We start from the raw sequence: 130694 nt of genomic DNA on the forward strand, positions 1-130694 counted from the left end.
GGGGGTGGGGTGGGGAGGGCTGCTCTGTGGGGAGCTTGCTTCTCCCTCTTGCTCTGTCTGCCACTCCCCCTGCTCATGCTCCCTCTCTCTCTCTCTGTGAAATAAAGAAATAAAATCTTAAAAAAAGAAAAGAGATAAATAACAACGAACACCACAGAAATACAAATAGTTATAAGAGAATATTATGAAAAATTATATGCCAACAAATTAGGCAATCTAGAAGAAATGGATAAATTCCTAGAAACATATAAATGACCAAAACTGAAGCAGAGAGAAATAAAAAAACTTGAACAGACTAATAACAGCAAAAAATTGAATCAGTAATCAAAAATCTCCCAACAAGCAAAAGTTCAGGGCCAGATGGCTTCCCAGGGGAATTCTATCAAACATTTAAAGAGTTAATACATATTCTTCTCAAACTATTAAAAAAAATAGAAATGGAAGGGAAACCTCCAAACTCATTCTATGAGGCCAGCATTACCCAATTCCAAAGCTAGACAAAGACTTCACTAGAAAAAAAGAGAGAGAGAGAGAGAGAGAGAGAGAACAATAGATCAATATCCCTGATGAACATGGATACAAAACTTTTCAACAAAATACTAGCAAATCTAATCCAACAGTACATTAAAAGAATCATTCACGTGATCACGTGGGATTTATTCCTGGCCTGCGAAGATGGTTCCATATTTGCAAATCAACTAACATGATACACTTCATTAATAAAAGAAAGAATAAAAACCATATGATCCTCTCAATAGATGAAAAAAAAGCATTGACAAAGTAGAACATCCATGCATGAGAAAAACACTCAACAAAGTAGGAATACTACTACATGTTGAGGGAACCTACCTCAACATCATAAAAGTCATATACAAAAAGCCCCACAGCTAATATCATCCTCAATGGGGAAAAACTGAGAGCTTTCCTCTAAGGTCAGGAACACGACAGGGATGTCCACTCTCACCACTATTACTTAACATAGTGCTAGAAGTCCTAGCCTCAGCAATCAGACAACAAAAAAGAAATGAAAGGCACCCAAACTGTCAAGGAAGAAGTAAAACATCCACTATTTGCAGATGACATGCTACTCAATATAGAAAACATAAAAGATTCCACCAAAATATTGCTAGAACTGGTGCATGAATTCAGTAAAGTCACAGGATACAAAATCAACATAACAGAAATCTGTGCATTTTTGTACATTGATAATGAAGCAGCAGAAAGAGAAATCAAGAAATCAATTCCATTTACAATTGCCCTAAATCCATAAGATACCTAGGAATAAACATAACCCAAATCCCATATTCTGGAAACTATAAAACACTGATTAAAAAAACTAAAGGAATACACAAAGAAATGTAAACATGTTCATGCTCATGGATTAGAAGAACAAATATTGTTAAAATGTCTATACCATCCAAAACAATCTGCACATTCTGTGCGATCCTTATCTAAATACCAACAGCATTTTTCACAGAAATAGAACAGACAAATCTAAAATTTGTATTGAACCATAAATGACCCTGAATAGTCAAAGCAATCTTGAAAAAAGAAAAGCAAAGCTAGAGGCATCACAATTCCAGACTACAAGTTATATGACAAAGTTGTCAGTGATCAAAACAGTATGGTACTGGCACAAAAATAGACACATAGATCAATGGAACAAAAGAGAAAATCCAGAAAAGAACCCACAAATCTATGGTCAACCAATCTTCAACAAAGTGGGAAAGAAAGAACATCCAATGGAAAAAAGGTCTCATCAACAAATGGTGTTGGGAAAACTGGACAACTACATGCTAAAGAATGAAACTGAACCACGTACTTTCATCACACACAAAAATAAATTCAAAATGGATTAAAGACCTAAATGTGAGACAGGAAACTATCAAAATCCTAGAAGAGAGCATAGGCAGTAACTTCTTTGACATTGGCCATGGGAACTTCTTACTAGATATGCCTCCTGAGACAAGGAAAACAAAAGCAAAAATAAACTATTGGGACTTCATCAAGACAAAAAGCCTTCTGCACAGCAAAGGAAGCAATCAACAAAACTAAAAGGCAACCTTCCAAATGGAAGAAGATATTTGCAAATGACATATCTGATAAAGGGTTAGTATCCAAAATATATAAAGAATTTATAAAACTGAACACACAAAACCCAAATAATCCAGTTTAAGAATGGGCAAAGGACATGAGTAGACACTTTTCTAATGACATAAAGATGGCCAACAGACATGAAATGATGCTCAACATCACTCATCACCAGAGAAATACAAATCAAAATGACAATGAGATATCACCTCACACCAGTCAGAATGGCTAAAATTAGTAGCACAATAAAAACAGATATTGGCAAGGATGTGGAGAAAGGGTAGCCCTCTTACACTGTTAGTAGGGGTGCAAGCTGGTGTAGCCTCTGTGGGAAACAGTATGGAGTATTTTATACAGTATTTAAATAAAACAGTATTTTAACTTCCTCAAGAAGTTAAAAATAGAACTACCTATGATCCTGCAATTGGACTACTAGCTATTTACCCAAAGGATACAAAAATACCAATTCGAAGGGATACATGCACCCAGATGTTTATAGCAGCATTATCAACAATAGCCAAGTTATGGAAAGAGCCCAAATGTCCCTTGAGTGATGACTGGTTGAAGAAGATGTCATATGTGTATATATATATATATATATGTGTACATATATATATATATGTGTGTGTGTGTGTGTGTGTATTATATATATATATATATATATATATATACACACTGGAATATTACTCAGCTGTAAAAAATGAATGAAATCTTGTCATTTATAATGATGTGGATGAAGCTAGCAAGTATTATGTGAAGTGAAATAAGTCAGTCAAAGAAAGACAAATACCATATAATTTCACTCATATGTAGAAGTTAAGAAGCAAAACTGGTGAAGGGGGGGTGGGGGGGAAAGAGGCAAACCAGGAAACAAACTCTTTACTATAGAGAAAAAAATTGATGTTACTGAAGGGGAGCATGGTAGGGGAATGGGTTAAATAGTTGATGGGCATTAAGGAGGGCACTTGTGATGAGCACTGAGTGTTGAATGTAAGTGATGAATCACTAAATTCTACATCTGAAACTAAACAAACAAAAAAATCTTTAGGGTTTTATACACATCAGATCATATTATTTACAAACAGATAATTTTACTTCTTTTTTACTTTGGAACCCTGTTTTTTAAAGATTTTATTTATTTATTCATGAGAGACACACAGAGAGAGGCAGAGACATAGGCTGAGGGAGAAGCAGGCTCCCTGCAGGGAGCCCGATGCACAACTCAATCCCAGGACCCCAGGATCATGACCTGAGCATATGGTCAACCACTGAACCACTCAGGTGCCCCACTTTAGCCTTTTCTTTGTTTTTGTTGCCTACTTGCTCTGACTAGAACTTCCAATACTATTTTGAATAGAAGTGATGAAGGCGGGCATCCTTGCCTTGTTTTTCATCTTAAAGGAAAAGATTTCACTTCTAGGCACCTGGGTGGCTCAGTTGGTGAAATATCTGCCTTTTAGCTCAGGTCCTGGGATCTCAGGGTCCTGGGATCAAGTCCTGTGTCAGGCTCCCTGCTCCACGGGGAGTCTGCTTCTCCCTCTTCTTCTGCCCCTCCACCCGCTCATGATCTCTCTATCAATCTCTCTCTCAAAAATAAATAAATAAAAACTTAAAAAAAAAGTTTTCTTTCAGTGATTTTACCATTAAGTATGATATTCAGTGTTGGTTTTTAATAAATGGCACTTCTTATGTTGAGGTAATTTTTTCTGTTCCTAATTTGTTGAGCGTTTTACCATAAAATGGCTTTGAATTTGTTCAAATGCCTTTTCTGTATCATTGAGATGATCCTGTTTTGTTTTGTTTTTCCCTTAATTTTGTTGATGTGGTTTATTACATTGATTGAAGTTTTGTATGTTGAACCAGCCTTGCATTCCAGGAATTCCACTTGGTCATAGTCTATAATCACTTTAATATGCTGCTAAATTCAGTTTGCTAATATTTCTTTTTTTTAAGATTTTATTTTTATTTATTCATGAGAGACAGAGAGAGAGAGACAGAGACAGAGACAATAGGTAGAAGGAGAGGCAGGCTCCATGCAGGGAGCCTGATGCAGGACTCGATCCCAGGACTCCAGGATCTTGCCCTGGGCTGAAGGCAGGCACTAAACCACTGAGCCATCCAGGGATTCCCCAGTTTGCTAATATTTCATTGAGTATTCTTGCATCAATGTTCAAAAGGGATATTGGTCTATAGTTTTCTTTTCTTGTAATGAATGTCTATCTGGCTTTGGTATCAGTGTAATGCTGTCCTCCCAGAATGAGTTAGGAAGTATTCCTTCCTTTTCAGTTTTTTGGAGAAATTTGAGAAGGATTGGTCTTAGTTCTTCTTTGAATGTTTGGCAAGATTCACCAGTAAAACCAACGGGTTCAGAGCTTTTCTTTTTGGGAATTTATTGATTACTGATTCAATCTCCTTACTAGTTATAGGTCTATTCAGATTTTCTATTTCTTTGTGAATTGGTCTTTGTTGGTTTTATGTTTCTATGAATTTGCCCAGGTTATCCAATTTGTTGGTGTATGATTATTCATAGTTCTCTTATAATCCTTTTTATTTTTATAGAATCAGTAATAACATCCCCCCTTTCAATTATGGTTTTAGTAATTTGAGTCTTCTCTCTTTTTTTTCTTAGTCCATCTAGCTGAAGGTTTGTCAATGTTTTTGAACTTTTTGAAGAAGCAACTTTTGGTTTCATTGATCTTTTCTGTTTTCTATTCTCTTTTTCATTTGTCTTTGCTCTAATCTTCATTATTTTCTCCCTACTGCTTGCTTTGTGTTTAGTTTGTTCTTATTTCTCTAATTTTTTTTAAGTTGTAAAGTTAGGTTATTGCTTTGAGATCTTGTTTTTTGATGTAAGCATTTATAGCCATAAATTATTCCCTTAGCACTGGTTTCATTGCATGCCATGCATTTTGCTATGTTGTCTTCTTTTTGTCTGTAAATATTTTTCAATTCCCCTGATGATTTCTTCTTTGACTCGTTAGTTGCTTAAAAGTGTGTTGTATAATTTCCAGGGTTTTGTGAATTTTCCAGTTTTCCCTTTGTTACTGATTTCTCACTTCATCCTCTGTGATCAGAGAAGATACTTAGTGTGAGATTGGTCTCTCCTTCTTTCTCTTTCTCTCTTTCTTTCTTCTTTCTTTCTTTCTTCTCTTTCTTTCTTTCTATCTTGATACTTAATTTGTGGGCTATCATATGTTTTACCCTGAAAAGTGTTCCATGTATATTTGAGAAGAATGTATAATCTTTTGTTGTTGGGTATTGTAGCCTGTGCCTATCTATTAGACTTGGTTGGTTTGTTGTGTTGTTATAGGTCCTCTGTTTTCTTATTTACCTTCTGTCTGGTTTTCTGTCTATTCTTGTGAGGGGGGTATTGAAGTCTCCAACTATTATGATGGAACTGCCTGTTTCCTCCTTAAATTATGTCAGTTTTTACTTCATATATTTCTTTTTTTTCTTTTTACTTCATATATTTCTACTCTGTCATTAGGTGTATAAATGTTTATAATTATTATATCTTCCTGCATATTGAAATTTGTGTTAATATACAATGTTCTTCTTTGTCTTATGTAATCTTTTTTTTTAATTTAAAGTCTGTTTTATCTCATCTTAGTATTGCCACCCATGCTGTCCTTAGGTTTCTATTTGTGTGAACTTTTTTTTTTTTACATGCCTTCACTTTCAAGTTTGTGACCTTACATCTCAAGTTACTCTCCTGTAGACAGCATATGGTTGGATAATGTGCTTTTATTCATTCTGTCAATCTCTGCCATTGATTGGATAGTAGGAACTCACAAAGTTCCTACTGTGCAGCCACTGGCTTTGGCCCTGGCAATAAAGCTATAAATAAGATAGTCTATGATGTCAAGGAATTTATATGTTCTTTGACATATACAGATATTAAAATATGATTGAACAATGAATTTCTCTCACTTGTATAAATCCTACAAAAGATAATATGTAAGGGAATGAGACTCAGAATGGCTGCTTGAGATTAAAATCAGACTTTAAGCCTTATTAATTATTTAAGTCTGAAGCTGACAAAAAAATAATAGTGTAATTGTTCATCTCTCTATAGCTTTACTTAATGTGCAACTTACATATAATTTTTCAACATGTCACTCTTTCTCTTTATGAATAAAATATATTAAGAAGCCATTTAAATGTTCAGAAATAGACCACAAAAGATATGCCAATAATGATAACTTTTCTTAGAAAAAAATAATATTAACCTGTTTAGTACTCAATTTTATCACAAGAAGAGGCACTTTGTATTTCACTTAGAACTGGATTATAGATATTAGAGATGGATAAAAGCAGAGTTGGCCACAAAAAGTCAGTCCTCCCTACTTAAGAAAATGTCTAAATCTCCGGGAGTCTCTCTGAATTCCTCATTTTGGTGTACCACTTTAGAATGATTGCATCAGATCTCCAATTGTGTTAGTCAGAGATAAGCACTCCTAAATGTAGACGACAGAAGGTAGCTGTGGTGGGATAGGCTATTTCCCAAGGCTGCGTGATTATCTTGAGTACTTCAGTGGGCTGGCTGCCCACAACTTGTCTGATTACTTACTTCTCCACGATTTTGATTTTGAGTTCTCTTAGCTAAAAGTTAGCTTAATTTTTTAAAGTCTCTGAACTCTGATTATTTAAATGAATTTAAATGGATTCAATATCGACAACCTCATTATGTGCTATATCAAATCCATTAATAAATTAACCATAATTCAACTCGCTTCTGTGTCGTGGAATTTTTGCTAGAGGTGTCGTAATTGGAAGAACACCACCAATTGCTTGTTATTTAATCTAGCGATTTATACAGATTTTTTAAGTCCATATAATAGGAAACCAATTAGCACTAGTTAGAAGTTTCATTTCTCAATTCATTTTTGGACTCTAATAATTAAACACAGCTACCTGAAATAGCTGGTAATGAGCTGAAACATGATGAAAATATAAGCTATTAATTGACTCATCAACTCATAAACTGTTCAGTTAACATATTTTTAGAAATTTGAAAAAAGTTCTCTTTGGAGGCAGAGGGTAAAGGGTGGTCATAGCCATGGGTAAGCAACTTTAATTTTCTTTTTCAACATAAACTTTGTGAATAGTTTTATGTTCAAAAAATTTAAAATTCAAAAATGGATTTCGATAAGGGTGGCATGTGCTGGAAGCCTATATTGTAACAATGCAGGGAGATTTTGTCAGGTCATGCGATTTTATCACAAAAGCCCATGTCCTGCAAAGGAGGGCAGGTTTCCATGTTTCTGTTTCCGTCAGCTCTTTGCATTGTTGATTGATTCACTGTAGTGCTGTTGTCAGTATTTTATCAATAGTCGCGTAGATCTCATGACTGGCATTTTGCCTTTTTAAAACCACCCCTTTGCTGTTATAGAGAACAGGAACCATGAAACCTGTTGGGAATGGCTGGTTGCCTTTTTATTATTATTTATGAATTCATCAGAAAAGAATATTGGCCTCTAATTAAAGGCAGAAAATTACTCCTGGAATAAATTGCTAAAGGTCAGTTTCTTTGCAAAGAGCTCGCTGTGTGTCTCTTGTGCCTTGTGTTATCACTATTATAAATAGGGCAGCATTCAACCTATTTGTAAAAATAGGTGGAGATGACTAATTGTTATATTAGTTATTGGTTTTGGTATTGAGTTTAAATTAAATTTTTCTAATGCTTTTTCTGTTCTTGATGTTTCTCTTCTAAGAGTGGGGAAAATGGCTCTGTACTAAATGCAATTAGAAAGTTCCATTTTTTTCTTGCAAAAGGTAATATGTATATATTTTGGTCTAAGAGAATTAAAAAGGCAAAAATACTTTGGAGCCCGATTTCTTAACAAAAGATAAAGTCTTTCTACAATTATAGGAAGTTCTAGGAAAAGCATTTGTCTATTTTGGATTAGGAAATCAAAGTGAATCAAAATACTGTAATAATCAAAAGAAATAATCAAAAGAAACAGCCTCACTTGAGATTTTGCCACAGTGAATAGATATTTAAATATTTAACAACTCTTTTTATCTTTACCTGTTCACAAGTTATAAACAGGGAGTTGGAATGAAATAAAAAAAGCTGCCTATTAACTTTGAAATTAAAGTAGCTATTATGCCCAAGTTTTGAATAACTTCCCTTCTGTCTATCAAAAGGTTCTGCTTTCAGACTTGGGGTTAAATTAGTTGCGTTCCTCAGAGCTGTTCATTATGCTGTGTTGATGCTATGTATTCACTCATGTTCTTAAAATTTGAGCAGGTTTTGAATTTCTCAGCCCTGAAAAAAATATCTTGGAGGTGATATCTGGAATCTTGTTTATGCAATTTAATAAGTAAATTTTAAAATAAAAATCTTTCTAATTTAACCAGTTAGAATAGACGCTCTCAACTGTGAATGATTCTGTCAATGTCTGGAAATACTTTGGTTGTTACAGATGAGGGTTAAGGCCAAAGGTCCTATTAAACATCCTACAAAGCCTAAGGCAGCCCCCCACCTACAACAAAGAATTACCTGGCCCAAAATTAATAGTGCAGGCTTGAGAAATCCTAATTTAGAGAAATATGATGCAATGTTGTTTAATGGTAAGACTGGCTCAACATTAAAGTTCCACATTAGGAAATACAAATTAAAATAATGATTTTTTTTCACCCAACTGCATAGCAAAAATCAAAGGAAATGATGACACTCAGTTCTGGCAAACATGAGGGGAAGCAAGTACATTGATCCACTGCTGGTGGGAGTAATCTGGCAGTATCTGTTAACCATAAAGTTTCAATTTTCCTTTCATTCTGCAATCCCTCATTTGATAATATCAATATACAAAAATCCAACCTTTTTGTTTTGGTTAAAAAGTACTGGAAAAAAAGCCTGAATATTAATAAGTAGGGAAATGCTTTGTGAGACATCTATAATATTGAGTATTATGCACTTATTAAAAAATAATATGCTAGATTTATATGTAATGATCAAGAAGGATATCCATGATATTTTATTAGGTAAGAAAAATCAGTTTTATAGTCACATGCCTAGTCTGAGCTCATTTTATAAAAAAACAAAAACAAAAAACCCCACCAAAACAGCAGACACTTCCTCTGCATTTGTATATTTTTAGTGAGCATGTAAAAGACTATTTAGCAGCTCTTAAACTTGGTTATTTCATTGGAGGAGAAAAAAATGAAGATGACTGGAGGTTCTTAACTTTTCACTTTTTCTAGTTGCCACTAGTTATCCACTTTAAATTTTAATGCTACTTTTGTAATTTACAAACCATGTAACAGAGAAAACCTTAAGAAAAGTTCCTATCACTCTTCTGTAACTATTTACTGATTAGTATCATTGTCTTGCGAACTTCATGTAAATTTATACCACAGCAGGTGTAATTACAAAAATGAATACTGGGTTTTGCTTTTGTTTTTTGTGTGTGTGTGGTGGTGATGGTGTTGTTTTGGTCAGCGAATAATGCTGAAATTTAAGGTGTTAGAAAATGAGTATTTATGATTTTTGTATACATGGCAAATATTTTATTGTCATTTGTAATATGTTATAGATTCCATGTGACAAATTGTCTGTATTAAAATCTTAATGTAAAAAAAAGAAAATATTAGCATGATATCATGTAATGATAGTTTATAATGAAGAGAAGCAATTGGGAACTGCAGAGCTGCTCCTTGGCTTAGACCCAGGGGCTAGGCATTTGGAGCTGCCCAGGGACCTGTTGAAGAAAGGGCACCATTGTTTCCCTTGATGGCAACCTCAAAGGTCAGGAACCTTTCCTGAATCTTTTATTATTTCTACATTATGGATAGTTTTAGTGTCTCAGTCACAGAAGTTGTTGAAGGCATATGTAACTGGATTGTGTTACATTTTGAGAATAGTGGTGAATCACTTTCTTTTCTTGAAAATTACATGTGAACACTTTGATATATAAATTATGGTTAAAATATGGCATTGGCTACCATCCAGAAATGAATAGAATAGTGAAAAAAAATGTAAGGGTCAACACCCTTCTCAGACATTAATTATAATAGATACTGAAACTACAATAGAAAAAGTATCTAACTGACCCTGTTACTTTGTACCCACTCTCTCCCACAAAACCTGCCAGCCTTGGGAAGTACCTGTTATGTTTTGTCCATGTCTAATCAGTTCATATGTATTAACTATTTTAATCTTCATGAAAACCTAATGAGACCTGTAGTATTTTTATCTTCATCTTATACATAGGACAACAGATACAGAAAGCTCAGACAAAACTTGCCCAAAGTCACACAGCTTCTACGTGACAGAGCCAAAATTCTGGCTAAGGAAGGATGATCTCAGGGGCAGTGAGAGTGTGGTGGAAATTCAGGACTGAGGAAAGCATCTTAATTATTTTCTTCTGAGAAGGATTTAAAAAAAAATCCAGCACATAATAAGTCAACAAACTCTTAGCTTAGGTAATCGATAATTTGGTAAAGAGTACCATTATAGGTTGAGAATCGATACCACTTACTGTGGATGTTAGTATTTGGCATTTTGCTAGGAACTGCTCACAGTTTTGAATCATGGTGTTTATTTTGGCTCAGTGAATAAATAACTGATTAAACTTCCTTCAAGGTGTTCTCTTCTTTAGGTTGAGTATGTATGTATGCATCTATTCCTGTAATTGCCTTGGAGATCAGTTTGTATGCAACACAATCTCCTATAAATAAAAGTACTGAAAGTTTAAACTGTTTGGACCATGATCCAGGTTTTCTGGCCTGGCAATCTTGTGTCTGTGGTTATAATGAATGCAGTTCTATTATCATTTAATATCTCATGTATATGTTCGACTGAATTATGACACCAGTGCCTCACAGAATGTAGGTTATTAGGTGAATAAAAATAAATAGTTTGGGAGTGCTTTCTCACATTTGAAGTTTAATTCTCTCTCTGCTGGGAGTGTTACATTGAGAAGGACACATTTTACCGATCTTTCTGCCTTTGTAATTCTAGCCCTCAGTATCTGTGCCCCCTCCTTTTTATGGTTTCCATGTTTCTATACAATTCTTCAGCCTTGATAAAGGGTGCCACTCGATGACTGGCTTTGGGGGGTCAATTTTGTATCTAACTTTTCTTGTCATTAGTGGATATTTTTCCCTTCTCCTTTTATTGCATAGATTTTTCACATAGCACATAAACCACACATCCTAAAGTGAAAATGCTGAGCATAAAGTCCATTTTTAGGATGTTGAGGCACCCCCCCTTTTTTTGCCCCAGGGAAGAGAGAATTCAAAACATGAAAAACTGTAACAACTTATCTACTGTTTCTGATGAACAAACATTTGTATTGACAAGGTGAAAAAATATTTAAGTGTGAAGATCTTCAAGCAAGAAGATTTCTGACAGTGGGGCTCTCGGAGCTGGGAATAAGTGAGGGGGAAGGTGGTGGAGTCTTTTATTCCTAGAGATGGTAGTGACAGGGCAGACAGCTGTGAGGTCAAGCCCCCTAAAGGATATTTCTTCATGATGGCACCTAGCATGATAGAGGACAGTGGGGGCATGGGTAGTATCTACTAGTCTTTCTTAGTACTTCTCTAGAAATAAAATAATGTAACTAGCATGAGCAAGAATCAAAACAACCATATTAATTAATACGCCATGGGATCTCTTTAAATGAGAGTGGTATCTTTGGGAAAATTTTATCCTATTGAACCAGTGTACTTCCCTTTTTTTGTCATAATGATCTCTTACCAACTAGACATAGAGAGTGAACAAAGTGGAACAAGACATGACTCTTGCTCTCCAGGAATACAAAGTCAATTGATTGTGGAAGCGAGCATGCCAGAGTTAAGTCTAGAATAAGTTAGATCAGTGTACGAGCTGTTAGTAAGTATTCAAGTTATGTGAAACTGAGAGGAAGAAGGGGAGGATTGTTCACACCCAGGGATAGGCAATGGGAGAGGTGGTATGCGAACAGGACCTTTAAAAATGTTTAGGTTTTGACCAGAAGAAACAGTGGGATGCATGAGATGGCACAACTTGAGTAAAGTCAGGATAATGCATGTGTTGCAAAGTGACTACTTTCGAATGGTTGGAATGGAGAAAATCAAAGAGCCTGTTGCAGATATAAACTTGGGGTCCAGTCATGGAAAACTTGGTACATTTTGATAGTTTGCATCTGAGGTGCCTTTAAGGTAGGGAAACATGTTCCTTACAATGTGCACTACTTAGCACTCCACAGATTCCCAATACGTGTTTCTGAGTAAACATCTACTTCTCTGTGGCAGAAAGAGTTAGCGCCCATCTAGTTTGTGCTCAAGTTTACCTTGGCAATAGTCACTTCCATCCACTGTCAAGGTGAATTTCCACCATTAATCCAGTTTTAGGCAGTATGTGTTCTGATTTTTAAATCTTATGCAGAATGGAACATTACTTTGTGACACAGCATTATGCACATAGCTGTAAATATGGAATACAAGGCACTTGACTAAAATGGGATTAACACAGTCCCCCATTTGTTTGGCCAATTTGGAGGAGACAAAACACTTTTTGTATCCAGCAGTAATACCCCCAAACACTATAACTCTTGACATCTAAAAAAACCTGACAAGAGAAGCCTTGGCTACTCCATCTTTTTCACCCTCTCCATCTTGGACATTGGATTGAAGGGGAGGCAGCCCCTGAATAAAGAGAAACAAATCATGTCAGTATGATTGATAGAGGCTGTGCCTGGCACACCCCAGGTGATTGTGTTGGGTAGAAGAGTCATCAATTTGCTCCCCCAAAAGGGTGTGTGGTGGAGTCATAAATATTTCACAAAATGTGGGGGTGGCATCTGCTTTCTTGTTTACTGAGAACAATGCCTGCTAAAATGTTCCTCCTTCAGACAGTTGTGCCCAGTTCTGATCTATGGAAGACTTATTTACCTGCCTATGGGAAGTTTTGCTATTTCTTCTATTTTCCTTTGAGTTTTCATTTTGATTTTTGATAACTGCATATTCTCTGGAAGCTCAACTATTTTATTTTATTTTATTATTATGCGTTTTGTGGTAGGCAAAAGAAAACACATATTCTTGGTTACAAACTTGAAGAAGCAGTTCTAAAGGGCAGAATCCTTTTTCTTGTCTTGGTATTTTGTGATTCAGGAAAGAGAAGTTGAGTTCTTATAACATGACAAGCAAGAGAGTGATCAAGGTGGACTTAGGAGTTTTGGTTGGACTTCTGTTACTGCTCATACATTTTCATAATTATCACAAAAGCTCTGCAAGAAAGGATAGGAATTAAAAAAAATTTTTTTTTTCAGAGAGGAGCAAACCAAGCCTCAGATAGGTTCAGGTACTCACCTTAGTTTCTACTAGTTAGTGGCAGAGCTAGAATTCAAACAGTGACCATTCTTATAAAATTCTTTAAATATACACAAAAAGGAGTCTTTAAAATGCTGCTTCTTTTTGCCTGTTAATTAGGTTATGTATGGAGCATTGTTTATAAAGATTTAAGTCAGGGTGGGCAATAGCCGTGAGGAGAAGCTAGGGCAGGAGCAGAGAACGTGAGTGATTTGCTTGCAGTTATGAAACAAGCCACCAAGGCAAGGAGCGGCGAGCCTGTGATTTTTGTTGGCTCAGTGCAGTCAGGTCATGCCGCAGTTGAAGTCTCTTCCCCTTAATCCATATAATGAAACTGTGGAGGTGACAGTGTGCTTGTAATCATCTGGTGGGGCTGGAGGTGAACTGTGCCATCCTGTCCCTGCCGTCTTTGTTATGTACTAGAAATGCAGCTACCCTGCTTAGCGAAGGATTCCATTCTTTGTTAAAAGTACTATAACTCTGAGGTATTGTGAGGCCAGGCTGCACTCAGTGCTGTTCCAGTAGCGGTGAATTGTTACCTGGTTCCTGATTGTAAGCACTAGCAGTAAGTTAAAAAAAAAAAAAAAAAAATTATTCCAAATAAACACTGGAAAAAACTTTGAAGAACAGTTGACCCTTGAACAACACGGGTTTAACTACATTGGCCCACTTATATGTGGATTTTTTTTTTCCACATATTTTTTTTTTCAGTGAATTCTGAACAGTACGGTAAACTTAGTTTCTCTTCCTTGTAATTTTCTTAATAACATTTTCTTCCCTCTAGCTTAATCTCTTGTAAGAATACAGTATATGTAATACATAACATACAAAATGTGTGTTAATTGACCATTTATGTTATCAGTAAGGCTTCTGATCAACAACAGGCTGTTCGTAGTTAAGTTTTGAGAGAGTCAGAAGTTACCCACGGATTTTTCACTGCCCTGAGGGGCTAGCACTCCCACCCTCAACATTGTGCAAGGTCGACTGTATAACTTAATACGATTTCTGCAGTAGCTGAACATTAAAATGGGTATAAACCTGAGGTTATTTCGATTTTAATATTGCTTCCTCTCCAGGATATTTAAAACTGAAATCAGTTTATTGTGTGATAGGATCCTGCTCTTGTTTTTTTCTGTTTATTTTTACAAATATTTGAAGTAAGTACCTTTTCCCTTAATTCCAGGGCCCAGGGCCAAATCTATTTTTTTTAATAGAAAAAAAAATTGAGAAGGCCTAATATGAAGGGAGATGGTGTAATATTATTTACAATTTATATTTTAGCTTTTTTTTCTGTCCTTATGGTAATTGACACATATCTGTCACCATTTAAACTTTGAGATGATGTTGAATTCTGTTTGCTGCCATTGGAGGAGCTAGCATGAGGGGAGTCGGGCTGGAGTTTGCCACCAGGACCTTGCTTGCAGAGGAATATGAATCATGTTGGTGTTTATTTCTGGTTAGGTTGTTTTTGTGTCTGGTATTAATGGGAATGTATTCAAAATGATGAATGGGAGTTAAGAGACAAAGAAGCAGTACAAGTCAAGGAGGCTTACTCTTGAGGACAACAAGCAAAAGTAAGTATAGACTTGATTATTCATCTCACCTTCCTCACCATCATTCTCAACATAAACCAGTGCAGGGGGCCAGGATACTGATGCCCTGAGGTCATTACAGAGTCAAGCCATCCCTCGAAATGCCAGGTCAATCTTCCAGACATTGTTGGGCTACTTTGGGGAGATATTCTGATTTGAGTTTGCCTCACTAGGCTAGCTCCAGTTAGCTCTTGGGACCTGAAAGTTCCACAGTTTTTCTTCCATTCTCTAAAATTGGGTTTCTTCTGCATTTTCACTTTGGGGCAAAATTTGGCTTCCTGAATAAATTTTAGGAAATAATCAGACTTGCCTTTATGTAATTCATTTATACAGTGGTTTCTTTTTTGGTTCTAAGTCAATAGTATGGTTCTAGGTCATGGGAAAGAGAATCAGATGTATTTTTCACCTCGAAATCAGATTATTTGGTCAGATATGGAGCTCCATTATTTATTCATTTATTTGTTCAGTCAGTCACTCAACAAACATTTATTGGGTGTTGACCACATGGCCAAGAGTGCCCTAGGCATTAGGATACAACAGTGAATAATACAATGATAATACTAAAGGTGAACATTTATAGCATTTCCTATGTGCCTGCCTGGGAATATTCTAATTTCTTTGTGCATATTAGTTTACAACAAACCTATGAGGTTGTTTCCTGTATTGTATTGTCTCCATTTAGCAAATAAGAAAATTCAGATATGAAATTGCCTCATGTAAGTAACTTACCCAGGGTCAAATCTGAACAGTCTGACTTCAAAACCCAATCCTTAAGCACAGAACCTTACTGCTTACAAGAATGTAACCTGAAAGATTGTAGGTCATGTTCCAGCTTGTTCTAGGGTGAACAAATAAATGAATACACTAATTTTAAGAGAGTCCCTTGCTGGGAAAGCAGGGACAATATTAGCTTGTGTGTTCAGGGGAGACTTCTTTGAGGAGTTGACATTTGAATTGAGACCTGAGTGACTGGAAGAAGCCAGCCCTATAGAGGCTTGAATGAAGAGCATACCAGGTGGGTGAGCAGCAAGAGTGATATCTATAAGGTATGAACAGACTTGACATGTTGAAAAAACAGAAATAAGGCCATAGTTATTTGAGACTGTAGAAAATGAGATCAGAGGTGCAAGCAGAGGCCAGACTATGGAAACCAATTAGAGAGTTTAGATTTTCTTCTCTGTACAAGAAAGAGTTTTAAGCACGATTGTGAAAGCACCTGCTTTATATTTTGGAAATATTCCTCTGACCACTACATGGAGAAGAGATTGCAGACTGCCCAGGGTGAAAGTAGGGACATTAAGCAGAAACCTAATGTAGTGGTCCAAGAAGAGATGATGGGGGCTTGGCCAAGGCTAGTGGTGGTTGGGGGAGGGGGCCTTCCAGATCTGGAGGTTCATAAAATCCCTGCTCTTAATTAATCCACTTTTGAGCAGAGACTATTCACTTTCATTACTCTAATGCATCTGTGATAGGTTCCTGCTTTCAGTTTTCTTCTTATATTGATTTTTGCAAATATTTGAATTAAAGGCAATTTCCTCTATCTTGTAGGACCCAGGACCAATTTTTTAAAAAAGCATAAGCAGAAGTTTTTGAATATTCCATTCAAAACATTATGATGGGGTCACACATAAATTAAATATATGTTTGTCTTCAAGTGGTGGATAGTCTAATTGGAGAAGTAAAGTACAAATATAAAATAAAATGGAGGAGGTGGGGAAGGAGATGAGTTCTTTAAGAGAAGTATAGATAAAACAATAGGAGAGTTTAGAGGACAGAGGAAATGCTTTCAAGAGGAGGAAATCAAAGAAAGTAACAAAGAGAAAGAGCTTAAACTGAGTTTTTGAAAGAAGGTAAGATTGAACATGAGTAAACAGGATGTAACAGTCAGCAAATGCCATAAAAGTGCTGTGTAATAGACTACCTCAGAACAGAGTTCATTGATTCTCACTCTGTGTGTTGGCTAGGGATTGGGGATCTAGCCTTGATCTAGTTCAAATCTACTGCATGTATCTGCCATCTTATATAAATAAGCAGGCCACCCAGAAGCACACATTTTTCATAGTGATAACAGAGAACAAATCACAAGTCCTACCATGCAAGCACATTTGAACTTTCTCTAATGTCATATTCACTTATTTCCCATTAGCCAAAGCAATTTCCATGTCTGAACCAAGCATTGAATATGTGGGGACGGATCCTCTGCCCACAGTGGTAGGAGGACTTTGCTGAACAGTAATCTAAATTATCACAAAACAGCATAGCATTCCAGGCTGAGCATAAGAGGGAAGGCACAGAGGTGAGAAAACTCAATGTAAGCATTGGGAACAATGAATAATTTACCTTAGGTGGGGCACTGAGTATATTCATATATGTAGAGAAAAAGAGATTGAAAAGGCAGGATGGGTTATTATTATGTAATAATTACATAAAATAACGAAAATTGTTCTATTATATTCAGTGTCAGCTAAGCAAAGAACAAAGCTAAGAGTTGAAAATAAGCCTTCTGGAAAATAGCTGTCACTTTCTGAATCTGATGTCCAATAGTCCAATACCCTGTTTTCAATGTACTGGTGAGAAACTCCTGTGGATTGAATTGTGTCCCCTGAAAAAAATAGGTTGATACTCTTGGGTTTTTGCAAATCTGTGAATGTGACCCTATTTGGAAATAGGGTCCATACATATGTGATTAAGATATAAATTAAGATAAGGTCATATGGGAATAGGGTGGGCCCTTAATCCAATATGCCTAAAGTCCTTATAAGAGAGAGGAAGAGACACAAAGATAGATCTGCACAGAGAGGAAGACATCATGTGAAGACACACAGAGAGGGAAAATGACCATGTGATGAAAGAGACAGAGTCTGAAGAAAAGTAGCCAAGGAAGACCAAGAATTGCTAGAGCCACCAGAAGCTAGGGAGAGGCATGGGACAGATACTCTCTCTAAGCCCCCAAGAAGGAATCAACATTGGCTTTACTGTGAGAAAAAATATCTATTGTCTTAAGTCATCTAAGTTTGTGCTATTCTGATAGAGCAGCCCTAGGATACTAATGAAAGTGAGTCCAATTTTCAATGAATGATTCTCCTATTTCACCCGAGGGTCATTTTACTTTTTTTTTTTTTTTTTTAAATCAGAAAGGACATTTTAATTTCATTAAATATGTAACATTTCATAGAATTATCAGATTTATTCAAGAATTTTAAATCATTGTAATGACAAATCAACCTCATGCTAGTTTGGGGGTAAACAACGAAACCCATAATGTTTATTCTTATTAAAAAATAATCTTATACTCAATATTGAGCTTCAAAACTACAAGGGGTCTAACAGTTGTAAGTGATCTGAAATTGCTTGAACAGTGAGATAGATATATATGTGCTTGTGTATTTAGCTAAGTATGTATATTTTTGTTCCCTGAAGTAAGAAAGAAAATCTTGCAACTTACAAATCTTATGTAGTATTAAAGGAACATAGCTGCTATTTTCTTTGAGAATTAAACAAAAAATATTATTTCACAAGTAGATAGACTATAATGTAGACATTTAGATATAATGATGACTGCTAACACAACTTAGGTCTTGTGCCTTGTGGTACTTATCAAAAATCAAATGACATTTGGGTTGATCCATCCTGTTTCATCTTTTGGGTGTACTTGGTTAATTGCAGATTTCAAGATGGCAGACCAAGATTAATTCTGTGCATTCCAGCAAAGAATAAAGCTAATTGGCCAGATGAAGACCAAATCCACAACTCTTTACTAGTTCAGATTTTCTCCTGACCTCCTAACATGTTAAGAGCGTCAGGCAGGAGGAGAATATATGGGGCCTCTTTGGTGTGTGTGTGTGTGTGTGTGTGTGTGTGTGTGTATACATTTATATATATTTAGAGAAAATTTAGAATATTTTTAATAAGACAAGACTCTTTTCTTAAAAAAAAAACCTTGCCTGGAACCCCAAGTTATAAAACAAATGCAAAGGTGAACATGTTCCTAGAGCAGTTTATATCCTCATCTGTGGGAGGCATTACCTCACAGTTTGGAGAATTCTTAAAGCAAATCCATGGAGGTCTAGAGTTGTGAAGAGCAGTCTGAGTTAAATAACTGCTCTAGGGTAGCACTGTAAAAGCAACCATTTTGAGCATCCCATAAGGTATGGATTAGAAACATTATAATCAAGATTTTGTTTAATCTTCACAATTGTGCTATAAGACAACTGAGAAAACTGAGGCATGGAGAACTTAGCTGACTTGCTCAGGGTCACAGTAGATGGGATCTGTATCCTGGTATGTTAGCACTTCCACTCTGAAATATAGATATGATAAAATGTTTACATTTGGGGTCAATATATAGGGAATTGGCTAGATAACAAAACATTAGCACTTTTCACGGTTAAAAAAAAGTGTGCTTTCTACCTCTTATTGTTAGGGGGAAAAGAACCAGGACCAGAACACCACAGATCTAGGTTTGAAATGGTGTGCTCCATACACATCACCAGAACTGGTCTTTGGTGGGCCCAAGTATCTGAATTTCTAACAAACCTCCAAGTGATGCTGATGCAGCTGCTACACATGCTTTAAAAACCATATAGTCTGAATTTTGTTGCTTTTACAGATATTAACACAAGGTGCTGTATGTCAGTACCATGTTAGTCATGTTGCTGGGTGAAGGGCTTGATATACTGTAGTGGTCCTTTGTTTGTTTGTTTATTTTTACCATATAGCAGCTGTCTCCCTTCTTGGGCCAGCAGTTCACTTTTTTTTATGTAGAGTGGTGAACCCATCCCATTACTAGCTCATGTGGAACTAACTCTGGCATCATAACTCCAGGGTGGAATATTTGACCTAAGATCTCCCTGTCAACAATTGGTTTGGGGATACATATCAAAGAGCCAAGCCATTAAGAGCCTATGATACTCAATCCTGTTCTTTATTTTTTTTTAATTTTTTTTCTGAGATAATAAAAAAGCTAATCTTCTTTTCCAGTTTTCTTGAACTCAGGAAAGGTCTAGAGCTGCCACACCTATCACACGACTGATCTAAGAACAGAGCCAATACATGAAGAAGTACAGAGCTGAACAAAGAAACAAAAAGCAAGTGTCATGGGGCCAATGATTTGGCCCCTCCATCAAGCTACACCTGAAACTGTAATTATCTCTTGCTTCTAATCTAAAGATAGGAACAAACTAGTGGGGTATTTCTTCCATACTTAAATCATTTGGAAATATATTTTATTCTCTTGCCCTTGCTGATAATATTGCTCACCAGAGTTCTTCAGCCACTTTATGTGTCTATCCATGATTATAAAACTTTTTAGATACTGAGATTTCCCTACATGAAGACATAATTTCCTTTTTTTCCTGTCCACAACTGATTTAATAGAGAGCACATGGGTTGATGACTAATTGGTTGCTGACAGCTCTTGATGAAGAATCCTCACCCCAAAATGTGACCCACTTCTCTGTGTTAATTTTACAGTTTGCATTTGAGTTGGTCAAGAAAAAAGAGTCTTCTACTAACTGCCACCCACTTATTTCATCTATGCATTTTTTTCCTCTTAAAAATGAGCAGCTTTCCTCCAAAGGACAGAGTTCCATGCTTCAGAATTTGTATTCTCTCCTGAAAACGTCCCCCACCCGCAACACACTCCCATCTTCTTAACAACCCATTCACTGGCCTTTTCCACTAATTACCTCTTAGAGTGGGCTTGCATACCCTATCTGTAATTATTCTTTTCTTCTCATCTTTTATATGGCATTGTCACCATATTAAGATGTTCTTATATGTTGTCTTGTAAATTATCTTAATTGTTACAGATTTACTGAAACATCCTTGAGATGGGAAACTTTGTCTTGTATTTATCCTGTATTCTCCTTTCCTTCCATATCTGGTAAAGTTTTGAGCTCAATTCAGTAACAGGGTGATCACTTGAAATGCAAAATGTAAACAAAAGTGTGTAGTGGTTAAGAGGGCAGACTCTGGAAGTAGATACTATGAGTTCAGACCCTGGCCCTGCCACCCATTGGCTCTGTGACGTAAGGCAGATTATTTAGCCTCTCTTTTTTTTTTTTTTCCTTTTTAATTTTTTAACTATTTAGCCTCTCTGAACCTGTTTCCTCACCTATAAAATGGGAGTAATTTTAGTACTTTATCAGAAGGACATCACGAGGATCAAAAAGTTATAAGAGAAAGAAAGAGAGAGTTTAGATCACTACCTGATACGTGGCAGTTCAATAAACATTAGCTATAGTTATTAATCTGTGATTAATTTCATTAATTGGCCTTCCATTTATTTTTTTTAATTTTAATTTTAATTTTTAATTTATTTTTTATTGGTGTTCAATTTACTAACATACAGAATAACCCCCAGTGCCCGTCACCCATTCACTCCCACCCCCCGCCCTTCTCCCCTTCCACCACCCCTAGTTCGTTTCCCAGAGTTAGCAGTCTTTACGTTCTGTCTCCCTTTCTGATATTTCCCACACATTTCTTCTCCCTTCCCTTATATTCCCTTTCACTATTATTTATATTCCCCAAATGAATGAGAACATATAATGTTTGTCCTTCACCGACTGACTTACTTCACTCAGCATAATACCCTCCAGTTCCATCCACGTTGAAGCAAATGGTGGGTATTTGTCATTTCTAATAGCTGAGTAATATTCCATTGTATACATAAACCACATCTTCTTTATCCATTCATCTTTCTTTGGACACCGAGGCTCCTTCCACAGTTTGGCTATCGTGGCCATTGCTGCTATAAACATCGGGGTGCAGGTGTCCTGGCGTTTCATTGCATTTGTATCTTTGGGGTAAATCCCCAACGGTGCAATTGCTGGGTCGTAGGGCAGGTATATTTTTAACTGTTTGAGGAACCTCCACACAGTTTCCAGAGTGGCTGCACCAGTTCACATTCCCACCAACAGTGTAAGAGGGTTCCCTTTTCTCCGCATCCTCTCCAACATTTGTTGTTTCCTGCCTTGTTAATTTTCCCCATTCTCACTGGTGTGAGGTGGTATCTCATTGTGGTTTTGATTTGTATTTCCCTGATGGCAAGTGATGCAGAGCATTTTCTCATATGCATGTTGGCCATGTCTATGTCTTCCTCTGTGAGATTTCTGTTCATGTCTTTTGCCCATTTCATGATTGGATTGTTTGTTTCTTTGGTGTTGAGTTTAATAAGATCTTTATACATCTTGGAAACTAGCCCTTTATCTGATATGTCATTTGCAAATATCTTCTCCCATTCTGTAGGTTGTCTTTGAGTTTTGTTGACTGTATCCTTTGCTGTGCAAAAGCTTCTTATCTTGATGAAGTCCCAATAGTTCATTTTTGCTTTTGTTTCTTTTGCCTTCGTGGATGTATCTTGCAAGAAGTTACTATGGCCGAGTTCAAAAAGGGTGTTGCCTGTGTTCTTCTCTAGGATTTTGATGGAATCTTGTCTCACATTTAGATCTTTCATCCATTTTGAGTTTATCTTTGTGTATGGTGAAAGAGAGTGGTCTAGTTTCATTCTTCTGCATGTGGATGTCCACTTTTCCCAGCACCATTTATTGAAGAGACTGTCTTTCTTCCAGTGGATAGTCTTTCCTCCTTTATCGAATATTAGTTGACCATAAAGTTCAGGGTCCACTTCTGGATTCTCTATTCTGTTCCACTGATCTATGCGTCTGTTTTTGTGCCAGTACCACACTGTCTTGATGACCACAGCTTTGTAGTACAACCTGAAATCTGGCATTGTGATGCCCCCAGATTTGGTTTTCTTTTTTAAAATTCCCCTGGCTATTCGGGGTCTTTTCTAATTCCACACAAATCTTAAAATAATTTGTTCTAACTCTCTGAAGAAAGTCCATGGTATTTTGATAGGGATTGCATTAAACGTGTATATTGCCCTGGGTAACATTGACATTTTCGCAATATTAATTCTGCCAATCCATGAGCATGGAATATTTTTCCATCTCTTTGTGTCTTCCTCAATTTCTTTCAGAAGTGTTCTATAGTTTTGAGGGTATAGATCCTTTACATCTTTGGTTAGGTTTATTCCTAGGTATCTTATGCTTTTGGGTGCAATTGTAAATGGGATTGACTCCTTAATTTCTCTTTCTTCAGTCTCATTGTTAGTGTATAGAAATGCCACTGACTTCTGGGCATTGATTTTGTATCCTGCCACGCTACCGAATTGCTGTATGAGTTCTATCAATCTTGGGGTGGAGACTTTTGGGTTTTCTATGTAGAGTATCATGTCATCGGCGAAGAGGGAGAGTTTGACTTCTTCTTTGCCAATTTGAATGCCTTTAATGTCTTTTTGTTATCTGATTGCTGAGGCTAGGACTTCCAGTACTATGTTGAACAGCAGTGGTGAGAGTGGACATCCCTGTCTTGTTCCTGATCTTAGGGGAAAGGCTCCCAGTGATTAATTGGCCTTCCATCCAGCTGTAGAGTTTTAAAATTCCTTATTCAGTGGTTTCCAACCCTTAAAAAAACAGAATTCTAAAGTAGACTTGAAATGTTTTCTGCCTCAAAGGCATCTCTTATCATCCCATGATCTTCATATATATGTGTGTATGTGCATACACACCTACATACACATTTTTTTGGTGTATTACAGTTCAAGATCATATAGATTTTGTTCAAGAGAGTATTAGAAAATGAAATATAACATTGTTATACAAATAAGTTTGGAATGCATATAGTTAATTGAAAGAAAGTGAGACAAAATTGCCATGCTCTTGTTGTTATATTGTGCTTAAGAATTACACTTTCCACTTTCATCACTAAGCGCATCATTTCATTCTCTCCATAAATGTGTGAAGTCAGAATAGCAAGTACTGTTTTTACTGTGTTTCACAGGTGAAGAAACTGACACAGAACAGAACTTGCCTGAGGGTCCATGGAAGTGACCAGGTGAGGATGGATCCTCACTCGTTCGTTATCCCTGTCCCCAGCTGCCTTTTGAATCTTACTTTGTCTGGCATTCTTGTTCATGACGCATTTGTAGTATGGCTGGCAGAGTCTTCTAACATCCCCAAAAGATGAAAACCACCTGGGACTGTTCCAGGATTTGGACTGATCAGCATTTTAAGGGAAAGATAGGGCTCGTGACTTAGAGAAGCATTGATGATCTGGGCACTGCGTGCAGTCCTTATTATTTCTGATGTGCATGTCAGCCATGTGGGTGTCCTTCTTCCCATTTTGTGAAGAGATGAAGAAATATATTGTGAAAGAACCTAGTCAAGGCTGGTAGCAGAGCTGAGATTTGAACCCAGATTTGTAATTCTAACACCTGTCCACTTCCTTCTGTGCAATTCCATTTTCCACGCTTATTAAGACTCTCTTAACCCCTATTATCAGCATTGCCGTACACCTCCAATGGATCTTGAGAAGTGATGTGAAAAGATGAAGGAGTAGGAAAAAATCAGACCCTGTTCCATAGAGAAACAAACAATCCTGCCAAGGAAATGGTTTGTACTGCTTTTTAACCAGTATGCTATTTAAAAATATGTGAGGGACAAGGAAAATGAAGCCTTTCTGTCTTTCATTTGAAATCTACATATTCAGCAAATTCCTTTCTGAGGAGAATGTGATTAATTTAGTCTTTCATTTTGAGAAGTTAAAAAGTGAAATTTCTCTTGACTATTCAACACTTCTGAATAACCAACAGTGGTATGTAAAGGGCAGAGAGAAAAATGTGACTGTATCAGCCAGGTTCCTATTAATGACTTGGATGATTCTAGAAGCAAGCATGTGGCAGTTGCTCTGATGATTTATTTAGGCTTTAGGCCCCAAGTTGTTCATCTCAGAGTCAGGAGTGTGGTCTCATGGCATAAGAAGCAGATGCGAAGCTCTGAAGTTCATAGTGTGACTGTGGGCAAGTCATTTCCGGCACTTAAGGGTCTGTTTTTTGCCTCTGAAATTATATACATAATTATCTTCACAAAGGTTTAAGGGGGAAGATTCATTAAGGAAATTACTACTCATTTAGAAAATTGTTGCTCAAGCCTGCTAAATGTTTCCCTGGCGGGCTTAATGGGCACACGGCCCTCCTCAAGGTGAATGAGTCACCCCTATTTTTCTGGGAAAGAGCTTTGCCTTTCTTCCACCTCACTCCTTCTCCAGAAGTGCCCAGGACTAATAGTTTGGTTTCTTTCTAAAGAACATTGACCTATTTACCCAATCTTTAAAAAGAGCTTAGGGGCAACTGGGTGTCTCAGTCAGTTAAGCATCTAACTTTTAATATCAGCCCAGGTCTCCATCTTGGGGTTGTGAGTTCAAGCTCCATATTGGGCCTCCTGCTGTGCATGGAGCCTACTTTAAAAAAAAAAAAAAAAAAGCTTTGCTTCTGTAAAGCCATCTGGTTTATTCTGATTATTTTCTTCTAGTTCATTGAAGACTTGTGAACATGGGAGGTTTAGAAGACGACCCACACAAAGCTACATTAAGATGAACCCCCTTGATGTTTCATAATCGTGAGTGATTATTCACTCTGTAATTTTCAGATATGATTAGTCAGGATAAACACTATTTTGTGCTGAATTGATTGTAAGGGCACGTAAGAGTGGCATGCAAGATAGTTCAAAGATATTACCCACCGTTAAGTATTTTATAACCTCCTTATTCCTCAAGTCATCAGTGAGCACTAGGCACAAAATGCCGAAGACAGCCTGACTTGTTCAGTAATCAGGCAGGTAGTTGAAGATGCCTGGTCAGAATCCTCAGTGAATATTTGACTGTGTGAACAAAATGATGAAGTAGAGACTGTTATTATATTGGAGCTGATGGATGGAAAGACTGGTACATGAGCAATTTGTCTTTTTTATTTTTTTCCCTGTTCACTGATAAGTCCAGGCTTCAACCATACTCCATTCCATATTCTCCTCTTGAAAGAGAAAACACATGAATTATTCTGATTGACTAGAACATTGGCTGATAGAATATTGTTCTCTTCTATTTCTGGCCCTGCCTGCCTGTCACATAATGATCTCTGAAATCAAGGACTGGGCTGGCAAACACTATAAGCTGCGATCCCACTGGTGGAGGCTCCATGTGATAAAAAAATTTTTGCCTTCATCTTTTCATTGATTTGGGAGCCCTCCTGGAGTTGGCCGGAGGCTCTCACTAGGGGCTACAAAAACCAAACCCAGGTGGCTTTACATACGCACAAAGTCAACTCTTATATATGTTTCCTATAATTCCATCATTTCTTGACATTTCTCTCATCATATTCTAAAACCATGAATGAGGAAAAATGAGTCCATTTATTCATATGTTCCAACCAGTATTTTATTGAGAATTCCTATAGGACAGTATCTGTATGACCCTATCTATGGGATAATATCTCCAGTGATAAGTAGTAGTGATATTATAATGAAGGGGAAAAAAAAGGTGTGGCCCTCAAGACTTAGATCCTTTACATCAGTGAAAAGCAGAGTCCTAGAAAGATGGCAAAGTGTATATGTGTATGCATATTAGGGATGAACAGGAGGGACAGAGATCAAAGGCCCATGGAAACAGTTACCAATTCATCTTTTCATTGAATCAATATTTGTTCTGAGTATTTCGGAAATAATGGTGATAGAGTCCCTGCCTTCATTGTGTTTTCACGGAGTTGATGGAATAGTTTTGAAAATTCTACTTTAGGAAATTCATTTAGTTCTTCCAGTGATATTCCAATATTTGACTAGTAGTGGATGAAAGTTTGGCATTTGCAGGTGTTGGGGGATCAGGCAGTGGGGAGAAAGAAAGAAATGACTCTTTTCTTGTGTCCCTCCCTTGAGCCAGTGCCCTGCCAGTGCCACCACTGCTGCTATCTTGCTTGGGGTTCCCACAGTCATGCAGGGTTGGTTGGATTCTCCATATTTCAGTTGGCTAGGTAGCCTCAGAGAGGTAATTTAACTTCTTCAAATGAAGAAGGAAAAGAAGAGGAACTTCTTCCCACATTTAAAACATATGTATTAATTAATGAATGCTTCTTGATCTTAGGGGCACATTATCACTTTTATAATCCTTGGTGTCCAGGCTACATCCAGACCAATTAATTCCCATGCCCTGGGGGTGGAGCCTCAGCATCAGTATTTTTTGAAGCTCCTAGGCTGACTCTAGTGTGCAGCTAATGTTGAGAACCACCATATTAAGTAATAATTTAAAGTGTATGGCATGTATATTCCTTTTTTTTAAGACTCAGAATGAAGGAATGTTAGGGCAGAAAGGAACCCTAAAATTACCTAATCTAACTGTTTAATTATACAAAGGAAGAAACTGTGGGTAAGATAAGGAAAGTTGCTGACTAAATTCATATAGTTAGTCAGGGACAGGGCTGGGTGTCATCCTTTAATAGACTGGTTGATTCCTTAAGAAAGGCGTGAGTACAGTCACTTCCATATGGCTAGTAGGAATGATTATTCTTAGAGTTTTGGAAATTTTCTTGAATTTTCTTTTTTAATCGTGAAAGGCATTTCTAAACATAAACTAATATTTTAGTATTTAGATAGTTTTTTTGTTGGGGTGGTGATCTTTTTTTTTTTTTTTTTTCAAAACAAAGAATATCCAGAAGGCAAGGCTAGAAAAGTAATTTAAAATTTATCAAGTTTTTGCATAACTGGTATATCTTTGCTGTCTCAGAAAAGGACTAGGGAATCAGAGGTCAATATGAAGCACCTCATTTATATGATAATTACCAGTAAGCAGTGGCCAGTGATTCATGATACAAATCATTTGTTCCTCTGGGACTTGTATGTTTACTGGGCAGGAAGTATGTGATTATGTCGTACTAATTAGTTTCTAGGTGACAGAAAGAATGTAGCACAATTGAGACTAAGTTTGTTAATTGTGTGCTGTTTAGTTTCTTTATTTACTTGTTATGGAAGAGTTTTTAATTTAATTTTTAATCCACAGGAAATCTCGGGTGAGTATACACCTGGATGACTGAGTACTAACCTTCGTAGGATCACTCATAGTTTATAACATGCTTTAATAGCTAATCTTATGTAATCCTAGCACCAGTCCTCTGAGGCACGTGTTATTATTGTTATAAAACTCCCTTTACAGATGAACAAACTGAAGGTAGAGAAATTAGAGTAAGACTTGAAGATCCTGGGAGCCCTGGATAGCTTGGCAGTTTAGCACCTGCCTTGGGCCCAGAGCGTGATCCTGAAGTCCCAGGATTACATCAGGCTCTCTGCATGAAGCCTGCTTCTCCCTCTGCCTGTGTCTCTGCCTCTCTCTCTCTCTCTCTCTGTCTCTCATAAATAAATAAATAAAAAAGTCTTAAAAAAAAAAAAGACTTGAAGATCCTACAAGTAGAAATGTACCATATTACCCAGTATTCACATCTCCTATGGTTAATAATTATGAGGAATGGTAATGAACGGCCAGAAATTATCATTTTATTTTCCTAATTTTCTCAACTACTTAGAACTATGAAAAGAGGAGATAATAAGAAACCATTGCATTGCAGTAGGGATGGGGAATAAAATTATTTGGGTAGAATATGAATTTGGAAAGGTTCACAGCAAAGGGAAAAGAGCTTCAGTGGGCAAAAGCTGAATTAAAAGCCAGTGGAACGCTATTTGTAGTTCAGCAGAAAAGAGGTCTGAGAGAAGGAAGGAGAAAGTAAGAGCAAGCTTAGAAACAGGGACCCACATAGAACAATAACAGGGGATAGACAGGGAAGGACAGAAGAAAGTGAAAAATAATGAGCGAATTCAGTAAAAAAGAAGTCTGTCATTAAACCAAGGCAAGATGGGAAATTAGAATTAGATTAATAATATGTTTGGTTTCTAGTAATTTTTTCTTTAACATTTCAGTGATCGAGAAATATTCATTTAAAGGATAGACAGAAAGTCATTATCTGAAATGGAACAGAAAGAATGGATAGGAGCCCCTTCTACCTACAGCATAGTGTTCACTGCGTTTGTCTCCCAAGCAAATGTTTCCTGAATATGTATGACAAAGCCTTTCTGACAAATAATACAGAGAGTAGTGTTGCCTGAAATACGGGAAAAATGCTAGCTAGCATGGAACCCAAAAGCCCTCAGATATGGGTGATGTGGGAAGAATATTATCTCGGAGACAGCAGATTTTGCTATGCTTATAAAAAGCCTTGGGCAAAATGTAGATATCACAAGAACCTGAGACTGTCATTCTATAGGGGAAGCATCCTGTGATCTGATAGGCAGAGTGGGTCCACCACAGAGGATTGAACATCACAAATTCAAAGGACATCAGGCTTGATCTAACACCTTTTGTAATCTAGTGCTTTCCTTGGGAATATTTCTATAGATTCATAATAAAAAAAGAATTTGGGGCTGAGGTTATGCTATACGTTGTTACCTATTAGGTCTCAATTAAATAAGCTTCAATCATCTTAGGCCCTCAAGTGGCCCATCAGGAGAACATCAGAAATAATAGATTTTTCCAGAGAAACCAAACCAATAGGATGTGTGTATATACGTAGAGATTTAGTTTAAGGAATTGGCTCAGGTGACAATGAAGACTGGCAAGTCCAAACTCTGCAGAATGGGCTGGCAGGCTTTATACTCAGGAGTGGACGTTGCAGGTGAAGCCTGAAGGTTGTCTGTTGGCAGAATGCCCTCGGGCCTTCAGCTGAGTGGATGAGGCTCATCCATATTAAGGAAGGCAATCTACTTTACTCAAAGTCCATCAATTTAAATGTAAATCTCATCTATAAACCCCTTCACAGAAAGGTCTAGAATAATGTTCTCCCAAATAGCTGGACTCTATGGCCTAGCCAAGATGAGATATAACATTAACTATCACAACTAGGTTGGTGAGATTTTATATTTATTGACTTTTCCACTATTTAAATTCTCTTACATAAGATCTAAAAGGATGTGTGTGTGTGTGTGTGTGTGTGTGCATGATTACTTTATCCCCAAAGGAAAGGGAAACATCATTGACTGAGTAAAGAAATCAATATGAGAATGTAGCTTTTTTTGATGTATATGGAAAGCATAATAATAAACGTGTAGGTTAGGACATAACTTTCTGACAACAGATTCCATTAGCTTTGGAAGGTGGTGTCTGTCGAAACTACAGTATGAATATGTAAGCATTGAGATGTATATTTTCATTTTAAAGGAACAGTCTTCAGGTATGTATAATAATGGAACATTGTAAAATTCACAAGCTGTCCCAAAGAATGGGACTTGAGTCTCCAAAAGAAAAAGAAAACTTATCATTGTTTTATAAAGCTACATTGCTACTATTACTACTCCTGCTGCTACTACTACTACTAGTAGTAGTGGCTAACGTTTGCGAAGTGCTTTACATGCACGGTAGCTATACAATCCTCCAAATAGCCATCCTCAGTCTCTAAGGGAGGAAACTGACCACAGAATGGCTAAATATATGCATTAAAGATACTTAACTTGTCTTGTATCACTAATTCCTTTGAGAATCTGGATCTTTTTTTTTTTTTTCAGAAAAGTTTATAGTCAGGAGCACCCACATACCCTGTGCTTTGTTATCTATTAATGAGAAACAAACTATCCTCCCAAAACAACAATAGTGTTTTTTTTTTTTAACTCCTCAGGAGTGTATGCATTGACAGGTGATTCTTTTGTTTTACCTGGTGTTATCTGAGACACTGAGGCAGCTGGAAATTCCAAAATAGCCTCACTCACGCTGCTGGCAGTTGGTGCCGGCTACTGGCTTTTGGCCAGGGCCTTCAGGGCTCTTCCTCATAGGCCTCTCCATTTACCTGCTTGGACTTCAATCGTCTGGTGGTCTCAGGGTAGCTGGAATTTTTTTTTTTTTTTTTTTTTTTTTTGGTAGCTGGAATTTTTACGTGAGAGCTGACTTCCCTAAAAACCTAAAATCTTAAAACTTGGTCTCAGAACTGACACAGTTACTTTCTCTAAATTCTGTTTGTTAAAACAGATCACAGAGCTTGCCCAGATTCATGAGAGGAAACTACACAAGGGCATGAATGTTGGGAGGCATAGCTCATTTGAAGCCACCAAATTTATAGCCTACTCTGTGTGCACACAATTTTGAATAATAATTTTGTATATTATTTAATATAGTAAATTTTGTATAATAACTTCAAGCAGTATGCACATCCCATAAACCCATGTAAAGACCCCAAGGACTAGATAGACTCCAGGTTAAGAATTCATGACATAGGATCAAGAAAGAGAACCCTTTTACCCAGTCGGTTTAGTATAGAGAAGATGGGGGACGAGTCTTACTGTAAAAGGAACTGCACACACTCAAAAACATTGGTGAGACAATGCATGGCATATTCCAGGGGGAGTGAGAGATCAGTTAACTGAAAGACTAGGAATCAAGGTTGGAGTCAGATTATGGAATATTTTTAAAGACCGCCTGTGGCGCTTGAACTTCGTTCAGTAGGCCCTGGGGAACCATTGCAAGTTGTTCTTGTTTTTTTGTTTTGTTTTGTTTTTAACTAGTGTAACAAGCACAAATGCAGAAATAATTTAGGAGAATTACAAGAATTAAGAAACAAGGAGAATGGTGTAGAGGGAATTATGTTAAGGAGCTTTTTAAGGTTGTGGAGTTTTGAGTCAGAAATCAGATTTAAAGTCAGGACTAACAAAATCACCTGATAAAGAATGGAGGCATAAAAATTTACTGTAGAAAAGGATTTTATAGTGCATGATGTGGCAAATATGTAACAATATAGAAGGTATTATATACCTAGTATCGTTTGTGTGATTGGATTAACAAAGAGCTCAGTCAGCCTTTATGGCTTCAATTGATATTTACAAAAAAAAAAAAAAAAACAAGAAGGGAATTTTGGAAATTGCTTTCTGCTCAGAGTTAATAGAGTCCTTGAGTGCTGAGCTGTAAAGGATAATGAGTCTAAAACTAAAACATTCTGATTTTGGTCCCTAAGAATAAAGAACAAGCCGGTGGGGTCAGAGCAAACCTTGAATGTTAGGTTACTTTCACTAACTGGCAATGTTAAACCTACAGCAAAATCCCAGAGGGCATAAAACCATTGGTAATTGTCCCATTTCGGTTTGTCAACCCATAAAATTGAGCCCTAAGATGGTTTTGGGCCCTAAAATGATACTTGTCATAGTATTGAGGGGATATGTATAGGGGGTGAAGTGGGAGGGCCTAGAGCTCATGTCTGTTGCAGGGATGAAATTTCTTCTGCAAGCTGAATCTGCTTCTTAACATCTTGGAGCCACCGCCATTGGCCTTCTCTGTCATCAAGCCTTAACTCTCTCGGTATTTAGGAGTGGCTCTGCCAGAGGGGGGAATGGATTGAGGCTGAGCTGTCCACATTAACACTTGAGCTTTCAAGATCTATTGGCCAATATTTGAGAGATTGGACAGGATAGGGTTGGAGTGCCATTTATGTCTTAGGGGTGTGGAACTCATCAAAGTCCACTGGGCTGCAGAGATTTTTCTCAGTTCTGGTACTTCTCATACTTAAAAAGAATGCTTATATCTCACCCCAGAAATTCTCATTTAATTGGTCTGGCATACAGTCTTGGAATGGGAAATTTTGTGTGTTTGTGTCTGTGTGTGTTGTTGTTGCTGATTTTTTAAATCTTTTTTTTAATTTAATGAGGAACAATTGGCAAATATAATCGAATATATTTAAAGCATACACCAAGATGACTTGATATACATATACATTGTAGAATGATTACCAAGATCAAGATCTACAACACTGGAGTAGGGAATTTTAACAACCTGTCCAGGTGGTTCTACTAGGCAGCCATGTTTGGAAACAACTGTTTCCTATTCTTTGCTTGTTAATATGGGACTCTTACTTATTGAGTTACCCAGCCATGGGTCCAGTTGTTGAAAGCATCAAAGTTACATGGGATAAACTGTTCTCAGGCCTGTCTCAGAAGATGGAGGACGGCAATAGTAAGTGCAGTGTCTGTGGTATCATAATTTACACACATGCAGAGAATACACGAATTATGTCTTAGAGGAATTTTGGCTCTCTGCTTTCTTACCGGTTACGTATCTGAGGCGGCTGCCAGGCAAAAACCAACCTGGTAAATTCAGTGGCAACAATACTTGCCCTAAGAATGAAAACAAAAGAAGAAGGGGGGAAAAAAAGCCACACACAGCTATCAGATTTTTCACTTAATGTGCCCTAGTTTTGGTGGGTTGTGTGTTTGTCCTCTTGTACTTGATCCAGGGAGTTCCATTCTCCCTTCTCAGCAGCACATTATCACTTCTGGATTTCCATCCTTTCCTGAGCTGTTTATAATTGTCACTTCCTTGTTGCAACGTGTAGCTTCTGGCCCTCAGTCTGCTAATTGTACGTTAAAGCTCTAATTCCATTTTGGCTGTTCTGCACCGGGTCTGGCCTTTCACCTCTCAAATCTGAGTTTTCAACACAGTACCCACTAGCTAGCATTTTAATCAGCCAATCTTTGTCACTCCCTTTCTCTCCCAATCCCTACACCCTCCCCTTATAATCCTATTTCATCTCTCTTTTTCTAACTTTCAACAACCCAAATACAGCCTCTCAGGCAAAAGTCACATTCAATAACTTTATGTTTCCATTCCCTATATTAGAGCACACTTTTTTTTTTCTCACTTCAACAGCAACAGCTTTTATGCTGACATAGCAAGAGCTTTGTTCTCAGTATACAGAGAGCTAAAATAAGTGTGTCTGTGTGTGTATATATACATTGCAAGAGAGGGAAAGAGAAAGAGGGGGTCTATAAGCTAAAATACGGGCAAGGGTAAAGGTCTGTGCTGGGCTCGAAAACTGGTTGGACAATCTGTCTTAACTTTACTTGAGAACTTTTTGTATTGAATTGCCCTCTTGGGGACTCAATCTATTCAAATTGATCTTTTCTATGAGTAGGCACATCATTTTAGAAATGTTTCTGTGAAGATGTGCTGTTTTCATGCTTAGAGAAGCACACTGCGTGCTGAGTGAGACCGAAGGAAATGCCAAATTAATGCATTATTTCTGTGGCAATGTTCTTTTCCCAGGAAAGGACGGCTTTAATAAGGCAGGTGGCTGTGTGTGCCATGGCGAGCCTGCCACTGTAGGAAGCTTGGTAATCCTCTCCCCGGAAAACCCAGCGCTGGTGTTTGTTGTTTGAGGCTCCTGAATGTAATATTAGTTTACAGTCCCACTCCTGACCATATTATATAAACAGTGGGGGAAGAATGACAATGGAAATTATGGCAGAGACTGCTTTTACTCAAGCCTTTCAAAATGGACAGCGTTGTTTAGGGCTGTGGGTCTGTTTTTCAGCACCCTGCCTGAGACAGTGAATGGCTGCTGTTTCCAGCCAAATGCAGGCGATGTTGGGGCCACTTCAAACCATCAGCTTGACAATGTTATCAAGCGGCTGAGTCCCTGCTTCTGTCAGTAAGCCATCATTATTCCTCGTGTGCCAACTGCAGGAGAGGGCCACCTCGACAAATACACCATTATGTTGCATTTTAATGTGTGCCAATCAGCTTAATTCTGGCCCTGACATTCGTCTCAGGTACTGCTCTTTTCCACAACAGATGTCTGCGTGCTTCCTTTCGTTTCAGTTCCCGAAGGTTTCTGAGAGAGCAGGTAGGCACTGTGAGAGGTCACCTCCAAAGAAACAGGAAGGAGCTAAATCCATGGGATGGTTGAGCTTTTTCCAATTAAGTTCTGTGATATAATTCGAAGTCCCGTCAACATTGGTGGCTGAGCAGTCTGCACATTCACTGACATATCTGGGGATCATGTGCTGAGATACCCATCCAGCCATAAGGAACTTCTGCCATCAGAGTTCACCCCAGAGTCTCTTGTCCTTTGGGGACTTGTAGGTTCTCTGAGGGCCTAAATTTGTGCCTTGGGGAGGGGTGTCAAATGTGGATGTGTTGTTTGCCCTCACTCAACATTTTACACTTGGATGTGGAGGCCTCCAGAAGTTATTTCCTTTGAGCTTCCATACCTTGATTCAAAAGGGCTGCTACCTGGGCACAGTGGTGGCTGGGTTGGCGCTTCTGGGTCACAGAACCTGTCTTCCTTGAGGAAGATAACAAAGTCAGTGAAAATTTCTATACAACCAACATTTCTATCCCCTCTGTCATTGGGGGAATGGGGAGAAATTTTATTAAAATATTTGAGTCTGATAATCACTGCATTTTATTTTTTTTTTTAAAGATTGTATTTATTTATTCATGAGAGACACACAGAGAGAGGCAGAGATAGGCAGAGGGAGAAGCAGGATCCCTGTGGGGAGCCCGATATGGGACTCAATCCCAGACCCGCCAGGACCTGGGAATCGTGCCCTGAGCCAAAGACAGATACTCAACCTCTGAGCCACCCAGGCGCCCCCTAATCATTGCATTTTAAAAGGTCTGAATGTACTTCAAAATAAGACTTAAAGAAGCATACGTACTTTGGTAAACATCTTGCTTATCTTCAGGTATTGTCACTTATATATCAGAAACTTATTTAAAAAAAAAATCACCTTGAATTTCCTAAATGAGTTGAACCTCCTTGGAGGTATTCTAGGCAGTCTTAGTTAAAAGTCTCTTAGCTCTCGCTTTGTAAAGACATCTCTTTAGCCGAGGGTTCCCAAATACTGTGATAATCTACAAGGAAAAGAGAAATGTGATCAATAGAGTAAATTTTTCTTAAAGGTAGATTTATTAAAACTAAAGTTCTGTTCTTTATTTTGAGATTACAAAGTGACCACTTATAGTTGAATTGTCCTTTATGAAATGATGATGGCAACCCATGGTGATTTATTTTTTTAAATGTTCTAACTTGGCAAAATGAAGTTTACACTCTGGGACAGTATACTTAGTCCATCTACTCAGCCAACTAAATTAAAAAAAAAAAAATTTTTTTTTCTGGTTCTTGACATCCAGAAGTCTAGGAACCACTGTTTTACCAAATGAATTGAAAATTTCTAAAAAAAAGATTCAAAGATTCTGTGGGTTCTTCCAACTGCCAAATGGTAACAAACTAAACCAACTCAAAGAGCCAATTTTGTAGTGATACAAAATGTGAATCTGTAAAAAAGTCACATTGTTTTTTTTTTCTAATTAGCAATTTTCTACTCAGTAGCTTCTCTATCCCTGCTGTTGTCTTGCCCATCAAATATCCAGCTAGTAGATGTTTACTAATTAATGTACATGAAATACAGTTCTTTAACTTAGTCATTAAATGCTTGCCTTTGTGTTATATGTAGCTTTAGCCCCTTTAAAAACGTGTGAACTTAAAAACAAAAACAAAAACAAAAACGTGTGGACTTTGACAGAATCATCTAACACACTCTTAAAGTGACCAAGTCCCTAGCCTATTTTAGACCTTACTTTCTGAACACTGTGGCCAAGGTTTTAAACAATGTGATTTCTTAATGATGGTGTCTATACTTTCAAGCTTCTACCCAGTATTACATAAGACATTAATGATTATTATTACTTTTTACCCCTTCACCCATTTCTCCATCCCCCACTTCTGACAACCACCAATCCTTTCTTTGTATCTATGATCTTTGTTGTTGTTGTCATTGTTTTTAATATTCCAAATATAAGAGAGAGATCATACAGTATTTCCCTGACTTATTTCACATAGCATAATGCCCTCAAGGTCCCTCCATGTTGTAGCAAGATTTCATTCTTTTTTAGGACTGAATATCCTCTGTTTATGTGTGTATCATAATTTCTTTATCCATTCATCCATTAATGGACACTTAGATTGTTTCCATACCTTGGCTGTTATAGATAAAGCTGCAATGAACATGGAGGTACATATATATTTTTGAGTAGTATTTTCATTTTCTTCACATAAACACCCAGAAGTAGAGTTGCTGGATTGTATAGTTCCATTATTAATTTTGTGAGGGATCTCCATACTGTCCTACCAGTAGTGCATCAGTGTTCTTTTTTCTCCATATCCTTGCCAACATTTTTTATTTCTTGTCTTTTTGATGCTAGCCGTTCTAACAGATATGAAGTGATATCTCATTGTGGTTTTTATTTGCATTTCCCTGATAATTAATGATGTTGAAGACCTTTTTATGTACCTCTTGTCCATCTGTATGTCTTTTTTGGAAAAAATTCTGTTCTGATTTTCTGGCCATTTTTTAAATTAGATTGCTTGTGGGTTTTTGTTTTGTTTTTGTTTTTGTTTTTTTTTTCCTCTTGAGTTTTCTATGTGTTTTAGATATTAATCTCTTACCAGATGTGTGATTTGTAAATATTTTTCCCGTTCAGTAGATTGTCTTTTTTTAAAAAATTTTATTTATTTATTCATGAGAGATACCAAGAGAAAGAGAGAGGTAGAGACACAGGCAGAGAGAGAAGCAGGCTCCATGCAGGGAGCCTGATGTAGGACTCAATCCCAGGACTCCAGGATCACACTCTGAGCCAAAGGCAGAGGCTCAACCACTGAGCCACCCAGGCGTCCCTGTAGATTGTCTTTTTATTTAATGTTTTCCTTTGCTCTGCAGAATCTTTTTAGTTTGATGCTATCCTACTTATTTATTTTTGCTTTCATTGCTTTTACTTTTGGTGTCAGATTTAAAAAATCATCACCAAGATGTATGTCAAGGAGCTTACCACCCATATGTTCTTCTAGAGGTTTTATGGTTCCAGGTCTTAAGTTCAAGTCTTAAATCCATTTGAATTAATTTTTGTGTATGGTGTAAGATAATGGTCTAGTTTCATTGTCTTACATGTGGCTGTACAATTTTTCCCATCACCATTGATTGAAGATACTGTTCTTTTCCTATTATATATTCTTCATTCCTTTGTCATAAATTAATTGACCAATATGTGTGGGTTTATTTCTGGAACCTTAATTCTGTCCCATTGATCTGTGTGTCTGTTTTGAAGCCAATACCATACTGTTTTAACTACTATTGCTTTGTAGTAGAGGTTGAAATCAGGGAAGGGGATGCCTCCAACTTTGTTCTTTCTTCTCAAGATTGCTTCAGCTATTTGGGATCTTGAATTTCTATATACATTTCAGTATTATTTATTCTATTTCTGTGAAGGACGCTATTGGAATTTTGATAGGATTTGCATTACGTCTGTAGATTGCATTGGGCAGTATGGCCATTTTAATGATATTAATTATTTCAATCTATGAGCATGGAATATCTTTCCATTTATTTGTCTTTTCTTCAGTTTCTTTCCTTAATGTCTTGAAGTTTTTAGTATATAAATCTTTTGATTCCTTGGTTAAATTTATTTTATTTTATTTATTTTTATTTATGTATTTATTTTAGAGGGGGGAAGAAGGGAAGAACAGGGAGAGAGAATCTAAAGCAGGCTCCACACCCAGTGCAGAGCCTGACACAGGGCTCAGTCTCACAGCTCTGAGATCATGACCTGAGCTAAAATCAAGAATCATACACTCAACTGACTAAGCTACCCAGGCACCCTCCTTGGTTAAATTTATGACTAGATATGGAAGACATTTTTAATCTGCCCAGCATAAGCTTCCATGATGTGTAGGATTCCATACTCAATATTTGAATCACAAAGCTGGTTTTTTTTACAGATATATCTTTAAAGTCTTTTGACAGATACATCTTAAAGAGTCACACAGATATAATTTAAAATTTGATCATGTTCATCCATTGCTGCATAACAAGTTATAACAAACTTAGTGACTAAAAACAACACAAATTTGTCATTTCAGAGTTTCCGTGTGTCAGGGACCTGGTCACAGCTCAGGTGAATCAGGGTCTTTCATGGGCAGCCATCAAGGTGTTGGTCAGAGCTGGGTCTCATTTAAAGACTCACATTGTTGGCAGAATTCTGTTTCTGAAGGGTTATTGGAAATAACCCTTCAGTTCCTAGCTTACTGTTATTTTCAATGTGAGTGTCACCCAAATGGCTACTTGCTTCATCAAAGCATGCAAGCTGAGAAGGAAAAAAAAAAAAAAAGTCAACTAACAGGACAAAAGTTACCATCTTCATAACAGAATCATGAAAGTGGCATCCCATTGCTGTGCTATAGTTTATTTTTTAAAAAGTCACAGGTCCCACCTGTACTCAAGGGAAAAGGATTACACAGGGATATGAATATCAAGAGTCATGGATGATTGGGGGCCATCCTAGTCTGTCTGCCACACATCCCTGGAATTTGGAGGGATGAAACCTATGAGCCATACTTCATTCTTTTTTTTTTTTTTCTTACCTTCTTAGTGAAAAGAGATATTTGAGTTCATTTGGGAGAAGTTAGTCTGAAAGGTCTGAATTGTAAAATCATATAATGGCATGTAATTTTGCTACTTATGGTACAGAATATATTAAAATTAATGCAAATAAAGTATTATCAAGAAAATTTCCTATCTGGCAGTCTTTAATACCTGCATGGTATTCATTTGTGATTATCATTTTGTTTCCATTCCAGTCAATAATTGAGGAAGTGTTTCCTGTGTTCTTTATTCATGATAAATGTGGTAGGGAATACAAATTAAGATTATGACAAGGTTTACTCTCTTAAGAGACTTGTATTTAGAAGCAAATGGTGGTAAGAGGGAACCAAGCACACACAATTATAATGGAGAACAAAATAAAATTATACAAGCTAGTGCTAAATACGTTTAATAACACCCTCAATTCTGGGTACAGGAAACATATCAGTTTTGGGTGAAGTTACTAAAAGCCTTCTGGGGGAAGTAGAACTTGAAAGTGAATGCAATGTGGATAGTAGGTAAAAGAAAGAAAGAAGAAAATAAAGAGAAAAAAGAAGGTAGCAAGAGCCTAGAACTCACAGAGCAGACTGAAGAAACTGCAGTGAAAGGAACAGGGACCAATGAAAACTAATGGATAGTTTTGCTTTGAAGGATGTTGAAGGCCGGAGTATAGATAGTGACTTGACAGGCAAAGGAATCATTCAAGATTCTTCAAGAGAGGATAAGGGCGGTATTTAGGGGAGTCTATTTGGTGGGTATGTACATGATGGATAATGTAAAGAGCCTGGAAGAGAGGTGTGGGGTAACAAAAATCTGAGCTAGATTGGGAGCAGTGGAAAGGATAAATTACAGCAATATTTATGGTAAGAAAATCCATAGTTTGCAGATGAACTAATAGCAGCAGAGTCTGTGTTCACCTCTGCCCTCAGCCATCCCCTTCTCTTCATTTGAAACAGACAGCATTTAGGCAGCTCTAGGCCTAATTAGGATTCCTGTTGATCAGTTGGTTGCACTAACCAGTTGGTATCTCTTGGCTCTGATTCCTTGGACATTTGTCTATTAAAGGCCAACAGCCTCTAAAGAACGATTGTCGGGATCCCTGGGTGGCGCAGCGGTTTGGCGCCTGCCTTTGGCCCAGGGCGGGATCCTGGAGACCTGGGATCGAATCCCACGTCGGGCTCCCGGTGCATGGAGCCTGCTTCTCCCTCTGCCTGTGTCTCTGCCTCTCTCTCTCTCTCTCTGTGTGACTATCATAAATAAATTAAAAAAAAAAAATAAAGAACGATTGTCATTTTAGGCATGATAACAGGGGTCAGTAGGGACCTTTATATGCTCATCAAATCAGACTGTATATGTGATGACATGCAAGCTGTAACAGTGCTTTTTAAGGTGTTCTGCAAACCCATAGTTTCCATAGCTTAATAGGTTTTCTGAAAACAAAAAATAGCCAAAACCATATATATGTTCTGGAAAGGCCCATGGTCAAGTAAGTTTGGGAAACCCTGAGTTAAAGTTCAAAAAGTTCAAAAGGTCCAATGTTAACAAACCACCAATAGGAATGTGGGAAGAGCTATAATCAAAAGTGTTTCCCAAACTTCTTTGCCAACAGAATCGTGCGTGTATGTCCTTGTGTGTAGCGTTCATGCACATCATCTATAGGACTAGTGTTCTGCTGAATACACTTGAATAGATGTCAAGCAACAAGTTTTAGTGAAGTCAGCAGCTTTTTAGAAATTATTTTTTTGGCTTATAGGTCATTAGGTTTCTTTTGTTACTTCCTTTGGTATTTTATATAGCTTCATTTTAAAGCTATTTCTTTCCCAACAGTACCTATGTCAGAAATTGGAAAACAAAGGAAAAGAAAAGAACAGGAAAGAAAGAAAAGAAAGATAAGGAGGGAGAAAGGGGGGAGGGAGGGAGGAGGCAAAAGTAACTCTTTGCTTGGTGTTTCTTACAAGTGTTTTGAGAAAAAGGCCTGAGAAGAGAAATGATTCAAACTGAGGTTGCTACCTAACTGAGATGTCAAGTTGCTCAGTTTTCAAAAGTCCTTTGTGGGATGTGTGGGTGGCTCAGCCAGTTAAGTGTCTGCCTTTGGCTCAGGTCATGATCTCAGGGTCCTGGGATCAAGCCCTGAATTGGGCTCTCTGCTCAGCAGAGAGCCTGTTTCTCTGTCTCCCTCTGCCTGCATCTCTGCCTGCTTGTGCTCTCTTTCTCTCTGTCAAATAAATAAATAAATAAATAAATAAATAAATAAATAAATAAAATCCTTTGCTTTTTTTTCTCTACCCTTATTCAACAGGCACACCTGAGTTTAAATCCTTCCCGCATCATTCTCTTGCTGTGGGGCTTTGGATAAGCCCCTCCACTCCCTCCATTTCTTTCTCTTGTTTTCTCCTCTCCATTAATTTATATTTTGTGAAATTTGTTTCTTAGGAGCTTCCATAGGAAGAGCAAGTAACCCTTTTTAACTCATAATTTGAGTTAAAAGTTTAGGGGTTTTTTGGTTTTATTTATTTTTGTTGTTATTTAAAAAAAAAATACCTCCTTTGAGCTATTTTCCTAAATTTGGATTCCAGATTATGGGCTCTAGGGTGCTAAGGAAAGCAATTATAAGAGATGGTGGTTTGTAAATAGATAGGTGTTGGCGAGAGGTATGTTCAACTGACTTACTTTAGTAAACATATTCTCACCTGCTTTTATCATTCAAAATGTGCTGTTTTCTTTGCAAGGTCAGTGTCAAAGTAGAAAATGTTTTATATGTCCATGTCCTGTCATGTTTACTTCCATTTGCAAGGTTTCTAACATGATTTAGGTCACTTAGTTTTTTGTATATGTCTAGTTTCAGAGGGTGGCATGAGGAGAAAGGGAAAGAAACAGTTACTGATAGGATACTAAAATGTTTATGATTTGATTTCTATGTACTAAATGAAAACTTGATGCTCTATAACAAGACCTACAAAATCCTCCATTCAAAGCCCACATAATACGGGTTGCCATTGTCAATGAAATCAATTTTATTTTCATCATCTTGGTCTTGCATAAATTGTTGAAAAACAGAGCTAATAAGTGATATTCCTGTTAGCTTGGGATATCATCATTTGAAGATTATTTCAACTATGTTATAGTTAAAACCATGACAGTGGAGGAAGCGGCCCACAGAGACTGTGTACTTGCATGTTGAATATAAGTTCTAGGAATGTAAATTCTCTATAAGACTTCTAGTTCAAGACTTTTTTTTTTTTTTTTTTTTTACCTAGCCAGATTTTATAATATCAAGAGAAATCAGTCCTGACACATAGAAAGCTGAATCCAGTAAATAATAGCTCTTATTATTATTATTTATTGAGCACCTTCTATGTGTGGGAATGCAGCAGAGAACAGCAGTGCTAGGTGCGACAACACTGGTTTAGGTCTAAGAATAGCACAGAATTGCTGTTCTCTCAAGGCACACATACTAGGTTCTCACTCATTTTTCCTACACTGACTTTCAAGCCCTCTAGCTGTCCCTGAGACCTACAGTTGATTGTACAGTGCTATGTCTTTTCATAATAGAAGTTTTAAAATTATTAGCCACCTGAAAGACTAAGGTGCTTTATCCATTTCTTGTTTATTCATTCTATTTCCCATTCCTCATGACTGTTATTGAGCTTAAATAGCAGTTAGTTTTCTGTTAATATTCTCCAGTTTAAGGTTTCCTTGTGTTTCCCATCCCTGGCCTTTTAGTATTAGTTGAAATGCACCTGTACTTTTAAGTTTCTAATTTATTGAGTTCAAATTCTATCATCTTATGAGGCTACCTCTATGAAACTTTCCCTGACCTCCAACCCACCCTAGATTGAGCAACTACTCTTTCCACCATTCTCTGCCTCTATTATACTGCTTTGCATGACTGGCATTTAATTATTTAGATGTCGAATTCACAGAGCACAGGAGCTATATATTCATCTCTGTGTTGCTATCACATAGCATAGAGTCTGAATCATAAATATTACTTGAATTGGACTGAATAGACACCCAAACAAAACAAAACAACAACGAAACGCTGCCAGGAATCACAGATAGGAATGTATTTGTCTATTCTTTACCTTGTCTCCAAGCCACACCATATACAAAGCTGGGAAGGGAACCAGGTAAGAGAAAACTCATTTGGAAAATTCCAGTGAATGTAGCCACAACTGTTAGAAGAAAGAAGACTCTTTTTTGCTTCTTTTGATAAATATTAACCAGGAAAACTTAACAGGCAACAGTTTCCAAGAGTTTGCACCAAAGTAGGAAATTTTCAGTGTATTTAATGGTTTGTAAATATTTATTTTTTAAGCATATGAAGACACAAGTTGTGAAATCTGAATGTGTATGCTGGAGAAATGCAGAATTTGCCCTTCTGACAACCTGCTATGAATTTTAACAATATTTGAAATATTTTATTGCTAATTAGCCAATTTGATCTTTGGCTGCTGCCTTAGGGGAATTTACAATGACCTATTAGCAATTTAACACTAGGCCAATTAGGTAAAATTTTCAGCTTCCTGAAAATGCGTAAGTATGTAATAGAAGGAAATGATGACATCATATTTAGGTAACTTTGGTTTAACGGTATTCTCCTCATTCCCCCTAGGAGATCTGGATAAACTTCCCAAGAATCACACTTCTGTGGCCAGGGAGCATTCGTAGCCCTCCACATGTGGCTGGGAGTGGTTGTGTGGGGTCGGGGAGTGGGGTAGTGGTGGGGTTGAAGGGAGTGGACTTACTTCTTCCTGCATATTCTTCCTCCTTCCCTCTGTCTTCTTCCTACTCCCTTCCTCTCCTTCTCCCTCTCCCTTTCTTCTCTACCACCTCTTTTTCTCTCTCCCTTCTCTCTGTCTCTCCCCTACCCCACCTTCCTTTTCCTTCTGCTGAACTACCATGCTGCCTTATCAATTTATATGAAGCCCAGCTCCTTCCTTGGTTTCTTAAAAAATTCACTTGAACCTGAGTTTAGTGACTTTGTTAATGAGTAGGAAATGCAGTAGGGGATGAAATAAAGTTTGGTCATAGAGGATGTGAAAGTTAGCCTTCCTGTTGCATTCCCCATAGCTCCTCTTCTTCTATTATATCCTCCAGTATAATGGTTTTTCCATTTCCCACATACAGGAAAGTTCTATCTACATTCAGAGCTCAATATCTACTCTAAGTTGGCATATCAAAATATCTCCCCAATGAAGATAAGGCTTTTCTTGAAATGAGCTCTAGATCCAGCCACTACATTTTTTTCCTGTATTGTTACTACTAAATATTTAAAAAACTAGTTAGTGTGAGTTTTGTTTAAAGATATATTAAATTGTATATATTTTTTATTTTGTTGCAATAGTACTTGGTTTGAGATGGGCAGAGGTAGAGAGTGACCTGCACTATGAAAGTTCTGCAATTAGCAATGTTTTTAGCTCTGTCCTATTCAGTTTAGTATCTATTTAGTTATTTAATATGCTTGAACACAACTGGTTGTGAGGACCAATGAATAGTGTATTGGCCAAGGTTCAGCCAGATAAGTAGAGTGCATGTATGTGTGCATGTGTATGTATATTATAAATAAAGGGTTATTACAAGGAATTGGCTTACATAAATGTGGAGGCTGGCTAAGCACATCCATACTCTATAGAATAGGAAGGACATGGGCAGGCTGAAACTCTTGGCAAGGGCTGAAGGGACTGTTCACAGACAGAATTTCTTCTCTTTTTGGGAGAAGCTTCAGCCCTGATTTAAAAAAAAAAAAATTGAATAGTTTTACCCATATTATTCAGGATTAAATCTTCAATATTTTTAGATTTTATGTGACATCAGTTGGTCAGGAGTTTTAATTATATCTACAAAGTACCTTCACAGAAACACCTAAATTACTGTTTGATGGAGTAACTGAGGACTGCAACCTATACTAGTTGCCATATTAAAAAAAAGTCATTACAGATGAATAAACCAGATAAAATGTTTCCCAAGGGATGGTGGTTAGAATGCATTTTAACAAAATTTTTAATAGTTAAATTATGACAAAAAAAGGAAACATACATACCTTAGAAATCTCTGATTTATATTAAACTCTTCACCAAAGGGTTTTTTCTTTTTCCTTTTTAAATATTTTATTTATTCATTTATTTATTTGAGAGAGATAGAGAGCTTGCTGGCAAACAGTGGGGAGGAGCAGGGGGAGAGACAGAGAGGGAGAATCTCAAGCAGACACCCCACTGAGCATGGAGCCTGACACGAGGCTAGATCTCACAACCCTGAAATCATGACTTGAAATGAAACCGAGAGTGAGACAGTCAACCGACTGAGCCACCCAGGTGCCCCCTGAAGTGTTTTTCTAAGGAAGCATTTAAAAATACTGATGGCAAATACATAAATTAAAGAGCAATTGTGCTTTGTACTGGCAAAACAATGCTTATTGTTTTCATTGCATTCCAGAGTTCCACCTAAATTTGTTATGATGGCCTGAGAAAGAAAAAAAATGGTATTAATTTCTTTTTTAAATGGACCACTAAGATTATTCATAATATACAACTCATTAAGCCAATAAATTCATTCATTCAACACATATATAATGCGAACACAGTGTATGGCAGACACTAATTCTGTGGATAAAACGGTGAATAAAACAAATGCTGACCCTGCCTTCAAGAATTCTGTAGTGGTCAGGGAATAAAGATATATATTAATCAAATATTGACACAAATAATTCTCACAAACTGTGATAGTTTCTATGAGTCTACAGCTCCTGACCTTCTCTGGGATGCCAGAAAGTTTATCTGATGACAGATGTGTAAGCTGGGATCTAAAGAATGGGCAGAAATTATTTGGGTAAAGAAAAGGAAGAAGAGGGGATGGTTCAGTGGTTGAGTGTCTGTCTTTGGCTCAGGGTGTGATCCTGGAGTCCTGAGATCAAGTCCCACATCGGACTCCCTGCAAGGAGCCTGCTTCTTCCTCTGCCTGTGTCTCTGCCTCCCTCTCTGTTCTCTCATGAATAAATAAATAAAATCTAAAAAGAAAAAAGAAAAGGAGGAAGAGATTTCTAGGCAATGGTAAAAACCTGCTTGAGGAGCTTGACCAAAACCAGGGAGGCTGGAACATAGAAAGTGAGGGGGTACATGGCAAAGACAATGCTGTAGCAGCTGGCAAGAGCTAGTACCTTGAAAACTACATTAAGAACTCTATTTTATCTTTATCTTAAGAGCAATGGAAGCATTAAAGGAATTCAAAATTTTACACAAGGGAGTAACCTAATCAATAGATCATTTGTAGCAGGACTTTGCAAGATAGAGGTTCTACTTAAGCCCCTCAGGCAAAGATAGCAGAAGTTCAGCATCTGTATCAGTAAATCTTTGTGCCTTACCCAGGGCAGGCATCATGGCAATTATTGTCCCTGACGAAACCCAGACTTTATAGTCTCAGAACATTCAGACAGCCAATACTAATCAGTGTTATTTGGCACTTAAAACAGACCCTATTTTACCAAATTCTTTTGCTTTACTTAGTAAAAATACAAAATTGTTTGGGATAAGGTTGCTGGACAAAATGCAGGACACTAAGTTACATTTGATTTTCAAATACACAATCTTTTAGTGTTAGCATGTCCCATGCAATATTTGAGACATATTTATACTAAAAAATTATTTCTCATCTAGGTGAAATTAATATTTTACTGGTTACTTACACAAATCTGGCAATCCTCATTTGAGGGGATTAATTGAAATAGCCTAAATTGAAAAAGCCCACAGCATAGTACCTGCTCATAATAAAGGTTTAATAAATGTTTATTTATCCAAGTTGTTAGTTAGTTCTAAAGGTATAACTTTAGAATAGTGCAGAAAGTATTGGTTTCTGACTTACCTTAATTTTTTTCATGTATTAGTTATAACAAATAATCAAAAAGTTCTGAAGCTATTGTTCAGCTGCTTTCCCATTATTCTTTCGTTTGACTAGTGGTTCTCCATCATTCTTTACTGTACACAAGGGAGTGCAAAAAACCCATAGTTCATTTACTCCACCCATGTCCACTTTATAATTAAAAAAAGAAGATAACATTACTGCATAGGAAGAGTGCTATAGGGTTAACCCACGACACACCAACTTGAGAAAGATAAAAACAAATAGAAATTTTATTTTTTATTTTTTAAAGATTTTATTTATTTATTCATGAGAGACACAGACAGAGGGAGAAGCAGGCTCTCTGTGGGGAGCCCGATGCGGGACTCAATCCCAGGACCCTGAGATCAAGACCTGAGCCAAAGGCAGATGCTCAACCACTGAGCCACCCAGGTGTCCCCAACAAATAGAAATTTTAAATTCAAAAAAGATCATGACAGTTATTTAAATCATCAACTCAAGAAAATTCTTGATGCCATGAAAACAAGTTACCCTTCCTGAATTTTGTGGAATTTCCAGTAATCTGCAAGTGATCATACACCATAAGAGGTTTTTGTCCCTGTCAAACACTGTGTGGCAGCCAGCTATCTTTGAAGAATATTTAATTATATTCTTCAGTCAATTCTAGAAGCTGCCTACTTTTAGTTTATGATGCCAAATTATAGTGACTGCTAACTGACTTAGGAATTTACTAGAAAATTAACCTTGGTGGTTTATGTAAATGAAAGCCTACAGAATTATGGGTGATTTACCCAGAAGGACTGAAGCGGAGACCTGGAATCATAGCTCAGGCTGAGTGTTATTCAGTGCTCCCTTGTGGCCCATACTTTGAGAAGTACTGACCTGGGCAGAAGTACCAGCATTCAAACTCTAAAGTATATGGTAGACATTACAATGTCTAAATCTATACCTTCAGTTAAACTTTATGAAATAGAAACAATACTTTCAGGCTTCTAATTTTATGAGCAAGAATTGGGGAAAATGTGAGTTAATAAAATATACCAAGCACTTGGACCTCTTGGGTCCAAAATGTATTATGAAGGCACATTATCTATTATATCTCTAATTAATTCCAGGTCTCTGAGCTGGCTGGAATCAGCACCAGCTCTCTTCTGAAACAGTTTATAGTATCAGCTGAACTACCATCTTTCTTCATTGGATTTGTCCTGGCTTGACTATACTCGTATTATATTCAAGACTGATGCACTTTGAGTTCCTTTGCGGGCTCGCCCAGATTCTTTTCAATATAAGGGTCCTGTAATTAAGGCTAGGAGGCGTGTTTTTGACTGAGTGCCCTGCAGATTGCTCATTAACATGCCATCTGAACAATTTAATAACCTTTTTAATTAATCCAAAATTGGCATGTCCCCCTTCAGGCTACAGTGCAGCTTTTGCAAGAGTTGGTCTCTTGGTAGTTCTCAATTTAGCTTATTATTTGAAAGCTAAATCTGCCCAGGCTAATGAGCGTGACCAATTCCTCTTACCAAGACCACATAGGAGTCTCCATCTGCACTTCACTAAAGGATGAGAGGACCAGATGTCTTGGGGTGATATTCTGGTTCTTGGCTTTTTAAAGACGTTCCCATCAGTCTAGAGATGAAAGAAAATAATTTATAGAGTAGTTGAAAATCACTTTTTACTTTCACTTTATTATTATTATTATTATTATTATCATCATCATCATCATCTCACTTTCGGGTTTGACATTTTAGACTCTTTAGTTTCAATTAGTCCTTCATAATCGGTGCTAGATATAATTTAAAATAATTTAACGGTTTTTCTAATTTGATATCCTGAAGCTTTAGTATTCCTGAAGAAACAAAATTGCTGTCCTAATGTATTTGAAATATATTTGTGGCAAGGTTGAACTTGTACTTTTTTTTTTTTTTTTACCTTGAAAAGGTAGGACTCAGGGACAATCACTCTTTGAAGCCTGAAAAAGATAGATGTGTGTGTGTGTGTGTGTGTAAATGTGCTTGCATGTACGTTTGGGCTTGTATTTTACCTGGCCACAGTCACCAATATTTGAGCTTCTTTCCCTCAGCTGAGCAGAAGATTACTCCCTTAAAATGTGCCCCCATTGTTTCTGCAGGCCCATAAAGGAATGCCTCACATAGACTTACACTCTTGCCCGTCAGTAGCATTCATCATGGTCTATCCATTTTCCTCTCTGTTTTCAAACTTACTTGCCTCTGCCTGGAATAAATGCTTCCAGTTGCTGTTGCTGAGAATCCCAACCATTTATTCTTAAAACAAACATGAGTTGAGTACGTACATGTGCCAAGTGCTATGTTAGAAGTTCATAAAAATCCAATATCTTTGTCCATACTGATACCTCCATACACTTAAATAAATGTTTATCTCTGTAAAGTTACAACAATAGAACTAGTTATTATCTCCCTACAGGGAGAGGTAAGATGCCCTGTCCCCACTAGCTAGCACCTGCTGGCCACTTTAAAGCAGCTTGTTTCATGCCCCCACATTCTTAAAACTCTCTTCAAAATAGCCCCGATTGCTTACAAAACAAAGGAAGTTTTAAAATAAAGGTTTTCCTGGTTATACTCCCTCCATCAAAGACTAAGATTTTAGGACAAGATTTACCTCACTTGAAGCTGTGAGCATCCTTCTGGGTGATCATCTGTGTGAGAAGAAACTTGTCCTTGTCCAGGAGTATTGCCTAGGAATAGAATTCTGCTCAACCTTATGATATGACAGTGGAAGGTCTACCCTGTCCTACAGCGATCAGCTTGTGTATATATAGAGAGATACCGATACACACACACACAATTAGCTTGCATATATGTATATGCACATATATATACAACACACACATATATATGTATATATGCACATATATAAAATATATAAATGTAAAATATTTTGCATCTGGAAATGTCAAGTCCTATCAGAATTTAGCACTGGCTCAGGCCCTACCATCTCCCACTTGCCAGAATTAAAAATCTAGAAAGCTTCCCCAGTTATCCACATTAACATTCCCCACTAGAATAGTGCCTTTGTTGCAATTGATGTACAGATGGGGGAGAGTGTGCAAGGCGGGGAAGGGTTGTGTGGGAAATCTCTCTAACCTTCCTCTCAATCTTGCTCCCAGTATCTCCCACAGATCTTGAAAAGCAGGCCAGGTGACACCCCAATACCAGGGTCCATCCTTAGATTGTTAGTGTCAGCCACCATAATGCCCTGGGTTCTTGCTCCCAAGTACAAATACAGATTTGCTTAGCAGAAGGAGGTGGGTAAGGACAAAGCCTGACGGGTGGTAGGAACTGGACAGTGGGGCTCACTGCTATTTGTAAACAGGAGGAAGCCTGATTCCACCTGAACCTCTGGGGAGCCATCCTTTTTATATGTAACATGACACTGGTGGGCTCGAGAACCCTGAAGAACAAACTATCATTTTAAAAAAACATCCAATGTACCCACAGGACTGACATCTGTCCGCATTTCCCACACAGCTCCAAGTGAAGAGCCACGGTTCTTTCAGCCGCACTCCCAATACTCTTGCCTCTTCCTGCCTGCCTGCCTAATTAGCATGGACAAAGGCTGCAGTTCCACCAGAGGGGGCCTCCTGGTGCAGCAGTGGAGTGCTTCTCCCTTCTAGTGAATTCCTCCCTTCTGTCTGTGAATGGATAGTGAGCAAAATAACTGACAGTAGAAAGTGCTAGAGGCTATGTTAGATAAAAAAGACAAATAGCAGAGGCCCTTTTGGCATATATTTTTAATTGGAAGAAAATGTAGGCCTTTGGTGACAGTATTTGCTACATTTCCCTAAATCCAGCACTTAAAAAAAAAACAACACACAAAAAAAAAACAAGAAATAGGGTCACCAGGTATATGGAAAGTGAATGGGTGTTGAATCACAGGTGTTCCTGGGTGGGGTATTTAACCTCTGGTGTACAGCAGCTGTGTTTATAACATGAGAAGGCTGGGCTCTTGTAGAAGGAACTGTGAGAAAGCACACAGTTCATGAGATACATGGTTCTCTTCCTTATTTCCCCTTTATTATTTATTAAAAGATTTTATTTTTTCATGATATACATTCAGAGAGAGGCAGAGACACAAGCAGAGGGAGAAGCAGACTCCTTGAGAGTAGTCTGATGCTGAACTCGATCCCAGGACACCAGGGTCACGACCTGAGCCAAAGGCAGATGCTCAACCACTGAGCCACCTAGGTGCTCCCCTTCTTTCCCTTTTAAAGGCTAGGGAAAGGGGCATAAAACCCACAACTGAGGGCTTGCCATTGGTCTCTGTAGGGGAGGAATAGGTTTTCTTTGACCTCTTAAGGTTCCTGGCTGGGTCTGAAAATTAAACTGACAAAGATTAGCAGAAGGAAAGCATACAGATTTGTTTTGTATGACACGGGAGACTTCATAAGGAAATGAAGAACAAGGAAACAGTTAAACCTGGGTATTTTTGTGCTAGATTTGATGATAGGTGGGCAATCGTGGAGGACTGTGATAGGTTAAGGACTACTGAGTAAGTCTAGTAAACTAGTAACCTGTAGGGAACTTAGCAAGGACCTGTTTGCTCAGATTCTTCCATTCTCCCAGGTATAGGGAGGGCACCTCTCAGTGAGGGTTTTGTGACCTGTTTCAGGGAAAAGGGGTGAGGCAGGGGAGGAGGTCAGAACCACCCTCAGTTTATAATACTCAGCATGCCAAGGTGCCATATTTGGGGGTAGCATGTCCTGAACCCCACCATCTCCAGTGACTCACACACAAGAATTTGTGCACAGATACACTTACCAAATTGTGCATCCTGAGAGGAAATGCCTTTTCTCCTTTAGTCCCCTACTCTCGGTTCTCAGAATCTTCTTTATTACAGTCTACTTTTGGGTATGTGTGAGGGGATGAGAGGGATCCATTTGGCTAAATGTCAAGTTGACTTCCGAGCCTCTGTTTCTGTGGGCAGAAGCCCTGCTAGGGCAGGCTCCATGCTGCTGAATGTTTTTCTGTCATTTTCAAAAAGGAGAACAGCAAAGATGCAAATTGCTGAGCCTGCTCTGGGAGATGGGCATACAAAGAGGCAATTCAGGAGGACAAGTGTGTGGGGAAAGAGGGGGGCAGAGGAGGGAGGCAAAGGCAGGGCGCATTCTTCAGGTTCTTTCTTCTGCCTTTTGTTAGAGGATTTATTGGGCTTGTTAAGAACGAAGGAAACACTGGGAGGCTTGGTGGCCTCTGGGCTTAGGGGGCCCTTCAGAATTGGAAACTCATGGCATCTCAGGGCTGTCTGCCTTTTAGGACTCCCTGAGAGCCCTGGGAATGGGCTTCCTAGAGATGCAGAGATGCATCATATTTTTGTTCAGGGTGGCAGGAATATGACACAGGATCTGGCTCAGGCAGGCAGGTAAAAGTCACAGCCTCCTGGAGGCCGTCATAGCCCCCCATGTCACCCCCAGCCCTGACTCGGTCCTCTGTCCCTCCCCACCCTGATCCGGGCTTCTTTTCAGCAGTGGGCCTCCTCCTCAACCGGGACTGTGCCCCCTGAAAGAAACCCACCCAGGCTGCAGAGAGTGAAGACCCTACTGCTGCCAGGAGCATTTTCCCTTCCACTTGCCCTCAGATGCAGCCCTCCCACCAGTGGGGTTTTGATTCCAGCAGAGGAAGTGCTCCGTGGTGTTGGAACACCTGGTTCTGGTCCCAGCCCTAATTGGCACTGTGACTTTGGGCAAGTCGCTTTCCTCCTCTGGGCCTCAGTTGTCTCTTCTGTAAAACGAGAGGGTTGGGCTGGGGGTCTTCGGAGCCTTGTCCTGCCCTGACTGTGGAAACCTCAGTGGCTTTAATTGCCTCATTAGAGCACCAGGGAATGCCTTTCCAGTAATTGTCTCCCGGACTCCTGTCTTACCCACTCCCTACTGGACTCTGCCTCCAAGGAAACAAAAGCAGCTGCTCTCTCCTCTGGGGCTTTCTCGGAACTGCCAGCCCTTCCTGACAAGGACGTATGTGCACAGGCTTTCTCTGTCTGTCTCTCTCCCTCTGTCTATGGCCTCTTTTGGAGGGTGGGTGGTGCCCCTATTGAGCCCTGCTTTTTCTGTTTTCTGCTTCTTTGGCTAGCATAGCTGGCCTCTGTCCCAGGTGAGATCAAAGTTTCCTTTATTCCTCTCCACCGGCACATGAATTTGGCAGTGGCGCTTTGCAAATAACTATGTGCTCCAGACAGCTGCATCAAGGCACTCCAGGTGAGAGCTGAAATAGCTCAGATGCAAATGGCAGGAAATCAAGAAACAGTTAATCTCATGTCACTGTCCCCGAAGAAGAGCACATTCAGGAATTTGGCAGCTACCCTTAAGAGATGGTCTCTTCACTAAAAACCAGGATATTTCATTTTCTGTTTTAAGATAAGGCCCAAACAGTGTAGATGGTGCAGTGTTAAAATTTGCTAAATGAGCTGGCCCTATGAATCTCTTACAAAACTCTTAATATGTGTAGGAATGTGTGTGTTTCCTGAGAGGTCAGGAAACCATTCAGGTGTGTTCTGCTGGGCATGTGCAGGGCTGGCTAGGCAAGAGATCAGAGATGTGGGAGGGGTTTGTAGGAAACTCAGGTCTAGTTGGACACCAAAGAAACCAGCATGTCTGGGAGAATCCAGAACATCTGAGGGCTGAAAACAGAGAGTGAGTCTAGGGAAGGCAGCCGAGGCAGGAAGGGTCAAGCTCATCTGAGGAGATTATGGCAGGTAGAGTCTAGCATCCAGCAAGGCCGAGATTGAGACACTGTGTGATTTCCAATCCCAGAAAAGAGCAACTGCTGTTTATCTTTCTCAAGTGCCCCTGGAGGATGGGTGTTCATGGGTGGCAGGTTTGTGCCCAAAACCAGAGCTTTATGTCTAACAACTACTCCTGATGTATCCAACAGCCTTTTTTCAGTCATGTGGTATGAGATTAAAGAGTGGAAATCTTGGCTTAGACAGAATGGGTTCAAATTCTAGATCAGCCAGTTTGCTATTTATATCTACTAGCTCTACACCTCAATATTCTTATCTACAAACTGGGAGTAATAATAGTGATTTGCCCGATTTGTTGGGAGGATTAAAAGTGCCTAGTGTAGTGCCTACTATGTTGGAGGATTCAATAAATGGCAAATACCATTATTTTGATATTTACTTACTAGGCTTTCTAATAAGAGCCAGAGGACAGCAAGATTCTTAGGACACTTCAGCAGGCATCAGAATCCTTTGGAGGACTTGTCGACATGCAAGTTGCTGGGCCCCACCCCAGTCAGTGTGGGATATGGTCTGTGGAACCTACTTTGAGAATCACTATTCTCTATCCTATATTCAAGACAATGTCCAAATGAGACAGTTATTTAACAAACACCTAACTAGCCTTTACCATGTGCCAGACTTTGTGTATATACACAATGCATAGCATTACAACCCTTGACTCATTTACTCCTACGGAGGCCCTACGAAGCAGGTTCTGTTACACCCACTTTACAGAGGAGTAGCTTCTCAGTGAGTTTTTCAGTCTCTAGACTTGATAGTGCTTACCTAGGTCCTTGCTGTAACCCTGTGCAAAGGCAGTATAGCTGCTGTGAAAGGAGTTGAGACTCTGGAGCCCAAGTAGGGTTAGAATCCTAGTGCTGCCATGTTTGAGCTATGTCACCTGAAGCAAGAGAATTTATCTTTCTGGGCCATTTTCTTTGTCTAAAAGAAGATGAAAAAAAAGGATGAAACTCATAACAGCTTACTGGTAGGAGTTTGTCAGGAACAAAATGAGGAAGCTCATATGAAGTGCTTGGAAGAAAACAGATGCTCATGAAGGATAGTCTCTCATATGTTCCACAAGTCACTGGCCCTCATCTTGCTGTGCCACCAGTAATGGCTTTTGCTTGATGGTGGTAAGTATTCGTTTCTCTCTGCACCCCCCATCACCTTATTCTCAACCCAATTTTACTTTCTCTTTATCAATTTATAGCATCTTAGAATGATAGAACCAGAAAATACCTTGGATCATTTATTCCTGACTGTGCATCCAAGTCACCTGGGGATTAAAAATAATAATAATACAGTTTCCTGGAATCCTGTGGCAACTGGATTATTCTTCACAAGGCTCCATCTTTCCTCCTAATTTCCATGGGAAAAACATAATTTTCCCCTTCGATGTTAGCCTAGACTTTGTTGTGGTCAGTTGGATATTCCACAGACATGAGGTAGGAAAGGCTTGAGATGAGGTTGTGAAGTTAAGCTGGCTCCTTGGCACCTCTGGTGTTGCCATGAGAAGACATGCATGATGTAGGACATTGGTCTCTGGAGTAGGATAACATGCACGCATGCCCAGCAGAGCTGGACTGCCCCAGCAGATGCCAGCCCTCATCAGGCAACTCTTGGCTGACCCCGAGATGTGACTGAGCCAGCCCAGATCAGCAGGGCCATGCAGCTGAGCCCTGCCAAGACCGGTTACTCACCTGTAGACTTGTGACCTAAGTATTATTGACATAAGCCACTGAGATATTGTAGTTCTTTGCTAAGGGCCTGATTTTGGCTTTATCTCCAGATATTCTGAGTAACAGGCTGGGGACCCCAAATGCATGTTTCTAAAATTCTGCCCCCCACTGCTCCCCCACCTCCCCTCCCCAGACGCCCCATGCGATTCCATTATTTAGCTCGATTTAGGCACCGTTGCTCTTGGATCTCATCTCTTACAGGGAGATGTTGAGGCCCAGAGAGGTAAAGTGACTTGCCCAAAGTCTCAATACCTGGCAAGGTTAGTATTAGAATCCTTGGTATGCTATATGAATACTCATTCTACTATATCATACTCTTCTTTCTTAACTTGGAAGAAATCATTCATGACTTCATAACTGAAATGCTTTGGGCTGAAGGACTACAATGCTATGCTGACGTTAACCATTGGAAACCCACTGATGGGAGGAAATACACAATGGAAAGAAGAGTATATTGACTTTGGTTGTAATTGTATTTACTGTGCCACATGTCTCAGCTCAGGGTAAAAAATGTGGTCACTAGATCGTGGGATTTAGAAGGAATTTAAAGTACAGTATTCTTTTTCAACTTGGGAAAGTTTATGCGATTTCTAGGCAATTATTTCCTGTAGGAATAAAAATATGTGTTACTCTTTCATCCTATTCCTCTCACTGCAGTTTCTCCTCATTAGTGGTTTCCTTCCTCTTGAGCTGCAGTAATGCCCTCAAAGTACTGAATCTATTACTGCTGAAGTTGGTCTTTGCGGGCCTGAAAGAAATGCAGATTGGCAAACTGAAATGTTGGTCTTGATTCAGACTTGTATTTATTGAGCACCTGCTAGGTGCCCTGCTCTATGCAAACTGCTCTCACCATAAACTATTTTTATTAAGTGTATAGGCATTTACAAGGAGTAGGTGTAGATTGTGTAGAAGGAAAAGAGAAAAGAGACACTTATGGCTCAAGGCTGTTGTTGCAGACTCTTTTTGTGACATTTCTCTATTTGCCAACACTCTCTTGTTCAGTCTTCCCCATCTATTTAGGAGCGAAAAATCATCTCTTTCCCCACATCACCCTCTAGCCCAAACATAACCTTTTCCTGCTCCATTTACAATACCTAGGACTACTTACATAAATAAAGCCAGATAAGGTGCTAAATATTTCCTGGCTAATCCAGGCAGGAAAGGGGATACTTCCTGGTCTAAGACTCTTAATTGTGTTTCATGTGGTTCAGGACAGTGTCCCCTCAAGTCTTATCCCACTTGTTTCTCCCCTGTATGATCTCTCCTCCCAACTCAGATTTCATTTTTTAAAAAGTATTTATTTATTTATGAGACACACACACACACAGAGAGAGAGAGAGAGAGAGAGAGAGAGAGAGAGGCAGAGAGACACAGGCAGAGGGAGAAGCAGGCTCCATGCAGGGAGCCCAATGCAGGACTCAATCCTGGACCCCGGGATCACCCTGAGCTGAAGGCAGACACTCAACCACTGAGCCACCCAGACGTCTCCCCAACTCAGCATTTGAAATGTTACATCCCCAGGCCCACAGCTCTGAGAGGAGTCTTCCATAGCATCTCCCTGCTGAAATCCTTCACTGCCATTCCTTTATTCCTCTGCTCAGCTCCCATCTCATCTCCCCATTCTGCTCCAGACAGTGCTGTCACTTACTTCTTACTCCTCTACTTCTTCTCCTCTTTAGCTGGACTACACACACATGTACATATGTGCCCACATGCCTGTGACATGATAATCTCTCCTTTCCTATCTTTCGTCATGCTTTCTCCCCAGCCTAAGAATCTCTGCCTCTGCGTGTGGTCTCAGTTTCCCACAGGAGCCCTGTGATGTAAATGAGTGAAGCAGATGGGTGTGAGACAGCGGATGGTTGGGGGGCGGGGAGCGTGGCAAACTGGTGAGGACACAGCAGATCTGAGGGGCCCTATTGCTACTAGACCCTAGTGAATGGGTGCTGTGTAACTCAGTGTTGACATATCCTCTACATTTTTAGAAGCTCGAAATTCAGATTTTGTGTGAAAGCTCCAGACTTTTAAAGGTGTGGAAGTACACTAAAAATTTATTAAAAATTGTGCGTGCATCAAATAAGCAAACCTCCTCTGTACCTTTTGTTTATTCAAATCCTACCAAACCTTAAAGTCCAGCATAGGCCGCCTCTCTCTCCTGAAGCTGCCTTTGATGATTTGGGTTGCTGTGTTCTTTCCTCTCTGGCTCCTTCTACAAAGAGACCCAGATAGTTACGTATGTATTCAGGCTAGAAGCCGAAGACCTGGAGACAAAACTACTTACAAGCTGTGCAGCATTGGGCAAGGTAATAAAACCCCTAAAAGCTCTAATTTCCTTGTCTCTAAAAGAGAGGGGTTAGCCATAGTGTGTCATAGGCATGTGAGAGAGATTAAAGAGAACAGAGATAGGGACGCCTGGGTGGCTCAGTGGTTGAGCATCTGCCTTTGGCTCAGGTCATGATCCCGGGGTCCTGGGATCAAGTCTCATATCAGGCTCCTTGTGGGGAACCTGCTTCTCCCTCTGCCTGTGTCACTGCCTCTCTCTGTGTGCCTCTTATGAATGAATAAATAAAAACTTTAAAAAGAGAGAGAGAGAATAGGGATATAAAGTACTCAACATAATGTAGGACATATAGTAAATTCTCCATAAACATTAGCTATCATTACTTAATTATCCCACAACCTTGAGCATCATAACATAGTGGTTACAAATCAAAGATTCTAGAGCCTAATTTCCAGGGTTAAAACCTCTACTTTCCCACTTTCTAGCCATGTGACTTCAGGAAAGTTACTAAACCCTCTGTGCCTTATTTTCCTTATCTGTAACATGGGGATAATAAGACTCACTGAGTTATTGTGAGAAATTGCCTCCTGGGTCACTTTTTCTCAGCTCTGGTGTGGCATTGTTCTTTCTAACCTTGCGCTAGTTATCAGTGTATAGCTCTCAGCTCCAAATTCAGTCTTCAGTCCAATCCTGCAACAGTGGACACTGAGCATTTGTCTTTTATAGAGAGCATGGTGCTAACCATTACCAATAGAGAATGCTAGAGGAGCATGGCGGGAGGAGGAGGGGGCTTCTCTTCCTGGCTTTTCCTTCCTGTTCCTATGACCTGCCTGGTCCACGAGGGCTAAGGGAATGTGCATGGTGGTGGTGATGGTGGTGGTGTGTGTGTGTGTGTGTGTGTGTGTGTGTGTGTGCATACTCTGGTGCTGCTCTGTGTCAGCTATGTGCTCAGAGTGTGCAATCTCTGGGCCAACACGCTGACCTGGCCTCGGCTTGGTGACCACCTTGCAGATGTGGTGCAGGTGACCCAGGTGACCACCCCGTCAAGATGCAGACACTGCCTACTTGAGGCCTGTGCCTATCCCTCTGTGTGTCCTCCCCCAGCATTAACTCAGCTGTACCCGGTGGGCTGGTTTCTGCGTGCTCTGCCACTGTGGTCCAGCTCGGGCTCAGCCAACCCAGCACACTTCTCACTTATCCATTTGCTCCAGTGAGGTCTGATCCTCAGGTGTAGGTACTCTCACTTAGCCTTTGGGTACTTGTAGAGTGCTCTTCACATCTCTTTATTTACTACCCTCTAATAGTTCAATAATTCCCTACATTAAACTGCTCCTGTTTAAATTGCTGTGTGATTTCTGTTTCCTGATGAAACCCAGACTGATACATACCTTGCGTCTAAATCTACTGCTTAATAACTCAGACATTCTGCTTACAGGCTCTTCTCTGGATGTATGTACTCTGACACTGCATCTGCTTCCTTTCCTACCGACATATATCTGTATCTGCTACCAACATATACTTGGGTGCTTAAGGGGTGCTTAATGAGATCTCATATACCTGGATGAATGTGTGTTTGCAGAACCCTTTAACCAAAACAGACTAGTGTGGGCTGTGAAGTAGACTGTTTCTTCTCAATGTGCTATATGTGGTAGAGAACCGTTTTTAACAATTTCAAAATCTGTCCTAAACCAATTCTTCCGTGAAGTATAATAAAAATGAAGTACTAGAAACATAAAATTAAAAAACAAAACAAAACAAAATCTGAGCCTAGATTTTTTAGTATTGGATTCAGTAGACATAATGACTCTATGAAACTGCTGTGAGAGTTTCTAAATACCCTTAATTTTTGTACACGTCTTGCTATATTGGTAATGACACAGTGTAAAGAGCACACTTTGAGCAGCACTGATCTGGACTATTCACCATTGCGAGGAGTGATACCATGTTCTATACTTTACTTTCACATCGGATCCTCTCATTGCACCTTGCTTGCATTTTGGCGTTTTATTCTCTTATTTCACAGAGACAGTGACAAGATTCTCATCCATGCTCTGGTCCTGTCCAGGTGCTTCTCCAAGCACATGCTCCTACTGAGTGTCATTTCTAGGAGCTACCCTTGCTTATTGCAGTAACTTTGCTGTCTTTGTCATGGTCACAACCTCTCTTCTATTTGTCAGGAGGTGGTAACTGTGGCAATAAACCATCCTCATATTTCCCTGGGCTCGAAGCCATTGAATTCATAAACAGACACTCCACCACTCTTCCTCCCACCCCCCACTATGTTTGTAGCTGATAAGAGCCAGAATCTGAGGGTTATTTGCATATGTGACTTGTCTTGATAGCATGGGATGCACCTACCATTACAGCCAAAAGCCATGTGGCAGAGCCTGGGTTCAGCCAATCAGACAGGAAAATACAAATGACCTGGCTGTGATGTCCAGCAAAAGCAACATAATTGTAGCTTTAAATGTTAAAATGGAGGCTAGCAATAGTACCCAATCTCCTTGTCCTTCTATTCTGATTTGAGTACGACATCCTCCTGTCTCTTAATTATTATCATTATACAAGTCTATCTAAAACTATATTTATAAAATTCTTTGTAATTCATTGCGATTCCACTGAGTTTATTTCCCCATCGGTCCTCTGGGTGTGTGACCTGCCTTCCCAGCTCAGTTTGTCAGCCAGAGATTTATTCTGCATTCAGTAGAGCTTCTATCCCATTGTTGGTGCGCACTAGATTGTAATAGAAATGCCATGCCACCGAACTGTGAGTTGAAGCTGTATTACAATGATACTGCCCCAATTTTACAGATGCTGCCCAGTGCCAAAGAGCTTTAATAAAATACTCAAGGTCACAGAGCAAATCCAATGTAGAATCAGGGGTGGGACCAGCTGTTGTGAATTTTGAGCCCAAATCTCTTTTCATTGTATCAGACTGCCTCTCAAAAACCACATGAGATACTCTTATCAATGTTGTTTGGTGGGTGTTGAGTTCACTGCAGTCGATACTGTCAAATGAAATCTTCAAATGCCAGAAGTATGCTGTCAGATGCTCTTCACCTTTATGAACTCCAGCGTTACAAGCAGCAGCAGCACAGACACAACCAGGAAATCTATACCCACGGTTAATGCTGGTTGTTAAAAGTATGTCTGCTTGGAAGTTATTCTGTGGTGACAATGATCAGCGCTAGCATTCATTAAAACAACAGTGACAAAAACAACAAAACCCACAACCCACTTGAACCAAAATCTAAACTACTAGGACGTTATTCCCTGGCTCCTGCAGAGAAACCTGGAAACATGTCCCTAATAATCCGCATAATCCAATTCAAAATAATGGTAATATTGAATATGATTTTTTAAGCACTACTGTTTTCCTCCTTTCCCAGGAGGGGGAATATTCTGATCACCTCTCCATCCCCTCAGTCACTGGTACCACTTAAAATAGAAGTATAGAAAACTGGATTAAAGATAGTGTAATGTAAACTGCTAGCATTGCATTCTAGGTGTTTAACATCGATTGTGTAACTATTTAGAGAAAATACTGTGATGGATTTTTTTTACTGACATTCACTCTTAAGTCTTACATCTGTCTTGTAAGGTAAATTTTATAGATGGAAACATTGAGTCCTGGAGAAGGTAACTTGCCCATGATCTAGATGATAAGTAAATGGATTTCAAATTGGGTCTTTCTGGTTCTAAATCTTATCCTTTTCCTGCTCCACTCTGCACCTTCCCTTTAAGAAATGGTAAGTCCCATTAATTAATGACAGTGTTTTATTTATTTACCTTTAACAATAATTCGTGCATTGTTGGACTTACACCAGGAGTCAAGGTGAACTGCTCAAAATATAGACAAACTCTGGATACTAAAAGAAGAACAGCTGAAAAATATGAAAAGTCAGTATTCTGACTCTGATTTATAGGTTCTAGTTTACGTTATCAACTGCCTATCACAAAATCAAAGGAAAATGATGAGAAAGGAATTGTAATTTTCCTGGCATTTGGAGATTTGTTCTTTCTCACTTTGAAGCTTGACTATTGAGGGGACATAAGGAGGAATTTGGATTGGAGAAAATGAGGCCTTCTATGGGAGATTTAAAAGGTTTCTCTGTCCTGGGGAACCTGCATGGCTCAGTGGTTGAACATCTGTCTTCAGCCCAGGGTGTGGTCCCGGGGTCCTGGGATCGAGTCCCACATCGGGCTCCCTGCATAGAGCCTGCTTCTCCCTCTGCTTGTGTCTCTGCCTCTCTCTCTGTGTCTCTCATGAATAAGTAAAATAAAATCTTTAAAAAAAAACGAAGTTTTCTTAGTCCTAACGGCATTCCCTACCCCCTTCCCAATTCCATATGTGTCTCCCCAACTTTTTCTCTTGTTTTGACTGAATTAGACTAAATAAAAACAGATTTAAGAATTCACCTTATCCATGGAGTTGATGGATTTCTATGATGATATCTGCAGCTAATTTGGGGTAATGCAGAAACAGTAACAATTGTAAGGATATCTTGAACATATCTGACTCCTTTTTTTTAGCTTTATCAAGGTATAATTGACAAATAATGTTAGTATATATTTAAGGTACAGAGCTTGATGTTTTGATATTGTCTACGTTGTGAAGTGACAACTATCATCAGGCTAATATATCTATCACCACACATAGTTACCCTTTCTGTGGTGGTGATGGTTACACTTAAGATCAATCCTTTTAGCATATTTAAGGTATAGGCTACAGTATTGCTAACTATAGTCACACTACTGTCTGTTAGACTTCCAGAACTTATTTATCTTGTATAATTGAAACATTGTACCCTTTGACCAAGATCTCTCCATCTTCCCTTTCCACCAACACCTGGTAATCAGCATTCTACTCTGTTACTATAAGTTCAACTGTTTTAGATTCCACACATAAATGACGTCAGGCAGTATTGGCCTATCTGGCTTCCTTCCCTTAGAATAATGTCCTCTAGGTTCATCCATGTTGTCTTAAAGGCAAGACTTCATTTTTCTTCTTCTTTTTTTATTACCAACAATAAGATTCTCTTACACATTCTCTTCTGTCAGTGGACATCTGAATTGTTTCCATATCTTGGCTATTGTGAATAATGCTGCAATGACCAGGGGAATGCAGATACCTCTTTGAGATACTAATTTCATTTCTCTTGATCTATAACAAGAAGTGGGGTTACTGGATCATATGGCAGTTCTATTTTTAATTTTTTGAGGAAGCTCCATATGGTTTTTCATAATAACTGTACCAATTTACATCTCCATAAATAGTATATAGGTGTTGCCTTTACTCCACATTTTTGTCAAAACTGGGTATCTTTTGTCTTTTTGGTGATGGCCCTTCTGACAAGTGTGAGGTAGTATTTCACTGAGGTCTTGATATGCGTCTACTTATCCCTGCTGTTAAGTAGAGTTGACTATCTTTTCATGTATCTGTTGGCTTTTGTTTGTCTTCTTTTGAGAAATGTTTATTGAGGCTCTTTGGTTTGGAAATATTTTCTGTCATCCTGTAGTTTGCATTTTCACTCTGGTCGTGGTTTCCTTTATGGTGCTGACTCTTTTTAGCTTGATGAAATCGCTCTTGTCTGGTTTTGCTATCTATTTTTGCTTTTGTTGCCCTTGCTTTGGTGTCATATCCAACAAAAAGTCTTCCCAGACCAATGTTTTCTTACTTTATTTATTTCTAGGAGATCATGGCATTCCAAAGACTTCTATAGAATATGTTGACAGTTTTTTTTCAGAATTGATGGGCAGCAGTTAATGACTTCATTTTGCATGTGTCAAGACTGAAGCATCTGGCCATGTTTGTCTGAGGGAATGCAGTCAGTGATAGGGAATGTAAGTCAAAATCTGGAACTCCCAATTCCTCATTTGACATCAGTTTAACAACACATTAGGTGTTTAGATCTTATTGGTATTTGCAATCATTTCAATTTCATTACAAATTTCTGGCGGAAATATATAGAAATATCATCAAAACAGAGTTTCTATAATTGAATTCTAACACTGTGCTAGTCATATGATGCTTAATAAGCAATGAATATGTGAAGATGTTCTAAATGACGTCAAGCAGAGTGTTGGGTCCTCAGAGAACACTAGGAAAATGTGAGACATATCTTACCTTCAAAATGCTCAGAGTCTGATTTGAGAAATTAAACTCACTGCTGCAAAGTCATCACAGCCCAAAATATGTGGTGGTGACCAGAATAACTAGAGGAGTCAAGGGTCAGAGAGATTGACTAGAAACTTCAGGGTCTGTAGAAGACATAACTGTTGAATCTTAAATGGTGGATATATTTCAACAAGGACAAGAGGAGGGGAAAGAGAATATCTCATACATTTGCATAGTGTTTTTGCTGGCAAAATACTCTGATGTTCATCATGATATTAATACCTACAATAACTCAGCAGGAAATGTTACGAAGATTCTCATTTTACTGATGAGGATCCTGAAGCTCAGAGAAGTTAAGTAGACTCTCTCAGGTGACACAGCTTGTAAGGGGTAGAGCTTAGAGTCAGGTCTATGCCTGATGTGTGTTCCTTTGTGTCAGATTTTGGAAGGTTATAAAACTAGGCAGAGGGAAATTCTTGTTAATCCTAGACTACATATATAATATAATAAAAATGGAGTGCAGGAGAGTTCGAAAGAGGAGACAGGGAGATGAACCAGGATTCTCCCAGCCATCAAAGCACCTCTGTTAATTCTGTCATGTGTTCATAACATTTGGTATGTAGACCATCTCTGGTCTATCTATTCCGTCAACTATAAGCTCCTGGCAGAGGGCTCCACTGTTGATTTCAATAAGGTCCAGCATACTGCTCATCTAGAAGGAGGGGCTGATAATATTTTGAGTGAATGAATGAAGTAGTTACAACTTTGATCTTGGCATGAGGTGATGATAGTCTGGTGACAACAGTGGAATTACAGGAGTGAAGGTAAATCTGTGGAAACTAGTGAAGCAACAAAGGATAGAATTACCTAGATGGAGCCCATAAAGAACCTTAAAAGCCCTGCCCGATATTCTGTTTTTTAGCCTGGATGGAGGAATAAATGGGTGCTTGTTTGCTGTTATCCTTTAAACTGGACATATACAGTTTTATATTTTATATTTCAAAAATAAAATGGGAAGAAATCAGAAATAGAAAATATAGGTAACATTTGGTGACAGACTTGATATGAGAGATAAAAGAGAAGGATAAAATATAACAAAACAACTTCAAGTTTATTCACGTGATACACTGCCTGCCAGATATGGGACATTTGGAGGCAGAGATGAGGTTAATTTTGGACATTTTCAGGGAGCCATGTGACTGCAGATTAAAGTTGTGGAGCCACTTCTCTATCCTGTGGTGTCCCTTGTTTCTTTTGTGCCTGTCTCCATGACCTGGGGAGTTCCCTTTCTTATTCCAAATGCCAGCATCTGCTTTACATTAGGGTGCTGTTCTTCCAAAACAGATTTGGTAGCCAAATCATTCTTGTTAGCCCCTCTCTTTTATTAATGTCCACCCCCCCCAAAAAAAAACTGATAGAGATTATTTGGAGACTTTACTGCTGACCTCTGTGGGACTATATAAAAAAGTTAGCAAAAATTAAAAATTTGCAGAAATTTTACCAAGTTCTGTAACAGTCCAAGTCAGCATTTCTGTGTTTTTTAGATAGTATTCAGAAGTCCTGAGAGCCTTTCTAAGATGATTCCAAATAATAGTCTAAATTTTTATATATATAACTAATCCTGGCTGTTCGCTTGTAATGTGCCAGATGGTATTCTAAACACAGGACATATTTAAACCTAAAAAAACCCCAACCCACCCTATACATATATTATACATATGCAACAATTATATTTATATTATAATGATATAATTATAGTATATATAATATATGTGTAGGATTTTTTGAAGTTTAAATATATATAATATATATACACTACATATATATGCTACATATATGTACTATATAATATATATTATATATAATAAATGTACATACTACACTATATGTATTATATAATAGAATATTTATATTTATGTTTATAGTATAATTTTAATTATAGGATATACAAAATCGTGTAGGGTGTTTTTAGGTTATGATTAATAATTATATATTATATATTATAATTATATAAAGTTAATAATTAATTATATACTATAGTATTATATTATACATACTATTATTATTTCCATATACAGGGAGGAAATTGAGGTATAGAAAATGTGAATGCTGAGCACCAGGTCACAACTAGTATGTAGCAAAGCTGAGATTTTAACGCAGGCAGCCTGGTTTTAGAGTCTGTGTTTCCCTGTCTTTAGAGTGACCACTGCTCAGGTCTGAGGCCAGAAGGCTGAGGCCAGGGAACTTTGTAAGGTTTGATGCAATCCAAGGTTCCTTTCTAAATCTCATGGTCCAAAGATAGACCAGTCAGGCTCAAGTTGTCATTTCTACACTTAGACATTAGTCTCTTGGGTTTTTAGGCTACTGTAAAGATGCCTCTCTGACCTTCCTCCGGCTAGCCCCAGAAATCCAAATCTTGTCCCAGGTTCTCAGGGAAATCCCTTCTTTACCTGGTTTATATAGATTTCCTCCCCTGGGTTTTGAAATCATTCTGCATAGACTTGAAATTGTCTCTCCTTCATTCTTCGTTCACTTATTCATTCAACAAATGTTCAACAATTTATTATGTGCTAGGCATGATACTAAGACTCTAGGGGATGTTTGGATAAATAATTCATCACCCTCTTTCTCTAAGCTACTCACAATCTTAAGAGATATACATGTATATAAATAAATACAGTTTGCTATAGTAAATGCTGCAGAGGAGGTATGTACAAACAGTAAAGGAGGTACATTCGGAACATAACCATGTTGAGGAGTAGGAGGATTTTGCAGTAGAGATAACTGTACTTTGGATGGGTTGAACTTTTGTAGATTTATCAAGATGGTGGAAAGTCATTCCAAAGACAGAGTAGAGCTCATGCGTAATTCACCATTGCAGAGAATCATGAATGTGAAGAGTTAATTCAGTGATTCATTCACTCATCCATTAATATTTATAAAGTGTCTACTTTGTGCAAAGCCTCATGCTACATGCTAGTGATGCTATGCAAATGAAGAGTTCATTTGCCTTGATGGAAATTTCTGTTAAGCACTAGGAAATATCGATTTCCTTGCCTTTTCCAGCATCTGGAGGCTGCCTGCATGCCTTGGCTGATGGCCCCTTCCTCCATCTTCAAAGCCAACAGTATAGTATCTCCAAATCTTTCTGACTTTTTTTTTTTTTTTTAGAATTTATGTATTTAGGGATCCCTGGGTGGCGCAGCAGTTTGGCGCCTGCCTTTGGCCCAGGGCGCGATCCTGGAGACCCAGGATCGAATCCCACATTGGGCTCCCGGTGCATGGAGCCTGCTTCTCCCTCTGCCTATGTCTCTGCCTCTCTCTCTCTCTCTCTGTGTGTGTGTGACTATCATAAATAAATTTAAAAAATCAAAAATAAAAAAAAATTTAAAAATTAAAAAAAAAAGAATTTATGTATTTATTTTTGAGTGCGAGAGTGTGCATGAGTCGGGGGAGGAGCAGACGGAGAGGGAAAGAATCTTAAGCAGATTCCCTGCTGAGCGTGGAGCCCTACGGAGGGCTCTGATCTCACAACCCTGAGATCATGACCTGAGCCAACATCAAGAGGCAGACACTTAACCGACTCAGCCACCCAGGCGCCCCCAAATTCCTCTCTGATTTTTATCCCCACTCTGTCATCCTAGCTCTTTATTTCTCTCTCTTGCCAGGTGGTGGCTCAATAAATGCCTTTTATATTGTGTATGTCCCCAAAGGTCCATGTATAAGACTTTTTTCAAGACTTTTTTTCCTTGACCTTCCAATCTTTTTACTTCCAGGTCCCTAACCAACCAATGTAACCATTCACAGCTGTCCAAGTGTCTATACATGCTTTTATCACACAAAGCAGATGGCCTGATAGGCCACCCAAAGTTTTGTCCAATGAGAGGATTTTTCTCTCACTATTGTCTTTCAGGACAGCGGAAGTGTATTTTTGGCTTGTATTTACAGAAGTGAAAACTCATTTGTAAACCGAGCTCTATCATTTTTCTTTTACTACCAGCTAGTTATAAGAGACCCCACTATGGGACTATTGGTGTGACGGGAGGTAATGGTGCAATAGTAGTGACATGGGAGTCTGGACCACTTGCTAGTACAGCTCACTTGTGCTCTGTGACCCTTCTTATGACTGACCCCTAATGTACTATTTCTGTCTTGTGATGGATCATTATTAGGCTGTTTAAACTTATGATTGTATGGACAAGACATGATTGGCAGTTGTAGATACATAGACACATGATTCCTGTGTTTAGATACTCATCTCTAAGACCCAGTAACATGCCAAGAACTATTTTTGAATAGTGTCTAATTCTCTGATACAGATTTCACAGCCTTGCTCCTGAATCCTACAGGGTCTACATTGTGGTTCTCCCATTGGGCCTTGTCCCATGGCTCCTTGTGAGGAGTTTAGGCCTACTACAAAGTTAGAGGGAATAGCCCACCCACAAAACTATCCTCACTTTTGACTTCAACTTAATGTCTCTTTTGGGGTTGGGGTGCAATTCTGAAACCATGCTCAGTTTTGATAATTTGTGAGAAGGACTTACAGAACTTACTGAAAGCTATTATACTCATAGTTATGGCTTTTTATAGAGAAAAATACAGATTAAAATCAGCCAAGGGAAAAAGTACATAGGACAGAGTTTGGGGAACTACCAAATGTGAAACTTAGTTTGTTCTCATTCTGAGGAGACTGGATGCATTACTTTCCCAGCACTGATATGTAACAGTACACACACAGTATTGCCAATTGGGAAAGTCATTTAAATCTTGGTATTTTGAGTTTTTATTGGGATCCATTAGAAAGACAAGATTGATTGATTGTCCACATACTTGATTTGTCTCCAGATCAACTGATACCACATGACTCAAAGCCCTCACTTAAAATCAGTTGGTACTATCTATGGGTCCAAGGCCCCCAGGCAAACAGAGATTACCTTCCAGGAGGCAAAGGCAAAGGCCAAACCTCTCTTTGTACAGGGTTAATTTCTTTACTACACACTCTACACAGCATTTTTCTCCACCACAGGTATCTCTGTTACCACGAGGTCTGACAGGTTGTATGACCCAAGCAGCAGGTTATATGACTCCTTGCACTGCAGCTCAGATCAGCTTGGACAGTCTTCCATGTCATTTGGTGAGTGGGTTGGAGCAGAATATCTAAGCATAGGTTATGTTGCCTCTAGAACCCTACACCCTAAGGTTTTCCTAGGGTTTTCCTTGACAGTAGGCATTCAGGTGATCCATCTCCAAAATGCTTCCTTCTTATGGGTGAAGGTATGATATGCCATAACTTGTCCTTTATTTTGAAGGGGATGTCTTGGCATGTTCCGGGCCCCTAGGCTCTTAAATTTTTCATTAAGGAGGGAACCCTTGAATCCTCATAGTTTCTAATACCTCCTCAACTTGCCATATTTTGCTCATCATAACCAATTAACATAATGTCATTGATGTAATTGACCAATATCATATTCTAAAGAATGTCTAGATGGTCCAAGCCCCTTCAGACTGTTTAATAACAGAGGGTGGGGGAGATAAGATCATAAACATATATTGTTTTCTTGCCCCATGTAAATTGAAGACTGTTTCAGGTCTTGCTTCCTGATAGGATTGGAAAGAATGCATCCGAAGCTTTGTTGACCTGCTCTAGCGAAGACATCATTTCTGGGCATTTCTGCAGGCTCAAGAGGTTTAGGGAAATCTGACAACTCAAGGTTTTCAAGTGCACCTATCCAAATGTCTCCATCCCAGGTTTTGGGTCCCACTTCTTCCCAATTAAGTCCCTGACCATGTTATCAGAGACTTGCTAGGGTTGAGAATTCAACCTTTATGAGTGCTCTTATCTCATCATCCTGGCCTGGCTTGATCCTCAGCTCCTTTCTGCCTATGGCTGTAGGAGACAAGAGCCTTTTCTGGTGCTTTCAAGGAAGCTCTCTGGCTTTGACAATTCACCTTCAATTTGAGATAAACTATTCTCAACTTCCATTGTCTTTTTCCATTGTATTGATATTACCCAGTAAGAGCCATTCAGTTCCAAAGTCTTTCCCCAAACCTCTTAGACTCCTTAGATAGTGCATCTACCAGTGGATTTTTCTTCCACTACCATCCCATTCTGTTTCACCATCAATGAAAGTTTCATATACACTACAGCATGCCCAGGGTTATCAGTCTAGAAATGATGGGGCTTTCCTGCCGCAGGCGATCGTTCTCCCAAGTCCCATGTCAAAGTCAGCTTTCTAGGATCCCTCCCAGTACCGAACTCTTAGGTCTCATTTCCCAGGAGACTGACTCTGAGACAGGGATTTGCATACAGCCATTTTATTGGTGGGTGGTCTCAGGGACCATCCCAGGGAAGGAGTAAGGGAAACAGGATTAGAAGAGAAGATGAAGTTGCAGTAGAAGACTTGGCCAATCCTTTATGGAGCTCCATATGGCCCTGAGAGTTGCCCTCATTTGAGGAAAAGAGCCTGGGCCCTTATAACCTAAATTGGTGGTCATTATCCATGCAGGCTGCCCCAGGGAAGGGCCAGGCTTTGGGAGTTGCATCTCTCTTTCACTGAGGGCTATGGAAGCTTTCAGGTCTAAGTTGACAGCAGTCAATATACCAGGCTACTCTGGGGGAGTGAGCACCTCTATCCTGAGTGAAAAATCTGGGAGGTGAACCCCAGCATCTTCTACATCCTGCTCTGTGATCAATAACATTGTAGACAAGGAGCTTCTATTGGCCAGAGTCTATCAACATGAGCAACCACGTGTAGCTAACCCATGTTGGACATGTTTCTCCATGAGAGAGAAAGAAACCTTTGCTTTGTTAAGCCTTTGATATTTCAGCATTCATTTACAGCCTTAGTATAATCTAACCTTTTCCAGCCAGTAGATCCTACGTAGTAGTCATTATTTCCATTATTATTTCTAACCAAGATATTTTATATAGCAGCTATTACTATTTCCAACAGAAGAGTTAAGTGAGTTGATTAACATTACAAAGTAATAGGCAAAGCCAGGATTCAAACTTAGGTCTGCCTAAATAGCTCTATACCCTCACACCCACCCCCTCTTTTTGTTTTTGTTTTGTTTTGTTTTTTCAATACCACACTGTTCTGTGTGTTGGAGTACTTCATTAAAATGTGCTCTGTTCAAACTAAAGACATCCTTGAGAACTGTTATGAACTTAAATCTAATCAGCCAATAATATATAAATATATTTATCCACTGTCTTGTGAAAACAGTCAAGAACAAGAATTGAAACAGTAGGGGAAAAAGATAGGGCAGTGCCCAATAATAGGAAATAGAAAAGGAAAATAGAAGCATTCACATTATAGGACATAAAAAGTTAAGAGGAGAGGCTGGCAGCTCATACAGCAGTTAAGTGTCACTTACTGTTGGTTCAGGGTTCTGGAAGAAAGTAAAGGGTTATTTTTTGTGATCTCAGGATAAGCAGGGGATTCTTAAACAAGAACCCTAAGCAAAAATCCTAATACTGATGGATTTGACTCTATCAAAACCAAACATTTCTGCTTACCCCAGGACATATGGACAAAGTTGACAATTGAAGAGGTATCTGTGCTGTCTAAAAACAACAGGGGGTTAATTATCTAGAATTAGGCAAGAAATTATGGTAAATCAGTGATAAAAAAAAATTAGAAAAATGAAAAATGGGGATAAATAGGTAACTTCCAAAGTAGAAATCTGATTGACTAATAAATAAATGACAAAGTATTCAACCTTGCTAGTAAACAGAAATGCAAACTACACTGAGATACTACCTCAGACCCAATAAATGTGCAAAAATTAGTCAAATCATATCAAGTGCTGGCAAAGTTGTAAGGATGCAGGCACCTTTCAGGCACTTCAGAGTGAAGCATAATTAGAACAGCCATTCTAGATGAGAATGTGAAATAGGGTGTGCGTGTCTCATAACCTGGAATCCAGCTCTTGAGAATGGACTTCTGACAGGCTGGCTCAGGGCCACATGGAGGTTCAATGCAATGATGTTTGTGGACTATCAAGCCCTGTAGGGGTTGGAGTGTCTGTCAGTAGGGGAATCAATAAGTAAAATGAAGGCAAACAATTGAAAAGCTCAATCTCAGTCTCTCTCTAGTTTGGGCACACGTGTGAAAGGTAAAATGAAAGGATATATATTGAGTCTGTTAGCATAGAGGTGAGGAGGGATGAGTATAGTTAAATAAACTTTATGTATCTGAGGTCTTAAAAGAGAAGGAAAAGGAAACCAAATAAGAATTTAGCTGTAAAATCTGTTCATATCTATAAATTATTAATCCATAAACCACTAATAATACTTGTTATTTAGAGTTACATAAAGACTTTTTTCTGATCCCTATCCTTAATTTCATCCAGTAAATAACTCTTTTGAGGGGACCCCTTTTTGCCAAGACTGATTAGCACTCTACTGAGGGTTTGGCTGACATGATGACCCTCACTGCAGACCTATGAGGAGTGGACATATCACAGTCTTTATTGTATAGTTGAGGGAAAAGCACAGAGAGGTTGAGCAGTGTGCTCATGGTTGTGCAAGTTCTCAGTGGCCTGGAATTAAAGTTGACCTAACTCCCAACAATTACATTCTTTCTTCATTATCTGGCTTAGTTCTAGTGTCTGTAGAATGTTGTACAAAAGCAATCACAACTCTTGGAGTTTCAGAGTCCTTATGTTGCCAACAGAAAAAAGGGAAAAAAAAAGTGAGTTTTTGGGGGGATGGGGTGGGGGACAGTTTTGAGACAAATTACAGCCATACACTGGGACCAGAGACTCATCAAGGCTCAAATATCCAACGAACCATGCCTGGCAAAGTTCAGACTTGATCTGAGGAAAATGGCTTTCTCTTTGGAAAGCGCTATGGTTGGCCTCTCAGGTTTAGCCTATTTCTCTCCTTGGGAGCTCTCCATTAAGAATTAATTTACTGGCATAGAGAAATATAATCTTCATAATCTCCCTAGCATCTAGTACTGCTGTCTCTGTTTCCTTTTTATGTTCTTTCTGTACTTTTCTCAAAACTCAGATACTGCGCAGATACGCAGAACTTGGCTAGTAATTTATCAAATACTGTCATGGGAACAGCAGCAACTCACATCTGGTCTAGGGCTTCACAGTTTACAAGACCCTCTCTGTACATTATGGCACTGCATTTTCCTAACTGTCTCTGGAGGGGATGGTCCCCACAATATGCAGAGGAAGAAACAAAGCTTCTAAGAAGTCATTTAAGTATTTCCCTTAGGAGTAGAGCGTGGATTTGAATCTTGCTCCGTATTCTGTGTTATCTTCTGTAAGCCATGCCTTCTCTCATAAGAGCCAGAAGAGTTTTATCATTTCCAAAGTCCTTTTCCATATGGAAAAAGGACTGGATGCTATTCCTATCTCAGAGCTAACATACAAATCCGTGTTGTAGTTGAATGACTTGTCCCATGTCGGACCTTCAGCTGGGGCGAGAGGGTGGGATCAGAACCCAGGGATTCGACCTCCATACCCTTTATTTTGTTCACAATTACAGAAAGGAATACTCCTCCAGTTTAATGTGTGATTTCTCTAATGTTAATCAGAGATTGTGCCTATAAAATTATGCTTAAGGCTGATGAATGATGCTACCCCCCTCCTGTGAGACTCTGAGGGTGAGAGGCAGTTTCAAGAGAGAAAATAACCTGTTGTAACTTACTCAGTGGGGCTGGAATTGGAGCTCAGAGCCCCTGGGCCCAGCCCCTTTGTCAGTGATGGTGAGGCTCTGAAGAACAGCCTGCCAGGGAGCAGGAAGTAGGCTCTAAGATGGAGCAGCCTTGATGAAGGTTCCCACAGAGCTCTGTGAAACAACTGAGATGTGAAAGATGGTCCAAGAGATCTGGATGAGTCAGGGGATGATTAGTCAGTGGTACTTTCCACCAGCCCCCCTTGGTTCTCTGACTCCCCTGGGGCCTGCCTACCTGCCTTCTCATCCAGGTTTTCAATTGCTCATTAGCACTTCCAGCAGAGGGTGTCAGAGGAGATGAATGCTGGAGCTGTTGGATCCCTTCCTTGAAGCAGGTGCATTCTGGAGTACCAATGAGTTCTTTCTTAGGCCTCTCAAGTCAATAATCCAACATCCCCAGAGTAGAGCTCCCTGACCCTGGGAGAAACAAGTTGCAAATCAGGTTCTTATTAGTAAGCTTAGAACTGGGTCTTCTACGTGAAGACTTGGCTTTTAAAGTCAGTGACCAAGATATGGTTCCTGTTAGACTGGGAATCAAAGGTGAGATGGAATCTTATATAGAAGAGGCCTTATCCATCAATGGTGCTGCGATGGTAGGCTAGTTAGCCTAAGAGCATAAACTCAAGCAAACTAGGTTTCTCAACTGTTCCCAGTGTTCCTAACCTTGGTCCTTTATTGATAAATGTGTGTAGGTCATAGGAAAACTTGGTAGATGGAGTTTTAATGTCTCAGGGCCCCTGTTATCCCCATTGGTGGGTAAACAACCCTGAACTCATTTTCTGACTGCACATGTGTGGTGCTATCTCTGTAAGTTAAAGGACAGTCCTGCCATATCATTGCAGTATAAACCAATTAGAAGATCGATCTCACAGATGAAACCTCTGCAGTGTCCTGGGATCTGTTTTCTCCTCCCCATTTCAGTAGCCACCATAGAACCTTCTATCTAGCTATACTCATGGGCTCTTGTATAACCCCTACTCCCTGCCCCTATCCCTGGCATCCACCCAACCTAAGACATTCAGATTCTCTTTCTCAGGCATGGCTTTCAGTGTGCTTTTTAGCAGTGATGAATTGTCAGGAGACCAAAACCTGCATCCCTGTCTCCTCTGAGCTTTTAAAAAACTTTGTTTTTACTGTGTAGAGAATTTCCTCTTGCATCCTTTTCAAGCAGTTTTATTAAAAGGAAGGGACATGAGAGTCTCTTTCATTATACGATGAGCTTCCCCTAGAGCATGGCTAGCCTTCATCTTGTGTGACAAAAAAAATCTAGCCCAGGGCAGGGTCCATTGTAGCGACCCATCATTTGACTACAGAGTCAGAATATTTATTGTGAATTAAAATATTGTTTTATTAAATATTAATATTAAAATATTGATTATATTTAAATATAATTAAGTAAATATACATATACACACACATATGTCTTGTTACTTCCTCTAGAGCAGGGAATAGCAAATTATAGTCACCCAACCAACTACAGCCAAAACAACCAGCAACTTGTTTTTATAAAGAAAGTTTTATTGGAACACATCCACATTCATTCATTTACATATGCTGATAGGTTCTTTTGTACTATAGAGTTGAGTAGTTGCAACCAAGATGGCCTGGATTATTAAACAGAAAGTATTTACAATGTGGCATTTTGCAGATTTAAAGAATAACTATTCTGAGGGCAGGAATTATGCTTTATTTTTGTATCTGGTCTACTTAGCAGGAAGCACAATAAATGCCTATGGGATAAATTAATCAATGAATCAATGTTTGGTGAGGAGCTATAATCCAAACACTTGTTTTGTTTTGTTTTTGTTTGCTTGTTTCTTTCTTTCTTTCAGATGAACCATGATGGATAACTTTCTGATAATGGATCTATTTTCATTCATTCATTCATTCATTCATTCATTCATTCATTATTGAAAATCTACTGTCAGACACTATTCTTGGTGTTGAGACAAATGGTGAATAAAACTGACATGATCACTACTCTCCTGAATCTTTGAGTCTTCTGAGGGAGACAAACATCATTGAAATGTCAAATATATTGTGTTGATTGTAGCAGGGAGAGAAGGGTACCAGTAGGATTGTCTCCATTAGGGAATTCAAGGAAAGCTTTTCTGAGAAAGTGGCTATGGAACTAAACACTTAGGGAAGAGTAAGGATTAACTGACCAACAGTTAAGAGAGGAGTGAAGAACCAACTACCCTTTCAGCCCTGTTGGCTAAGAAAGGGCTCAAGAAGGGACTGTAGGAGAAGACAGGGGTCTGGTGGAGAGCCTTAGGAACTTTCTCTTTCCTAGGTATGATGGAAGACCAATGAAGGATAAGCAGGGAATTGCTAGTAGAAGTGGAGAGGGATGGATTTCAATACAATTTGCATTTTGCCAAGATCACTCTTTTCTTCAGAGCAAGATTTTTTTAGTGACAGCTGCTTTCAAATATTGATTGCATATTTCTTAATAAATCAACTCAGGAAAATGACAGTCATCTTATTAAATATTGTGATAGCAATACCTTGCACTCGTTCAACCTAAAGAAAAATAGCCCTCTGTTTTCACATCTAATGCTATCTCTTTTAGTAAGTACTACACCTGTAGTGTGATGAAGTAGAACATTTGAGCACAGTTGGTAGTGTCACTCTCCCATGAATCGCAACAAGGAGCATTAGTGGAAGTCTTTGGCCATTAGCTTTAGTCCCAAGGATGATGTTTCTGGATGTGTTCAGTCTGGAAGCTCCTGGTCTAAGCTAGCTGCTTAAGGAAAGTTTGGGCTCCAGTGTCTATGACAATCTCAGTGATGGCAACTTACTGTTGCATTTTGTTCTTAGGTTCAAAAACCTTTGGCCTGGACCTGGTGAGCCACTTTTTGCTAATTATTCTGTGGCTAGGCATCCTTTTAATTCTCTTTCCTTTCCTTTTGCTCCCCCCCCCCCCTTACCTTTCTTTCTACTTAGTCATTACAATTTCTCTGTGCTGCCTTGCCATCTCTTCTCTTACAAGTTTCTCTTTACTTCTCAGCTGGAGCAGATGCCTCCCTCTTGCTTTTCTGAGAGCTGGGATATGGCTGCTGAGGCATAGGGTGGAGGACATAGTGGCTAGGAACACAGGGAAACTTGCCCTGCATAAGGCCAAGACAGTAAAACAAGACACAGACTCCATTGTTTTTGTCTTTTCCCCTTAATTGGACCAGGGTGGCTGGATAGTTGGTAATGTCACATAAAACCCCGAGAAGTCATGTTGGTACACTGGGTCTACTGACCATCCAATAATCTGGGACAGCCCCTGGAATCTGGAAAACACGTGGTCAGCACGTACCTTTTTTGGAAGCAGCTAGTTAATGAAGAAGAGTGTCATGGTTTTCTCTTTGGTGGTCACTCTATCATATCATTTATTCGTTATTTGATGAAGACGCCTTAATGAAACAGCAGCCCTTGTTTAGAAAGAGAGGGATGTTACTCATTTCTGAATTCCATTGTCTTTGCCATACCTGACTCAACTCATACTTCCTTTAAGTCTCACCTAAAATTTGTTTAGCATTTTAATTGCAATTCAATGAAAACTTGAAAATTGTGTCAATAAAATACTGTGAAAGATTTTCTGTTTGAAAGATTCTCTTTGGGATTAAACTATCTCTTTGGAAGGTTTTCTTTTCTTTTCTTTTTTATATTATCCATAAGTGTATATGATGCTCAAATTTGATTGCCAGATCTATGTTTCTATTCATCTTCCTTTTCAGGCACAATTTTTTCTCTCTTTAAATTTTTTTCTTTGAAATTTATTTACTCATTTATCATCCTTTGGTTCACTAGGTTCTTTTTCACTCTAACCATGATTCCATTAATCTCTTGGTCCAGAATGCAATAGTTGGCTGCAGAGAGAAGGGAGAGAAAAACAGATTCAATTTGGGAGCAACCCTGATGATCAAAGAAGAGATGAGGTCTCTGAACCATGAAAGATAAGAACTCAAAGAAGTCTGATATTCATGACCTTGCTCTATATTAAGTGTCCAGAGTATCATAGTTAGTAAAATTACAATAGACATCCTCCTGTTCTGGTCAAAACAAAACAAAAAAAATAGATTGAAGGAAAATATTATAGATTAATTGGGTTACAAGATTTTGACTAAGACTAAAACTGTTTAAAGACTCATTCAATTTTTCTCTTTCTCTGAACAGAGCTGGTCTTGAATTGATGACATTCCCCATATCTCTCAATGTTAGTGAAATAAAAGCAAATTTGCCATTTATTTTCATTTAAGATCCATCCAATAAAAGTTAATTTAGGGTTACATAAAAGTATAACTTGGCCTGTTTGGTTCTGATGTGGACAGAACAAATTGTTCCCTTCTTGATTTCAGATGTAGTGAGGCCAATTAGCTAGGTACTATTAAATTAGCCACAGACAAAATGCTGCAACCCTACACAGGCCGGTGTGATAGAAATCGAAAGTAAGACAAAGAGCTTTTCCCACCTTCAAGTTGGTTGGGATCAGCTGTTTGAATTATCCCACAGAAGAACTAGGGTGACTGACTCACACGTTAAAAAAAATGGTTAGGTGGGATCCCTGGGTGGCACAGCGGTTTGGCGCCTGCCTTTGGCCCAGGGCGCGATCCTGGAGACCCGGGATCGAATCCCACGTCAGGCTCCCGGTGCATGGAGCCTGCTTCTCCCTCTGCCTATGTCTCTGCCTCTCTCTCTCTATATGTGACTATCATAAATAAATAAAATAAATTAAAAAAAAATGGTTAGGGCATCCTTGAGGATGCCATATGTTGTGTGCTTCACAGTGTGCTGCTGACAGTACATGACAATCCCAGACCTGAGGTGCTGTGCCACCCCAAAATCCAGTGGACAGGAATTTCTCTAGGCTTTTTCATCACTAATGGAGGCACACTCTTCAATTTCTGATCTTTATCACAAAGTGAATTAGTTAAAATGCAAATTCCCTCTGCCTCAAGAAATCTGTATGTGGCCTGAATTAATAAAATATTATTTTAAAGTACTGCATTGAAAAGATGGTTAGAATTCGTCTTGCCTCTCTGTCACCATTGCCCTGGACACCCTAACATTCTGCAGTCGTTGGCCCTGCAAACCTAACCTATTTGATTGCAGCCTGGGTCTAAAATGAAGTTGTTCCAAAAGCTTCTCTATAAATATTCATTTCAAAAAGCCAAGGGTGACAGTGGTAGAACAGGACCGTTCTGCATACAAAGCAAGTGTATATGGGCCTGTATCATGAAAGGCGCTTTTGCTTCCCTTTTTCAGCAGGCACAGGAAATTCTTGTGCCTGTCATTCCTGGCGAGTAGCCTTACTCCTGCAACGGGGAGCAGTTGGCCTATTGAACGAGCCGTGATGGATGTGTACTGTGTGCCAGTAGCAGGAGCGTCTCCTTTAACGGGCATGGTTTGCTGCATATTTATTATGTATTATTAGAGTCTTCATTGTAACCTAGCCTCGAGTGAAGATTGCAGTGTGATTTCCATTGTAATTTCTTATTTTCATTCACTCATAGCCCTGAGAAATGAGGTGAATTCTTTCATGAGGGCGCTGAAAGACCCTCTTCTTGTATGGTGGCTATTCACCTAGCTCAGTCTGACCCGATGAATGTAACTATAAAGGCACTAATATATATTTTCAGGAGATTGAGAGACGAATGCATGAGTCAGTGATATTTTGCTATGGCTTTTGCATTATATTCACTCTATATTTTTACTGCTGATGGGTCTCTCTATTAGCATGGAGGTTTATGTCACATTATGGCATCCTCTTTAATGCCCAGTCAAGACCCGACCTGCCTGCTAATGGTTGAGCAAAAGGATAGGCCGGAGCAGAGGGATCTTTGTTCCATGTTAGAAAATATGAGTTCATGAGGCCTTTTCTTGCTGTTCTCCATGAAACCCTTCTTCGTTGGATCACTGCTTGACTTACTCCCTTTGTTTCTATGATTTTTGTCCATTGCTCTAAATTCAGTGTTCCAGGAAATTTAACTCTGTTTTAAAGCTGGTTAACTTGAAATGAAGAATTCAGCACAAACATTGAGGTGCTGGACAGATTGATAGGAAGTGGTGACATAACCAGTAAAACATTTAATAATAGGAAGATAAGGGCAGAAGAAAAATAATGGGATGACATGGGATGTGATTAAAATATCAGCAGAATAACATTATTAGATTAAGTTCCAGTTACCCAGAATGTGGTTTATTGAGCTCTAAAATAAAGCTCTCCCCACCTCCCCTACCCACAGGGGGCCATGTTGTTGTGTTGGTTGTATGATTCAAGTTTGAGTAGAGACCAGTGGTTCTCAGAGTAGGGTCCTTAAACTAGCAGCCATAGAAGCACCTGAGAATCAAAACTGCAAATTATTGGGATTATTGGGTCCCACTTCAGACTTACTGCATCAGAGACTTTGAGGAGGGGACATGCAATCTACGGTTTAAAGAGAACCTCCAGGTGATTTTAATGCAGACCAAAGCTTGAGAACAGCTAGCCTAGGTCCTGGACACTTAACATTTTAATCTTTAGATGTTAAGAGAGGCTTAGAATTTAGTACCCTTGAGTTGATCTCTTATTTATGATTTGAACATTTTATTACCAGCGTTGGTCAAACAAAAGGTGGGGAACCTCAGACACCAGACTTTTCTTGGCTACCTTATCTGGTTAATGGGGGACTTCTAAATCAATGACAAGGTAGGTGGCTCTTGGAAAATATGATTCTGATTTTGGTGGCTGTATTATCAGGAAAAGATGAGGATTTTTTTATTTCAGTTTTTGTTGTTGTTGGTCCTTTGTACAACGACCACAGAGTAGACAGTTTAGGTAAAACCACTTCTTCCTCTAGCTCTTTTGCATTTATTAAAATGTGGTAATCCAGTGTACCTGTTAATAGTGACCTCTGCTGTCCAGAAGCAGTACTACAGCCACACAAATCCGCAGAGGAATTAGTTCTTGTTCAGTAAGAAGAAAATAATGGACTTCTTGAAGTTATCTAGGAAAGGAAAGTGGCATGATTTACTGCAACTATTATTTGGCTCTTCCCAAATGAAAATGCATTGTGTCTGTCCTGAAAAGAAAAATGATATTGTTTCTCTTTCATTCCAAGTTACCAGATATCACCTTTGAAGGCACTCCTCAATAGAATAGGAGATTGCTACAATTAAAAGAGAAAGTCCACGTGATTTCCTAACTACCAAGAAGGTTCTCAGTCTTTAACACGTGGCATCATTGCTTACCATCAGGTCCTTATTTCTGATCTGAAATAAAATCTTATAACTCACAAAGTAAAATCAAATAATTTTTTTTTTAAATGCTCCTTTCAAGTATCTTAACGTGAATTGTGCTATTGGTGGGACTAGGGTTCCTGGTATCCATTAGGTGATAAAAAAAAATATCTGTTGGGGATCCCTGGGTGGCTCAGCGGTTTAGCACCTGCCTTTGGCCCAGGGCGCAATCCTGGAGTCCCGGGATCGAGTTCCACATCGGGCTCCTGGCATGGAGCCTGCTTCTCCCTCCTCCTGTGTCTCTGCCTCTCACTCTCTATGTCTATCATAAATAAATAAATCTTTAAAAAAAATATCTGTTGAATGGCCATCTAAAGGCAAATGCCACAAAGTTAGAGAGGTTACATGTGCAATATCTAAGACAATCCTGCTTATGATAGGGAGATCATCAAGATGGTTGATTGCCTCGTTGACATAAATGTAGGATTTGACTTGGAATTGAAGGACCATCACTGAGATTACCCTTTCTCTGTGTGTAAGCTTTTCCAGTGGGTAATTTAAGCACTTTGGGACAGGTATCAACTACGCTAGATTACTTGGCTAAGATATATTAACCCTTTGGATGCTACTCTTATGTCAGTCAATTTAGAAAGTTTGTTGAATACCTTTTATGTATCTAATGGTATAGAAATACAGTAGAAGTTTGGACTCTGGAGTTAGACAAATTTTAGCACTGATACGTGGTTCTTCTCCTTATTTGGGGTCTCAGGCAAGGAACTTCACTAACATTGAACCTTGGTTTCTGTATCTATAGAATGGGGATAAGTTATATTTATTGTTAAGAAAAACTTCCAAAACAGGGAATCAAAGGAAGAAGACATAAAGTCTTCTTTATGGACAAGAAAGGACATAAAGTCATTTTTTAATGCCATGTTAAGAACATTTTCTAGAAAGTACACCTGGAAGGACATCTGTCTAGTTAGGATAACAAATTTGCACGGTGGATGAGGGTTTAGATATTTTCCAATTCTGTACAAGTGGTGAAATATGATGACCTACATCTCTGTCCAATAGAGAAGATAGCCCCCAAAGTGACGGTTGTATTGTCTTATAGGACATTAACTAGTTTTGCAACTAAGTAACACTTTCTCACTATTTGTTTTTCTTTCTTCCCCTACTCCTTTCTCCCCTCTCCTGCCTCCTACAGTTCTTGCTTCTCATCATCCTTGTGAACTGGTTTGCCATCCTGCTAGTTTTCCTTAATAACGAGCTAAGTAAAATTCGACACATTCTCACTGTATATTTGTATAAAAATTGTTTTTAACATTCAGAAAATTATGCTTTGACATATTACCTTGAAAAGCTTTTGTCAGAATTGGAATGAGAGCATATGTGGGAACCCTCCCAGCACAGTGGTTGATATATAATATGCTTATTTCTTTTTCTCTTTCCTGGGTTAAAAATGTTTACACGTTGTTCCTGCTCTTGAGGAAGTAAAACTCCAGCTAGAAAAACAAAAACGATCACCTGTGAGATAATAGGAGAAGGCTTAGGAACTGAGCTGTGAAGCACCCACTCTGAGGGCAGAGTTTAGAGAGAAGAGATCAGGGCCTCATGAGGTTGCTCCTGGATTTGGGCTTGATGAAGCTGATCCCTAAGGCAGGAACCTGCATATTAAACAAATATCTCCAATGACATAGATTACAAGCTGAAGGGCAATATCATTTAGCAGAGCAAATGGAGATGTTAAGGAGACTCCAAACAAACATTTCAAAAGTGACAGTTTTCAGCGACAGAATATTAAGTTGGAAAGAGGACTAGTCCTATAGTCTAACCGACTCTGGCTGTTGGGTTAGGGAGGTAGGAATCTCACTGCAAGATTTCCAGTGTACTGACACCGTTTATTCCTCTATGACTGAATTTAATTTCTGTGTGGAGCCGTCTGTCTTCCAGGAGGCAGAAGTTTAATCCCTGATAATAAGAGAGGCCTCAGGGTGGCCCGGGGCTACCCGTGAAGCCTCAACCTTCACAGCCAGCCTGGTTGTCTATCTGTCCTGGGTGTACTCACTGAGGGCCTAGGAGCCATGGCACGCATTGACTGGAGAGCGGGCTGCATTTCCCCTGGCATCGTTACCTGCCCAGGCTGGCGCCTAAAACAATCTCACTAGACAGGTGGTTTCCATTTTGGTTTCTGTAACCACTAGGGGTCCACAAACATAAGCACAGAGGCTGCTGGGCTACTTTCCATATTTCCTCAATTTTTCTTGACCGTCTCCCATTCTTTCTGTGGACTGAACTTGTTCTCTGGGTGATCCAGACTGTCCAAACATTCTTAACCCCGAGATCTTCCTACAGATACTCAGATAATCGAGGAATCCGAGTCTGGTTTCCTTTGAAATGTAGATGTGTCTCTCTTCAGTCCTCTGAGGGCTCAAAGATTTAGGATCAGCATTTCAGAGTGCCTTTGTTTTCCTCCTCTGCATTTAAAAGTGAAGGGTCCACCTGGGGCTGATACAAATGGCTTAGGTGGGGGTAGAGTGTGCTTTGGAGAATGTAGAATGTACCCCCACCCCCACCGTTTGTGCCCTTCAGTGTATAAGATTTAAAAAAAAAAATCATTAGAAGCGAATAGGTTAGAATGAGGAAGGTAAAGAAAGTTGGCTACCTTGGACTGAGAGAGGTGCTTGGGAGAAAAACACGTTCTAGGAGCATTGTGCATAAAGGGGGTCCTGGCTGCTAGGGAATCCAGTTTTTTTTTCTTATCACTCCTTCCCCATCCCCTGTTTATCTACAAGTAGCTATTTCTGGCACATGTTCTAAATTTAGAGGTTCTGTTCCCAGTTCCTTTCTAGCCCCTGTCCAATTGGGAAAAGGGGCTTATTCATTCATTCAGCACATATTAATACGCATTGAGCATATAGCAATGGTGGGACCTCATAGCTACAGCGAGTGAGACAGGTGGAAGCTTTCTCCTCTCCCCCCCCCCCCCACCCCGCTGCCTCCTTTTGATGGAAGGGACACTTCGTTCTAGAAGGGGAAATTCTAACCCCTTTTTAAGTAAAGGAAAATGTTACAGGCTTCCCAAATTGGAATCCATGGGTACTTTGAATCTCTGCAGACCATAATTACCCCTGAGATGCCCTTTCCCTCCTTGATCATCTGGGACATCCTAAGGCCTTCCTTTGATGCCTTCTTTACTGTGCATCAGGGTATCCCCCTCCCAGTGTCAAGACTGAGAGACTGTACCCCCTGACTTTACAGCATCTTCACACCTCGGGGACACATCTGCTCAAGCACTTAGTTCTCTTAATGCAAATATTAGTTTATTTCAGAATATATCTATTGAGCCCCTACTTGGAGATACTGTAGAGTACAGAAGTCCCCTGCCCCCACTCCCCACCTTTATCTGCAGTTTTGTTTTCCTCAGTTTTAGTTACCCATGGTCACCCACAGCCTGGGAGCCGGTGATTGATGGCTCTTCTGAGGAGTCGTCAGAAGGTCTGTACCAGGCATCACACCAAACTATTTATGAAAACCATCACATTTAATCTCCACAACCACCCCCAGGAAGCACTTATACTTAGCTTCACATTGCAAGGAAGGACAGTGTTTCTGACTGCCTCACTGAATTGTCTGAAGGTAGATGCCTTGCTTGGCCAAGGGAATAATGTTGGCATCAAGCCACCAATGACGGCAGTGGAAGCAGTGAGGGGAGAACAAGCAGAGAAGAATGATCTCATTTCCTGAAGACGATTCTAGAATTGCCTTGAGATCTTCATGGAGATGAACATTAGAAAGTATCCCAAGGGGATCCCTGGGTGGCGCAGCGGTTTGGCGCCTGCCTTTGGCCCAGGGCTCGATCCTGGAGACCCGGGATCGAATCCCACGTCAGGCTCCCAGTGCATGGAGCCTGCTTCTCCCTCTGCCTGTGTCTCTGCCTCTCTCTCTCTCTCTGTGACTATCATAAATAAATTAAAAAAAAAAAAAAAAAAAGAAAGTATCCCAAGGCCAGTGGGTGGGTAAGCACAGGATTCTCCATGACACTTGGGTTCAAGTACTGACTCTACTGTTCTCTGTGTGATTTTGGGCTAAGTTACTTGACCTCTAAGCCTTGATTTCTTCAAGGAAATGACAATAACCCACCCTTCAGGTCAAGGGCTATTTGCAAGCTTCCATTGTTTTGTTATCTTAATAGAGGCCAGAAAGAAACTAGTTTGGGAACTGACAACTTTCCATTTCCAGTCCATTAAAATTAACTATCAGTGAGAATCGCTGTGTGGGGAGGGTCTTTGACTATATTCACTGCTAACTGATGTGAATACCTGAAGAACCAGCCCAAGAAATATCCCATAATTGAGGCATTCTGGGCTCCTGATGACATTTGACTTTTTAAGTGCTCTCCTTATATTTAATTTTTAAATTAGCATGCTATCATTGAGTCCATGACCACAAAAACAATACTGAAACTAAAAACAAAGAGATCTGGATTTTTATCTTAGCCTAATCAGTCATTACTTGGATGACCTTCAACAAATCATTTAACTACCCTAGCCCTTCATTTCATAATTCACACATGGGATCATAATCCTCTTATCAAAGCTTCATGGTTTCAGAGGGGCAGGGACAAAATGAGATAATATACATGTCAATATTTTGAAACTGATAAAAGTACCATGTAAATTAGTGTAAAGTTGGAGATGTTCCTTGTTGTTAAGATAGAAATCATGTATTCACTTATTCCTCTGACAAATCTTTCAGACTCTACAATATGAAAGACATTGTTGTAGACATTAGCAGGATACAAGGACCATTGCTATTTACAGGGTGGTAAACAGAGGAGAGGTCAGTACATAGAAACTACAAATGTAGGCATATTGGCAGCATGTCTACTGAAGATACAAGGCACAGGATATAGGAGAAAGAGCTAAGTCTGGGGAGGTTCAGACAGCCTTGGAATTGAATTCAAAAGATGAATGAGATTACTGCACTTGGAAGTGAGAGACACAAAGGAGAAAGGAGTTAAATTATCGATGGAATTCCAGCCAGACCACAGATACAGCAGGAATGATTTCCTTTGCCTGGAATCACTGATGAAACAACTAGCCTTAGAAGGAGAGGATGGTTAGGAACCTTATGATCTGAATAATTTCTTTTTCTAGTCCAAGGATTTTGAAAAGTGTTTTGAAATATACTTAGCCTTTCTGCTCCTTATCACTAGATAGCTGTATGCTATTGTAGGGATAATCAGCAATACCTTTTTTTTTTTTTTTTTTTTTTTTTTTAGCAATACCTTTTTGAATTTGGGGTTCTTACATGCTATACCTAGGCCATGATGCCTTAAATAAATCTTCGTGGGCAATACCTAGAAATGGTATCAGTTTTTACTAAATGTTAGAATTTATGAGCAATTTTTAAATAAGTTGGGTCAAGAGACATGATCATGAAAGGAAAAATGTTGTTATGAGGGGAAAAAGAACAAGAGATCTACTGAAAAGATAGATCCCTTAATACCCTGAGAAGGATTTATTAGCCCACTTTCTTCCCTTCTGTTGCTGTAATAAAATGAGAAGATAATAAAAGACAAGCAAGTAATGTGTCAGGTTGGCTGGTTGTAACAAGAGAGGGATAAAAAGAGTGCCAGGAACCTTGGTGGGTGATGTCATCCAGGAAGTGCAACCATAACTTGGATCTGGGCTTAGTTACCAGATGTGGGAGAGTGCATGCAGAAATGGCTGCAGTTGTTCAAGCCTCCCAAGATCACCTCCCCTTTGCATGCCCTCCTATCAAGAGGTGATACCTATTTCTATATCCATATATCCTTAAATCCCAGACTGGCCTTGTGCATTCCTTTGGAAATAGAATGCTGTGGAAGTGGCAAGGTGCCAGTTCTTGTGTACCCCTCTCACTCTCTTGAAACTCTGCCCAACTGCCATATGAACAATCCCAGGCTAGCCTACCAGAGGATGTACCATGTACCTACCAGAAAGGCCATCTGGACCAGACTTGAGTTAGTCCTTGTCTAGAGATGTGACAGGCCAGCAAGGTCAGCAAAACCCCCTACCAACCTGCAGATGACTAGAAGAAAGCCCAACCAGAACCATAAGAACCACCCAGCTGAGCCCAGCCCAAATTGCCAATCTGCAAAATTTGAGCTAAATAAATCATACAGGCTAGACAAAACATATCTGCAGACTGAATCCAGCCCTCAGGCTATCAATCTGTTATCTATGATCTGCCCTTGTATATTCTTCATAAGCTGTCTGTAGACCTGGCTAGAATCTAATTAGACTGACTGTCATTCTTCTGTTTTCTTAGGAAATGATTACTTCAGAGCTATTCTATGGTCACCTTTCTTGTTCTCCTGCTCCTGTTGCAACTGAACTTTCCCTCTTTGTTTCCTAAGCTAACATTGTCTCTGGTTCCTGAAGCTCTGGTCCCCTGAACAGAGCAATGCTCACTGTAATGCAGGACTTGCCTTCTAAATTCAGCTCTCGGCTTTCCATCTTCCCATCACCCTCTGAGGCTGAGCATTCGGGGACCATAGAGGTCACTATTTTATAAGTAATAGCTGGAATAGAAAGCTGTGTGGGTAAATAGGTTTATCATCATTGGAATGCTTCTCTCAAAAATCTCTGGAATCGTTCTGCAGGGTGAGAGGGCACCACTAAAATGTGTATCAGTTATGAAATTGTTCCTAATAGCCACTTTAGATAAAATGGCTGTTGTCATTCAGACGATTCAGACATTTCATACCTTATCCTCCTGCTTCCTCTCTTTCTTATGCTTTCTCCTTCATTCTCTTAGCTATCAAGCTTTTATTAGATGTGCATGAATTGTATATATTTGTGTTCCTTTTCCTAGTTTAGTAATATTTTTTTTAAATGTGTTCTGCTCAGTAAATCCTTTCTCCATACATTCTTTGTTTGGTTTATAAAAAATATCCCGGCATCTGTGATAGAATAGCTTGTAAATAAACCTGGTGTGTGTGTTTGCATGTGCACAATAAAATAAAGTCTTATTTCTAGATGTCCCCTTATTAGCTTTCTGGATGGTGTTTCGGTGGAGAATTACATTTATATTGAATCTGAGAGTGAGTGCACTTGTTTTCTGAAGCTCATGTCACTCTTCAAGTGATGCCTTTTGTCGATTTGTGGGATAGATCATTCAAAATTTGAATTTTATTTTAAAGCCATATCACCTTAACATGAAATTGTTCTCTCATCTTTGGTGGCTGGTTAAAATAAAATTCAGGTTGTAGTTGAAGAAATATTTTGATTCTGTTAGCTGATTAGCTACATATTTAGACATGACTGAAATTAGAAATTATATGACAACAATCCTGATTCTCATTAATGCAGCAAACTTGTTCCCAGGATGCATTTGAAGGGATGTCATGACGGTGAATGACTACTCACTCTGTATTACTCATGTTTTGATCCTTATTAACAAAGAGTTGGTCCCACGTTCATGCTAAATTGATTGGCTTATTCACCACCCTTCCACCCCAACATCTCAAGTCTTTGTATTGGAGTTCTGTTCTTAAAAAAAAAAAAAAAAGAAAAAGAAAAAGAAAAAAAAAAAAGTCTTTTATTTCAGTTCCAAAAGACTGAAAAACTAAGATTGTTTCCAGTGTATGAGGCTCTCCCTGTAGTACTCTCTAAAGACGGTATCTCTGTTGTCTGTATTTAACTCACTCCTGAGATAAGCTCCTCTCCTCCTGCCACCACATTCTTAGGCTAGGTCAGAAAGGGAAGATATAAACATTAGACTCTTGAAAAGCTCAGATGAGCATCTGCAATATGATTTTAAAGAGAGCAACCCTCTTCCTTTATGTTAGGTCTTAAAGGAAAAAAAAAATACTGCATTGCATCAGATATGCTGCAAAATAGGACCTCAGAAGCAGGTGCATGTGGGAAGCCTGAGGGCCGAGACACGGTGGTCTGTAATTGTGTCAGAGCTTCTGCTCTTTGGGGCGAGGGGAGATGACAGCAGGTGGACTTGAGTCTGAGCTGGGACATGGATTCTTATATGTAATTTTCCAAATCTTTCCTTTTAGTAGGACCAGCTCGGTTTCCTACAGTTCTGGGGAAATGGGAGAGTTATTGGGCTGTGTGCTTTATTGACTAGAGACCAAACGGGGCCACAGATGTCATAATTTCCCTATTATCACTTTGCTGAGCACTTCCTGGCCTCCCTTCATTATCTTGCTCCACATTAGCAGTTATAAGTAGCTTCTTTATAGGATCCAAATGCTATTGACTCCCTTTGGCAGTGCTTCTGATTGTGGGACCCAGTGGGTGGACGCGCAGATGCATGGCCCCTGGGTTTCTGAAGTGGTTTAACATGGAATCCTCCACTCACCTGTCTCCCCTAGCTGGAGGGACATTTCCTTGCCCAAATTAGAAAGACAACTATCTTGTTCCTTTTCTTTGCAGACCAGAAGAGAAGGGCATAAACACTGGGAAGTGGAAGGCACAGAGGAGGGCTGAGGGTTATTACAGATGGTGTGTAGCCCTTTGGGGGCCAGATGCCACCCAGGATGGCTCCTCAGGTGCGTGTGCATGAGAGGGCCAAGTGGCCCAGCTGAGCAGGTCAGACAATTGACTTTTACATTCATGCTCTGAGCCCCAGTCACTATTTGAAGCTTTCTCTTCTCTGAGACTTATTGAGCTTAGAAAGTTATTCTTTCATGAAGGAGGCTATAGCTAGTGCATAAGGCTGAAAATTCAAAACATGGACTTCTGACAGAATCCTTGGTAACCACAATACATATTTCTTTATACTTTTCATGTTATCATTGGTTGGGGTTCTTTGGACACTAATGAGGGTGATCTTGGTTTTCTCTCCTCTTGTTATTGGTTATAACGCAGATTGGATGTGTCTGTATGCAACTTTTTGCTCCTTTAGCAAAGAGGTCCAATGGGATTCAGAGCCTAGAACAGTGCCTGGCTCACCATTAAGCCTCAAAATCAATACCATCGATTGGATGAGTGAATAAACCTAACTCCACTGGGCACTAGCTGGAAAAGCCCCAATTTCCTTGTCTTTATGAACATGGATCATTGTAGCAACTCTGTATGGCTGCTGTGGAGAGTTAGATAAGATTATGTATATAAAAACCCCTGAGGGTACCCACTTGTAATAGTCATTAAAGTTGGTTTGGGTTTTTTCCTTTTTCTTCTCACCCCTCCTGGGCTTTTTATAAGCTGCTTGGGGAATAATGGGTGCAAATGTTCTGCAAAATCGACACACAAACACCGTGGTTTAATCATTGTCTGGTGGGTCCTAGTGGACAAATGTAGAAGTTCAATGGCTGTATGTATGGCCCATTTGAAAAGACTGCCCATTCTCCTACAGGCAAATGAGCAAGAGAAACAGAGTGAAGTCTGCCTAATGGTACTTTTGTAAGAATAGGTGGGGGAAAGAGAAGGAAAACTCGGCAAGTATAAACGTTCAAGAGTTTAACTGGAATCTCAGATGGCTATGCCACCTGAATTGCTCGTGATATTTCCTTTGAAAAAAAGATTTGCTTGGCCACCTTGAGCATCCAGGACTACAGAAGTATGACTTGCTATCCTCTCTAGAAACCTGTGTTCTGCTAGAGATGAAACAAGCAAGCACAGGGAGAATGAGCAAGTTTGAACAGAGTTGCATTTTTCAAAAGCTCTTGGAAGAAAAATAACTATTCATTGTGGTCTCTGCTCCACTAGCAGGTTTATAGAATATTTAGGATGAGGAAGCCTGTGTCAGGGTGTGTTTGTGTGTGTTTATGGGGAAGAAAGGGAAAGCAGGAGAAAGCTTCATTCCAGGGAGAAGGAAGAACTGGAAAGCCAGCACTGAGACTGGAAAACAGAAAGGATCCAGCTTACATAACGGGAGCCAAACTGGGGAATCACAGAGAGGGAGAGAGAAGGAGAGAAATAGAGACGGGGGGGGGGGGGGGGGACATAGGAGCAGCAGGAAAGGAGAGAGGAGAGAGAAAGGCATGGTGGATGCACACAGCAGGGGCATGTGGCAGCCTCACAGGCAGGGGAGCGGGTGTCAGTCCCGGAGACATCCTCTGCAGGGGAGGTCCAGTGCAGGCAGACAGCAGATGCACACAGCGGGGAGCACAGAGGCTCCACGGAGCCGAGAAGTACAGAAATTAAGAATCCAAGAGACCTGTTAGGTCACTCCCCACTTCCCCCCACCCGCTGCCAGTGTTTCTCCGGTCCTTTTGTTTAGCATATATTTTGAAACGTCTCCTGGATCACTACACCCACTCCTTCCCCTCCAAACCCTTGCCAGAGGATGAGGTTTCTTTCCACATCCTGTAGGTTCTGAATATACATCCAGAATACATAAAGAAAGACCAGGAGAAAAATAAAAGGGTGGGGGGAGGTCCTGGATGCAGAAGCACACACCTGTTTGGCACTCATTCCGTGAGCGCAGCGTGTTCAGAGGTGTAGGCTGCCTAAGCAAGATGCTGCTGCTCCCAATGGCATTGTCTCCAAAGATGATGATCCACACATCTTCAAAATGTTATTTAAGGAGTGAGTTTGGTCCCTTTTGGGGGGAGAAGAAGTAAGCGGGAAGAAATAAGAGCTGGAGAACCTGAAGTGGGAGCAGAAGGACATGGTGGGTGAGGTGGAGAAGAGGTGTGGGAGGCAGAAGAAACCTTAGCTCTAAAAGGGAGAAAATAGAGGGGTACAAAGGGAGATGTCAGAGGGGAGAAGGAGCAGGAATATAGCATATACAGACTCATTCTGTAGTTTGCTTTGAGAGTTCAGAGCACATTATCCATTGTCAGGAACATTTTACAGCTAATACAGTAGTTCTCCACTGGGGAAGAGTTTGCTCACCAGGAGATATTTGGCAATGTCTGCAGACTTTTGGAGTTGAGCCAGCTGGGTGTAGGGGTACTAGGAGCAGCGGGTAGAGGCCAGGGGTGCTCTGCGAAATGTCTTATAAAGCACAGGACTATCCCTCACAACAAAGAATCATCAGGCCCAGAATGTCAGGCCCAGTAGTCCTGGGGGTGAGAAACTAGTGCACATAGACACATGTGTGCATGCACACACAAAGTGAAACGAAGTTTGCACAAATAATACTGATCCATCCTTACTTTGTATAATGCACTCTGATGTTTGTATTCTAGGTTATTCTATCATGGCATTAAATAATGTTGATCACAGTCCACTATGTCAATCTGTTGACCTACTATCTGAAAAATATGGTGGAAGGTGATAGAAGCAGTACAGAATTCTCTGCTCCTTGAAAAGTATGTGACAAAGTAGTACATGTTCAATAAAGTTCTAAGAACTTTATGACCTGGCCCCTGCCTGCCTTTTTTTTTTTTTTTCTCCTCCTATTTCCTCCTTCTCTCTCTCTTTTTTTTCAGTCTGCTGCAGGCACACCACCTTTTTTATGTTCCTTATCTTCTCTGGCTTTGGCTATCTGTCTGGAATGTGCCTCTCCTAGTTTTGGGCATGTGTAGCTCCTTCTTAGCCTTCAGGTCTTACCTTGTATACTTTGTATCTCTCCCCATCAGAATGAAGCTTCTGGAGAATTGGGGATCATATGTGTCTTGCTTACCCCTTTGTCCCAAACGTTTATCATAGTCCTTGGAACATAGCAGTCACTCAAGAAAATAATTTCTGCGAGCTTCTAGATGAATGACCAAATGCCTTCTGGACAGTGCAGAATGAAACTCAGCCATGTGGTATTCTTGGGGCAATATTGGTTCAGAATATTTCTGCCTAAAATATGACTAAAGTGCACCCAAGGGTTATAGTTAATAGCTCTTATTCTGCCTCTTCTCCAACATCATCTCTTTCTAAGGCACATACTTTATTTTAGCGCTGTTTGAAAGGAAAGCTTGCCCTTTCTATTCTAGAAGCACCTTGAGAAGGACTGGCATTTGCAGTGGGTTTCATCTTACCTTGTGTTGTGATACAGGCATAATTCATAGATCTGTCTTATCTCTTCAAATCAGTAAGATGGGAAATCCTTTCCACTTCTGGAGTGGATTTATATAAGATTTATTTAGACATTTGACATGGCTGGTGCCTCATTTGAGTAGCCAGTGATCCCTTGAATAATGAGGGCAGTATCAAGTATTTATTTTTTTATTCTTTTACCATTGAGTTACTGCATTTAAAGTGGAGGACAGTCCAAGCAGATAATATGGTCAGACCTCCTCTCTATGGATGAGATGACTGAGAAAGGGCTGGGGGTACTGAGTCAGATAGATCTTATAACCCCCTTACAAGTGAGGTTTTCTTATGTCTAATCTTAAGACTAGAGGATGGAACATTAAGAGTCTGTGACATACTCAAGCCAGACAGCTGAGAAACGGCACATCCAGATCCAACCCCAGGTCTTCCCCTGACTCGGCATTCAAGATGGAGAGCTGCAGATTGGGGAGATAGCAACATTTATCTAGTGCCTGAAGCCATGGCGGTGGAAAGGTCCATCAGGTAAATTGTGTAGTGTGAGGAGAGATGGGAACCTTGGAGAGAATCTAGTAGGCAGTGTTTAAATCCAGGCAGAGGCCTATAGCCTGAAAATGGTGACTGAGAATGAGCAGTGGAGATAGACTGGGGAGGATGAGGGGGGAAAGCATGGTATTGCAGAAGCAGAGAGAGGAGAGTTTCAAAAGATAGAAACAAACCAGAAAGTCTAATACTGCAAGAGACAGGATCAACAGTGTTCTGGTTGGCAGTGTCATAAGGATCTGGCAACATGGGAGTAAGGAAATGTTCAGTGACCTTGAAGGGAGCTATTGGAGTAACCAGATTTCAATGGATTGAGAAGTGAATGGGAGTTGAGAAAGGAGACAGAGGTGAACAGAGTTCAATGTTTGGTTGAAGAAGAAAGGGGGAGATAATTCAAGATCGATATGGGCTGTGCTTGTTTGTTTGCTTGTTTTTCAGATGAGAGAGAATAATATAAGATTAAGTGCTGTCAAGAAGGCCCGATGCAAGGTTGAGGTTATGAGAAAGGAGAGAAGAGCAGCTTGAGGAGAGAAGAGAGGTTGAGGTTATGAGAAAGGAGATCATCAAGAGCTCAAGACCCTGAGTTGAGGATGGGTGGGTTAGCATTCTCCAAATTAACAGCAATTGAGGGTGACATTTAGGACACAAAACAAACTGAGAGTTTCAGCCTGATGTTAAATATCATGTGTTCATTTTCCATGAAGTCAAATAACCCACATTCAGATAAACCTTGCCTTTTCTGGAGAGACCATTTCTATATACTTGTTCTTTCAAAGTGTTTATAACCTTCACTTACTTATCTTTTTTTCCTTATTTTTGTGTCTGTTCTTTAGTTGATGTCAGATCCATGAAGCAGGGCCCATGCCAGGGAAACAGTCTAAATATTTAGGAAACTTTCCTCTTTGAAACAATCCTATTTGGAAGCTAAGTAATGCTAAGACATAGCTCACATAAGTATGTCTTAAATTCATGTTGAAAAATGAGAAAAAGTAGGGACGTCATTAAAAAAAGTGTGCATGTGTGGATTTGGATTGCATTGAACAAGTATAAGCCTAAGGTCACATAAAGCAAAACAAAATTCTCAGTACAGCTTTTCTCTCCACCTTTGCTTTTTAGCTTGATAATTTTCAAATTAGAAATCGTTAATACTAATTTTAAAAAGGTGGAAGGTCCTGGGTGGAATTCTTAAAATGGAAGCTTTATATGTTCTCTTTCTCCTCTCTCAGGTTTCTCATCTGTCTCTCGCTCTCTGTCTAGCTTACCCCACGTGCAGAATGAACTTGAAATTGCCTGGAAGAAAACTGGAGTACACACTGTCTCTGGTCTTATTTGTTGATGTGATTCAGACCATTGAAATTTTCCCCTCAGCTACTCAGGGCAGGTCAGGAAGCTTTCCAATCTTTCCCTTTTGAGAGGAACTTTCTGTTTTACAGACCACACACTGATCCTTCAAACCAAATAAGATGAAAATGCTGCATCTCTTCCCAACTCACAAAGAGATGGGTGCCTTGGGACTATGTGGGCAGCATTGTGAAGGAGAGGGCAGTGGGCACCATGCAGACAGCAGGGCACAAGGTTTCAGTTTATAATTAGGTGCCAGTACATAAGTGGAATGCTCAAGGGCGTTTAAGGAGACAGGGCTGGATTTAAATTCCGCTCTGTCACTTACTGGCTGGTGACCTTGGCCTGCACCTTAACTTCTCTAAGCATTGGCTTCGTCATATGGAAAATAGAGGATAATTATACCTTTGTAGAGCTGTGAGGATTCAATGAGATCATCCATGAATACTACCCATCCAGAGCCTCAACAAATTCTAGGGCTTTCCATATTTGCATTCCATTTTGCACCCTGTATTACTCTCCTCCTCCAGTTCAATTTTCAGTGAACAATACTATTAAATAGGTAGTTTATATCAGTTGTGTGGTGTGGTAACAAGGACCCAACGTGAGGGAATTCAAAGGAGAATTAGGACAGAGAGGGGGGCAGAAGGTGAGTTCAGCTTGGGGCATGTTAATTTTTAAATGCCTCGGAGACTTTTAAGAGGGGAGCCATCAAAACTTCTGGAGAGGTATCAGCTTGGAAGCAATTAGCATATCTGTGGTGGTTGTTGAAGAGAGTAAAAGTCACTACTTGCACCCCAGGGAGTGCCATAAGCCCGATCTGACAATGACACATTCTAGGAGACTGAGGCATGTGGCACAAGGGAGCCAGGAGAGACCATGGCAAAAGGATGGAAGAAAGAAAGAATTTCTAACAGCACAGAGCTGTCTCTGTTGCCAGGTACAGCAGAGCAGCTTAGTAGGATGGTAAAAAGTGCCCTTTAATGTTTCTAGGACATGGAGCTCATTGGTGAACTTGACGGAAGCGTTTCTAATGAAACAGCAGGGGCAGCCACCAAAACCCTGGGAAGAATGGAAGGTGAGGAAGCGGAGACAGTGAGTGTCAACTCCTCCTTCAGCAGAGAGGGTCACAGCTAGAGAAGGAGGCAGGGTCAATGGTGCATTTGATAGTTCAGAAGGCAGACGGTTGAGTGTGCTCAGAGGGGAAGGAAACTAAAGGGAGAAGAAGAGGTCGAAGACGTAAGAAAAGGAGTACAGTTTGGGGAGAAGTTGAGGGACATAGAAGAGAATAGGATTTGGAGCACAGGATGAGAGGCTGGCCCTGAACAAGGAGTGAGGGTACCTTATCCTCTGGGATCAGAGGAAATATGTTCAGGCAGAGATGTTTGAGATGGGAAAGGATGCTGGATTGATGGAGCTCACTGCTAATCACTTATTTCATCTTTACCCATCAAGATGTGGTGAAGTTTTGGAATACTTATTGAAGGATTGTAATATTTTCGGGATTTTGAGGGTTTTATGGTATTTTCTTAGTTCTAGACTCCTTGCTCATGTTGCATGTGTCCTGCAGTGTAAAGGCCTCCATGATGGCTGTGTCCTACCATGCTGTGGCCCAGGCTTCCAAGCATGGCCTCTGCATCCTTCACCGGTTTCGTTTTTCTGTAGCCAAACTTGAGCATTTATTTTTTTATTTTTTAAATATTTTATTTATTTATTCATAAGAGACACACACAGAGAGAGAGAGGCAGAGACACAGGCAGAGGAAGAAGCAAGCTCCATGCAGGGAGCCCGACATGGGACTCGATCCCGGGTCTCCAGGATCACACCCCAGGCTGCAGGCATCACTAAACCAGTGCGCCACCCAAACTTGAGCATTTAGGGTGAAAGCTCCATTGGTTTTCCAAGGACAGCATCCATTCAACAGCAACTTATTAGCCCCTTCTTGGAATAAAGTGGGTGAGTTGAATCACATAGTTTCAATTTTTGTGGAGCTTTCAGTCTGGTGAAGGTAATAACAAAGCTAAATTCACATCACTGACAATGGTAAGGCCTGTGAAAGTAGAGCACACGTATGATGATTGGGCCACAGAGGTCTCAGAGGGGTCTGCAAAGTCTGGAAAGATTTCCTCCCTGAGGTAGAGACCTTTGACCGGAGAACTGAAAAGACCTAGGAAATTGCTGGGTAGATGGAGCTGTGGTGGAGGACCTGATGGAATGAAAAATCCCAGGCAGAGAGAACAAGTTGAACGGTTGTCCAAAGTCAACAAAGAGCATTAGGCATTTTCCCCCCAAAGGTCAGTCATTTGAGCAAAAGATGGTGCAATAAAAGGGCATAAAATTGATTGAGATAGAACAGACCATGCTGAGCCTTGTTAGCTATATTAACACTTGTGAACTTTTTGGTGAGATCGGTGAGAGGCAGTCAAGGAATTTAAAGCTGTATTCAGGCCTAAGGATAAGGGTAACATGTTTATTTTTACTACTTAGAAAAATGATTGCTTTTGTACGTCTTGTGGAGAACTGTGGAAGGGAACCGAGAGTAGAAGGAAAAGATGTAAGAGATGCCTTGATTATCCCCGGGTGAGGATGCATGTTTGGATGAGGGTGGTGACAGGGGCTATGGAGAAAAGAGGATTGACTTCAGATCTGTTTTTGGAGATAGAATCATCCAGGTTTAGACCTGGTATTCCATGAAAGAGAGCTATATGCAAAACGACCCCAAAGGTCAAAGAAACTATAAAACAGAAGAAAAAGACCATGTCCACTTAACAAGAAATGGTTTATTAAGGGGACTTAGAGAGAGCAGTGTGTCTTGAGTCATCACAAGGTGAGGAGATCTCCACAACCCTATCTCCCATAAGACCTGCCTTTATAGTCCTAGGGGCTACAGAGTATGTGCTAGGAAGCTACCCAGGAGGAAATGTTTGAGAATCAGTTATATCTCCAAAGCAGATCAAATTTGTTATGCCCTGGGGGGTATATGTAAGGTTAAACAACACCACCAAAAAAATGTGGGAGGTAGGGGGGTGGGCCCAAGAAGGCTTCAGATCACAGAATGTTCACCATAGCAGTTTTATTCAAGATGGCATTAGTCTGGTTCACACACATCGGCATTAGAGAGAGGGTGCTGTCATGGATGACTCTCAGGGCTCTGTGTCTACTGAGCTCAACTGACCTACAAGTACTTTGACACACCATCACCCTATAGTAGTGTGATATCCTTATTGTATAAATTTATTGCTTATGAATCTATTTTTTGAATTCAGTTGTATTTCCATCTGAATTATGTCTTAATAAAGTAATATTGATCTGTTTCTTCCAATATGTTCTCTTTCAAGCTTCGGGAAAATACCCATCTTAACTAAGACTCATTAAAACAAGCCTTGAGTCATGTTATTTCAATTCTTTGTGATCTAAATTATTTCATTGCTGTGCGACCTTAGGCAAGTCATTTAGTCATGCCAGCCTTAGTATTTTTATCTGTAAAGATAAAAATTTCTGGGTAGAAATTTCAGGGTTCTGTTGGGGATGCACTAATATAGTAACATGGTGAAGTTGCATTTTATGAGATTATATTCCAAACTCAGTATTTAGAATCACCTGTGAAGTATTCTTGCAGCCAATCAAGTATATAGATCTAATCTCCTGGTTACAGGAAAGTCAAGGGACAACAGAACAAATTAGTTCGTGTTAAGAGACGATCAGATAAATTCAGCATGTGGGATATTCTGTCGGAAATTGAGCCTGGTCTCTTCAACAGTCAATATCATGGGAAGAAAAAAAAAGAAGAAGAAAGAGACATATCAATTAAATGCAGTGTATGAAACTTGATTAGATTTGATTTGAAAAACCAAAAGATATGCTAGAGACAATTGGGGAAATGTGAATATGGATCACATGGGTCATATAGGGAGTTACACTTACTTTCAAAAGGTGTGATGATGGTATCATGGTTATTAAGAGTATGTCCTTATTTCAGGAGCTGCATTTTGAAGTATTAGGAATGAGTGATGTGATGTCTTTAACTTTGTAATGATTCTATCAAAATAAGGAAGTAGAAATGGAGAGATTGAATGAGGAAGCAAATGTGGCATAATGTGAACACTCACTGTAGATGCTGGATACGTGAGTTTTCATTGCCATATTCTTTCAGCATTTATATATAAACCGAGAGTTTCAGGTTAAAGACTCAGCACAAAAGGCAAGAATCGAGTTATCATCAGTACAAGACCAGGAAGTTGGTTTCTGTTTAGGCTCCACGTTGTATGTAAACATGGACCTTTAAATAGACTCATACTCAATGTTAGAGGAAGACTCTAACACTATTTGGGGCCCTTGGACACCTGGAAACGAGGGACCAGCAGATCTGGGTGGGCATCCCACATCATGATCCTGTGGAGGCTGATGCTCATGGAGGGAAAGGCAGGGCAGGGGTGCTTGTACTGTGCAAATTGCTAATTTCTTTCCTTATAATTCATTTTGCCTAGCTGGCACAGGTGGCTCACCTATGGGTTCAATATATGCATCACATAGTTGCATGATGCAACTACAATATGATTTATTTTTGGAAACTGCTCATCACTGTGTATATAGATGGTAAACATTGTTTTATTTATTTATTTTTAAGATTTTTATTTATTTATTCATGAGAGACACAGCAAGAGAGAGAGGCAGAAACACAGGCAGAGGGAGAAGCAGACTCCCTGCGGGGAGCCTGATGTGAGAGGCAATCCTGGATCCTGGGATCATGCCCTGGGCCAAGGCAGATGCCCAGGCATCCCGGTAAACATTGTTTTAATAGTGTAGTCCCTCAGTCTGTCTGCCCAAAGAGTCCCAATGTTTGTATACTGTGTTCCCACTGACCTATCTACCCCCTGCGATCAGTATCTACTTCCTATTCTGTCTTTTTTCCTTAGAAGCCAAATGCTTTAATTATGGAGGAGGGTAGAGTCTTAATCATATGGCTGTTTTCTAGGACAAGTCATCATGGGCTAGCGCTTGAACAATTTCTTGAGGCTAGGGTATGTCCAGGTGGGTGCTGAAGTTCTGAGGGACTTTATTTAAGAAAAATAATTCATAATTACAGATACAAAAATAGATAGGAAAATGAATATTTATTTAGAATGAGAAAATAAATCACATTAAAGTTAAAAACAAAGTCTATAAACATTGTAAGACCCAGAAAAAAAATAACTTCACTAAAAAACTCCTCTAACTTCCTGACCTGTAATATATCTATAATACTTTTCCCCACACATTTTTTGGCTGGATTCTTTAACTTTTAATTTAACAACAATTTTGTAAAATATTTCCTATGGGAAAAAGAAAAGATAATCTTACCTTTCCTCTAGTGTTCATTATTGAAAGGTTTCTAAAGCTTCTCTCATCTTAAAAGTTTGTTAATGGTAATGTCAGATACATTACTGGAATTATTGTTGAATTTGTGAAAGCTTCTATTTAGTTTCTTTCAGAGATGAGTTATAAGGCTTTAGGACATTTCAAGTTTTTCATGTGCAGTGACTAATCACAAATTCTCTTGGAATCGACAGCATTCATTAGCCAGGTTTTCATCAATGTCATGATGAGTTTTTTGTTGGCCCTGAAATTTTATGTCACTAGGCTGGGTGAATCAGTGCATAGGCAATAGGAAAGTTCCTGCAAGTCATTCCTGTATTAGGACAGCTAGCAACAACCTAAGTGTACACAGAAATGACAATAAACCATATAAATACATTTTTTTTCTAAACCAAATGAAATGTGTTCTCAACTCAACTTCCCTTTCCTGCAAGTTATCTCACACCACTGACACCACCAGGCGCAGGGTGAAATATGATGGGAAATTAGAAGGGAACAAGATCATAGCAGTAAAACTATGATTTTTTTATTTCTGCACATTCTATTAAAATATGTGAACATGTTAACACATTGCTAGAGCCCTTCCATGGCTTTGGAAGGGGTCTGTGCACACGAAGTCTGTGAAATTTAACTCATCAGCTTTCTGGTAAATCCTACTGTGCTTGAGATAAGCTTTTCTCCATTTCACATAGACTTAAAACATCTGGTAAAGTGTCACATGTACAGTGGGCTCCTGATAGTTGTTCAGTTTAGGTTGATTTGGGGAGAACTATTTTACACAGTATTGTAAATGTTATTTAAGAGCCTCAAATAAAAGAAGCCATGGAGAAAATATTTCTCAAATATTATTATTCAAACATTTCTATAACTTCTATATCTATAAAGAATCTTCTGGTGCTGTAACCTGTCAAATCCTGTTACACACTAGAATCTCCTGGGATAGTTTTAGAAAAATACCAATGGGTGCAATATGGGCAATGATTTTTTTTAAAGCTCTCCAGGTGATTCTAACGTTTAGCCAGAAATTGATATCCACTGTTCTAATGAGTTGAAATTCCTTTTATTTTCTATTTCTTTTTTTTAATTTTGCTTAAATGTCAAAATATTATTCTAGTTCTCCTTGAAATTCCTTTTATTTTCTATTTCTATTTTTTTTTTTTTTTTGCTTAAATGTCAAAATATTATTCTAGTTCTCCTTGGACTCTTTTGAATGAAATATAAGGACATGATATTCAGGAAATGTGTTGCACATGCATAGCACAATAGGCATTATGTAAAATATATCTCTGCTAGAAACTCTTCTGGTAAAAATTCCTGCTCATGAAGAATGCAGACCATGGTGTGCTGACAGGGTGAGATATGAAGCAGACGATGTGAACAGCTCCTAATTAAAAATAAAATTAATTTTCTACCAAGCATCCTTCATTGTACTTGAAGGCAAATGCAATTTTTTCCCTGTATAATAAAAGGTGCCTTGAAGGGGGTCAGCTGCAAGGATATTTCAGACAGAAAAGTGTCCAGCATGATAAATCCATTCTAGTTCATCAGACACCCACGCTTTCTCCCCGTGGCTCAGGTAACCTGTGGCACTGGGGCGGGCTGCCACCTGACTGCTGTTTTCCCATATTCTATCAAGGTGGATTGTGCATTACAGATGATTAAGATCTGCCTGTTCGATCTGTCTACACTGAATATGTTGTTCTTATTTTTCCTGAAATGGCCAATTTGAAGAATAAATACAGTATCTTTATGATGATTACATAATATTAGAAATAAGAACTTATTCATGAGACATTTAATGCTTTCAAAAGTATTATATGATGCTGCTTGAATATAGGTTTAATCTTTATATTTTCTTAGTTATTTTTCTCTTAGTTATTTTTTAAATACGTGCCTACTGAACTTCCAGTTATTTCACTTAAAACCACATTTATGAATAAAACCATTTTTATATGTACATGTAAGACTATATATTGTATGTACACAAGTACACTCTAATCCTAGAAAGTAACTTTTAATATTAAGAACTTACCTCAGATGTGACACTGGCCCATGTTGGCCTGACTTCATAGGCTTACAGCTGAGCAGCTTAGCTACTGAAGGGTTTGAAAGCGGTTTCCAGTCCAAGAAGGATTTATAACATGGTAGAAGGAAACAACAACATAAAGAATGTCAAACTGAAATAAATTCTACAATAATAATAAAAAAAAAGCAAGTATTTGAACTTGCTCTGTGCCAGAGCCAAAGCATTTCTTTCTGTTTTGATCTTTCAAAACTCGCTGGGTAGGGGGGTCTTAAAGCTGTAATAGGAGCATCTCCCATCAGACATATATTTCTTGGAAGAGGAAATAAGACTGCAAAGTACATTCTCAGCCAATTGGACAGAAAGGCTTCTCAATCTGAGGGAGGATAAAGAAGCCAGAAGTACAATTTGATGCATCAACAGCAAGTATTCCAGGAATCCAGGAAGAAAAGGTGGACACAGGAAGCGGAATTTTAGTTAGTTGTAAGAAGGGATTTCTGAATAATTGCTAAACTGCCTTTAATTTCCTTTTTACTTTGAATGAGAGGTGACCTGGTCAGGACAGAATCTCAGCTTCTCTACCATGGCCCAGAGAAGTCTTCCTAAAACATGAAAACTGATCATGTTAGACCTCTGCTTAAAACCCTAAAATAGCTTTCCCTAATTTTTCTAATCAAGTACATGAAACACAAGATTATTCTTAAAATATAAACCCTCTGCCTTCCTCTCTTTTCCCACTCCTTTCTCAACATGCTAAACTACTTTCAGGACACACAGACACATGTGCACGCACACACAGACATGTGTACACCCACGTCATGGTTTTTCGGACTCCTCTGCCTTTGCATATTCTGTTTGCTTTTTCTGGCTCATGTGACAAACTTCTCTTCCTCCAAGGAAGACCTTGTGTAGGTGCTATCTCTGTGTGAAGTTTTATCTAAACCCTAACTCAGGATTAATCATATCCCAAATTAGTAAGTCTTCTGAATTGCTAAAATTTCATAAGTTCCTTTATATGATTTTCAACCGTGTTCTAATACCACAAAGGGTGAGGACTCTTAGGGACAAGGACCATTTTGTTTTTTAGAGATCTTCAGTACGGACTACGGACCAGCATGAAGAGGCACCCAGTAATTGCTCCATAGCAGCAAAAGGACCAGAGTGTATATTCCCATTCACCCTCGCTCAGTCTATTCTCATACACTGAGTGAGCCTGCAGGATCACAGGTGAACAGACATTTCTTACACAAGTGCATTAGCTTATTTGCAATTCCACTTGGATAGCAACATAGCTATAGCAGGTGTTATTGAACTCTATGTCTTAACTGGGTACATATTTTATTGCTTTTGCCAAATTATTTCACGAAAAAGTTTGTCTAGAAAAATTTTTATAGACTATGGTGAGTTAAAGAAGGACACATGTTCTTTACCATGCCTCCCATTGAGAGGGAGAGTCTAATTCTTTTCTCCTTGAATGTGGGCTGGCCATTGAGGCATTTTTGACTAAAAGGATATAGAAGAAATTGTATTCTGGGGTTTCTAAAGCTCAGTCATGCCTGAAGCTTCCTTCTGAACCCTTTCAAAGACTAAGAACCTTGAGCTGTTACGTAAGATGCTCACCAACACTGAGACCACCATTTTTGAAAGTCAACATGTAGGTCCCTGACTGAGGGAACCAGTAGAGCCCCATCCTTTGAACCATTCCTGCCTAGGGGCTAACTTGTGAATTAATCCTTCTTGGATCCTCCAGACCACTTTATCTGCCAGCTGAATGAATACTGCCTGGTTACTTCTGTCAATACCACCTAGAAGAATCACTCAAATGAGCCCTGCCTAAATTCCTGGCTTATGAATATATGCAGTGCTAATAAAATGGTGGTGGTTGTAAGCCATTAAGCTTTGGGGTGGCTATATAATAGGAGATGACTAGAACACAGCCTCCTTCTCCCCACTTATGCTGGATTGCTCAGCATCATTATCAGCTAAGTCAAATATAGAAGGACCCCTGCTCTCGGGAGTCCTTAAATTATAGAATAAATTTACTTTCACAGGTTCTTTTTCCCTGTCCTTGGTGAAGCATATATTTTATTCCTTTCTCAGATAATAAACTTTCAGACTTATTCCCTAAATTTTCCAGCCTTTTGCAGCTTTACCATTCTCGTCATTTTCTTCTATCCCATGACACTCCCACCCCAGTTGTGTTGTTGTTACGGACATCAGTAACACCTGAGTCTCCTTGCTTTTCTCTTCAATGTGGCTCCGTAGAATTTTCCAGGAGCTAATGTGGTAATGAGTATTTGAATAGGCTATTTTAAAAAATGTTGGCAATTCTGTATCCCTGGAGGACTTCAAAATTGGATAAGCAATAGGTAATCTATTGGATGGGTGGTTCAATACAAATTCCTCATGCCAGAGTCAAAGTGCCTGGGTTAGAAAACCTCTAGCTATTCCTTTCTGCCAGAAGATTCTGTAATAGATTTAGATGCATAGAACCAGTCACAGCCTCAAAACATGTAAACTATCAGTTTCTTGATAGCATAATTCGATCACAAAATAAATAACTACTTGAATCATGTTTTTGATATATATTGGAAGAATCTAATCTTTTGAGAACATGTTTTATTTTTTGTAAAGAACTGTAAATATGAGGTTCTTCCAACTATAATCAATGTTTATCACTATATTGATTTCCTTTCTTGTATTTTGTAGTCCACTGTAATTTTTATTCTCTGTGAATATTTCCAAACTCTATCTGCAATTTTTCACTTCTGGTGTATTTAATTGTTGCTCAAATGTGGTTTTTTTTATTGTTTTTTTTTTTTAAGATTTTATTTATTTATTTGAGGGAGAGAGTACACAAGTGGTGGGGGGAGCAGCAGAGGGAAAGGGAGAAGCAGGCTTCCCACTGAGCAGGGAGCCTGACATGGGGCTCAATCCTAGGACCCCAGGATCATGACCTGAGCTGAAGGCAGACACTTAACCAATTGAGCCACCAATGTGCCCCTAAAAAATTTGGTTTTATTTTTTTAAAGTTGTTATTAAAATTCCAGTTTGTTAAAATGTAGCATAATATTTATTTCAGGTGTAGAATAGAGTGATTCAACATTTCCCATGCTCAACATGACAATTGCATCCCTTAATCTCCATCACTTGTTTCACCCCTGCCTCCCCCACCCCCAACCCGCCTCCTCCCTGGTAATCATCAGATTGTTCTTTATAGATAAAAGTCTGCTTCTTGGTTTGCTTCACTATCTTTCTTTTTCCTTTTTCTTTTGCTCATTTATTTTGTTTCTTAAATTCCACATATGAATATGGTATTTGTCTTTCTCTAACTCATTTTGTTAGCATTATGCCCTCTAGCTCCATCCATGCTGTTGCAAATGGCAAGATTTCGTTCTTTTTTATGGCTGAGTAATATTCCATTACATATTTTATATATATATATATAATTCATATATAAATATATAAGTTCTTTTATCAGTCAGTGGACACTTGGGCAATTTCCATAATTTGGCTATTGTAGATGATGCTGTTATAAACATTGGGGTACATGTATCTCTTTGAATTATTATATTCTTTGAATAAATACCTAGTAATGTGATTGCTGGATTATAGAGTAGTTTTATTTTTAACTTTTTGAGGAACCTCCATACTGTTTTCCAGAATGGCTGTACCAGTTTGTATTCCTACCAACAGTGTGGGAGGGTTCCCCTTTCTCCACATCCTCACCAACACCTGTTGTTTCTTGTGTTGTTGATTTAGCCATTCTGACAAGTGTGAACTGATATCTCATTATGGTTTTAATTTGCATTTCCCTAATGATAAGTGATGTTGAGCATCTTTTCATGTAACTACTGGTCATCTGTGTGTGTCCTTTGGAAAAATGTCTATTCATGTCTTCTGCCCATTTTTTAATTGGTTTGTTCATTTTTTGAGTGTTGAGTTTTATAAGTTCTTTACATATTTTGGATAAAAACTCTTTATCAGATATGTCATTTGCAAATATCTTCTTCCATTCCGTAGGTTGCCTTTTAGTTTTGTGGATTGTTTCCTTTGCTGTGCAGAAGCTTTTTATTTTGTTGTAATCTCAATAGTCTATTTTTGCTTTTGCTTCCCTTGTCTCAGGAGGCATATCAAAAAAGAAGTTCCTGTGGCCAGTGTCAGAGATTACTGCCTGTGTTCTCTTCTAGGATTTTCATGGTTTCAAGTCTCATATTTAGGTCTTTAATCCATTTTAAATATATTTTTGTGTATAAGAAAGTGGTTCAGTATCATTCTTTTACATGTTGCTGTCCAGTTTTCTCAACACCATTTGTCAAAGAGACAGTCTTTTCCCTATTGTTATATTCTTCCCAACTTTGTCAAGGATTAATTGACCATAGAGCTATGGATTAATTTCTGGGTTTTCTATTTTGTTCTGTTGATCTTGTGTCTATTTTTGTGCCACTACCATGCTGTTTTGATCACTACAACTTGTTAATATAACTTGAAGTCTGGAATTGTGATGCCTCCAGTTTTGCTTTTCTTTTTCAAGATTGCTTTGGCTATTTAGGGTCTTTTTTTTTTTAATTTTTATTTATTATTTATGATAGTCACACACACAGATAGAGAGGCAGAGACACAGGCAGAGGGAGAAGCAGGCTCCATGCACCGGGAGCCCGACATGGGATTCGATCGTGGGTCTCCAGGATCGCGCCCTGGGCCAAAGGCAGGCGCCAAATCGCTGCGCCACCCAGGGATCCCGCTATTTAGGGTCTTTTGTGGCTCAATACAAATTTTAGAATTGTTTGTTATAGTTCTGTGGAAAATGGTGTTGGTATTTTGATAGGGATTGCATTAAATGTATAGATTGGTTTGAATGATATAGATATTTTAACAATATTTGTTCTTCCAATCTATGGGCATGGAATGTGTTTCCAATTCTTTGTGTCATCTTCAAACTTCTTTTATCAGTGTTTTATAGTTTTCAGTGTGCAGGTCTTTTACCTCTTTGGTTAGATCTAGTCCTAGTTATCTAATTGCAATGATCATATGGTTCTTATCCTCCTCTCTTTTATTAATGTGATATATCACTTTGATATGTGAATGTTGAACCACCCTTGCAACCCAGGAATAAATCCCACCTGTTCTCAGTAAATGATTTTTTTTAGTGTATTGTTGGATTCAGTTTGCTAGTATTATTGAGTTAAAGATTTTGCATTTATATTCATCAGAGATATTAATCTCTAGTTCTCTTTTTGTGTGTGTGTGGTGTCTTTGTCTGGTTTTGATATCAGGATAATGTTGGCCTCATAGAATGAGTTTGGATGTTTTCCTTACTTTTCTATTTTTTTTTGGAATAGTTTGAAAAGAATAAGTATTAATTATTTTCTTAAATGTTTCATAGATTTTTCCTGTGAAGCCATCTGGTTCTTGATTTTTGTTTGTTGGGAGTTTTTTGATTAACTGAGTCAGTTTCTTTGCTGGTTATTGGTCTGTTCAAATTTTCTACTTCTTCCTGTTTGGTACCTGTTTTTGGTAATTTATATGTTTCTAGAAATTTATCCATTTCTTCTAGGTTGTCCAATTTGTTAGTATATAGTTTTTCATGATATTCTTTTATACTTGTTTGTGTTTCTGTGGTGTTGGTTGTTCTTTTTCCTCTCTCATTTGTGGTTTTATTTATTTGGGTCCTTTCTCTTTTCTTTTTCATAAGTCTGGCTAGAGAGATATCAATTAATTTTTTCATAAAACCAGCTCCTGGTTTCATTGACCTGTTCTGTTATTTTTTTAGTTTCTATATCATTTATTTCTACTCTAATCTTTATTGTTTCCTTCCTTCTGCTGGCTTTAGACTTCATTTGTTGTTGTTTTTCCAGCTCCTTTAGGTGTAAGGTTAAGTTGTGTATTTGAGACTTTTCTTGCTTCTTGAGGTAGGCCTATATTGCTATAAACTTCTGTCTTAGAACTGATTTTGCTGCATCCCAAAGGTTTTGGACTGTTGTGTTTTTATCTTCATTTGTTTCCATGCATTTTTAAATTTTCAAAGGTGGTTTTTATTCACCTTGTGTATAAGAGAATAAAGAGGAAGACCTTTACATGTTTGCTTTGGTGACTGATCTGTGCACTTCAGAAATCAGCAAATTTTGTTTTCCCAATTTATGGCAAAATGGTCCTCTTAGAATGTGGGGAAGATGGAGAATTCTGCTTTCTCTTTTCTGGTCTTCCCCTCAAAGAAGTAGGGAGAAGCAACACTACCAAGAATAACAGTTTAATTGCTTGTTAGGTTGAACTTTAAAATATACCTAGTTACTGCAGTAAGCAATTTTTGTCAAAGCAACCAAGGTGGCCAGTCATTCCATCTCCTCCACCAAAAACAAAGGATATAAAGATTTCTCTCAGTGTAATGTGTTAAACAGCCAGTGGAGAGCTATGGGTTGATCCATATCCCAAAGCAGCAGAATAGAACTAGGGCACAAGGTAGAGATGAGGAGACTACATACTTTAGAAGACCCAACGTTTGCAACCGCTGCCAGTTCTTGCCAATATGACAAAATTTGGTTGTTGTAACAGAGAGACTAATAGTTATACAGGTCTTACTTTCAAATGTAATTCAAAGTGGGGTTGGAATCAGATTGGAACAGACTCATAGAGGGATTATTCTCTATATCCGTGTTTCAGAGGGAAAGGCAATATCATGTAGAGCCTAAGAGCCAGAAGCAGTCACCTAAGGAGAGCAGCCAAGTGATGCACTGCAGAGCTGAGAACAGCAGAAAAGTCCCAAGACTCATGAAAAAGAGCAGGAAACAAAGGTTGTACATTAAGATGGGAGCATGCCCCCACGGGTGAAGGAGCCAAGACTGACAGAAGAGCTACAAATACATCAACTTGAACAAATGGAAGCCAGACAGTGCAATTCCTACCCTTCTATTTAATATAAGAAATACTGTGTGACATCGGGAACGTTTTTAGTTCCTCTATGCCTCAGTTTCCTGGTCTATAACTCCTAAGATTATTGTGATATAGTAAATGCATTTATTTTTGTAGCCCTTAGAGCTCAGTATCATTTTTATTATACTTACTATTATAGAAGATTCCTTGAGTCTTCTTTGCTATTTATATTGTTTTATGCTTTCTGTGTGTTGTATAGATAATCAGTTGTTTGGTTGATAATATTAGTCAGCTAAGATAACTCTAAAATTAATCAAATTCTTTTATTTCGAATGGAAATTTAAATTCTTTTATTTCAAATGGAAGAGAAGCCATCTGACAACTTAGTTCTCTCTGCCTACCTAATAGCCTGATAGCTGAAACCATAAAGGGGAAAGAATCAACAGAAAGCTGAACCAAACTTCCTAAAAGATATTTTGTTCTTTTAACCTTCCACACAGTAGACCAAGTAAAACCTTAGACATATAGTTCCTCTGATGTTGGTAGGGAGCCTTTGACAACAGAGGCAAAATGATTTTTCCCCCAGAATGTTTATAAGTTGTAGCAGCTTCTTTTCCAATTAAACTGTCAATATTGTGAGACCAAAGGCAGTATGGATAACACTCATCTTACACATGACCTAAGATAGATATAGTTGTTGGATGAATTGTTTTTTTTTCTCTCGATCAGTATTTATTGAGAGTCTGTTACGACTGGGTACAGTGTTCAGCAGTGAAGAAGACAAACAAGGAGCCCTCATGAAGCTTCTGTTCCAGGAGGAAGACAGATACTTGTTTATTTATTAATAAACAAGTAAATTGATAGTTAAACAAGCAAACAAATACTAGAAGGATGGATGGATAAATGTTTAATGTAATGTCAGATGGTGATGATTGCTGTGAAGAAAAATATGCAGAGCAAGTAGGGAGAGGGGGATAGAGGCTGCTGTCTTAGGTTTGTGATCAGGGTTGACGTGTCTGAGATGATTGTTCAGAAGAGACCTAATTGAACTGTGACAGTGAGACATAATGTACCTGGGAAAAAATTGTACCTGATAGAGACAATGGCAAATGCAATGACCCTGAAAGGTAGTGAGGCTGGGTTGGAATAAGCTGAGGGGACCATAGGTAGAAGAACAGGATGGGAGTAACCAAAGACCAGATAACATAAGGCTACACACATCATGGGAGCTTCTAGAGAGCTTTGAGAAGTGGAGTGAAATGGTCTGACTTACCTGTAGAGGTTCATGCTGGTTGTGCGAAGCATCCACTTCTAAGGGAATGGATGGATATAGAGCAAGAGTCAGAGAGTGGCTCAGCAGACCCTAAGGAGTGCTATTAAATGACTGATTGCATTAATATTTCTGTGGTCAGGTTCTTCTGAGTCACAGATGCAAAAAGAGAAGGAGGTAGACCTTTCCTAGGATATCTGCTAACTTTCTTTCTAGGTGGTGTGGACCTTGAGTTTTATAATTTTCTTCGCAATTTTTAATACAACATTTTAGGTGTCTTTCTTGAGTTTATTGTTAGGATAGCATAACATATTATAAAATATTATCATATTTTCCAGTTCATCTGGTAATGAACCATTTGCATATCATTTGAATAAATCTGGAGGTTGGATCACTTGGCTCTTAGCTGTGCAGAAAAAGTTAAAATTTGTTTATATTAAGTATTATAGTTGCATAAAAGTTATCTAGTATTCACCAATCACTTCCATAAAAATTTGCCAAAAATTGCTTAACTAAGATGTAGAAGAATAAACATAAAGGAAGAAACCTGACTGTGGTTTAACATTAAAAAGACTGAGACTACACTTTCCCTAATTCAGTGGGTATTGTAGCTACTCTCTAGGATTGTGGAATATGTGCTAGTCCCTAAATTAAGTGAAGAAAACTAATGTTGCAGGCTTCCATGGGCTATTCCTACAAGTCTGGGTCTATTTGTGAACATAGTTCATTCAGCCTGGAACAGAAGGATATTTCCAAGTGCCTGAAATCATAGTTATTTTCTAATTGGAATACATCCTAGTACAGTAGGAAAACACAGTTTGGATATTAACTTATGTGGCCTCATATAAATCACTAACCTCAGTTTGTCTTTCTGTAAAATGAGATTATTAATAAGTACCCGACCTACTTTATTTAATATGTGCTGCAGGTTGTGTCTTTGCATCAGGCACTCTGCTAGATTCTGGAGATCCAGAGTAAAATAGTTTTGATACCTACTCTTCAGAAACAGGGCTTTTTTGAGAAGAAGATAAATCAGTCAAGAATTACACTCTAGGCTATTGAAGTTGGCAGAAGTTGCTCTGCAAATTTAAGAAAGTGGCTGGGGATGTGAATAAGAAAGCTTTTGGGATCAAGTAACATTTGAAGTAACTATTTAAAGCAAGGGTAAGGGAGATTAGAAATAAGTGGGAGGAAGGCACATCAACAAGAAACAAAGGAAAGCACAAAGTTCTACAATGGGAGTAGCACTAAGAGTGTGTATGTATGTCTGTGTGTGTGTAAGAGAGAGAGAAGGAAGAAGGGAAAGCGAGAGAGACTGGGGGAGAGGTGAGGAGTGGAGAAAAGATAAATTGATTGAGAATGGACTAGAATTAGTTTTATTTATGAATGTCTAAAAACCCAAAATAGCAGAGGCTTCAACTAACTTTAAACAAGATGGAGGTTCGTTTCTTTCTCATATAAAAACTGAAAATAGGGCTTAGGACTAGCATAGCATTTCATGGTGTCAAGGACACAAGTTTCTTCCATCTTGTTCATGGGGCTTTGTTCTCAAAATCATCTTACCATCCAAGATAGCTGCTCCAGCTCCAACCAGGAAAACCACATTCCCAATGGCAAGTAGGAGCAAAGGAAAGAAATCATTGTTCCCAATCCCTATTATAGTTACATACACTAATTATACTTATATTCTGGGACCACGTCTAGGTGGAAGGATGATGTGAAAATATAGTCTTTATTCTAGGTAGCCATGTGCACGGGTAAGTGGAGATTGCTATGACTATGTCTCTGGGAGACACTGGCACCATGTGTGTGTGCACCCCCATGTGTGTTTACACCCATGCAGGTGTGTGAAGCTGTGCACATACCTAAGTGGCAAGAGGCAGAGGTGAAGACTGAATTAGATAGCTAAGAAGTTACTTTGCCAATGGAGAAAGGACTCAATGAAATTAAGGAATGATTCTAGGACAAATGTATTTTAGAGGTTATACATTTAATATATTTTTAAAAACTATACTGAGTTTAAAATACATTGACAGATACATCTCAACTATATTGGCTACAGCCAATTCCTTGTTTATGTTCCCATAATACTTAATACCAATATCACTATATAACTTATTTTTCCTATTAATTGTTTACGTCTCTGTTTCTCTAGACCATAAATTTTCTAGACTTTAAATCATGATTTTGGTGTAGGTCAGTTTAATCCCCCTGACTGATGTTTCCTTCCACATGGGAAGAAAGCCATTGGTATAATTCTTCTGGACTTTCTCCATCTCTTGGAATACAGTTGGGGATGGGAGATGAATGGCTTAACTGGGAAGATTTAGGGTGAGGAAGTGGACATCAGAAGGTGCATCTCTTCCTCTCTTCTCTCTCTCTAGGAAGTCCTATCCCCAAAGACCATATATTCTGCTCTTTCCTTCTAAATAAAGGTTTCAAAGTTTGGGGAAAGAATTCAGTTCAGGAATACCAATACCTGGTGTACCGGCAAGGACTATCAAGGGAAAAAAACCCAGGAGATTAAGTTGGAGGAGGACTATCTATAAGGAATGACTGGGATAGATTGCTTTAAGCATTGGGGAGGAGACCGGACTTGTTGGCAATTTTAACTTCGAGAGTTTCAGCAGTGTATGGTGCTCCATATCCAGCTGAGGGACTATTTCTACTCATTTGTTCATCTGACAAATTCTTAGTGTTTGCCAGCTGCCAGTAGTTCTGGGCACTGGGAATGTTTCAGTAACCAAAGCAATCAAAACACCTGGCCCTCATAGAGCTTACATTACAGCTGAGTCAATAAACAATTATATTTACTTTTTGATTTTTAATAATTGCAAAGTGACATGTCAAGTAAGAAGCAATGATTTCGAGAAAAACAAAACAGGGAAAGAGGGTAGAGAGTGCTGGGGGAAATGATGGCTTTCAATTTTAAATAGGGTGGTCAGGAGATGCATTTCTGATAAGGCAACATTTGAGTGAAAGCTTGAAGCTGTTGAAGAAGTGAGCCAACATCAAAATCTGGGGCCACAGCAAGTATGAGCTTAGTTAGTTCATGGCTCTGTCCAGTTTGGAACCTTTTGGGATCAATGGCCCCATGAGTATATGCAAAGGAGCAAATGCATGCTTGGGATAGGGGAGAGTCCTCATGCAGGGACACCATATCCTGGCAGTGGCATCTCTTTCTTTCTGGAGAAGACCCACACCTCTGGTTAGTACTGAAGCCCAGTGGGTCAAGAGAGCAAACTTTTAAGGTATATAATGGTGGGCCTGGAGGCACTTTTGCTGCAATCCTATACTTCACTCCACTTCAAGGGGCATTGCCAAATGTGACACTCCTGGCCTTGTTTCAGCCCTTCACTTCCCTGGGGAAAAGGAGTGATGAATGGGGTTGGTGGATTGGAGTAGGAGGAAATGGGCATGTGTTACTCTGCCCTTTCCTTCCCGTTCTGAGGATCTGGTTGGTGAGTGTATGCTCTAGATTGCCCTTGGTCATGTAGTAAACCTTATAACTCACAAGGGAGGGCTCTGGTCATTTGGAGCTCTCTGTGGCTAGGTGATAAGTCTCCCTAAGTCTGATATTGGGTATTAAGAATTCTTGTCTGTGTATATGACACAGTTTTCTCTAGTGGTTTTCTCAGGGGGAAAAAAAGGGGGATCTTCATTTATTACTCCTTTTGTCTTACTTCTCAGTTAGCAGAGAATTGGGTGAGGAAGAGAAGTGCTATGTATTGGAAATCCTCAACCCCCAGGATTGTGTGTGTGTGTGTGTTGCATTATCCATGGAATAGTACATGAATGAATAGATGGATGAGAGACAGTTGAGTTTGTGCTTGAATAATTGGCTGTGAGATCTTTTGGAACTTCAACATCTAGCAGAAGGGGTAATCCAATTTTAATAAGAGTGGGCAAAGCTCACTACATAAGATAAAGAAAAAGAGACCAAGGAAGGGATAGTTGCATAGAGTCAGATTTTTTCATTCAGAGGGGTGAAATTTTATTTTCACTGACACACCCTGTAGCATTTAAGTTGGAAACGATGACTCCTTTAATCAAAGTTGCTATAGATATTTTTTACATACTTGTCCAGATCCACCCCAGTGGGAAAATCATACCCTTGGTCGTGGATGTTTTTGAAAGTTATGCTCACTCTATCAGACCTCTGTTCTTAAAAGTCCCTGAAAAGTAGGGTATATATGGTCATTGTTCCTTTCTGACACCTTCACCTAGAAGTTGGTTTGTCCTGCAACTAGAGCTGAGACTTTGCTTTTTCGTTGGGAGGAGGAAAGAAATGAAGGAGCTGGGTGTTATGAAAAATGGTGGATTTTGTGATAAAGAAGGGACATTTTCTAAGCTACACAGTGAGGGAAACATTTGAGAAGCCACAGTTTTGAGAAATTGCTGAATGGTCTGAATACCTGAAGAGGTGTGCTGCCAAAAAGGTAGTTGAGATACCACATCCATGGGTCACCTTCACACCAGTTCTGTTCATTCTTGGTGTTGAGTGATTTCTTGACTACATTAAAAAAATTTTTTTCTTCCTTTCTCCATAGTTCCTGATGAGCCTTAGGGCTTAGACAATAATGAGGAAGTCAAAACAGGAATTGTGAGAAAAACACTTTGCTTTTCTTTTGTATTTGCTGAGCATTAGAATTATGTTTCTGTTTTTAAGTAGAAATTGCAGCATCAAGAGATACCATAATACACATTTTGGTTCATTTGGGTGGTTGAATTTAGGCATAATGGGATTTGCTTATATTCTCCTGGCTGATAAATGTGACACCATAAACCAGCCTGGAGCTTTCTTGTGTAAACAAAAGACCAGAGAAATTAGCATTAGGACGAACTGCATTAATAACATGCTATTAGCTTTTGAGGTAGATTTAGATTCTTTTCTCTAGATTGTAAAAATCCTCCTCTGCTTCTTCTCTTTTCTGCTCTGTTATCTGCTGAATTCAATGCTATAAACACAAAAGTGCTCAATAAATAAAACCCGATGATGACAGGCTTGGATACAAAAGCAAAACAGTACTCAAAATTGCTAAAGTAAGTTGGGTCTAGTTAGATTTTTTTTTTTTAAAAGCCATGGTGGTATAATTTGGTAGAATTTCTATCCTCTCTTAAATGGTGACAAAAGCCAGTACTGTCTCTGTGAGGCCCCTGGAGCGTCTAGAATGAAAATGAATTAGAAGAAAGGGTCCAGGAGAGCTTTGTCATGAGAGGATGTAGGGTGACATAATTCTTAAAATTCTCTGTGAGGAGTCATATACATTGATAAGCTTTTCAACACTTCTCAGAGAGGGCACGAATAGAACAGAATTAACTTGTGTGAAATGATGCATTGCCTTGTTACATCTAGCACGTGATCCCTGATCTGGGGGGCTTTACCAATGCTCCTCTGAAAATTCATTTTGAGTACTTCATGAATGACAGCTGGACTCGGAGACTCATCACAACTTTAGTTATATAGAGTTGGTAATCCATAAAATGCCCATCCCTTTAAAAAATGACCACTTTTGAACAGATTTGTGAGAAAGGGGACCTTTACTTTTAAATCGTGAAATCATATGAATGGGAGTAGGGAGGAATTTGGAAGAGGAATCATCCTGAAATATTATCTCAATTCCTTTGGAAGACTAGAACTAAGAATAATTATACCTAATGTAGGGATCCCTGGGTGGCGCAGCGGTTTGGCCCCTGCCTTTGGCCCAGGGCGCGATCCTGGAGACCCGGGATCGAGTCCCACGTCGGGCTCCCAGTGCATGGAGTCTGCTTCTCCCTCTGCCTGTGTCTCTGCCTCTCTCTCTCTCTTTCTCTCTCTCTGTGACTATCATAAATAAATAAAAATTAAAAAAAGAAATTATACCTAATGTATTATTTAGGAATTCTTTATTTTCATAGAAATTTGGCTTAAACTAAGGAAGAATCCAGCTAGAATTTTTCAAGGTTGTGCTTCAGGGATTGCTTGACTGATCCTTTAAAAGACATGAGGTTGGTTTAGTGGCGGTTTATGGTTGGATTTTCATAGCAAGCATAAAATAGTTGAAGCAGCAAATGATTTGTAAGCCTGTATGATGGGTGACAGTGGGGAGGGATATATTGTCCTCTCTAGCAGCCCGCAAGTCTATGGCCAGTGCAAAACCACTTCTCTGTCTGTGAGATGACCTTCTATATTTTTTATTTTTGATAATTTTAGATTCTAGCCTTCCTGTATGATTTGTGTTTACTTCCAGGCAGTGTTTCTTGCAATTCTTTTGTCCTTAGACATGCTTTGTAGACCAGCTGAGAGTGAGAGCAAAATAAGTAAATGTTTCAATTGCCAACTTCATCAGCCTCTTAAAAATATATATATATATGTATATATGTATATATAAACATATATTATACATATAACATATATATAATATTAAAACACATAATTTTATATATATATATATATATATATATATATATAATTTCCACTTCTTAAATTCTTCCCAGGTTATCTAGAGACCTCTTAACACATGGGAGATTGGGCTGGGTCTACAGAGTGCTTTAGATGCTCCCATTACTTTTTTCAGTAATGCATCTTTGTTCTTCAAACCCCACCTTATTCATGCAGCTGTATACTAATTATTATTTTCTATGCAGCTATTTCAGTTTAGTATATATAACAGGGGAGACACTGACCAACAGACTTAAAATTGAAACTTAGTTCAAATTTGTGAGACTTTATATATTATACTTAATCTCTCTGGGACATAGTTTTTACCTCTGTATAATGGAATTCTTAATAATTGTTTCACAGAGTTGTGGTGAAAATTCAGTTGATAAGAAGCTTTGTAGGCCGTGAAGGACCATACAGGTGTTGGGTATGTAGCAGAGACTATTTGTCCACCCAAATCCATTCTTCTCTTCTTATAATGGAGTTCTGTCTGGAGCCTGCCTGGCGCTGTACTTTCCAGCCTCCCTTGTAGCTAATTATGGCCCCATGTTTAAACTCTTGCTAGAGGAATGAAAGAGGGAGAGTTATGTATCAGATTTCCTCCACTTACCTTTCAGGGTTTCTCTGGCCATGGACTTCAACTTGCCTCCTTTCTGATAGGCTGGAAGGGTTATCTGCAGAGTTGGAGACCACGTATGGTTACAACAGTTTCCTGAGTCAAAAAGGGGGCTGATCTAGAACATTGTCCTGGACCACTGTGTGAAGAGAGATGGATTCTATTTTGCTTGAGCTTTTGTACTTTTGAGTCTATTTGTAACAGCAGTTTAGCTTACTGTAACTAATACCCACATTATTTTTGAGTCCATGTTGATAGAAATTCATAGAATAATAGAGCTGGAAGGAGCCATAGAGGTCATCTTGCAAATAAAAATAATGCTAAGAGAGGAGAAAATTTTTACTTGGTCGCGAAACAAATTAGTTACAGAACTGGAATAAAATCCAGTTTTCATTATACAGCCTCACCCCTTTGAAGGGTGAGTAATAAACATATGGAATCGAGTACCTGAGAGATGGTACATGCACAACATATGAATAGATTCAGAAAGTTCTTGTGTAAACTTTTTATAATCCCTCTAGCAATGGCAAGTTAGGGAAGTGGCATTTTGCCTCACCTTTTACATTGAGACCAAGGGGATAACCAGGACATTGAACAAAAACTCTGGGGCTTCTTTTATCAACAGCCTCAAGCTCGAGGGACCCTGTGTCAGATTAAAGAATCATAACCTCTTTTGGTTCCTTGTGAAAACAACTTCAGGGAAAAATAGGCAACTAGCAGTGGTATTAGGTATGTTTTAGCCACAGCTTCTGAGAGCTTCTGTGCTCAAAAAGATTGATCTAAAATGGCTTCTTGAAATGTAACCCAACAAGAAAGAGATGAGATTATGTTTTTAGCATTTGAACCATAACACGCTCACTTTGTTTTAAAAGGTCTTATGGGACCAAAAAAGCCCAGGGAAACAGAAGTTGCTGTTCTCATTAAATGAGAGAGGTATTTTTATTCATTGTTTTTATTCACATCAGTTAATTTAACATGCCTTGAAGGGGCCTCTTCCAGGGTAGCAGTATTAAAGTAGCAGCTTACTCACTGATTATAAACAAACATTAGTCAAGTTGACTTATAAAAGTTGGTGCATGGATTAAAAAGCAAAAGAATTACCTTCTACCTGACAGATGGGATGAGTCCCAAAGGTCTCTTCAGGCCTTGTAACAATATGCCATGTAAGAAACTTAAAATGAAATCCAAACTCTTTAACCATGACTCGTAAATCTGTGATCAGGCTCATACCTACTTCTCGCCCTCTTTTCAAGACCCTGCAACCTTGAGTCACTACTGAAAAGTTCCACTTGGGGGTTAGTGGTTTTATAGCCACACCTCTATCATATACCACAAAGATTTGCACATTGCTGTTACTGCAACTAGCTACTTTCTCTTTTTTTGGGTCTCCATTTAAAAACCACCCTCTTAGAGATGTCTTTTTTGACCACCTTCCCAAAGCAGAATCATTCCACTTCATATTTTCTTTAGTTCAGTTTATTTCATTCAAAGCGTTTATAGAAATTGCCATTTATTGTATATGTGTCTGCTTATTCATTTTTTTTGCTGGACGTTAATCTCCCTCCCTGGACAGAAAGTTAATTGGCTAATGAACCATTTTGACCGTAAAAGGGGCAAAGTTCAATCCAGGGAGAGTCTGAAAACTCCATGTTGAGGCCAAGATAGAGCTTAGATAGAGAGACATTAAAACCAAGAGACTAGTAATAGAGAGTGAGATTAATTAACTGATAGGGTTTCCTTGGGGTGAAAGACAGGCTTGGGTGTACTTGAAAATAGAAATTAATCTCACATGGGAACCTGGCCAAGACGACAGAAAAGGTCAATGACCTGAGAAGAAGCCAATATACCAGAAAGCTAAGTCAGGGAAAGAAGCGAAGTCTCGGATGGACTGCTTGAGACTCATTGCCATGTTCAGCTCTTCAACAGAGCATGTTGACACTTCCCTGGATAGCCAGTCCAAGACCATTCTCAATATATATCTCTAGGGTCCTGGATGATTGAGGTGGGCTAGTGACTTCACCTTCCTCTCATGGTGTTGCTATTTGTCTTTGGGTCAGACTACTGAAGAGTGGTTCTTTCTTCTATTGGGTATCACCCTGGACCAGTTCTTAACTCTGTGCACACATTCCAGCCATTGGATATTTTCCTACAGCTCTAATAGCTGATTTCTCTGAGAGCAGCTTTGCACCTTTGGTCTATAAATCTTGAGCTACCCTTCTATCTTTCCTAAATTCTGACCACCCTGTGCCCCTCTTAGACATAAAACTCTCTTCAAGTTCTCTTTCCTTTAATTAAAAGTCACCTTTGGCTTCTTGGAGAAGAACCCAAGGATCCTCCTGGTTTGTGGACTGCCCTCTAGAGCAGATGATTCTCTTTAGACTCTGCCTTTTTGTTGTTATAGTAACAGCAGATGTGCCTCTGGAATGTTGTGTTTCTCTGGGAACACTGTTGTAAGGATCATAAGAGGGATTTACTTGATCCCAACTCTATTCCAGACTAAAAAACAAAAATAAAAACAAAACAAAACAAAAAACAAAAAAGAACCATGTAACCACAACTGTATTTATTTTCTTGCAATATAGAACCTGGAGAAATTGACAGGGTAATAGAACCAAATCTTGGCAAGATGTAGGACATGTAACGTGATGAAATTTGATATCTAGCCTGTTCTACTTTACTGAAAAATACATAATGCTGATAATTTACCTGTACTCTGATTATCAGCATAAATTGTGCAATAAAATGTATGGTATAATGGAAACTTCAAAAGCATCAGATGATAAATGATAAAACCCACCGTGGATTATTTTACTTGGCTTCGATTTTAATATTTGTCAAATGAAGAAAACAATGTATTTATATCCAGAAACCCATATTATCCTAAACATATTTGCTAAAACAGGAAGCATAAATTGTAGTTAAATTTAGTAATGTCTGATGGTATGCTTGAATGTTTCTTTGTGATTAAATGTGAACAATTGCTCCTTTAAGTTAAAGGTCTGTGTATATGTGATTAATCAGATTGAAATGAAAGTGCAGACAGCTCATGCCATGCCTAGTTATCAGAATGATTGATTTTAGTCTGTGCTTCTAGGTGAAAAAATATCTGTTAATAACCCCAGCAGCCAAACCCCTGATGTCACTGATAGCTCAATGATTTGTGCACATGCTGCATTATCGAGCTCATTTGCAGGTAGAGGGTCTACACAATGATCCATTGGATCGCAAAATTATAACATGAAAAAAGTGACATCCAGATTTATACAAGAGTTATGACTTCAAAGTGTGTTTCATCAGTGAGAAGTTTAAAATTGCTGCTGTTGTAGCTGTCATAGGCATGTTATTTTCTTTGGTTTGTATGTAGGCAAGGCTGTCAAGCTTTTATCACACAAACTGGTGTTTTTGTGTACCATAGCTCTCTGCCTGCTGGTGACAGCCAGTCTCTAAATCGAGTTGTTATTAAGTCTTCAGTTTTAAGAAGTACTTTACCAATGTGGTTGAATTACACTTGATCATAAACACCTTAATGTTTTATTGGGTATAAAGGAGCAAAATACGAAAGCAGCTCAGTAGTGAGTATTAGCGGATTGCTAGTGGGGAGTGCTGCTCTTCATCATGACAGAGAAAATGGTATCATACTCAAAAGTCTCTGTTCCGGGTCCTTTCAAAATGGAGGACCATGATTAGGCAGATGCTTCTTGTGTAAAACTTGGGTGTCTTCTCCATCCTGTAACCCCCGATTTTCTAGACCTAGCCACTATATCATCTAATTGTCAAATACTCCAGCCCTATGCCCTTCTGCCAAGAAATATATCCTCTCTCATAGCTACTAAGCTGTTTGTTTCTGGATGCATGTGGATCCAAAATATCTGGGGAAATTTATCTGGCACCACCTCTCTTTTAGATTGAAAATTTTTTTCTTATACCCACAATTGCTTTTGATGCTTTGCTACAAAGAAGCCAAGAGAAATTGACAGTCATAGAGCCAAATCTTGGTAGGAAAGCAGTGAGATATCTTTTTCATGATAAAATATTATATGTAGCATGTTGTACCTTTATGGAAAGAAGTGTAATGCTGATACTTTATCTGATTTTTATTATTAGCATATATTGCAAGGTAAAATATATGGATATAAGGGAAACATCAAATGCTTCAGATAATGGATTCATTTATTTAGTTTCAACTATTACACTTGTAAAATGAATTAAGTAATGTATGCAGAAACCCTTTCTTAGAAGATTTCATACAATTGTATTTGATACAATACCTGGCACACAATAGGCATTTTGTAAGTAAGAGCCATTATTATTAGTATTACTATTGTTATTGTTATTATAAGCAAAAAGGAGTATAGTTACATGTACATTTATGTGTTGAATGGTGAGGTAATTGAGACCGAAGCAATACAACTAAAGTAAATGAGAATTCTTAAAGAAACACATACCTTAGGAGTCAGCACAGTCCTCCCAGAGCTTGCCTGGCTTGGATCTTAAGTAGCTTACATAGGTCTTGACTTAAATCTCTGTGGTTGTTGCAGTAGCTGACAGTATGTCTATGTGATTATTTAATTTTACAGCCAAGTAGTATGTGATTATTTAAATTTAAATTAATTAAAATTCAAAATAAAATAAAAAATTTAGTTCCCTGGTCATAAGAGTGACTGAGCATTCCAAGTGCTCAGTAGCCACATGCAGCTAATGGTTACCATATTGGACATCACAGAGAACATTTCCATCATCACCATGATGCATTAATGAGGCATCACTGCTCTAGAGTAAAATCTGTAAAGAACCTGGGATTTATAACCTCAGGTCTGCAGATTACAGGGGGAAAAAAACTGTGCAATCAAGTGAGTACCAGACCTGTTTGTGGAAATCAATAAACAAGGAATTGAAGGTGAACAGATTGTACCATATAGATGCAGTTTAAAGGCCTTGGCTTCTCTTGAGTGACTCTCACATTGCTGGTGGAAGTGTACAGGTAAACAGCAAGCATTGCCAATAACCATTCAGCATCACCTCTCAGCATTTCATAGGGGGAGCCATGAGTACTAAGGGGCTGCAATGGGAGGAAAATGAAGCCTAAACCCAAACCCCAAATGGGATTATCCAAGAGAAAAATAATTTGTGGCAAAATGAATCTGGAACCACATGGGTTATGTTAAAAGTGGCCTTTTCAAATACAATGTGATTTGGTAATTTCTTTAATGTATCTGAATTTATCATGCTTAGAAGATGAGCAAAGTCAGTGCTGGTTACTCATTCTTATTTTTTTAACTTATCCATCATATCATCATGAACTGTGCTACATTTATTAATGATACTCAGTTAATCCCAAGAGAGGCAGGAGCTAATGTCTGTCTTACTCTTGAAAATTACTAGAAATGCAACCAATGGTATTGCGTTCAGAAAAAGTGACTAGAATTAAATACGTGTGACACTAATGTCACAGAAACAGCATAAAAATATGAGTGACTTTTAAAAGGGTATTAGGGTTTTCTCCATAAAAGTTTCCTAACTTTTTTCTTAGTTTTTCAAACAATTTAAGTCATTTCAGTTAGGGAAAATTGCAGAAGTCTGTCTTGAAAGATTTCACCACGTGTAACCTCCTAGGGAATTTGAATACGATAAATTTTGCTGAACTTCACTAAATTGAAAACTGAAATTGTCACTTATTGGAGAATGCAGTGGGTTGTATGGTATTGTCAGCATATTAAATCTTGGGTGAAAGTTATAAATATTATTGATTGTTTTTAAATTAGAGAAGTGTCTGTGCGTTCAATATCAATTTTAGTTCATTTCTTAGAAATCAAGAAATACATTAAAATCACAATGCTGGCAGGGATCTCTGCCAGCAATCTTATCTTTTCACTCTAAGCCAGGCTGGATAAAAGTGATTTTCAGAAGCTTGGTGGGAGCACAGAAATGGGATGGTGGAAAGAACCCTGGACTATATGTAACCTGTACTCTAGTTCCAGCTTTATAACAGTTTTCTCCCAAATCCTACAATTTCCCTGGGTCTCAGTTTCTTTATTGATAAAATGAAGGAAATGGACAAAGTTAGTTTTTATAGCACTTTCTAACTAGTTTCCTATTGCTGCATTACAAATGACCACAAACTTAGTGGTTTCAAACAAAGCCCATTTAGGGCAAAGGACCTGAACAAACTTTTTTCCAAAGAAGACATCCAGATGATCAATCAGTATATGAAAAGGTACTCAAATTACTAATAATCAGGGAAGTGCAAATCAAAGCTACAATAAAAGATCCCATCATACCTCTTAGGATGGTGTTTATAAAAAAAAAAAAGAAGAGAGCTAACACTAGCATAGATACAGAGAAAAGGGGAACCTGGTGGCAACGTAAATTGGTGTAGCCATATGGAGAAGAGTATGCCAGCTGCTCAAAAAATTTAAAAATTGACTCAGTAATCCCACTCCTGGGTATATATATTTGAAGGAATTGAAATCAGTATCTCTAAGAGATATCTCCACACTGAAGCCTATTGCGTCTATATAGCCAACATATGGAAACAACCTAAATGTCCATCAAGAGATGAATGGATAAAGAAGATGTAGTATCTATGTATCTATGTATCTATGTATCTATGTATCTATCTATCTATCTATCTATCTATCTATCTATCTATCTATCTACGATGGAATATTATTCAGCCATGAGAAAGAAGAAAATCCTGCCATTTGCAAAAATGTAGAGTGGACCTTGAGGGCATTATGCTAAGTGAAACAAGTTGGATAAAGAAAGACAAATACTGTATGAACTCGCTTCTGTGTGGAACCTAAAAAAGCCTAACTCATAAAAACAGTGGGTAGAATGGTGGTTAATGGTGAGGGATTGTGGGAAGGGAGTGGGAGAATTGGAGAGGTATTGTTTAAGGGTACAAACTTGCAACTAGTAGATAAATAAGTTCTGGATGTCTAATGCATACCATAGTGACTATAGACAATAATATTGTATTATAAACTTCAAAATTGCTAAGAGAATAGATCTTAATTGTTCTCACCACAAAAAAAAAATGATAATAATGTGAAACAATAGAGGTGTTAGCTAGTGCTATCATGGTAATCATATTGCAATATATAAATGTATCAAACCAATATATTATACACCTTAAACTTATATAGTGTTATAAGTCAATTATATCTTAACTAAAAAAATTTTTTTAAAACCCAAACATCAATACCCATTAATTATTTCACAATTCTGTATGTCACAAATCCTGGAGGGGTCATCTGGGTTCTCTGCTAGGGTCCCACAAGGCCAAAGTCAAAAGTAATGGCTAAGCTGATCTCTTATTTGAAGACTCTGGAGAAGAATTGACTTCTAAGCTCATTCAAGTTGTTGGATGGATTAGATTCCTTATGGTTACTTGTTTTGGGTCCTTTTTTTTTTTTTTTTTTCCTGGCTATCAGGGATCACTCTTAGCTTCCAGAAGCCACCCACATTCCTCATCACATGACCAACATGGTCTTCAGCAGCATCTCAGATCCTTCTCATGCTTCTAATTTCTCTGACTTCTCCTCCTATTAACAGCCTGAGAAAACTCTCTGCTTTTAGAAGACTCAAATGATTACATTGTGCCACCAAGTTAATTGCCCATTTGATAAACCCCAGATCACCTGGTTAGTAATCTTAAGAATATCTCCAAAATACCTTTTGCCATGTGACATCATCAGGGACATAATAACTCCTCATATTTACAGTTGAAGGAATTAGGAATATTTTAGGGAACTACTTTGTAATCCTGCCTACCATACTAATTTAAAAAATCTTTGATTCTCTGTCTTTGAGGCCAACAGGAATACCTTTCTCTCAAGTTCATTGCTTCTCTCTCTTCCTCTGGCAATCCTTTCCTGGTGTCTAATGTTAGTTTCTCTTACTGCAATGCTTTCTGTTCTGTCTGTATTCTCCTAAAATCAGGTTTCATCTCAGTGCTATGAGACATGAGATAGTTCTAGAACCTGTTGCTCCTCTCAGTGCAGTATTAGCATTTTCTCAGCAATGTAAACAGCAATGTAAACAGAATCTCAGGCCGAAGTGGGGAAATGGAGAGCAGTGATTTTACCAACCCTAACAGGTGCTTGGATGGATTGCTATGTAAGAAAGGGAAATGACACCTTCTTACATGCTTATGAGTGATGAGGAGGGGGAAAGCAGAGGGACAGAGCAATCCTACCTTCATGCCCTATGAGTAGCCTCTGTTCAGGGCACTTATAAGGAACCATTTTAAATGAAGTTGACCTTTCTTCAGCCCAGCCTCTTTGTGGTGATTTCGAGTGACTTAGGTGGCTATGGCAATGCTTTGTATAGTGATTTTTATAATACAAATAAATGGAATAAAATCTGATAGTACAGATGATCCAATGCAATAGATGAGAATGAAAATCACCACAGTCCTGTCATTCAGGGGTAACCACCATGCATATTGGGTTGTATCTCCATCTAGATATCATTCTATGATATATGCACACATTTTTAAAAAGATTTTGTACAACATTTAACAATTATATAATGAACATTTTTATTTTTTAGGTCAGTAAAGATATTTCCAGGATATTTTAAATGGCTACCTCTGGATATTTCATCTTGTGGATATACTAGCATTTATTCATCATTTCTGCTAAACATTTAGGCTATTTCCATCTCTCAGTCATTTTTATGACTAATGACTCAGTAAGTGTCTCCGTAGTTAGATCTTTGAGCATTTTCTTAATTATGTAGGATAAGTTGCTAGAAGTGAAATTATTTGGATAGAGAATACACACATATGTAAATAATTTGAAATGTATTGACAATGCCTTCTAATTGTAAAATGCCCATTAACTAGTTAAGTGTAATGGAAAAAAAAAACCCACTGATTTTGTGGTAGAAAGGTTGATGGGAGCTCCTCTTTCATTGCTTGCTAACTCATTAATTTTTATCAAATCTATTTCTAACCTTCAATGTTCTCATCTGTAAAATGGAAATAATATTCATGCTAGCTCTTACAGAAGGGTTATTATGCAGATGAAGGGAAGTGGGCTATGGGGCAAGAACTTTGAAAATTATGAAGCTATGAATAAATATAAGGCATTGATTTATCCCTTCTGCCCCGACAGGGGCAATGGTCTTCAGGAAAATAGTCCGTTGTATCCCTCATTTCATTATACCTCTTCTGAGAACATTCTATGGTACTAGTATCCTTCCAGAGCACTCTATGGATTTGATGGCACTTCACTGAGTACACCACTGGCTCTAGTCCTGATCCTAAAGCATGTTTCCGTATTTGCATGCCTTTTTCTTTTCTTGAACAATAAAGTCTATGACTTGGGAAGTCTGTTCTGTATGGTTACTGTATTTATTTATTTTTTGTCACCTTGCTTTTTTAAACTGGTTGTTCACTCATTCCCCTGTCGCTCTATTATGTTCTCTATGAGGTTGTCTTTATTGGTACTCATAGGTGGCATTTAGCATTCATATGGCACTTTTCATCTTGAAAGCACTTTACAGACATTAGCTAATTAATTTTCACATCACAGTGTGATAGGTAGGTAGGGAGCTAATCTAAGCATTTGTGCTATGGTGATGAAAGGCATGTTACGAGTACAATCAATTATTTTTTATTATTCTTTGGAGGAGGAAGAGGTGGTTATGCAATTTGCCCCAAACCACAGAAGGTATTTGCATTATAGTTGAAACCTATAGTTGAAGTCTAATCTCATAAAGTTAGGTGTATCACAAGTGCTGTTACCAGTTCCAATCTGGCTTTCTCCCAAAGACAGAATTATGGGAGTGAAACCAACCAGCCGGTTCCCCTTTCTACTCCACCTGGGGAGCAGCATTATTGACACTTGAAGTCACTTTCTTCCCTTCTTTCTGTTTTGAATGATGACACTGATTGAAATGAACCTGATGAAAAGTTTGAAAATATTTCAGAAGGGACTCCCAAGTTTATGAGAGAAAAGGTTGGGCAGCAGCAGGTGGCAACACCCCATACAGGGCATGTATGGTTGGATGGTAATTTGCTTTCAAAATCTGTCTTTCTAATTGGTGAAATGATGATGTCACTCTTGCTTGGGCAGATAGGTAAGTAGTGAGGTAAAAACCTTTTCTTTGGTTTGACTTGGCTTGGCTTTCATGAGCTGTACATGAGTTTTGGAATAAACTCTAGGGATCCTAGAGTGCAGAGAGAAGGCAGGGGGAGGATGACCCAGGAGCAGGGGCCATAGAGTGTGCTCCTCTCTTCTGTGCCTCCCCAGAGCTGATGGGGGTTTCCCAACTGTACTCTCATCTTGAGGTACAAATCAGAGATTCCAACATTGATATCAGAAAAGACAGAATACTTTCAAAACTGGTTTTTATGAAGAAAGTGGTCTTGGTTGGGATTCTCCAGGATTCTCCTTTCTGCAAAGTTTACGGATGGACTTCAGACAGTGATGGGCCTTGAGCCCACAGGCTTTCTTTCTTCAATGACTTTAATTGAAGCTCTGAGAGCATCACATTTTTGTAGAATATATGATTCAGTTTCCTGTGTCCTGAAATGTGCTTAAGACTTGCACCAGTAGTAGTTTAGATTACAAAATCTTTAGACTTTGAAAGTTTGTGGTGGGGGTGGGAGTGGAGGGGGAAGCCAGAAAGAACAAGTCCTGGTGTTTGATGCATTTTCTAATAACTCTTTTCTGATAGTTGGATTCTCTGGTCTCTACAATTTCTCATGGCAGTGAGTGTCAATCTGAACACCTAAGCAGATGGCCTAAATAAGAGGGGAGATTTGACATTTAGCTGTTAATTTATTTTATGATGTGGGCTGCCATGTATTATACATGAGGTAAATAAAAGTGATGGACTAATTATGGAAACATGTGCTGCCTTCCAATTACTCTTGGATTCCATGTTTAATATTTTGAAGTATTCCAATTACAGAGAGATTTGTCACTGCAGCAAACTTTTTATCTGTGGAATTTCAACTAAATCTGCAGTGAGCCTCAGCTGATTTTGTTCTGCTAAGTAAATGAACATCCTAGACTTTTCAGCACAATTGGGATTTTTTTTTCCTGGTTGAATCATATTTTAGACTTATATTTTTGACAACCTATTTCACAGTTGACTGGCCTCCCCCTCCCAATCTGGGATTCTGGTCCACTTTCAAATAGGAGATCCACATTTGTTATCATAAAAGGGCAATCTTGTCATTTTAAAAAGATCACTTCTGGTTAATTCAAGATCTGTAACTTGTTTTGGTCTATTAACTTTTTCATATTTCTTTCAAGAACAGTTTGATTGGGAGAGGAATGGATCAACATGGCAAAATGGTTCAACATTATCCAAATGTCTAGTTAAAAATGTTCTATATATTTATATATTTTAAAGCAGAAACAGCTAAGTTCTTTAAAGCTTAGGTTAATAGTAATAGTAGCACCAGAATATTTGAAAACTAGACTAGAATATTTTTTTACTTTGTGTCTAAAGACTTCATAAAACTTAATTTTGTTTTATTTTGGAATTGCAGTCTAATTTATGCCAACTACAGAACCCAGGGACATCCTTCTTAATTTCATAAAAATTTGAAATTTCATAAAAATGGAAATTTTTTTGTTTGTTTGCTTTTCAGTGTAAGATAATTATTGCCTCTAATCCAAACTTATCAATTTTAATTTGATCTTTTGCAAAAAGTGGGCTTCACCCAATGAAGCACACTAGCTTTATTACAGAGGAAAACACTATGCATTTTATGGTTCAAGCATTATATCCATAAATGGTTGCATTAGTTTTATATTATTATATCTAATCTCATTCAAAAAATCATTTGAGACAGCTTATACAAATGCATAAACTCAAATTGGCAAATTATAAATGAATTACAAGCCAGGAACAGAGACCGATAGAATAGAAAGTCAAAACTTAGGGAAGAGTATGAACATAAAGAGGACATTGTTGCTAAAGATGAGCCACAGATTGGCTCTGTGTTTCTTGATATCCAAATGAAAAGGGAAACAGGATCAATTCCATAAGACAAATGATATATATGAAACGAACATCCATTCCTCGGGGTAAACAAAGCTTTTTTTCCCCTGGTAATTAGGTTGCTTATATTAGCATGCTACTTTATGAATATTAATATATTAGTATACATTTTTTGAAATAATTTTTATTATTTTTGTGTCATTTTTGCTCCATAACAAAACCCAAGCATGGTAGCTTAAAACAACAAATGTTCATGATTTCTCTGTGTTCTGTGGGTTGGCTAGATGGTTCTTTGTGTCTGTGCTGATTTGAGTGCGGCTGGATGGTCTAGGATGGTGTAGTGTGGTCTGAGGTAGGAATTCTGGGATGCCTGAGTTCTTCGTGTTTCCTCATCTTCCAGAAGGCTAATCAAGTTGTTCATATGGTGAGAGAAAGGTTCTCAGTAGAAACAGAGAGAAGCTCCAATAAGCGAGGACCTTATCGAATTTGTTTATATCAAGTTTGCTAATGTTCTGTTAGCCAAAATAAGTCATATGGTCAACACAGATTCAAGGAATAGAAAAAGACTGTCCCTCTGGAGGGTGAAAGCTGCAAAGTGTCATTGCAAAGAGGCCTGAATGCAGATAAGAGAGGAATTCTTGTGGCTCTTTTTGCAAACAATCTACCACAATTGGGAAGCCAGGGCTTTTCTTTTCTACTACTCCCCATTGATCATTTAGGCTTAATCTAAGCCAGGAGTAGAAAAGAATGACATTGTGTCAGCTATCAATTTGTTGCCTCTGAGCTCAGAATGCACGCTTTAATATATATATATTATATTTAATATATAAATATATATATTTAATATATATATTGAAGAAATATATATATATGCTATATGATAACCAATGAAATTCCTCAAAACTTTTCTCCTTATTATGGTAAGCTTTCTCCATAGAGGGCACTGGAGGGATCTTGTAAAAGGAAGAGGCTTCCTGCAGTTTCGGATGGGCTAGAGGTCAGCAGCATGCGTGTAAGGCACTCCATAGAGCCTGGCTCAGCCACAGGCCCAAGGTCCTTCAGTGACTTTACATCTTTGCCCGGTGTTAGATCATTCTTCTGTAGTCCTCCAGAACCACGTACAGCCTGCAAGGAACTGTCAACACCCTAGAGAGTCACACATTCAGCTGTTACTATGTCTACAAGCACCAGCTTCTCCACCCTGTGCAGCCTGGATGCTCTGATGACTCCACCTCTGTCCCACATCCAGAATTCCATTGCATACCCATGTCATTGGTCGCCCATTATCTGTTCCATCTGGCTACACTAAGCCAGGCAACTTTTCTGGTGGCCAAACCACCTTTCCTCCAGTGATGTCTGAATCCCTCCCAAGTTTGTTCTTCCTTGTTTATTCTCCAGCTACCCTAGGGTACTACATGGAGTTTCCTTTATCTTATAGTTGCTTTTTAATCAGGGATAATAATTCTTATAATAAATTCCCCCTGATTAACCTACCACGTGGTTTCTTTCTCCTCATTGGGCCCAGATAACTCTAGGCATGATGTAGAGCAAATGGGAACACTGAAGACTGCCTTCCCTGAACTTGGTGAACAGATACACAAGTCAGGGAGATGGGA

General features: G+C 38.9%; 1 long non-coding RNA gene across 21 annotated transcripts; it reads right to left on the minus strand.

Annotated features, from left to right (window-relative positions):
• Nucleotides 1-32594: 32594 nt before the first annotated feature.
• LOC112654706 (uncharacterized) lies at nt 32595-119513 on the minus strand. Of its 21 annotated transcripts, XR_007402451.1 has the most exons (17): nt 119417-119513; nt 117109-117172; nt 114493-114646; nt 110081-110118; nt 101947-102010; nt 80402-80510; nt 77045-77393; nt 76841-76955; nt 73507-73950; nt 54485-54640; nt 51742-51947; nt 49583-49658; nt 49257-49344; nt 48466-48571; nt 46946-47058; nt 35402-35525; nt 32596-34953 (listed from the first exon to the last, which is right to left on the minus strand). It is a non-coding gene; the product is annotated as an uncharacterized LOC112654706 (long non-coding RNA). The 21 variants fall into 21 exon arrangements; XR_007402452.1 differs by lacking the exons at nt 110081-110118; nt 114493-114646 and adding an exon at nt 82270-82409; XR_007402449.1 differs by lacking the exons at nt 110081-110118; nt 114493-114646 and adding an exon at nt 82097-82247 and having other exon boundaries at nt 32597-34953.
• Nucleotides 119514-130694: the final 11181 nt, after the last annotated feature.

Source organism: Canis lupus, chromosome 15 (genome assembly GCF_003254725.2).
Source record: "Canis lupus dingo isolate Sandy chromosome 15, ASM325472v2, whole genome shotgun sequence".
Classification (NCBI taxonomy): Eukaryota; Metazoa; Chordata; class Mammalia; order Carnivora; family Canidae; genus Canis; species Canis lupus.